The sequence below is a fragment of the Aptenodytes patagonicus genome, chromosome Z (genome assembly GCF_965638725.1).
Source record: "Aptenodytes patagonicus chromosome Z, bAptPat1.pri.cur, whole genome shotgun sequence".
Lineage (NCBI taxonomy): Eukaryota > Metazoa > Chordata > Aves > Sphenisciformes > Spheniscidae > Aptenodytes > Aptenodytes patagonicus.
Window position 1 is genome coordinate 12,245,466 of NC_134982.1, and position 107,805 is coordinate 12,353,270.

A 107,805-nucleotide genomic window follows, 5' to 3' on the forward strand; every position below is an offset into this window, starting at 1 on the left:
GTGTAACAGTTTGATTTCTGTTGGTGCAAGGCTGATTTCTCATGGGAGTAACTGCCTTAATTTCCTACCACTTGACAGCAAGCACAGCTGCACTTTGTACTTGTAGACTTTGTTCTCGCAATCGCAGCCCGTGGGAGATCCTTACCCTGCTCGCTGGCCACGACGCACCAAGGCTGCTCCTTCAGCAGCATCCCTCTGTGTTGATATATGGGCCCTGGATGTCTGCTCCAGGGCTAGAAACACTTGACTTTCTTGTCCTAACACAAAAGGCAAAGGCTTGCAGGACACACAGGTCCTACCCCCAGATTCATCTGAAGGAGGTAGGTCCAGGTCGCAGCACTCTGGTGCACCCCTGGACACCCTCAAAGTCTCATTGCTACAGCAATGCCTCAAAGTTGGCATTGCAAAATTATTTGCAATTTTACGCTGTTGCCAAGATCTTCCTCTAAGCCTTTTTGGGGGTTGTTTTGCTCTGGTTTTCCATGTAACTTCACCCCCTTTCCCATGCTCTTCATTTTGGCACAGCTCCCCTCCTTGAGGAATGACCTTTCCCACCCGTTTGCCTGCTCCGCTCTGCTCCTCAGCCACGCTGGCCCTGCAAATCTTGTTAAAGGATGTATTCATTTACTGGAAGTCTCCAGCATGCTGCTCTGAGCAATTCTCATGCTGTCTGCAGGTGCTTTGCCCTCCTGGCTGCTCTGTTAATTTCTTTTAGCAAGCTCCCTGATTTCAATGCAGTTCCCTTGATGAAGTTAAGCACAACTCAAGTGGCTTTTCTGCTCGGCAGAGCAGCTCTTCAACAGCCCTCTTCCAAATTGCCAGGGATAAAGTCCTGAGTCCGGCCCCCCGCAGGGTCCCCCAGCAGCCTCTCCAAGAAAGTCAATTACCAGTGGCTAAAAATTGCGGTGCTTTGCATCACCACCACATTTGCCTGGTCTCCCATGTCACAGTGTCCCCCTTCCCTGTCCGCTGCTCCCCTCCAGCCACGCGACCGTGGCAGCTGCTGTTTGCCCCTTGACACAGTCTCCCTACGATGCTCCAGTCCCTGTGGGTACAGCTAAGCCATTTGTCCCTCACCTCCATGGCCCCTGCACCCATAACCTCATGCAAAACCAGGCATGCCCTGCCATCCTGCTGCTTTCTCACACCTTCAGGTGTTGTGGCACAGGGTGCTGCTGGGGCAATGCTGGTTCCTGACGCCCTGGGTCCATCTCCAAGCCCTTTGTCCCTGCTCTGGGCTGGCTTTGTCGTGCTCAGCTCTGTCCCTGTTGCATGGGACAGGTACCCACGGCATGGTGCTGCCCTGGAGCAGGGACCTGGAGAGTTGCCCTGTGGCAGGAGCAATGTAGGAGCATGCACTGGGGCTGGGCTTGCTCCGTCTGTAGCTCTACCTCCCGCTTGCGGGTGCCTGACTCCCACCTGACCCTCGCCCAGCACCCTGCAGACCGGGGCTGAAGCTTTGAGGGGTCCCTGACATGGGACGAGGGCTGGGGATGGTGGCAGGAGTATAAGACACAGGGCTAGGGGATGGGGGAGAAGGAGGGATGAGCAAGCAGGCACTGCATGGGATGCTCCAGGGGAAACGGGGTCCCTTTGCATGCTCAGAGCTGCTCCCCCCAGGCTGGCCGTGGCAGAGCCATTGTCTGTGGGGCTGAGGGACGTCCAGGGAGAGAGCAGGGCAGGCGGCTCCAGTGCCTGTGATCTGTGTGGCAGTGCCAGCTGTGGGTGATGGATGGGTCTGCGCAGGGAGGGCCGTCAGGGCTTGCTACTCTGATGAGAAAATCATCGAGTGGCTGCAGGGTGCGCTGGGCAAATTGCGAAAGAAGAGAGCAGCCGGGTCATTCTCCCAGCCTTTCATCATCCCCAGAGCGGCACGGTGACAGCCGTGGCCAGCCAGGGAGCAAGCTCTGGCTGCACCCACGGCAGGATTTACGTCGACTGTGGTGAAAAGGCTTCATTTCGCTGGGGCCTGGCGGCAGAGCCAGCAGGAGGGGGCCGAGGACCTGCCAGGGCAGCAGTGGGGGATCTGCTGCCTCTGGCCATGGGGTTTCATGAGTATGCAGGGAGAAAATGCCAAGGTGGGGACAGAGCAGGGTTGCACATCCCTCCCTACACACCTGTCCCTGCACCCTGCAGAGATAATGCCATGCTTGGGGACCACCAACCCCCAGGCGACCAAGCTGGTGCCACCAACAGCCACCCTGCCACCTGCACCTCGCAGCCCCTGGGGCCAGCAAGGGACAAGGCACTCTCCTGCACCCAGAGAGACCCCAAAGGCTGGGACCTCTCACCAGCCCCTATTCGCTGCTTCCCGCTTGGGCATGCGTGGGCAGGGAGAGGAAGAGAGATGATGGGTCCTGCCTGCGCGCACGCAGCCCGCTGCAGGGCTCAATAATTCAGGCCTGACACATTAAAGTTGCATGGCGTGCAATTGCCGTCTGCAACGACAGACTGCGTCAGGGCTGCTGTCTGGTGAGTCTGGCCCAGCAGACAGGGGCAGGCAGTGGCGGGAGGGCCCAGCAGCCCCTCAGGGAGGGCAGGCTGCCGGCAATGGGCAGAGCATCCCTGCAGTTGGAGTTAGGGGTGGGAGGATGTTGTGGGAGGAAGCATGGTCTCGGCCTTTGGGACACGCATTTCCAGGGAGCATGTGTCGGAGCAGGGAATGCCGGCCCAATGGCACTGATAGCCGAGCAGGCAGGATGGGGCTGGGACGCAGGAGGCTGAGCTGGGGCGAAGCTGTTCCCCAGGGCCACCCCCTTCTCCTGCACCACTTGTGTCCCCTGCAGCCTCCCTGGCAGGACAGAGGCCATGAAGGCTTGTGCTGCCCCAGGCACCCAGCCAAAGCCCTCCCCAGCTGTGTCTGTCCCCATGTCCCTACAGCCACCTGCCCTGGTGGGGCTTGAACCCCCCCATCCCTCCCCAACCGAGGAAGCAAAACTCTTCATCGGCTGTTCGGGGAGTCGGTTGCCATGGGGATGTCAGATGTACCTGGTTGTTATAGGGACACTGTTGCCATGGTTATGCGGTTGCTGTGCCTGGCAGAGGCAGGAACGGAGCATCAGGAAGGCTGTTTACACTGGGGGCGGTGGGAGTCGCAGAGACCCCAACTTTCTGAGTGGGGAGGAAAGCAGAGTCCAGCCTTTCCCCCAGGCACATCCCCACAGAGCCAAGGCTGGAGACCATGGGGAGTGCACTGGCAAAGCTCACCCAGCCCCACAGGGATGGACAGGCCGGTGCTCTTGACCCCGCAGTGGAGGTGGCTGAGGAGATACGGAGTCTCCCATGGGGTGTCCCAGCATGCTCCCAGTCAGGCTTGGTGGGAGAGACGGTGCCGCACACCCTGTGCTGGGTGTCCCACAGGAGAGAGTGGCTTCTCCATGCTTGGTGCCAGGAGCACTGAGCAAAAACCTTTCAGTCCTGCAAGACTGCATGTCCTGTACCTGCACCGCACCACAATGCCCCCCGAGCTGTGCCAGCCTCCTGGGCAGAGGGACGGGTTTCTGTCCCGCTGGGGCTGGGGGGTGAAGTAAGGAGGGGGATTCCCAGCTCTCAGCAGGCAGCCTACAGGCCCCAGGGGACGAGCTGGACTGGCAAGAGAGTGCCTGGATCCCCTCCAGCGCTGCTTGGCCGAGCTCCCTCCCCGGCAGCACGGTCAACTGCTTGGCCTGTCCTTGAGATGAAAAATGCAGTCGCAATTTTAATTAAAACGAGAGGGAGCGCTGAGCCACCCTGGCAGCCCAGAGAAGTGGAGTCCAGCAGAGCCGGTGCATGGCTCCTTTTGGGTTCCCTGGGCAGCTCTGCCGGCTAAAACCCCTGCCTGCCTCTGCCAGGACCCCGTGGGGGTCCAGACTTGCATGTGCCACCCATGGTGTCTGCCGTAGCGCAGGCCAGGGGCTGCGCAGCTGCTTGCAAGGGGAATGCACATCCCGCCACATGCTTGCTAGGCTCTGTTATTGTAGGGTCTACACAAACTTGGCAAGCAGCAGGTTTGCACTTCAGCCCTACAGCAGTGAGCCGGGGGATGAGGGAGGGGTAAAGATGCTGCATGGAGCACTGATATCTCCATGAAATCAGGGTGCATTTGTGCAGGACTACTCGCCGGGCTGGTGCACACACCGGGGCAGCACGAGCTCGGTGCTCGGTGTGCACCACACTCCAGCGTGTTGCTGATGCGAAAGCTAAAGCTGAGCTCCTCGTTCTCTGGGAGCTGCTACTGCCGGGGGGATGTGATTGGACTTGGTGAAGTGAGTAACATTTTTAATTTAAAAATTAATCCTTAATCAGCTGCCTGGCTGGACCAGACAGGGCATTTTGTGTGGCAGAGAAAGGGCTGGGGGGTGAGCTCTCGGGGGAAGGAGGGCGGCAGGTGCAGGTCCTCCATCCCCCTTGCACAGCGCCAGGGGCTCCTGCCCAGCCACCCCGGGCTGCCCGGCACACCTCCACACCAGGCTGGCTCCCCACGGCCATCACCCCCTGCAAGGCCCAGAGATGCGGGCAGCAAAGCCCTGAACCCACCACCACTGTCCTGGCCCTTGCCAGCTTGCCTCTCCTTCTGATCTGCCTACCCCATTGCCGCTGTCCCCTCCAGCCACCCCCGCAGCCCCCCTGAGCCCACCCCACTCTGGCCAGCTGGGGCCCAGCTCCCGGGCAGCAGGTTTAATTAGATTGCAATCTTATTACATAGCTGCCTGCCCGCCCGCAGTTGCTAATCCTGTTAGGCATCCAGTAAATCTCCCTGTGCTGAGCTCTGTCCCCAGGATACGGGGAGCCGGGGGGGCTGCTGGCAGGCGGGCTCTGCTGAGCCAGGATGTGACCACCAGGGTGCAGAGCTTTGCCTGGGGACTCACCCCTGAAGACCTCTGCGGGGCTGGGAAGAGCCCAGGGGGTTGGAGCAGTCCCCAGAGGGGTGAGAAGGGGCAGTGGGGTTTCCCCTCTCCTCACTGGTCCATCTCGCTCCCTCTGAGCTGCAGGAGCAGGGTGGAAATGCCTTGTCCTTGAGCCACACACGCAGCCCCGGTGTTTGCCACCACAACCACGGCCATCACTGGCTCCAGTGGGTGCTGAGCCCATGGGTCTCCCATGGGGCGGGACGAGGAACGGGGGCTGAGACAGGGTTGTCCCAACCAGATGGGGGGGTACAGTCCATGCAATGCCCCCTCCCAGTGATGCTCAGTGCCCTGCAGAGACAAGGCAGCTGCTTACGGCTGATGGCAACAACAGGGACACAGGGTCACTGCTCCACTGCCCCTGGGTAGGTGCACCCATGTGTGGGGCACCGAGGGGGGCTGCTCTGGGCAGCGGGGTGACACCAAGGGGCTGTGGGTTCCTGGGGATGTGGCCCTTGCAGGCAGTGCACTCTCAGACCCATGCATCGCCACGGCAGGCAGCACCGGCACCACTCCCCAGTGGCAGTTTCCCCCAGGGCTATGGGCTCCCTGCGGTCCTGCCAGCTCCCCGGCTGCCCTGGCACAGCACAGCTGCCTGTGGGTCAGACAATACAGCCGTCCTGTGAGAACACAGTGCCACAGCAAATTCATCCCAGCTCTGCAGCCTGCCCTGCAGTGAGCCAAAAGAATGCAGCCCCTGGCCCCCCACCTCTTGCTGGCCACCTTGCTCCATGCCAGAGCTGCGTCAGCCACAGAGCAGCCCACCACAGAGTAGCAGCTCTTGCTACAGACCCCTGAGCGAGAGCCAGAGACCATTGCCATTCGCCCCTCTGCACCCAGCCACATCCCCTGAGCACCTCCATGGCCCGGCAAAGAGAGGAGCGTGGCCCCAGCTCAGCCTCGAGCCCCCCCAGCTCTGCACCAGACTGAGCCGCAGCAACTCCCGGAGACAAGTTCAGCCAGGCTGTAATTGCAAGAACAGGGTGGCACGGGCGGCTGTGCGCCCACCCAGAGGAGTCCTGGCGCTCCAGGGACGGGCAAATGGCAAAGAGAGGGGGTGCCGGGCCCCACAGGGCTGCTGTCCGTGCCAGAGGAGTCCGGGCTGCCGTCGGCATCAGCTGGTACAAATGCTGTTGATGGAGGCCACGGCCGGGTCGACGAGCCCCAGCTCCTCCTGTTCGTTGACGCAGAGCTGGTACCCGCAGCCCTTGCGCCGGGGCAGTGGCCCCAGGCGCCCGCTGGGCTTGGCGCGGGGCGGCAGCAAGAAGCCGACGCTGCCGGCGATGAGCAGGTGCCAGATGCTGTGGATGTAGAAGTAGTTCTCCTCCGTCTCCACGAAGGCGTAGAGCAGCACGGCGGCCGCCGCGATCAGCGCTCCCGGGCACAGGTAAAAAGCCCAGCGTTTCCAGGTCGGTGGGTAGCAGTGGCGGCGCCGGATGGTGCGAGCCGTCTGCGGTGGGGAAAGGGGGGGTTGGAAGAAGCAGCCCCGGCAGGGACGGGCAGGGTCCCTGTGCCCCGGTGCTGCATCCCCCAGGAGTCAGGGCAGGTGGTTCATGGGGAAAGGTGAAGGCAGCAGAGGGGAGATGCTGGCAGGGGAGTGGGGCTGGACGGCTGGGGAGGATGCTGAGCGCAGCCAGGATGGGGACATAAGAGGACAGGGACAGCATCTCCTTACCCAGGCGACGGCCATGATCCCTAAGGCGAAGAGGCTGGGCCCCAGCAGGTTCCAGAGCCCGTGGCGGTCCATCTGCAGAGCCATGGAGAGCAGCATGGCCCCCAGCAGGTACAGCACCTGTGGGGCAGCGGGGCACACGTCAGGATGGGTCCCCTCCATGCCTGCCCCGTGTGGCCCATCCCCGCACTTGCCTGCTTGACCACAGGCTGGAGCCGGGCCATGGCAATGACGGTGACCCAGACAGACATGAGGGAGCCCAGGAAGTCGCAGAACTGCAGCACGTCGTACTCCATGATGCAGAACACCACGATGCCCGGCTGGTCGCAGGCGTGGTAAAACTGGGGTGGGGGGAAAGGGTGTGAGAGCCGCCCCACAAAGCCCCGGCCCCTCGCCTGCGCCCCCAGCCACCCCCACCCCACACTCACAGTGGAGAAGAACATGGTGAAGATGTAGACGGCAGCTTCCAGGAGGTAGTGGCTGCGGACGGCGATGGCCACGGGAGGCACAAACATGACATTGCTGAGGCACAGCAGCAGCGTGGAGAGGAGCTGGAAGCCATAGGAGAAAGCCTCGGCATTGTCTGTGCAGCCCCAGCCGTTCCAGCCTGTGGCCGGGGAGAGCTGCCGTCACCCCTGCAGCACTCACAGGGGCTGGGGAGGGAGCGGGGAAGCCCCTTTCCAGCGCCCTGCGGAGAGCTGGCACAGGGGAACTAATGGGGTGCACAACCCCCGGGGAGGAGGGGAGGATGCCGGGGGGTGTCCCTGGGTGCAGCAGGCGCCATGGGTGCCTGGGGCAGCTCTCACCAGCTTTGCATTCGCAGGCGGCATACAGGTAGTTGTTGGTGCGCAGCAGCTTGCACTGGCCATAGATGCCGCAGTCGTTGATGCAGGGCGAGAGGTAGGCGCGCAGGTACACCTCAGCCGTCACGTTAGTGCAAGGCTCAAACCTGCGGCGCAGGAGAAGGGGGTCAGCCCTCGCCCTGCGCCCCTCGGGCAGCTCCCGCCTCCACCAGAGGCACTCGTCACACCCAGACTTGGCAGGTGATGGGAGACCCAGGGACTGGGTGAGGGCAGAAATGGGCTGCTTTGGTGCTACGTATGGCAGCTGAGAGCTGGTGCCCAAGGATCTTGTGTGCTGGAATTGTCTGTGCCAGGCTGGGTGAGCAGGAGGAATGTGGCCCCACTTAGACCAACTTTGCCTTTAGCAATGCACTCAGCTGGCTCCTATTTCATTTGGATTTTGCTATGCCTGCTATTGCCGTGCCCTGCAATGCCTGCGTGTGACCGTGTCGGGGAAGGACCAACTGCAACTGGCAACTCAGCATGAACTAGAAATGCAGCAGAGGAGTCAAAGCAGACACAGCACTCTCACTGCCCCACATCGCCCACGCACAGGGCTCTGGGCATACCCAGCACCTCGGCAGCTCCAGCACGCAGGAGCACAGACAGGCCCACGTCCCAACAGCACGCACCAACTGCTGCCTGTGCACACGCAGGCACCCCAGCGTGCACAAACGTGCACACAGCGCTGTCTGCACACATGCACAGGGGGTGTCTGCACATGTGTCTGCTGTCCCTGTGTGTGATCACACAGTCAAATCTGCACACACATGCACGCAGAACACACAGCCCTGTCTGCACAAACCTGAACACACACACACACAGAGCTGTCTGCATGTGTGCACTCAAACATGCATGCAGTGCTGCCTACATGCATGCAGTGCTGCCTACATGCATGCAGTGCTGCCTACATGCATGCACCAAATGTGCATGCAGCACCATCTACATGCATGCACCGAACACCCAGTGCTGTCTGCATGCATGCACTGAACATGCACACAGCACCATCTGCACAGCACAGAGCCCCACATGGACTCTCACATGTACAGACACACACACACACAACAGCCCCTCTCCTCCGCAGGGCTCTCAGACAGACATATGAGCCAGGAGCAGAGCCGCAGACACAGGACCAGTCCCTGGAGATGCTGAGCAGAGCAGGGGCCCAGCAGCCTGACCAGAGCTGCCCCCTCATATGTGCAGCCAAGCCCTGTCCTCGCAGTGACAGCCCAGTCCCCTCCTGGGCACAGCCACAGTTGGGCACTGCCGCGGAGATGGGCAGGCACCAACAGATGCACGGCATTCACAAGCTGACAGGCGCTTCCTCACCAAGAGACAGAGGGAAGAGCCGCAGGGACCCACAGATGGTCAGGCAGGCACAAGATAGAGCCATCCGTGCCCACGCAGGCACTCACACGGTGACACACAGCCCACGAAGCCACGTGCACACACGTCAGCGGTGACACGCAGCGCAGGGGCCAGGCACACCCACAGACCCACAGCGCACACGGATGCAGGCCATCCCCTCTGGGCGCGCAGGGAGGGGACGTGCCGGGGGCTCTTACCCGTGCTCCGTGGCACAGAGCGAGCGCAGGCTCAGGTACCAGCTGCCCGTCTGGGGGTAGGGGATCCGCAGGCGGCTGAGGCTGGCTGTGGCGTTGACGGAGAGCAGGAAGCCTGCCAGGGACTCTGCGGGCAGGGAGAGCTCTGGGTGAGCAGGGCAGGGGGCAGCCCCTTCCCCTGAGCAGAGCTGTGACAGGGACAGAGCACCCTGTGCCAGGCTCCGAGGCCAGATGCCCCCACGGTCTCTGCCGTCTCCCACCCAGCTTCTTGCCAGACACATGGGGTGTGTGACCCCCACGGCCATGGCAGGATACACACACACAGCCCAGCCTACCCGTCTCGCAGGTGACTGACGCGTTGTCACCGGACGTCAGCGGGACTTCGTGGTTCAGACACCCGAACACTGTCACATTCTCGCCACACAGGGAGCTCTGACGGCAGAGGAGGAGATGGCCCTAAACCAGTGCTGGGGATGTCCCCTGCTCTGACAGCACCCGGATCACCGCACACCGCCCAGCAGTGCCCTAACCCACTGCCCATCAACCAAGAACACCCCAAATCCAGGCCATCAGCCTGCCCTTAGAGCACCCTAATCTGCGTTCCATCACCCAAGAGCTCCCAAACCATGACCCATGACCCAAGAGCACCCCAAATCCTGTCCCTCGCCCTGCTGCAGCCCCGACATCATCCGTCTCCCAGCCCGTCCACCCCCAGGCTGCCCTGCCCCACCCGGGGCACAGCGTGGCCACCTCACCACGTTGAGCCGCAGCTCCAGGTTGAGCACCCCACCACTGTCCAGCACCGGTAGGAGGTTGATGACGAAGACAGCGGGGCGGTCGGGCGGCACTGATACGTTGGGCCCAAAGAAGATGTAGAAGTGGACGGAAAAGGTGTCCAGCTCATTGCGCAGCGTGGGGCGGACCGGCCAGCACCGCTCGCCAGCAGGCGAGGCGGTGGGGATGGGGACCGGGTGCTTCGTGCCGTTGGGGCTGGCGAGCGGAGGGCTGTCCCCCATCGCCAGCCCACCCACGGAGCCAAAGGAGTGGGGCATGTTCATGGAGGCGCTGGAGGGCAGGAAGGGTGGCCGGGCCAGGCTGGGTCGGGAGCAGTCTGGGGGGCAGAGCCATCAGCCTGGGCACCGCACAGCTCCTCCAGCCCCCTCTCGGTTCCCACCTCCCCTTCTTGCCCACTGCTCACCTCCATCTGCAATGCAGCCCCAACACCTCCCGGTGTCCCCATCCCAGCAGAGCTGGGTATAATAACCCTGCGCCCAGCTGGGGCCAGATCCTGCGGGCATCCTTTACCCCCCCACCAGTCACCCAAGCAGAGTCAAGACCATGACCCCCACCCGGACCTCCCCATGCACTCTCACCTGTGAGCTGCACAGTGACCTGGAAGGAAACAGTGCCCGGCACCCCGGGGTGTTTCTCCACCAGCACGTAGTACCAGTGCTGCCAGAAGGGCAGGTCCAGCGCCAGCTGGCAGGGAGCGTGCTCCCGGCAGTCCAGCGCCGTGGAGTTGTGCAAGGGGGGAGCCTTGGCCCGCATGCGCAGCCAGAGCGGGCAGCCCTCGGTCCCGCGGCACCGCAGCACCTCCACCAGCACTCGCGACGTGTAGCTGGGCACAAACACCCTGCGGGACAGCAGTGTCAGGTCCTGTCCCTCACCGTGGACCAACAGGACTGGGGAGGCAAGCCAGAGGGATGGGGCACCCTAAGCTCCCCACCCTGGGGATGTCCTCTTCTTAGGAGACCCTCTCGCACTCACTTGTAGAGGCAGGAGCGGTTGTGGGGGGCCATGCTCTGCTCGGTGACATAACCGGGGTACAGCACAGCGATGTTCACCAGGCGCTGCACGATGAGCTGCGGCTGGAAGAGATACTGGCACTCCTCGTAGAGCCCCTGCACCAGCACGACAGTCAGCATGGGGCAGGGGGCACAGGGCACTGTCCCCACTTGGGACATCTGCCCCGGGCGCTGCCAGCCCCGGACAGTCAGGCCCAAGCAGAGCCCTGCAGTGAGCCCTGCTGCCCCACGGTCCCCCTGAGCCCTTCACCTTGACGGAGATCTTGCCCTCATCTTTGGGCAGGTGGGCAGCGAGGAACCAGTCCCCAGGCAACGGGCTAGTGACATTGAACACCCCCGTGGTGCGGTTTGGCAGGGTCCAGGTGAGGGTCAATGCGAAGGAGCCAGGGACAGCTGTGTCCCTGGGGAAGTGCGTGTGCAGCGGGTTAATGACGGAGGGAGCCCCTGAGCGGAAATACCTGCAGGAGAGACAGCGGTTAGCAGGGTGCAGGCTGGGCATCGTGGCAGGGCCGGCCAGCCTGCCCTACACGTGGGGGTCTGTCCTCCAAGCTATTAGGAAGCTCCAAGACATGATGGGGAAGCCGTCTGTAAGCTGGGACCTTGCTGGAGACTGTGAGCTTCCCTGGGTGGGTGTTCAAGCAAAAGTGTTCATGTATGAGATGCGCGAAAGAGTGGAGCCTGCAACAGTCCTGGGAAGACGAATCATGGGGAGTAAGCGTGCATGTGTATGTGTGTGCATGTATGTGCATATATGCATGTGTGCATGTGTCTGTGCACACGTGTGCGCCTGCACATGCACGTGCGTGCATGACTGCTCCTCTGTGTGCATGCATGCGCGTGCATGTATGCACACGTGCACGTGCAAGCAAGCAGCAGACAAGAGCAGGCAGGCTCCAGGGCAAGTCCAAGCAGGGGGCAGCAGGGGCAGGCAGAGGCAGGCAGGAAGGGAACAGGCAAGGCAGGCTGCTTACTCACACAGTGATGCTACGGTCTGGGCACTGGTCCCCGAAGGTGCCACCCTGCTCCTTGAAGGTGATGAGGTTCCAGACGGCGATGACTGTGTCCTCAGGGATGTGGAAGTGGAAGAGCTCGATGCTGGCAAAGGAGCGGAAGGGGCTCAGCTTGCGTGGTGTGCGGGTGAAGTAGTCGGTCACAAAGAGCCCACCTGCAGAGGAGACCCAAGGGAGTCTCAGTGGGGTGAGGGACTGGGGGGGTGCAGCACCCCTCCCAGACCAGGCCCACCCACCCAGGCTCTGAGCACATCCCAAAACCAGCAGCCTGGAGGCAGGAGGGCTGGGACTCTGCCATTCCAGTGAGTCTCCAGGGCTGATGTCAACTGCGCCCGGCTGTGCCTCCCAGCCCTGGCACAGTCTGCATCATGCCTGGTTCAGCATTGCCTCGCGCCCAGTTCCCTGAGCTGTGGGCACTCATCCTCTGGAGCCCTCGGAGCCCTCGGCCCTGGCTGCTCGGGCTCTGCCCAGGTGCAGCCCACCTCTTTCAACTCGTCGTCCTCTTCAGTGAGGACCTGCTCCCTGCATTTTACCTGTAATAAAGGGCCACTCCTCATGGCTCCAGCCCTGCCCCAACAGGTCAGCTCCCACAGGGACACAGATTCCCCCCTTCTCTGCCTGCCGAGGAGACTCAGCACAGAGCCCATCATAAACCACAGAGTCCCACCCTAGAACCACGAGAAGGAGTGAGCAGTGCACTTTCTGCACAGCCTCCCAGCTCTCCCATGGTTTGCGGAGGAGGAGGAACGGTGCACATATGTGTGCACATATGCACACGTGGGTGCTGTCTGCGTGCACGGCAAAGTGGAGGCGTGCACACCCACATGCATGGGCACGCGTGGCTGTGAACAGCCCCGTGTCTGCAAGACACTTCCTGCAAGCCCACGGCATGCACTGGGGCCACCTCCCCCTGCCCAACTGTCTGACAGTTTGATTTCCAGGGATTTCAAGGAGCCCTGGCAGCAGAGGGGCAGCCACTTCCTTGGCGCAGTAGAAACAACGGAAACCTGGTCTGCAGACAGCAGCCGTAACTTCACCCTACCATTGCCACACTTCCCCAGTGCCAGCCTGGGAGACTCGTCCATTATTCCCCAGAGATGCACCAAGGAAGAGATGCACCTCCGCGCAAGCTGCCGGGGGTTGCCAGCAGAGGATGGGCTGGGAGCAGGGCTGTGCCCCGGAGGACTCGTCCAGTGGGGAGTGGGATAGCTGAGAAGAAGGGCTGCTTTGCACAGCGTGCACCCGGCTGGGAGTGCGCGCGTGTGCTCGTGTGCACATGTGTTTTTGCCGCGTGTGTGCAGCCCCAGCTGGCTGTACGCTGACATGCATCTGCTCCCTCGCCTGGAACAAAGGCAGCTCCCCCTCCCCTTCGCTGACAGCCGACACAAGCCAGACATGAAATACCTGTCTCAACGCAAGAGCACCCGATCCCAATTTCCCCATCATGAACCACCAAGCCACTCCACAGCTCCCCTCCCGACGTGGGGACAGTGACCTGGCAGGGGACCCCAGGGAGGAGGGGGATGTTGAACGCAATTCTAGGAGGTGGCATGGGGGGAAGCACTCGGAGCTTCCCGGTCCCGGCGCGGTTCCCCCCGCCATGCCCGCTCGCCCGGGGCAAGGAGGGGGGAGCCAGCTGCAGGCAGAGGGTCAGGCTGAAGCCCCGAGGAGGTGTGGCCAGAGCACGAGGGGGGTGCTGGAAGACGGAGCGGGATTTCCTATCCACGGGGGGCGGGGAAGGAGGAAAGCAAGTGCCTCTGTGCCCCAGGCCAGCGGCCGGAGCGGCGGGACCCCCCCACCCCGGGACCACAGCCCCAGGTCGCGGCCCGGGGTCAGGCAGGACGGCGGACAGCTCCCGCGGCCGGCGGTCAGCACCGCGGACAGCTCCCGCTGCCGCCCCGCCGCTGCCCCGTGGCGGCCCCCGCCCCGCCGCACCGGCAGCCCCCGGCCAGCTGCCCCCCTCCCCGGGGGATGGCCCCTCCACGCCCCCGGGTGCCCCTCCGCTGCCCCGTCACCAAGCCAGCTCCCGTGCCCCATAACCACGCTCATCGCCTCTCATAGTCCCGCCGGCGTGTGTTCCCCCCCCCCCCGCACATCCCAAGGCCTCGCTGCGCGAACCGCCCCCCCCTCCGCGGGCTGCCCGTCCCTGCTGCCCCACTGCACGCACACAGCCCCCTGCCCTGGGGACCCGCCGCGTCTGCAGACCCCCGGACCCACCGCCCATGCACCTGCCACCCCCCCACCCCCCCCCCGCGTGTTCCACCGCACGTCCTCCCGGCGCACACACCTCCGCGACCCCCTGCACGGGTACCCCGTGCCCCCACGGCATGCTTACCGTCGTGCCCCACCGCACGCACAACCTTGCGCCCCATTGCCCGGGCACCCGGTGCCCCCTGCCCCTGCACCGCCGTGCCCCGCTACGCAAACGCCCCCACCGCACGCGCAGCGCCTCTGTGTCCCGTCGCGCCCACCTCCTGCCCCACCGCACACGCGCCCCCCACCCCACGAGGCACGTCTCTGCGCCCTGTTGCATACGTGCCCCAACCCCCCCTGCACGCGCCCCCCCCAGTCCCCTGTCCCACGGGCTCGGCATGCCCCGCTGCACGTGCATCCTGCACCCCATAGCAGGCAGGTGCTGCGCCCCACCGCACCCCCCACTCCCCCACACCCCCACCCCCGTGCCCCTTTCTCACCCACCCCCCCGCCCCGTTGCGTGCACGCCCCACGTCCCGTTGCTCGCGTACCTCGTACCCACCGCGAGCGCACACCCCCGCCCCACGGCACGAGCACCCCGCGCCCCACCGCGCGCGCCCCCCCACGCCCCGCGGCGTGCAGACCCCCCAGCCGTCGCACACACCCACCCCACGGCACACGCACCCTGCGCCCCGCCGCACGCGCACCTCGTTCCCCTTGCACACGCACCCCTTAACGTGCACCGCTGTGCCCCACGGCACACGCCCCCCTGCGCCCCATCCCGTGCGCTCGCCCCCGCGCCCCGTCCCGCGCGGGCCCCACACCGCGCCCCCGGCCCCGCGGCACTCACCGGCGGGCGGCGGCAGGAGGAGGAGCGGCAGGAGCAGCAGGGGGAGGCGGAGGGGGGGGGCGAGCGGCCGCCGCCGCCCGCCGCCCCCGCCGCCCCGCCGGCCCATGCCGCCGCGCCGGCTGCCGTGGGGCGCGCGCCGCCAGCAGCCCCGCCGCGCACCGGCGCCCATGACGTCACTCGCCCCGCCCCCGGGGCCGCCCCCGCGCCACCATTGGCCCCCGCGCGCGTCACTCGCCGGCGGCAGCGCCCCGCCCCCCTGCGCGAGCCGGTCCGCCCCGCGGTGGCCCCGCCGCTGCTCGGTGCAGCGGGAGGCAGGGACGCGGGTGGGGATGGGGTCACGGGCTGGGGAGAGGGACGATGTCTGGGGAGAGGGACACGGGGACACGGGCTGGGGAGAGGGACACGGGCTGGGGGACGGGGGCATGGGTCTGGGGACAGGGACGATGTCTGGGGACAGGGACACGGGCTGGGGAGAGGGACACGGGCTGGGGAGAGGGACACGGGCTGGGGGACGGGGGCATGGGTCTGGGGACGGGGGCATGGGTCTGGGGACAGGGACGATGTCTGGGGACAGGGACACGGGCTGGGGAGACGGACACGGGCTGGGGAGAGGGACACGGGCTGGGGGACGGGGGCATGGGTCTGGGGACAGGGACGATGTCTGGGGACAGGGACACGGGCTGGGGAGACGGACACGGGCTGGGGAGAGGGACACGGGCTGGGGGACGGGGGCATGGGTCTGGGGACAGGGACGATGTCTGGGGACAGGGATACAGGCTGGGGGACGGGGGCATGGGGCTGGGGAGAGGGACACGGGCTGGGGGACGGGGGCATGGGTCTGGGGACAGGGACGATGTCTGGGGACAGGGACACGGGCTGGGGAGACGGACACGGGCTGGGGGACGGGGGCATGGGTCTGGGGACAGGGACGATGTCTGGGGACAGGGATACAGGCTGGGGGACGGGGGCATGGGGCTGGGGAGAGGGACACAGGCTGGGGGATGGGGGCATGGGTCTGGGGACAGGGACGATGTCTGGGGACAGGGATACAGGCTGGGGGACGGGGGCATGGGGCTGGGGAGAGGGACACGGGCTGGGGGACGGGGGCATGGGTCTGGGGACAGGGACGATGTCTGGGGACAGGGACACGGGCTGGGGAGACGGACACGGGCTGGGGAGAGGGACACGGGCTGGGGGACGGGGGCATGGGTCTGGGGACAGGGACGATGTCTGGGGACAGGGACACGGGCTGGGGAGACGGACACGGGCTGGGGAGAGGGACACGGGCTGGGGGACGGGGGCATGGGTCTGGGGACAGGGACGATGTCTGGGGACAGGGATACAGGCTGGGGGACGGGGGCATGGGGCTGGGGAGAGGGACACGGGCTGGGGGACGGGGGCATGGGTCTGGGGACAGGGACGATGTCTGGGGACAGGGACACGGGCTGGGGAGACGGACACGGGCTGGGGGACGGGGGCATGGGTCTGGGGACAGGGACGATGTCTGGGGACAGGGATACAGGCTGGGGGACGGGGGCATGGGGCTGGGGAGAGGGACACAGGCTGGGGGATGGGGGCATGGGTCTGGGGACAGGGACGATGTCTGGGGACAGGGATACAGGCTGGGGGACGGGGGCATGGGGCTGGGGAGAGGGACACGGGCTGGGGGACGGGGGCATGGGTCTGGGGACAGGGACGATGTCTGGGGACAGGGACACGGGCTGGGGAGACGGACACGGGCTGGGGAGAGGGACACGGGCTGGGGGACGGGGGCATGGGTCTGGGGACAGGGACGATGTCTGGGGACAGGGACACGGGCTGGGGAGACGGACACGGGCTGGGGAGAGGGACACGGGCTGGGGGACGGGGGCATGGGTCTGGGGACAGGGACGATGTCTGGGGACAGGGACACGGGCTGGGGAGACGGACACGGGCTGGGGGACGGGAGCATGGGTCTGGGGACAGGGACGATGTCTGGGGACAGGGATACAGGCTGGGGGACGGGGGCATGGGGCTGGGGAGAGGGACACAGGCTGGGGGATGGGGGCATGGGTCTGGGGACAGGGACGATGTCTGGGGACAGGGATACAGGCTGGGGGACGGGGGCATGGGGCTGGGGAGAGGGACACGGGCTGGGGGACGGGGGCATGGGTCTGGGGACAGGGACGATGTCTGGGGACAGGGATACAGGCTGGGGGACGGGGGCATGGGGCTGGGGAGAGGGACACAGGCTGGGGGATGGGGGCATGGGTCTGGGGACAGGGACGATGTCTGGGGACAGGGACATGGGCTGGGGGATGGGGGCATGGGGCTGGGGAGAGGGACATGGGCTGTGGATAGGGACTATGGCTGGGGACAGGGATACAGGGCTGGGGGACAGGGCCACGGACTGGGGGACAGGGGCATGGGGCTGGGGAGAGGGACACGGGCTGGGAACAGGGATTCGGGGCTGGGGGACAGGGCCACAGGCTGGGGGCACGCACTGGGGCTGAGGACAGGGGTATGGGTCGGGGACAGGGACCTAGGGCTGAGAACAAGGATAGAGTTTGGGGACAGGGATATGGGCTGGGGGACAGGGGCACAAGCTGGGGTCAGGGACATGGGGCTGGGGGACAGGGGACATGGAGCTGGGACGCAGGTGGCCATGGGGCCAGGCTACAAGGTGGACACAGGTGAAAGGGGCCGTGGGGCTGGGACACAGGGACCGTGAGGCTGGGGTGTAGGGGGACAAGGGGGCTACAATGCCGGGGGCAGATGGGGCGTCTTGTGGAGAGGGGATGGGAGGCAGCGAGGGATATCTGTGGGGGCTGGGGGAGGGCGACCTATGGGGGCTGTTTAATGGGGGCCGTTTAATGGGGGCCAGGTGGTTTTCCAACGGTGGCTACCATCTTATTATAATAAATTGTATTTATCTTATAGAGGAGGTGTCCGGGAGAGGGTGTCTGGGCACCGCCTGCGGGGATGAGGGCATCCCGACTGGAAATGATCTCATCACACTTCCCCAAACTCCCCCGACATCATCATCCCCAAACTCCCCTGACATCATCATCCCCAAACCCCTGACATCACCATCCTCCTTGGCCACGGCGGAGGCAGGTGGGTGACTCGCGGGCACAGCCCCCCTTCCCGGGGGTGCTCTGCCCTGCGCCAGCCCCCCTCCTGTCCCGTCCCCCTGTCACGGAGCACCCCGGGAGCTGCAGGGGGAGCAGACGCCCAGCGGCCCCTCCCCAGAGCGCAGCCCCCCTCCAGGCTGGGCTGGGGGTCCCCTCCCCAATGCAGACCTCCCGGGGCATGGCTCCGGGGCCGGCGCCCCTGGCATAGGGACCGTACGAGGCCCGTGGTCCCTCCAGGCACAACCCGGTCCTGCTGTCCTTGGGAAGGGGACAGGGGAGCCTGTCCCCCCCAGGATATTCCCCAAAGGCTCCAGGGTCCCGCCAGAGCTCTGTGGGACAAAGATCTGTCCCCTGTGAGCGACACCAGTGGGTGTGGGTACCCACGGGGGTGCTGGGCCAGGCGGGACCCTCAGGGTGAGCCTGCAGCCGCCCCGGGGGGAGGAAGCGGGACCGGAGCCGGGGCAGGAGGGGGGTCCCCGGAGCCAAGCCATCGTGGGGTCACACGGGAAGGGCAGGGGGGGCTGGAACAGTCCTACATCCCCCAACCCTCCACGAGCTGCCCCACGGCCCCACACCCCCCACGTACGTGGGGTGCCCCACGGCCGTGCAGCCCCCAAGCACCCTCCCGCCCTCCGGGGCACAGCAGACCCCTGCGTCGCCCGTCACGGCCACGGCGGTTCCCTGCCAACCCAGAGCGCCCGGACCGGGTGGCTCCGGCCACGCAGCACCGGGGCCAGGCCGGCCACGGAGGAACGAGGTGTGCCCACGGCAGGACCCGCGGGGCGGCTCCCCCTCCGCTGTCCCGGGAGCGAGGAGGGGGGGACAGTGCCCGCGCCCTGCCCGTCCCCCGCTGTGATCCGCTGCCGATGGCTCCCCCGGTGCCGGTCCTCGTCCAGCCCGGTCCCCACCGCTCCCCCCGCCCGGTCCCGTCCCGGTCCCCGCGGCTCCCCCCGGTCCCGGCGGCGGAGGCGCGTTTGCTCCCTCCGGCCGCCAGGGGGAGGTAGTGCTCCGCGTCGCGCTGCCGCCGGCGCCGCTCTGGTCCCGTTCCGTGCTCGGGCGCTGATTGGTGCGCGGCGCCAGCAGCGCGACGCCGTGGTGACGTCACTTCCGGTGGCGGCGCCGTTCCCACGCGGGCACCGATCGGCGGCCGCTCTCGGACCCCCGGGACCCTCCGGGACCCCCTGGCCCCGCCCCGTCCCGCCCCGCCCCCTGAGCCCCCCTCCCGGTACCGGGCCCATGGAGTTCCCGGCCGCTCTCTTCCCCTCCTACTTCGGCGCCGGCCCGCCCCGGGAGGAGGGGGGCCCCGCTCCGGCCGCCGGCTGGGGCGAGCACGGGCAGGTGCTGGAGGCCGGCCCCGGCCGCCGTCAGGTGAGGCCGTGGCGCAGCCCGCCCTGCCCGGGCCCGGGGGGTCGGGCCGGGCCGGGGGAGCCCGGCGGCGGCGGGCGGGGACCGCTCTCACTTCCCGCCTCCTCTCCCTGCAGGCCGGGACGGCGTTCGTGCCCCGCCGCGGCGGGACAGGCGAGAGCTGGGAACCCGCCGACGCTGCCGCCGTGCCCTTCCTGCCTCCCAACGCGGGTGAGGGCTGCGGGGGGCGGGAGGGGGGTGCGCTCTCCCGGGGAGGGGGGAGGGACACGACATCCCGTGCCACCTCCGCACCCGCCCGCTGAGCTGCCCTGCGGCTCGGGATCCCCGATGGCTCTGCCGCGCCGGCACGGGGAGCTTTAGCAGCTTTCCCTGTGGGTGCTCGCACAGGAGGGAGCAGGGACGGGCGAGCCGTTTCCCCGCGGTGCTGCAGTGGTGTCCTGGTACTCGTGCGGTACCGGCCGGCCCCTGCCTTCTCCCCGCAGGCTGCTGGGTCCCCTCACTTGCACCTCAGGACATTCTCTACCGGGGCGTCCTGCGCAGGAAGCTCCGGGCAGGCAAGTCCGGAGCCGCCCTGGACTTCGCCAAGCAGGTAGGGCCTAGGGCGCCATGTCCCGCCGAGGACCTGGGGGGACGGCGCGGGATCCCTGCGTGTCCCGACCCCTCCCTGTCCTTCCCACACAGCTGGGTCACTTCTTTGTGGATCACCCCGAAGATGCGTTTGGCTCCCTGGGGCGGCTGCTGCACAAGAACTTCTACCTGGGCAACTCCAAGCTGAGGGTCAGTGTCCGTCCAGGGGTGACAATACCGTCCCCCACCCCTCCCCTTGCAGCTGCCAGCCCCAACCTCTGCCTCCTCTCCTCCCCGCAGAGGGAGGCCCGGGGCAGCACCATCCGGATGACAGCCCTGATGGAGGAAATCGACCGTCTGGAGGCCAGGCGGTAAGCGTTCCCGTGTCCCCTGCCTTGGAGAGGGCTGTGGGGGCTCCTGCTCTCTCCCCCCACCTGACACCAGCTGTCCCCCCGACAGCGGCTGCCCCCGGCAGCACCTCGCCTCCCGCCTGCGCTGGTTCTCCCACCTCTGCCGCGACTGGCTCTTCGAGGTGCCGCTGGGGCTGCTGGCGGACTGCGTGCACGAGGAGCTGCTGCTGCAATGGGCCGGCCTGCTCTTCGACGACAGCCCCACGGGGGGGGCGCTGGCCTGGCTGCCCCCTGAAGACATGGGGGCACGCACGGGCCGCCTGGTGTACCCCGGAGGGCAGGCCATGAACCACCTCTGTATCCTTCCCCACGGGGTGTTTCCAGGGAGGGAAGGGGGGGTTTGTGTTGCACCACCCTTAGCCAGCACCCCAGATTTCCAGGATGTGGTGCTGGAGGAGCTGCCCCGCGCCCGGGGCTCCCCGGCGCAGTTTGAGCTCAACGGGCGCATCCGGCAAGTGGCTGCCGCCCGGGTGGACGGGGAAGGTGAGCCAGCCCCAGGATCCGTATCCTGGGATCCGTACCCCAGGCAGGGCAGGGCGCGGGCTGGGGGGGTCGACAGGAAGCCCCTGGGACACTGCCATCTCATGCGCCGCCTCCTGTCCCTTGCCAGATTTCGTTGGCGTCCGCTCGGACTATCACTGCGGCGTTTGGAGGGTGCCGGGCAGGACGGGGGCGGCCCCCACTGCGCTGCAGGTCATCCGCACCTGTGTGCCTGCCTCCTGCCTCACCGTCAGGTAGGCGCCAGGGGAAAGGGGCTCTGCAGGGAGGGGGCTCCGCTGCTTCTGCAGCCCTCCCCACTGCGGCGGGTGCTCCCGTCCCCGTGGTGATGCCATGTCCCCCATCCCGCAGCCCTCACCTCCCGGGGGAGCTGGCCGTCTGCACCCAGAGCGGAGCCATCTACCTCTGGAGCGTCGAGACGGGGTGAGATGGGGCACTCGGGGCCGGGAGGGGGCTCACGCAGACCCCCGGGTCTCGGGGGGTGCGGGGGGGGGACCCGAGGGAGAGGGGCAGCTCTGCCCTGTGCCGGCGCTGCCTTCTCCCCGCAGGCTGCAGCGCCTCCGCCACGACCCCCAGACCATGTTTTTTCGGGACCCTTCGTCCTGGCGCTGGAGCGACTTCACCGCCCACCCGCGGGTGCTGAGCTGCGCCGACCGCACCGGCCTGCAGTGCCTGGACGCCCGGGTGAGCCCGGGAGGGTGAGCACGGGGCCGGCGGCAGGCAGGGGAGAGGGTTCCCCAGCCCGGGGTGCTGACAGCACCCTGCTCTGCTGCTGCAGGCCCCTGAGAGATGCCACTTCGACTTGTTCAAGGTGGGCGAGGAAGCTGGCTGCCAGCAGGGCGAGCGCGTGGTGCTGCCCATGTACCTGGGCAGGGCTCACCCCTCCCAGCACCTCGTCACCACCCAGGTGAGTCCCGTCACACCTCGGGGGGTGACAGCCAGGGGCCGGGGGGACACCCCGGCACAGCCCCGGCTCCCAGCACCTGTGGGGCAGGGGGATCACCCAGCTGAGGGGGGCTGCCACGGCCTGTTGGGGTGAGCCCCCCTGAGCCATGCCCCCTGTCCCAGTTCTCCATGTACGTGCTGGACGAGCGGTTGCCGCTGGTGCCCGTGCTGAAGTGGGCGCACATGATGAAGGCCCCCCCTCTCTTTGCCCACCTGACACCGGGGGGCCCTGGAAGGAGCCATAAGGTGCTGCTCGGCGCATCCCCCACCCAGGAGCTGCTGCTGTTGCAATACCGGGGTGAGAAATGGGGCTCTGGGGGTGCTGCGGGGCTGGGTCTCCTCTGTGCCCGTGTCCCAGCCTCCTTGCCCCTGGGACCGGCTGCCACCCCAGCATCGGTGCTCACCGGTCAATTTTTGGCATGTCTTTCCGCAGGGGGCAGCCGGTCGGCCTGCCAGCTGGCGGGGCCTCCGCAGAAGCTGCACAGCGTCGCCGGCTGCCTGCAGCACCTGCCCGCCCAGCTTCCACACCGCCACCGCCTGCTCCAGCAGCGCCTCGGTGCCCCGGCTGCCGGTGGGTGTCCCGCGTCGCCCTGGGGTGCAGGTCCCTGGGGGAAGGACGTGGGCTGGAGGGGGGGAGTACAGCCCTCGCTGTGCCCTGAGGGGGGTGGTGGTCGAAAAAGCAAAAGCAAAGGCCTGAACAACCCCGTGCAAGAGATTAATGATCTAGAAAAGGACGTGGTGGGCAGGAGCCAGCAGTGAGAGCGCCCGTGGCAGGGTGGAGGCAGCCCCCACTGCTGGCCAGGCCCCCGGAGGGGGCCCGGGATCGGGACCCCGGTGGCCATGCCCCCCCCTGTCCCCGCAGGGCTGGCTGCTGCGCTGCAGGAGGACGGGCCGCGGGAGTCCCTGCTGGTTTTCCAGCTCTCCGAGGCCGGGGACGTCTTCTGCCAGAGGCTGACCCACAAAGCAGCGCAGCCCCCTGCGCCCACCTCGGGGGACGAGGGCACGGCAGCCCCCGGCTCTTCCCCTCTCTTCGACGCTCCAGCCAGCAGCCCGCCGGGCTTGGGCAGTGAGGATGAGGAGGAAGAGCAAACCTTCTACTTGTCCAACCTGGAGGTGATTATCAATGAGGAGGAGGAGGAGGAGGAGGAGGCGGGCACGCCGGCGGCTCCGGAGGAAGCCGAACTCCCCCAGGAGCCCTGTGCCAGCCCCCAGCCCTCCCCAGCGGTGCCCAGCCCAGCCGCGGCCCTGCGGTACCGCCGCTGGCTGAAGGCTCTTTCCAAGGGCTGCGGGGAGCCCCCCCGGCACGCCTGGCCCCCCACCCTCAGCCAGAAGCGCCTCTTCACCCGCAAAGAGCTGGAGGCCCCAGCGGGCGCCAGCGCCCTGCACGAGCAGGCGCGCCAGCAGCTGTGCCAGGCCATGCGGGAAGGGGGCCGCATCCAGCGATGGGACCCCCCGGCCCCCCAACCCCCTGCCCTGCCGGAGCCGGCGGAGGGTCCGGACCCCCTGAGCGCCCGTCTGACGGCGGCCTGGTCCGGGGACTGGTGCCAGTGGTGGGAGGAGAGGACGAGCTTCAACATGGCGCAGAGGCAGCGGGCGCTGCGGGAGCGGCGGCGGCGGCAGAAGCGAGCCCGCGGCCGGCGCAGCCTTTCGGCCAGCTTCACCTCCTCCCTCACCTACCAGTCCGAGCTGTCGGAGCTGAGCGATGGGGCCCCCCCACCGCTCTCCCCCGGCTGCCCCGCTGCGCTCCCCCGGGAGGGCTCCCCACCGGGCGGCACCCCCCCGGCATCGCCGGCGCCCCACGAAGAAGCCCTGCTCTCCTCCCAGAGCCTGCGCTGCCGCGGCATCCCCAAGGAGCGGCGGAAGACCCTGCGGGACTACCTGGCGGTGTGGGCCGAGGGCCCCCCCGAGCCCCCGGAGCCCCCCGGCAGCCAGGCCAGCCAGCTCTGCATCCCCTCCTCGCAGAGCCAGCTCTCCTCCGCCTCGCAGCCCCGCCGCAAGCGCCCGCGCATGGGCTTCTGAGCACCCAATAAACCCCGCCTGGCCCAGCCTCCGTCCCGGGGTCCTTGGGGGGGGACAGGGGACACGCACTGCGCGGCCACGCGTGGTCACGGCGCCCACCCGGGGGGGGGGGCGGGGGTGGAACTTAGGCGGGATCCCTGCGCGCTCCTCTCCGGCGGGGGCGTCGCGGGCGGGTGCCTGCAGGGTGCCCCGCGGCCGGGCGGTGTCGCCCGCGTGTCACGCGTGGGCGCAGGCGAGTGCGGGCGCTTTAAGGAGGGGGGGGTGTGGCCAGGGGTGGGAATGACGGGGGCGGGAGCCAATGGGGCGGCGGGGCGGGGCCGGCGCGGCGGCGATGGCGGCGGTGCTGGCGCGGGGGCTGGCGCGCGGCTGGGCGGCGCGGGGCGCGCTGCGCGCGGGACAGGTGGGCGCGAGGGCGGGGAGCACGCGTGGGGGAGGGACGGGGACCCCACGGGAGTGGGGGGGGGCTGGGCCCGGCCGGGCCTTCACCGTACGCCGCGCCCGTCGCTGCTCCCACCCCCACGCCACGGCAGGCGGCCTCGGAGCACCCGTGTGCATCCACCTTCACCCCCGCGTGCACCCCCGTGGGCATCACCCCCGTCACCCCCATGTGCGTCACCCCCCGCGTGCACCTCCCCGTCACCCCAACGTGCGTCCCCCTGTCACGCCCATGGGCATCACCCCCACGTGCACCCCCGGGCACCCCTATATGTATCCCACCACTCCCCGTATGCACCCCCCCCAGTCACCACTGCGTGCACCCCCACGTGCATCCCATCACCCCGCCCTGCATCACCCCAATCACCCCCACGTGCCCCCCCATGCATCCCCCCCTTATCCCAGCATGCGCTCCATGTCACCCCCACATGTCCCCCCGTCACCCCCATGGGCACCCCTGTCGCCCCCAGTTGCATCCCCCACCACCCCCCTGTGCGCTCCCCCGTCACACCCATGTGCACCCCTGTCGCCCCCCAATTGCATCCCCCACCAACCCCATGTGCACCCCTGTCACCCCCAATTGCATCCCCCACCACCCCCCTGTGCGCCCCCCCATCACCCCCATGTGCACCCCTGTCACCCCCAATTGCATCCCCCACCACCCCCCTGTGCGCCCCCCCATCACCCCCATGTGCACCCCTGTCACCCCCAGTTGCATCCCCCACCACCCCCCTGTGTGCCCCCGTCACCCCCATGTGCACCCCTGTCGCCCCCAATTGCATCCCCCACCACCCCCCTGTGCGCCCGTCACCCCCATGTGCACCCCTGTCGCCCCCAATTGCATCCCCCACCACCCCCCCTGTGCGCCCCCCCGTCACCCCAATAAGCGCGCGCGTGCACACACACACCCACACACACACCCATCACCCTTGCATGCGTGTCCTCCCCTCCGCCCTACGTGCCCCAGCCACCCCAGGCCGTGGGGTCCCCGTCCCCGGGTGGCCCAGGCGGTAAGGCCCGGTGTGCCCCTCTGCCCCAGCGGTGCGTGGCGGCGCCCGCCGGGCAGGACGGGGAGGTGGGCAAGGCGCGGCGGGCAGCGGCGGCCGGCGAGGAGGCGGGCGGGCAGCCCACCATCTTCAGCAAGATCATCGCCCGCAGCGTGCCTGCCACCATCCTCTATGAAGACGACAAGGTTAGCGGGGACGGCAGGGTGCGTGGGAGGGGGGGGCGGGCAGCACCCATGGGTGTGGGGCTCACCCTGCTCCCCCCCCGGCAGTGCCTGGTCTTCCGCGATGTGGCCCCCCAAGCTCCCATCCACTTCCTGGTGATCCCCAAGCGCCCCATCCCCCGGATCAGCCGCGTGGGCCCCCAGGACACCGAGGTGAGCCCCGGGGGGGGGGGGGAGGGTGTGGCGGGGTGTCCCTGGGACATTGAGGGGGACACACACACGGTGCTGACCCTCCCGCTCCCCCTCCTCGCCTGCAGCTCCTGGGGCACTTGCTGGTGGTGGCGGCGCGCACGGCGCAGGCGGAGGGGCTGGCCGACGGCTACCGCCTCGGTGAGTTGGTGTCCCCTGCTGTGCCACGGGACAGGACCCTCGCCAGTGGTCCCGGGGGGGTGGCCCGGTGTTGGGGTGGCCCGGTGTGGGGGTGGCCTGACCCCTGTCCCTCTCCTGGCAGTGATCAACGACGGGAAGCACGGCGCCCAGTCCGTCTACCACCTGCACCTCCACGTGCTGGGGGGGCGGCAGCTGGGCTGGCCCCCCGGCTGAGCCTCCCGGCTGAGCCCCCCCCCTACCCACCGCCCCCCAATAAAGCACCTCCTTGGCAGTGGCTTCGGTGGCTCTGTGTCAGGGTGGCCCTCCTGGGGGTTGGGGTGGCCAGCCTGGGCAGGGGTGGCCTCGGGTGTCACAGCAGCGGGGACACGCCAGCAGGACTCGGGGCGGGGATGCGGGTGGGACTTGATGCCTTGCTTCTTGGAGGGGGGGGTCTGGGCTCCCCACATCCCAACCTGCCCGTGCTAGAGATGCTCTGGAGCCCCCCAGTTGGAGCAAGAGGTTTTTGGGGGTGCCCGCATCCCACAGGCAAAAGGCCCATCCTGGTGCCGGGCAGGGGGGGGAGCAGGCTGGGTGCTGCAAGGGTGTCCCCGAGTTGGGGAATGTCCCGGGGGTGCCAGCAGCACCCCATGCCCTGTGCTGCCCACCCAGCCCCACTGCCACGACACAGCCCCAGCACCCCTGCGTGCCCCCCGCCCTGCCCTGGGTGCCCCCCCAAGCACCCCCGTGTTGCTGCCAGAGCCCCACACTGGGCACTGATGCGTCTCTGCCTTGCAAAAGCGAGCTAATTGCACTAAATTGAACTAAAAGCGCTGATTGCACATTTACTCCTCCCCAGCCCGGAGGGCCCTCGCTGGGAGCTACCAGGTGGTTCACAGCCGTGAGCTAAGGGCAGTGCGGGACAGGCTGCGTGGTGGGCATGCTGCCCCCTGCACATACACGTACCACCGCACCACCCGCACACCGCACTCGCCACACCATTTCTTTGTGCACCGCCATGCAAAACTCACTGCGCTGCACACCCCAGAGCCCCCCCCTGCGTGCGCACCACTGTGCAAAACACGTTGGACTGCACGCCCCAGACCCCCTGTGCTTGCACCGCTGTGCAAAAGTTGCATCACGCACAGCAGACCCCCGTGCATGCACTACTATGCGAAACGCATTGAACTGCACATCCCAGACCCCCTGTGCACGCACCACTGTGCAAAACAGCGTTGCGCACCCCAGACCCCTGTGCCTGCATTGTGGTGCACACCACAGACCCCCCTGTGCATGCACCACACTGTGCAAAACAGTGCTGCACACCCCAGACACCTTGTGCATGCACCACGCTGCAAAACATTGTGTTGCACACCGCAGACACACCCCCCCCCATGCATGCAAAACAGCCAGCACTACACACACGCAGCAGCGCCCACACACTCGTGTTTACGCACATTGACCGCAGACGCGTGCCAGCACGTGGCCACGTCCACCCCGTGAGGGGTGCACACGCGTGGGGGCTCACGCGCATGCAGCCGCGCGCTCGCCGCCGGCGCCAGGCCGCAGACGTGCGCAGCAGGCCGCTCGCTTGCCGCCGGCGCACAGCCGCCCGCGCGCTCCCTGCCCCGCGCCTCCCGCTCCCGCCGCGCGCTGGGCCGTGGCCGGGTGCCGTGGCTATATTTAGCGGCGGGGGCCGGTGCTGGCGCGGCGCACGGCCCACCTGGCACCGCCGGCGGGGACGCCTGGGCCCCCGCCAGCCGCACAGGGGACCGCAGCCCGCCGGGGAGAATGGCGTCTCTGTTCAACCCCCGGCTCGGTGGCGCTGGCGGCGGGGCCCCCCGGGAGCAGCGTGGGGCTGTGGCGGAGCCCGGTCGCTCCCCCTTCCCCCCCACCCCCCGCACCCAGTACAGCATGGGGAATGTTTTCGGGGTGCAAATGAACCTTAAAAATGTTGGATGCTGCTGCTTCCCACCTCCGAGACCTGCTTGAGCCTCAGCATGGGCTGGGGCTGCTCTTGGACATGAGACAGCCCTGCCTCGGGGCTGGGGACCCCAAAGAGGGGCTGGGGGTCCCTGGGGAGGTGGGGACTCCAAAGAGGGGCCAGGGATCCCCAGTGCATCATCCCCCAGGGCTCACCCGGAGCAGCCCCCCCCAGAGATGCCGTGCCCGGCGGAGGGCAAGTGCTGGCACGCGAGGTCAGGGGATGGACGTCTGCAATCGCATTTCCTCCTGCGCCAGGTTTATTTTGTCAGTCCCCGAGCAGCCCCGGGGCAGCACAGCGGTCACAGCCCCATGGGGCTGGGCCGGGTGTGGGGGGGGGCGGGGGCCAACGGCTGTTTTCGTTCCTCGGCTGAAGACTATCACAAATGACGCAAGTTCCCAAAAGAGCCGGGCAGGGGGGCAGCGGGGGATGTGTCAGCCGGCGAGAGGCAGCCAGATGTGCTCCAGGAGCTCCAGGGCTGCTGCCCCACGGCGATGCTGCCGGAGTGCAGCCGCACGGCGATGCCCTGTATGCCACCCCAGAGCAGTTTGCCCCACGGTGAGGGCACACCCCCGGGCTGGCATCGCCAGGGTCCCTGTCCCACACTACCGTGGTGCCTTCAGTGTCTCTCCGGTGTCCCCCAGGCACCCATGCTGCCTGGCCAGGCTTTTGGCTGCTGCCCCGGGGAGAAGCCCACGCATGTCTGGTGGGGAATCCGGGGATGCTCCTGGGGAAGAGCACCCTGGGGTGCAAGCTGAGGCAGGGTGCCCAGGCTGCCCCCCCTCCCCAGCATGAGCTGGGGTACCGGTGCACCTCAGGGGCCAGCCCCAAGCCCAGGGCCGAGCGTGGGGGCATGACCAGCAGCATGCACCCCAGCACCCTTGCAGCGAGCACCCAGCCCTCAGAGCACCCAGGCACCCGCCTCCAGTGGCAGCAGGGCTGGCGTGGCCTCAGCACTGGGGGGGGGGGGGGGGCCTTTACTGAGCTCGGGGCATGACTCCCTCCTCCCCACAGCTGTGCAGCAGATGGGCTCGGAGGAGCCCCTGCTTGGCGCGGGGCCGAGCACCCGGAGGGAGAAGCGGTCCCCGCTGGGGGCCCCGGCTGGCCGAGGCCAGAGAGGCCGGGCACGTCCCCAGCCAGGAAAAACACTGAGGCCCCAGCGTCGAGTTCGCGGTGGCCCCGGCGGCGCACGCCGCAGAGCGCTGGAATAACAGCCCTCGCGCCGGAGCCCGCTGTGCGCTATCAAAGGGCCCTTCTTCTGCCCGGCCTCCACGGGAATGGGGGCCGGGGGCCCAGGGAGGGCTGGCGGCGAGGGGAGCCGCTCCACGCCTGCGGGGGGACCGGCTGTGCCCAGCCAGGCGCCGGGCCCGTCCCGCCCCGGCACCCTGGGCCAGCTGTGGGTCCCTGGGGCAGATGGGCGCGCCCGAGGGCCAGGCCCAAATGGCGGCAGGGTGACTTGGGTCAAGTCACGGCGAGCAGCGTGTCCCCAGGCGCCCAGTGCAGGGCACGATCCTCCCGCCGCCCCAGCAGGACGGAGCCGTCCCCGACAGGGTACGGCGCCCACCCGTCCCGCCCCCTGAGAGCCTCCGGGGCCACCCCTGCCCCCAGGCCGGGACCTGCGAGCTCTGGCTGGGCCCAGGGCTCCTCCCCGGCCCCCGCCGGCAGCGGCTCCAAGGCACCAGGGCAGCCCGGGGCAGGGGGACGCCGACCCCCGGGGTGGGGACGATCCCCGGTCCTGGAGCCCAGCCCGGGCCCGGCCCCGCGCCTTCACCCCTTCCTGCCCCGGCCACGCCCACTTACCCTGGCCACGCCCCCCGGCACGGCCATTTGGCCTTGGCCACGCCCTCTTGCCCCTCTCCACGCTAATCCTGCCCCTTGGCCCCTCCCCCCCGGTGGGCCCCGCCCCCTCCCCCTCGGGCTCTCCGCCGATGGGAGGAGCGCACGCACCCGCCGCCACCAATGAGCTTGCGGCCGCGGGCGCGGCGCGGCCGGTGTTTACCGTATCCATGGCGACGGGGCAGTCACACCCCGCGCAGGCGCCATGGAGCCGGGAGTGCGGCGGCGGGGGGCTGAGACCCCCCCGAGAGTGGGCCCGGGCCAGGGGCACGGGGGGCGGGGGGGGGGCATTAAGGGGTGTAAGGACTTAGGGTGACCCCCAAGGGAGGCATTTGGGGGGCAGGGCCTGGGGAGCATTAAGGGGACAGGGGGGCACTCGAAGATGGGGGGGCCGGGGGCACGGCCGGGGGGGGGGAGGAAAGGGGGTCGCACCTGGGGAGGAGGTAGGGGGCAGAGCCCAGGCAGGGGGTGCTGGGGGGTGCAGAGCCCCGGGAGGGGGCACGGGGGGGGGTGGGGGCAGAGCCTGGCCTGAGGACACTGGGGGGGATGTTGCTGCGGGGGGGGAGAGGCAAGGGGGGAGAGGGGAGTTATGGAGGGGGAGACCCCTCCGGAGCGCAGACCCAGCAGCAGGCACTGCTTCCGCCCCCCAAAGGGAGAGGAGTCCCCTGGTCCCCTGCCCCGGTGTGGGGGTGACACTGCGGGGGACCCGGGGTCCCCGGCCTCAGGGCCCTGCCCGCACTGGCGGGCAAGGGGGGGGCTGAAGGATGCACCTCACCGCCTTTCCTCAGGGACTGTCCCCACCTGCAGGGTGGCTCTGGCAGGCCACATGCCTCCCGTGTGCCCTGGGGAGAGGCCACCGTGCGTGGTCGGGGTCCAGAGTGGTGTCCTCCTGCCTGAGGTGCCCATGGAGAAGTCCCCATGCCACAGGGAGACACTGATGGCCATGACCGAGATGCCCCAGGAGACGTCAGCCTCAGCGGAGGTGCCCCAGGAGACGCTGTCGGCCACGGCCGAGCTGCCCGACGAGGCCCTGCCAGCCGCGCCCAGCACGGTGCCACCGGCTGAGGCTGGGAAGGATCCCTGCGGGGTCGAGCTGCCGCCCTGCTCTGGAAAGTGGAGGACTTGCCCCGGCGAGGTGCCCCCCATCGCACTTGCCGGTGCTGCCCGCCTCCCTGCAGACACCAGCAGAGCAGCCCGGCGGGTTGGTGCCTCTGGGGAGTTGCTTGATCCACAACTGGCAGGAGGAGGTAACTCCCAATGCCCCTCAAAATCTGCCCCACCGCATCCCATATGCTGATCCCCTGAAGCCCCCTGCTCCTGGGCAGCCCCCTCTCTTTAAATAGCCACCCTTGGCCGAGCTAGAGCTCCCTGGATGACCTTGAGCCCAGCGGGATGGAAAGGGGATGAAACTGGATAGCACAAAAGGCACGGGCAGGCACGTGGGGAGCGACAGCAAGGCTTTGGGAGCAAAGCTGGGAGCTCGCTGCTGGGGCAGCGGGAGCTGGGTGTTGCAGCCCATTGCAGGGATGTGGGGGTGCCTGCTTGGGCGAGCCAAGCTGGGGGGGACGACATGGGCCAAGCCACGCCACAGCCTGGGGACCCCATGGTTTGTTCAAGTGCCGTAAGAGCGCTTGCCCAGCCGTAGGGGCAGCCTGGGCACCCAGGGGGTCGGGGTGGCCGTACGAGGCCGGCTGACCCCTGGCAGGCAGGAGAGGTCAGCCCTGCCCAAGCTGCAGGTGACCCAGCTCCAGCTTTACCGGGGAGCCAGCTGGAAGGACCGTCCCCCCCTTTTTGCAGCTCGTGCCTCTGGGGCTGCTCCCAGGGCTTGTGTCGGGCACCTGCCTGCGTGGCATGGCCTTAGGTATGGGGCAGTGCCCCCAGATTGCGGACACTCAGTGGGAGGGGGTGACTCATCCCCACCTCCCAACCCTGCCCAGAGCCCCATGGGACTATCAAAAGCCTAAAAGCCAGGAGTGGGCATGGGGCACTGCAAGGGTGGGCTCCTGCCCCCCTCCCGCAGCCCCCACCATCCATCCCCAGAGAGCCACGAACCACCTGGACCCCGTGCCGGGGCGGGAGCCGGGCAGTGAGGGCTTCATCCACTGGCACGGCCACCACAGCCTGCTGGTCCACCAGGTCCTCTCCCGGCCCACCAACAGCACCATCACGAAGGACACCTACCACCCACCGCACAGGGCCCTGCTGCTGGGGCAAGGTGAGGCTGAGACACCCCCCCCCTCCCCCCGGGAGCCATGTGCCCCCCAAAAAGGCAGCGAGGGGATCTTAGCTGTGGGGCTGATGGCACCCTTCGCCCCCACAGGGCAGTGGGAGGCCACGCTGGAGTCCATGCTCTACCAGAAATACAGGCAAGCCTCCCCCCCTGGAGCCATGCCCTGGAGGAGGGGACCCTGCTGCGGGTGCCTGCCCGGGGTGGGGGGGACCCCAGAGCTGAGGGGTGTGGGGTCTGCTCTGCCAGCAGGAAGGAGATACTGGAGAAGATCTGTCCCCTCCCGGATGCCCACGGAGTCGGTCTCCACCACGCACCGAGACTACCATGCTGGGGGCTGCCAGTTCACACCACTGCCCACCACCCAGGTACAGCAGGGGACATCTCCCCCCCCCCCCAGCTTGCGGCAGCCCCCAGGGAGCCCGCAAGGCTCCCGTGTCCCCCCACCCCGGGCATGCTGTCCCCCCTGCCCACTGTCACATTGCTTCCACCTGCAGCCCCACAACTACTGCACAGAGCAGCCCTGCAGCTTCTGGCTGGAGCAAGCCCACAGCCTGCCTGTAAGCCCCCCAGCGCCCTGCCCTGCCGGCACCAGGGGGACTCGGCTGCTGACAGGGACCTCTCCACTTCCCTCCCCTCCAGGGTGTCACCAGCATCCGCAGCGAGGACAGTCCCTTTTGGAGGAACACAGCCTTCTCCACTCCCATCACCAAGAACCTAGAGCAGCCCCTGCCCTGTGCACCCCTAAGCAGCCGGCTCCAGCCCTGCAACCAATAAAGAACAGGGGGGCACAGGTGGTCCCAGCGTCCTTGCCGCCCCAGGGCTGTTCTCAGGCTGGGCATTTGGAGGGGGAGCACCGTGTCCCTGGCATCCCGGTCCCTGTGAGCCCATGCAGCGCAGGCGTGGGGACACCCTCCAGCCCCTCTGGAGTCACTGCTGCCCCAAAACATGCTATGGCCCCAAGCCTACCTCCTTGGGCACGGAGGGAGAGCCCCTGGCACAGCCCCATCCCCTGGGACGTGCCCTCTCCCGGCGCCCGCAGCGGGTGACACGCGGCCCCCATCCCCAGGCACAGGTGGGTTCCAGTAAGAGGCGACAGCGGCGCGGCCAGAGCATGAGCTCAGAGGAACGCACTGCAGCCCTCACGCCAAAGCAAACCCCGCCGCGGCGGCCCTGCCTTCCCAGCACCGCCCCGAGCCCTCGCCAGCCACCGCTGCAGCCACCCTGCACCGGCTCTCCGTGCCCGGACCCCCACCCCATGCTGCAGCCGGACCCCCGGGATACGATGCTCTGGGATGCTCCAGGCAGCCATCCCCAGCCTAGGCTGAGCTCAATGTTGGGGTCCCCCCTGGCCCCCCACCCCGCTTCGCGCTCCGGGGCAGAGCGAAGCAGAGGTCGGGGGACGGAGGGATTTGGGGAAGTTTGTATTTCAACAAAATAGTTTGCAGCGACTCCTATATTTACACCTGGGGGAGGGGGGGTATTTACATGACCCGGTGGGGCTATATACAGGAGAGGGGGAGATTGGAGAGTGGGGGAGCCGCGGCATTGAAGCCTGCCCTGGCTGAGGGGTTAGTCCCGGCAGGAGCCCCCATTTCCCCCCCCCGGGGAGGGGGGTGACATGGGCACAACTTCTGCCAGGGGCCGGGTACTAAAAAGAGATGGCAAAGTGCCCTGCGGGGCAGCCAGGCCCCGGGAGCGGCTCAGAGCCAGCTGAGCTGCGGGGGAGAGGGCAGGGGCAGCAGGACCCTGGAGGGTGGGGGGATACAGGGTCCCCCCCGGGCTGGATCGGGGCCGGTTCCCCCCCTCCAACAGAGGCTGCAGGGGGAGGTGGGCTTTGCTGGTGCCGATGGAGGGGGGCAGGTGGTGCCATGGCCACTGGTCCCCCGTGCCCGAGCCCTGCTGAAGCAGGGGGGCTGTGGTGGTGGTGGTGGGCTGCGGTGACGGGGGGCTGTTGGTGCATCCGGGGGGGCCAGGCGCTGGGAAGCATGGTGGCCCCATCGGGGTTGGGGGCTCTGCCACTGCCGCCGAGCTCAGATGACTTTGGGGTCTTTCCTCTCGCCCAGCAGCCAGTATGTCCGCATCTTCCCCTTGCCCTGGGGGGCGGAGGGGGGTGGTGAGACCCTCCCTGCCCCCGCCACTGCTCCTTGGGTGCCGTCCCCAGCACTGAGGGGGACAAGGGGTCCCAGCCCTGAACCCACCCACCCATTGCATGCCCCTGCAGCAGGAAGGGCTGGCACCCCACCAGGGTCCCCACGCCCTCACCTTCATCTCCACGTCCCCGCGCAGCTCCAGCTCGAAGCAGCCAAACTCATCCAGGACCTCCTTGGTGGTGGATGAGACATGGATCTTCAGGGCTGGGTGGCAGAGAGGGGCAAAAGGGACATGGCTGGGTCCGAGAGCGGGGCATGACCCGTGGCACCAGACCCCAGCTGCCGGCCCCATGGCTCACCCTGGCCGTTGGACTCCATGCGGGATGCAGTGTTCACCGTGTCCCCGAAGAGGCAGTACCGCGGCATCTTCAGACCCACGACTCCGGCACACACGGGACCTGCGGGCACAGAGATGCCCGGGGCTGCTGCAGGGTGGGCGGGCGAGCAGCCCCCAGCCGCGGTGCCGGCCAGCGCCGGGGCTCACCGGTGTGTACGCCGATGCGCAGGCGGAGCTGGTCGTTGGGCCGGTGCCGGATCTTGAAGGTTTTGACAGCCTCGAGCAGGGCCAGGGCCATGCGGACAATCTCGCGGGCGTGCAGCTTCCCGTTGCGCACCGGCAGCCCCGACACCACCATGTAGGCGTCCCCGATGGTCTCCACCTGCGGGGTGAGGGGGAGCCAGTACACCCCGGGCTCCTTGCTGCCCGCCTCACTGCGGGGGCCTGCGCTTGCTCACCCCCCCCCTCACCTTGTAGACGTCGAAGTTGTCGATGATGGCATCGAAGCAAGTGTAGAGATCGTTCAGCAGGGTCACGACCTGGATGGAGCAAGGGTGCGTTTGGGGCTGGGAGCAGGCATGTCCCCCCAGCCCCAGGGATGGCACTGCCAGGGTATGAGTCCCCCCACCAGCCCCGCAGGGGGGTTGCCCCCAAAGCCCTGCTCTCACCTGCATGGGGGTGCTCTCTGCTGAGAGGGCGGTGAAGCCCACAATGTCGCTGAAGTAGATGGTGACGCTGTCGAAAGCCTCGGCCTGCACCGTCTCCCCGCGCTTCAGCTGCTCTGCCACGGAGCTGGCGATCACAGGGGGGATGGTGGTGGGCTCCCACCCCAAACCCCCTGTTCCCCCTGCGTCCCTTGCCCTACGCTGGCATGGAGAGCTGGCAAGGGACCCCATGCTTGCACAGCAGTGGGTGCATGCTGACCCCATGCCAACCCCCAGACCCACACGCTCCCGTCTCTCCCCCTCTCACTGGGGCAGAATCTGGTAGAGGAGGTTCTCCGCCTTGCGTTTCTCCTCCAGGTAGGCCTGTGTCCGCTCCTCCACCAGCTTCTCCAGGTTGTTGGCGTACTGCTCCATGCGCGACAGCAGGTTGTCCAGGATGCTGGTGCTGCCCTCCCTGCCGGGATGCAGGTAGCTGGCACCATGGGAAGAGATGCCCCCCAACCACCGCCCCCATGACTGTCCCCGCTCCCGCCCAGGGCCACCTTCCCCGCTCGCCAGCCACCCACTTGTTGAATCTACGGATGAAGATCTTGATCTGGCTGAAATCGGGGCGCTCGGCCGGCTCCTGCGCCCAGCAGCGCTCCATCAGCACTGCCAGCTCCTCGCTGTGCACCCCAATGTCGATGGAGGGGCGGAAGAAGGGTTTCTGGCTGTTACGCACCTTCTGCACGATCTCTGCCGGGGGGTGGCCGACGGTGAGCACCGGACCTCCCCGGTGGGGATGGGACCGCCCCACACCCACCCTCCACCCTCACCTTTGGGGCTCAGGTCCATGCCCTCGATGTAGAAGGGGCCATTGCGCAGGGCGACCTCCTGCACGATGATGCCGAAGCTGTAGACATCAGCTTTCTGCATGCCTGGGGTGGGCAGGTGCCCCTTCTGCAGCAGCTCTGGGGCTGTCCACAGCTTCTCTGGTGGGACACGGACACGGGGTGGTGAGTCAGGGCCACTCCATCCCCCTGGTCCCCCGGTCCCCGGCGGTGGGCACTCACTGGCATAGAGGGCGTGCGTGTCCTCGCTGTCACAGGGTGAGCGGAAGCTGGCCAGCCCGTAGTCGGTGATCTTCAGCACGAAGCGGCTGTCCACCACGCAGTTGGATGACTTGAGGCTGCCGTGGTGGCCGATGATGCTATTGTGCAGGAAGGCCATTCCCTGGGACAGATGGACATTGTGAAGTTGGCATCCCTCAGGCGCCTCCCACAGCCCCTCATGCCCCTCACTTGGGTACCTTGACGATGTCGTTGATGAGGGAGTAGCGAAACATCCAGTCCAGGTTGATGCTCTCGTTCTCCAGGACGTCCTGGGGCAGCACATTGAGTGGACCCCACCAAGCACCCAGGGGATGGTGGCACCAGCACCAGCCTCACCGAGCACCCAGCTGCGGGAGGCTCCATGGCACCCACCCACTCCCCTCCACTGGCCTCTGATGCCTGCTTGGGCAGCTCTGCTGCAAGTCTTGTGGGGCTGTAGATGGCCACCAGCATCTACAGCCCTGTCCTCAACACCCAACCCAGCCCGGTCACCTGGAGTGCCCAAGTGTCACCCCCGGTGCCCCCAAACCCCCCTACCTGCAGGCTGCCCCGTGGGCAGTACTCGGTGACAATGCAGATGTTGGGGGGGTCGATGCATGCTCCGATGAAGCGGGTCAGGTGGTTGAACTGGATGTCCCGCATCTGGAGGTGGAAGCGGAGCCCAGATGGCACTGAGGTTGGGGGGGGGGGGGGGGGGGGGAATGCGCTGCTGCTCCCACCAGCCCCCTCCACTGCCACAACTGGCCCCTGCACCCCCAGGCAGGGTGCCCAAACCTACGTGTTTCAGCTCAAAGAGCACCTGCCGCGTCAGCTCGATGCGCTTCTTGTTGATATGCTTGATGGCCACCACGTTGCCCTGGGGTGCCAGGAAGGGGGAAGAGGTCAGCGCCCGCTGGGCAGATTTGGGGAGGGGAGGAAGGTGCCAGCATCCCATAGGGCAGGGGTGCAGCCAAGGGGGAGCACCCCAACAGGGTTGGGAGGTTTCGGGGGGAGGGCCCAGCTCCCCACCTGCCACACTGACCTTGAAGTGGCCGGTGTTGGCGAAGATCTGGTACTTGCCGTGGGTGGTCATCAGGGAGCCGTAGCTGGAGCCACGCTGCGGGGAAGGAGGGGGTTAGGGGTGGGGACCCCAAGGCAGGGGGTGACAGGCACCAACGGAGCAGGGCAGGGACACCCAGGGGTGTGCAGGAGATGGTGCAGGACGAGCTCTGAAGGGTCAGGACAAGCTCTGCATGCTCTGTAGGGAGGGTGAAGCCTATAGGGTGAGGTATGGTGCACTGCAGGGGATGTAGGGGGGTGTAGGGGATGGAGGGCGACGTAGGGGCTTAACAAGGTATGGTGCTCTGTAGGGGATCAGGGCTGTGCAGGGGGTGGATCAAGCGTGGCTCTGGAGGGGATGGAGGGTCATGCAGGGGATGGATGAAGTGTGGCTCTATAGGGGTTGGAGAGCTATGTAGGGAGGGAGGGCTGTGTAGGGGATGGATGCAATGGGGCTGTGGCTCTGTAGGGGACGGAGGGCCGTGTAGGGAATCAACAAGGGAGGAGCGTCGTGCAGGGAGGGAGGGAGGCGCAGGGGCAGGGGCAGGAGGAGGGTGGTGCCCTGGGACTGGCAGCTCTCACCAGGGACAGGGTGAGCCGGCTGCCTGCTGCCTTGTGGTACCGGTCGGGGCTCCCGAATTGCAGCTCGTCCCAGCGGATCCTCCAGAGCATGCTGGCAAGCTCCTTCTCCAGCATCAGCTTCCTGGGGGGCACACTGGGGTCAGGCCCCCATATCACCCCACCCTGCCCGCCCCCCCCAACAGGCTGAGGGGTGCCCGGTGCCCAGGCAGAGGCTTTCCCAGCCCCGACTGACCTGAAGATGAGGAAGCTGGAGATACCAAACATGACGAAGGTGAGGCCGGTGCCCAAAGCCACGATGGCCAGCATGGAGAGGGGGGCTGCTGGCATGAGGGGGTATCAGTGTGGCCTGACTGGCCACGGGTACCAGGTTCCCATGCACCCACAGGGAAGGGTGCTGGGGACCGAGGGATGTGGGAACCTGGTGTACCCACTTTTATCGCAGGAGGGGTCATCCACATCGAAGACGCAGGGCGGATTGTCCAAAGGGGGGGCCCCTTTCACCCAGGGGATGGGTCGTCCCAGCCAGTGGATCTGCTTCTCCACACCTGAATAGTGTCCCACCACCTACGGCAGAGAGAGCTGAGACCCCCCCAGCCCCCAGCATCCCATCCCCCAGCCCCGGCTGCCGGCAGCATCCCGGTGCCGGCCCCCACCTCGTACTGCCCGCTCTCGGGGTCACCCATGGCCCATAGGTTGAAGTCGGTGTCCCGGTCATTGTTGCTGTCCATGCTCACCAGCCCCGTCACCCCTGCGGGCAAGAGAGACCCAGGTGGGACAGGGACCGGGTACGCCGCCCCCGTGACAACCCTGTCCCGGCCACCCCCATCCTATCCTTACCCTGGAACTTGCGGTCCCGCATCTTCTCGATGATGTGGGTGGCGTTTTTCTTGGAGCCACCCTCCCGCAGGGTCTCGTTCAGCACCATGGCGTACAGCAGCATCCCATCATAGAAACACCCCGCCACCAGGTTCATCTGCCGGGGGAGACCTCAGCGCACCTGTGGCCACGGGCACAGGGGTACCCCGGCCACAAGACCCCCACACCAGGGCCATGCACCCACCCACGGCTCCACAGTCCCACATGGGGGCCACACTCGCACCCACGGCTCCATAACCCCACACCAGGGTCACGCACCTACCCTGTGGGGATGGCACTGCCTGTGGCTGTTGCCACCAGGGATGGCCCCTCTGGCACTGCCCATGGCCGTGTCCCACCCTCTGCACCCTGGTGAGGTGCCACAGCCCCATGGGGAGGGTCCCCACTGCCCCATCATGCAGGGTGACTCGCTCACCAGGGAGTAGTTGAGCTGCACGCCAAATTTCTGCTTGGCTCGCAGGATGAGCTGGGTTTGGAAGTGCTGGTACTCGGGGTTTTGGGGCTCATGGTAGGTGATCACCAGCACCATCTGTAACCGAGCACAGCACCCCGCTTCATGCACCGGGGCCAGGCTGGTCAGGTCCCCATCCCTGTCCCCAGGCAGGCAGGTGCAGCTCACCTGGAAAGCCTCGCGCAGCCCTGAGTCCTGGCCTGGGCTCTGCTGCCAGGGCTTGAAGGGGTCACGGGCAGAGTCGCCCCGCAGGCTCTCCCCGAAGACGTCCAGGTAGAAGAAGACGTAGTCGCCATTGGTGAGATTCTCCCGCTGCGCCAGCTGCATGATCTGCCGCAGCATCTCCGGCGGCCCACAGAGATACACCACTGCTGGCAAGACGCAGGGCGTCAGGGGGACGATGCCACCCCACCGAGGGCACCCCGCTCAGGCATGGGGTGGGATGCTTTCCCTTGGGGCGACGGGGCAGAGCAACCCCGGGGGCACACTCAGCGGCTGCAAGGAGGATGGAGCAGGCAGATGGGGCAGTGCTCGGCTCACTGCCTTCTCATGCCACATGCCCCATGGCCACAGAGCCCACTCAGCCCCACCGCCCTCGCTGGCCCTGACCCACTCTTGCCCCATCAGCCACCTTGGGCTGAAGGGGGAAAGAAGAACAGGGGAACCCTTGCTCCAAAATATCAGGCAGACACCCCATGCACAGACCGCACACACCCTGCTCCAGCACCCATGCACACTCTGCTCCAGCAAAAGCCACCCAGGGGATGTCGCGCCTGGCATCAGCTCCCCCGCTGCTCCCCGCCAGCCCCAGCCAGGGGACCGGGGGGGACGGGAGAGGCATCGGGGCTGTACGCCGGAGGCCCCTGGGGAACAGACAAACCCATGTTTGGGTTCGTGGCCGGCCGGCCGTGCGGCAGGAATGCGCAGGTTCCCGGATTCCAGCACCTTCGGCGGCCGCCGGCGCTAATTGGAAACAGAGCATCTCGCTGGTGCGACCCACGCGGCAAGGGGGTGCCCGGGCCCCGGCCCTGGCCGGCCGCCCCGCGTGCCCCCACCCGCTGCTGGGGGCTCGGCCAGCCCCGATGGGATGCCCAGCCAGGTGCTGCGTGGGGACAGCGTGGGGCTGGCATAGGGCACCACGGGCCGTGGGGACGGGCACCCGAGAGTGTCCGAAACCCCCCCGAGCAGGGGCCCTCTTTGCCCTTGCTGAGGATCCTGCCACTGCCTCCTCCCTCCCCCCGGAAAACCAGGGCCCCCGCTCCAGCCAGCCTGGCTGGGAACCCGGGATTGAGCAACAGAGGAGGCGGCGGCGGCGGGTGCTGGAGGAATGTCACGCTTGGGCGCTGGCCCCGGCGCGCAGCCCTTCTGCATGGGGCCCAGCGCCCCAGCCAGATCCAGAGCGCAGGGAGGGCTGGGGACAGCAAGGAAGCCCCACGCCCTGGGATGGGGTCCCTGCTGCTGGAGGGCATCCGGCCATGCAGGCAGCAGGGCTGACAGGGTCACCCACGGGGGCAGCGAGGCAGCCCATGGGTGGGAGAAGAAACCCAGCACAGCCACCCTGGGCACGGGAAACTCACAGCGATGTGGGGAGCTGCTCCTGGGCACGGGGGAGAGGGAAATCGCAGCAGCTTGGACTGTGCATGGGCAAAAGCCCGTTTCAGGGTCTGAAATGGTTTCCCTCTGAGTGCCGCAATACCTCAAATAAACACTCTTGGCTTCCCCACTTCACTAGTCCCGCACCCAGAAACGTACCGTCCCCAAATTTCTCGGCCAGGATGGGCGGCTCAGCATCTCCCCGGCACGCAGAGGCTGAGGGTCCCCCCATGGGGGGACCCAGCATGGGACCCTCCCCATCCCATTGCACGCACCAGGAAAAGGCAGCCCGCAGCACTGCACGGGCTGGGGAGCCACAACAGCTGGTGGCAGATGGTGGGACACCCCAGGCAGCCAGCCCCCACGGCAGCAGCGGCAAAAGCCTGCCTGGTCAAAGGCCACCGAGCGAGGGGATCGATGGCGCCTGGACGGCTCCCCGGGGACAGGTTGCAGGAGCCGCGCAGAAGGGAAGGGTCAATGCTCGGGGCTATCCGTGACGCTGGCAGCTGCCTCCAGCTGGCAGCCTCCTGCCTGGCCAGCAGCACCCCTGCCTACTCACGCACCCCCCTGGGGGTCGGTGAATGGCCAAAGGCAGCCTCAGCATCATTGAGGACAAGGGGAACGGGGTCCTGCAAGGCTGGAGAGCATACAGCCCCCAGACATTTATGTAAGGGCGTACCCGTGATGCAGGAGGCAGAGTGCACAGTCCTGGGGGACAGGCAGGACCCCGAGCGTGCAGACAGGGTGGCAGGATGCTGCCTGACTCCTGCATGATGGAAGATAACGCCTAAAGTGAGGGCGAATCCCGGTTTCGGGCAGCAAATCCCTGCAAATCCCAGTTTCGAGCAGTCCCACCAGCGCAGGGCACTTGCAGCACAGAGACCCTCGCCCCAGCCAAGCGGCCGTCCCAGGCCCAGGGGGATTGCAGGGGTCAGGACCAAATGCGCTCCCCTCCCAGCAGCAGCACCTGGCCATCTCCCCAGGCATGGGACCTGGGCTTTGCAGGCAGATGCTCCGGTAATTCCCTCAACCACAGCCCTAATTATATCAGCGCTTTTTCAAGTGGCAGGAGAGACGTGGGCCTTTGCACGTCGCCCAGGCACCGGTGAGAGAGGCAATGGGGAAGTGCAAGGCAGCCATACACGGGACAGGACAATGCACCCACATCCCTCCGTGCCCACTCTTTAGAGCCGTGAATGTTGGGCATCAGCAGCTTCGGGGGCACGTGGCGGGGCAGGCAAGCGGCTTTCGGTTTAGCAAACTCCTGCCCCACCACCTGGGAGAAGGAAGGTGACGCCAAGAGGGATGACATGTGGTGCCATTGCAGGGCATGGACATGGATGTGGCTGTGGCAGAAGTTCCTGCTTCCCTCTCCATGCCATGCCACGCAGGGGTGGGCACTCCTTGCAGGCTCCCCACTGCCTGCCCCACACCCCTGGGTTAGGAAAGCATCTAACATCAGTATCACAGCCCTGAGCACCCATCCTCTTGGGGCATCCATCCCCTTGGGGCCAAGCACTCAGCCCCATACCCTGCCCCCATCTCTGGGCTCTGGCCAGAGGGGCCCAGACCCCCCTGCATCCTGGTTCAGAGGGCCCTCAGGTCTCTGCCCACGCCTGGCCTCCTCCCCTGGCCCCCGGCAGCCACAACCCCCTGCCTGCACCAGGAGGGATCGATTCCCATCAGGGTGATTTACAGCACCAAGCCGGAAACATTGATGGGAATTGCTGATTTTAGCCTTTTTCCCTGCATGGCCCCCATCCCACATGAGGATCCACACCCCACGGCTGGTCGCGGCACACCAGGGACTCTCCATCCCAGCCCCTTGGCCAAGCAAATGAGAGGGGCAGCCACAAACTGCTCAGCTCCTGCAGCCCACCGTGGGATGCCTAGCCCCCTGGACCCAGCCCCACCAGCCTTAGTCTCAGGGGAATCTGGTCCAGCACCCCAAAGCACCCCGGTCACGTGCCCCAGCCTCGTCCCACACAGCCTCAGCCATGTCTCCTGCTGGCCCATCTGTCTCCACTCATCCCGGCTCAATGTCCTTCTTAATGACACAGCATCTCAGGATCCATTAAGAAGCATCGCGGAGTGGCTGGCTCCGGGATCAATATACCCCGCTCATCAATAATGAAAGAGCATCAGGCTGCCCTTGCTCTCCAGCTGCCTCTGTAAGCCCCTCCATTTCCTCCCGCTCCCGATATAGCCGCTCTCCTGGGGCGCTCACAAGGCACCAAATTGATTTATCCCTCCATCAGCAGGGTGGGGCCATCCCCAGCCCGGTCCCTGGGGCACAGGGGGGACGAGCGCAGCCCGGGGCACCCAGGTGCCAGGCTGGGGGGGCTCTGCCCGAGCATGGCACGGCTGCCTCAGCGTGTCAGCACCAGGCTGCTCTGGGCATGTAACCACAGCTGGCACTGCCCTTCAGACGGCCACGTCCACACCATCACCTTCAGCCTCCAAGGAGGCAGCTGGGTCCTGTCTGTCCCTGGGGTCGCCCTGATCCTGCTAACGCAGAGGGTAGGGTGGCCCCAGCGCCCCTCATACCACGCGTCTCACGAAGGTGAGGGTCCGGCCCAGCTCTCCCCTGGCACAGGGTGACTGGGCTGGGGGGCAGGGAGGGCAACCCCATGGCCCCCCCACCCTCCCCTGGACCCCCCCCACTGGCAACAGGGTGGCCCGGGGGTCTTGGGTCCTGCCTTATCCCCTGTGCACCCACCTCCCTGTGCAGGTCCCACTGCTCCCCTAGCCCCACCATGACAAAATGTGCCCACCCCTTGCTGCACCCTACATACAGCCTGCTTTGCCCACCCCTCCCCGTGCCCCACATGGGACCCACTGTGCCCTCAGCCCATCCTCATGCCCCACATGTGTCCCACTGCGCTCCTAGCCCCTCCCTGTGCCCCACACGGGTCCCACTGTGTCCTTGGCCCCTCGCTGTGCCCCACATGGGTCCCATTGTGTCCGTGGCCCCTCACTGCACCCCACACAGGTCCCGCTGTGTCCTCAGACTCTCACGGTGCCCCACAAAGGTGCCACTGTTTCCTTGGCCTGTTGCTGTGCCCCACATGGATCGCACTGTCTCCCAGTCCCCTTGCTGTGCCCCACACGGATCTCACTGCCCTTAGCCCCTTGCTGTGCACTACATGGATCTCAGTGGCCCCCTGACCGCTTGCTGTGCCCTAGACGGGTCCCTCTGCTCCCCTGGCCCCTTGCTGTGCCCCACATGGGTCCCACTGTGCTCCCGGTCCCTCGCTGTATCCTGCACGGGTCCCATTGCGTCCCCTTTCCGTTGCTGCACCCCAGACAGGTCCGACCGCACCCCCAAACCCTTGCTGTACCCTATGTGTGCCACACAGCACCCCCGCCCCCCCCACTGTGCTCCAGACAGGTCCCACCGCACCCCTGTCCCCTCACTGTGCCCCACACAGACCCCACCGCATCCTCAGCCCCTCGCCGCGCCCCACGGAGGATTTTGCCTTCTCCCCTCCCCGAGCCCTGCGCAGTTCCCCCGCGGGGAGCCCCCGCCGCGGCCCCCCCCCCCCCCCGGGCGCTCAGCCATGTCCCGCGCGGGGTCTCCCCACGCCCTCCCCCCCTCCCCCCCCCACGCCGCGCCGCCCCACGCACCGCGCCCGTTGGCCTTGATGAAGTGCACGGCGGTGTCGGGGCCGCCCTCGTCGGGGGAGTAGATGTGGTGGCGCACGGTGAGGTTGCTGCCGTCCTGCAGCTCCTGGTAGACACCCTCGACGGTGAAGTAGTAGGGTCGGTCGTCGGTCTTGCGGTCCACGTAGAGGAGGACGGCGCGGGCGCTCCAGTTGAAGTGGGCGTGGAGGTGGGAGACGAAGGCACCCAATTTGGGGGCCGAGGGCCCGGTACGCACCGTCGTGCTGTAATGCTCCCGTTTGCGGCTGAAGCCGGCCGCCACCGCCCCGCCGGTGATGAGCGGCAGCCGCCAGTGCGAGGCGAAGCGCCCCACGGAAGCGGCCGGGTAGACGCAGCCCGGCCCGAAAAGGACGTCGGGGTCGTGGTAGAGCTTCAGGTCCACGGCGTTGAGCGGTGCCACGTACTCGGAGCAAGCGCCCTCCAGCTCCGAGCTCATGAACTCGACGCGCACCGAGAAGGGCCGCGGCAACAGCGGCGGCTCGCCCCGCTCCAGCGCTTCCAGCGCCAGGCTCAGCGCCGGCCCCACGCGCGGCCAAGCCCACGCGTAGCTCACGTTGCGCTCCGGCAGCACCACCGCCACCGTCAAGTTGGCGACCGCCCCGTCGGGGGTCGCCGCCCGCCGCCCTCCTCCTCCTCCTCCTCCTCCTCCTCCCGCCGCCGCCGCCGCCGCCGGCACCAGCAGCGCCGCCGGCAGCAGCAGCAGCAGCGGCAGCCGCGGAGCCATGGGCCGCGCTGGCTCCTCCGCCCCGGCCGCCGCCCGCGGCTCCTGCGCCCCCGCCGCGCCCCCGCCCCGCCGCCTGCGCCCTCCCCCGGGCGGCACCGCCCCGGGCCGGCCAGCGCCCTCTGCCGCCGCTCCCCGCCCGGCCGGACGGCACGGGGATGGGCGGCACCCCGGGGGAGGCGGCGGGGTGTGTGTGGGGGTGTGTGTGTGTGTCCAGAGAGGGGGGCTGGGGAGGGGGCTGGTGGGATGGGGACGCTCCGGCTCTGGAGGGGTGCTCGCCTTCTGGGTGTCCCCGGTGGAGGGGTCGGGGAGGGGCTCTGGGGTCCTCAGCGGGGGGGGGGTGGGGAGGGGGCTCTCCAGGCCTGGCAGCCCCTGGTGGGCAGGGATCGAGGAAGGGAGCCTGGGTTCTGGGGGGGTCCCAGTGGGAGAGGGCGTCCGGGTTCAGGGTGTCCCCAGTGGGGGGGGACTGAGGAAGGGGTACCTCGGTTCTGGGGAGGTCCAGTGAGGAGGGGTTGGGAAGGGGCATCTGGGTTCTGGGGTGCCCCACTGGCTGGGGATTGAGCAGGGGGCACCCCGTCCTGAGGGTCTCCACCAGGGGTTGGGGAAGGCCCTGGGCAATGGGGTGCAAGGGGGGGTGTGTGATGGGGCCTTGGCAAAGGGGTGCCCTGGGGAGGGGTGTCCCCCCTGGGGGGGCGTGAGGAGGTACACGGCTGTGGGGTGCAGCCAGCTGATAGGGGAGGAGACATCCAGTGCCCTGGGTGTGGGTATCCCCACTGGGGGCAGGGGGTAAGGTTGTGGAGGTCCCTGGGGATTTGGGGTGCAGGGGGGCAATTGAGGAGTCGGGCCCTGAGAAGCGGGATGTCCTGGGGATCCAGGTGTCCCTGCTGCCCGTCCCTGCTGCCCGTCCCTGCTCAACACATGGCCTGGCTGGGGGAGGGGGCAAGTGGGGGGAGCTGAGGGCAAGGGATGCTGGGGGGGGGGGGCTGGAGGCAGTGGGCATGTCACCAGTGCAGGTTTTAAGGCTCCAACCCCTGTGCTGTGGGGCGCAGGCCTGTGAGGTGGTGGGGTAGGGAGGTGGGGGGATGTGAGGGGAGCAGAGGGGCCGGAACCCAGCCGATGGAGCACAGGGTAGCACACTGGGGGCAAGGGCTGGCTATGGGGCAGGGAGCCCCACACAACCCCCCGGGACGCCGTGGGTCTGCCGGGACGCCGTGGGTCTGGGATAACCCGCGCAGAGCGGGGCTGCTAGTCCTCCCCCAGGATTTGGGGAAGGACCCGAGGGGATGCCAGCCCCGGCTGCCATGGGGGGCTGCCCCAGCTCGGGGGGACACAGAAGTGCCCTGTGTTTGCAGGGGGGGCCTCGGTGGGGCAGGGGGTGCTCAGTGGGGGCAGCATGCCTGCGGTGCATTCCTTGCATTCCCAGCCTGCTGCTTGTTCCCATCGAGCAGGGGGGGTGTGTGTGTGGGGGTGTGTGGGGGTGTTGCCAGCCCCAGCCCCAGGGCTCAAAGCTATGGGGGGCAGCATGCGTGTGTGGGGCACAGGGGGCAGCGCAGGGGGAGCCCAGTGGCTGCACGGGGACCCCGCGGGTCTTGCTGGTACTGCCGACCCTGCAAGGTCCTGCAGGGATCGGATGTGTGAGGGATACTGCACTGAGCGGCGGGCAGGGGGTCCCTCTCCCCTCCTGGGATTTGGGGAAGGCCACCAGAGCTGCCTGTGCAGAGCTGCAGGCATGGCACCCCCGGGTCCCCTGGCACAGGTCCCTTCGCAGCTGGGGCTGCCAGGAATCACAGCCCCTCTCGCTGTCCCTGCCGGTGCCACTGCAGGTGTCCCCATCGTGAGTGACATGTTCTTCCCATCGTTGCGGGGTTGCGGAGCTCGGCTCACCCAGCCCGGTATAACCTGAGCTGGGGGGATTGGGTTGCTGGCTATAAATACGCTGGTCCGGTCACGGCACAGAGCTGACAGTGGTGCCTGAGCCGAAGGACAGCGCTGCCACAGGATGGTGAAATCCAACCGGCAGCGAATACAGGCGAGAAGGGAGAAGCTGGGAAGGTCTGGAAGAGCTTCCCCATGGGGCATGAGGCTGGGCAAGGTGATGGTCCCACCAGGGACCACAGCCTCTGCAAAATCACCCCTGCTGCTGGGGCTTCACGGCGCACCGATGGTGCCTGGCTCTGTGCCCCCCGTGTGCCCCCACGCCGGGCAGTCTAGCTCAGGGGCTTGTGTCCCGAGCCACGTTGGCATCTCCGAGCCTTGGGCTGGGCTCACTCGGTGGCACGGGCCAGGGTGCACTGTGGGGCAAAGGGGCTGGCAGCACCCTGGGTGGGAAAAGCCTTCTCTGACCTGTGTCCCCTCCCTGCCTGCAGCGCGGGCAGGGAGCGGGCAGCGAGTCACTTTTGTCTGGGAGGTGGTGATGCTCTCGCAGGACCTGCCGTGGGCAGGATGCAGCCAGCGGAGGCAACAACCCTGGCAAATTCAAAAAAAAAAAAAGAGATGTGAGGGGAAAAAGCAGAGGGGGGCGGAGGGAGCGTGCAGGAGCCTGGGGGGACTTGCCGCAGGTGGGATGGGGTGCATGGGGTGCCCTGTGGTGGGGGGCACTGGGTGCCGGGGCACCCCGTGTTTGCGTGTGCATGCCAGCAGAGGGGGCCCGGTCACCACCGCCTGTACACTGTACACCATACACTGCGCACCGTACACCCCTACAACCAGGGACACTGGCTACAACCTACCGGCTGCGCCCGCTGCCACTCGGACATCCAGGCAGTCGGAGGGCACGTGGGGCAGCTGCCCTGGCTCTGCGTCCCTTGTGTGACCAGGGCATCCCCCCACAAACGCACACTGGGGAGAGGAGCCGAGGTGGGGATGGGGTCTTGTGGGGCTCGGTACGCTTGCTCCTCTCCAGCCTGCTCCCCGGGGCGCGTGGGGCTGGGGCTCACCGTGCTTTAGGGTTTCTGTAACTCTGTCTCGCTTTCCCTGTCCCATGGTCTCACACCGAGTTTTAGTCTTTCTGCACTCGGCATTCCAGGTCTCGGAGATGACAAGTTTTCTTTCCATGGGGCTGTGCCCAGCACCCTGGTCCTGGTGGTCCACGGCAGTCTGTGGCAGTCTGTGGTGGTTCATGGAAGTCCATGGTGGTCTGTGGTGGTCCATGGTAGTCTGTGGTCATCCACGGCAGTCCACGAAGGTCCATGACGGTCTATGGTGAACTGTGGTGGCCCATGGTGGAGTGTGGCCATCCATGACAGTCCACGGTGGCCCATGGTAGTCCCTGGCAGTCCTCACACTGCACCAGAGCATGGTGGGTACCAAGGGCACAGTTGTGCCTGCCTACCCAGGGGTGCTCATGCCCATGAGATTCCCATCTTGTTTTCCAGGTTCCCATCAGGTGAAACCAAGCCCCAGGTCCCCATAGCTGATGATTGTTTAATTGCTAAAAAATGTTTTTCCACCTCCTGGAGCACAGCAATGCTAGCTAGTGGGCTGCAGGGCCCTGCCAAGCGCCTTCACCTCCACCGAGAGTGGGGCCAGAAACCTGTCAACCTCAGGAGGTGGCTGTAAAGAGCATGGCAGGCACCACAAGTGGGTGCCGCGGCATGGTCGGCTCCGTCGGGGCCGGCTGGAGGAGCCATGCGGGGCACGGCTGTGCTGGGGCGCGTACGTCACTGGAGCACCCCTGGTGCTGCAGGAGCCCAGCACCTCCAAAGGCCACCCCACCCCAAATGGGAGAGGAACATCTCCAGGTTGGGGAGGCTTTGGCCAGGTGGGGACGTGACACATGGGGACGGGTGCAGGCACGCAGGGCGACCTTTGCACGTATGGGCTTCCTGTGCTCCTGCTGTCCAGGAAACCTGAAGGGCTCCTTGTCTGGGTTGGGAGTTTGTGTGCCAACACCAGAAAAAATGGAGCAGAGGCAAATGTTTTAAAGGGAAAAATGTGGCTAATGCAGCAGCTATGTTGTCCCCCCCCGGTTCAGGGTAGGGGCTATCCCAGCGTGTCCATGGGTTCAGTCCTCAGCACCTGCGCCCCTCTGTGCCCCAGACCCATGGCAGGGCCCTGTGAGTGTCCTTGTAGGGCACCAGGACAGGACGTGTCACCCACCACCCCCCCCACCACCACCCCCCCCGCCAGGTGGACGCTGCCCATGCTGAGCTGGGGGCACCAACTGCGTTTCTTTCCCCTCCATCTGCTCCAGGACCCTCAGGCTGGGTACGAGGGGTCCTGGCCCCGTGCCCAGGTGGTCTCTTCCACCATGAAGCCACCAGGCATCCGTGGCTTTTCCTGTAGGGTGTCCCTAAAGCAGGGCAGCACCCCAGGGTGCTCCCGTGGGTGCCAGCCAACAGCCCCTGATGCACCAGGGCGATGCAAGGTGCAGGGGGGCTTATGGCTGGAGCAGGGGATCTGTCTTTCTGATCCCAGAGAGAGGCCGGAGAAGATCTGCGGGATCCATCCAGGACCCAGAAAGCCCCAGTGCTTCCTGGGGCTCTCCCTGTCCCTGCATCCCACTGAAGCATAGTGCCCAGGACAGGTCTGGGAGCACCCAGGGGTGCTCCCCAGCACGTCCCAGAGCAGTTACACGCCGGGGTCAGTGATGGCATGCCGCTGCTGTGGCAAACTCCCCTCCACTGGGGAGCTGCCCTGGACGGCTTCTCTGTCACGGGGTGCCCAGACCCCTGACCTCCCCAGCAAGTCCCCGGGCCCGACAGGCATGTGGCACTTTTTTGGCCAGCGTGGCTCCTGCATGGCCCAGGAATGATCTCCCAGGGTTATTTCTGACTCACAGGACAGGAAACGTTTCGGGGTTTAAGCCGAGCTGAATAATGTGCTCATTTCCTTGTGCCGACTACAAAGCACCTGCTCCAGGGGATTTATGGAGTGCCGGCCTCTCGCACTCGCTGCGCGGCTGCCCGCCCGGATGTTTTTATTTTCCTGGGATGGCCAGCAAGTGCCAAGGCCTGTTTTCCTAAACACCCTGCACCACCCTGGCACGTTTCCCTCGAGGGGAGCCCGGACAGAGCCACGGGCAGCAGCACACCTCGGGTGCTGGGGTACCGGGGATGCCGGGGTGCTGGGGTGCCAGGGTGGGTGCCAGCACCCTGCCAGGGCTGAGGGCAGTGGGGATGCGTGGCTAACCCACTGGTGCCAAAACCTGGCCTGGCACAGAGCAGCCGCAACTGGGATAAACGTCCTGGGAGAGTGCCAAAGGATGGTGGAGAGGGATGGAGCGTAGGGACAAGCAAGGGAGAATGAGACCATGTGAGAGCGGGCAAGAGGGCAAGGGAGCCTGAGGGAGCCATGGCGTGGGGCTGCCCAGACTGTGGAGCCCTGCCTGCCACCGGCTGCGGGGAGGAGGCACCCAGCCAGGGATGGGCAGAGCCCATCCCACAGCTGGGGACCCACAGACACCATCCCACAGCAGACCCTGTCCCATGGCTTGGGATCCATGGACACCATCCCATGACAGACCCCATCCCACAGCTGGGGACCCACAGACGCCGTCCCATGGGAGACCCATCCATCCCACGGCTGGGGACCCACAGGCACCATCCGACCTGGGCTTGTAGAGCCCCTGCAAAACACTGCGCCCAACCCATGGGGTGGAAACTGCTCTCCCCTGTGAGGAGGGCTGGGGTGTGAGTGCTGAGGCTGGGGACACCCATGGGACACACAGGGCATGCCAGCACGCCTCCCAGCCCATACTCCTCCAGCAGCACCGAGCTCCATCCAGCAGGCAGCCAGCCTGCAGAGTGAGGTGACATCAAGATTTTCATCATGTCCCCTCTGCTTTGCCCCCTTTCTGGAGCAACAGCGTCATTGCTTTAATCCTGGTGGGGTCAGCTCTGATCCCACCCATAGTTTCAGCCACCGGGAGCTATCCCATGTGGTTTACCATCTGCAGGAGGAAAGATGGAGTGATCTGTCTGTCATTCCCTGCGTAGCCCTTTGTCCTCTCCTGTCCCCCTTCCCGGCTCCTGGTTGCCCAGCTCTCTCTGACCCCCCTACTCACCTTTTCCTGGAGTCCAGCTGCTCCGATAAGCATTGAGTGTTCAGATGAGCAGACATGGCTCAGAGCTGGCATCTGCCTGCATGCTGCCTGCACCCTGCCTGCACCCTGCCCCGGTGCCCTGGGGACTCCGTGGCTTGAAGCATCTCCAAGGCGCTGGGCAAGGAGAGGTGCCCACATCCCGCAGACGCCCCAGCACCCAAGGCAGCACCAGGATCCAGCTGGGGCAGCTCGGCCCAGTGATAAGTTAGGGTTGGGGTTTTTTTTGGTTTGTTTTTTTTTTTTTTGCTGTTTAGAGAGAAAATAAAGCACTTGTGGGGAGCAGGAGCCAAGCTCCCCAGTGCCTAAAACAGCAATCGCAGCACTTCCTCGGATTTATGGTGTTTGCTTTCACAATGCCAGCCGGGATCCTGTTTGCTTCCTGCTCTGCAGCTGCAGTCCCAGCTGAAGGCTCAGGAGATTCAGGTTTTATAACACTGCTGGATCCTGCCGATGGCAACTTGTCCAGCATCGTTTACTACCCCCGTGCCTCCTGCGGGGCTGGGGTGGGCAGCACCCACCAGCTTGGATGCTCGCTATTGCCCATCCACAGAGTTCCATCCCCCGGCACCGAAGGCTTGAACAGCAGCTCTGCAGAGGGAGCACCCAACCTCTGCTGGGAGAGGAGGCCAGCAATGCTGTGCCCTCGATGGGATGCAGCACCCAGCTCTTCTCGGGCACAGCTACAATCCGAGACCCCGGCCAGGCAGGAGCAGCTGGGTCCTGCCGGGGGGATGCTGAGGCACGGATGTGACCTCCCGCGGGGTCCTGGGATGCTCAAGGGTGGTGACTGCTCCTCACCGGCATGCCTGGACATGCAGTCAGTCCCTGCTGTTGGCCTCTGCCTGATAAACCAAAGTGACTGAATGTACAGCGAGGCACTTCTTCCAGCCCCTACGTCCCTTCTGTGGCTCTTCCCCGGGTCTCAGTTGTCCCCCTGAGATGTGAGCACCAAAACCAGCTGCTCCCTTTCACTCTCTGGGGCAAAACTTCCTCTGGGATGCACCAGCTAGCGTAGCTGAAGAGGCTGTCAGCTCCTCCAGCCACAGCTTCCCTTGGGTACCCAAGCCGAAACTCTCCAGCATCGAGTCCAGCTCCAGCTGCTGCTTTCCAAGCTACAAGCCCCCTCCTGAATGAGCCGGACCAAAATGCTCTGGACCCCCCATGGGGGTGTGTGCTGGGGCCAGGCAGGTGCCCAGGGATGCAAAAGTGGGGGAAGGACAGCAGCCAGGAGGGGGAAGAGGAGGATGGACAGGCTGTGGGGGACCACCAGCCCCGTCCCCCAATGCACAGCCACAGCGTGGAGGGTGCTTCACTGCCCAGGTCCCTCTACAACGTGCCGAGGGGTGTCCTGACCCCCCTTCCTCTTCCTCTGCATTTACCCAGTGAACCGCTTTGATGAAATACCCAAAGGCCACCAGTGGGCTGGTAGCCTTAACCTTCTCTTTGGGAAACCAGAATGGCTATAGAAATCCCGGGAATGCCTCCCTGTGTCCCCAGTAGAGCAGGGGCAGTGCCCCTCCACACGGCCGAGAGACGCTCTTGCCCCAGATTTTCAGCGCCCCTCTGGAAGCCTGGCCAAACCATGCGGGCCTCCAAATGAAACCCACCGCTTTTGTTTAACATTTGCTGTACTCAGTGATGAAACGATGATGGATTACTTCATCGTGGTTACTAGCGTGCCAGACTTCTTTTTTCAAACACACAATAGGAATATTCATTTACTGCTCCGACGACGAACGCTTTTATCCTCCTTATATAGTAACAACGCTGCACCAAAGAGCGAGTTTCATTTGTCACTGATACACTTCACCATCCCAGCTCACGGCCCCACGGTTGGCAGGTTATTCACAGGCGTCCCGAGCTTCTCTGATTTATTATCAGCCTTTTCCAACTGATCCCACACTCGCTGCCATCTGGCCACCCCGCCTGGGGGGGCACAGCATCATTCAGGGCACTACGAGAGGGCTGGGGTAACTCTCCAAGGGGGAGAGGGGATGCAAAGCTGGGGCTGCTCCCTCAGAGGCAAGAGAACGAGATGCAGGATGGGGATGTAACGGGATGGTGAGGGGGCCCGGAGCAGCAGCACGAAGGGACTATGCCTTCAAATCCGAAGGTGGCGAATCCAAAGCGGATAAAAGGAAGCATTTTTTTTTTCACTCCATGCTTAATTAGGCTGCCACAGGAAAATGCTCAGGCCAAAATTTAGCAGGATTCAAGAAGGCATTGGGCATTTATGGGGATAACAAAAATATCCAGCTATAATAGCGGATGCCAACACAAATTCTGGAAGGGATATTAAGCCTCACGCGTCAGGGTGTAAACCTATCCCAAACTCTCAGAAAGTAGGGAGCTTAACACAGGGGCAGATGACCCACATATGCTACCGCTACCACTGCCGCCTCGCTGCCGGCACGGCCCCGCGCTGGCCGAGCCACTGGCTGGACTGTCCCCGGAGCCTCGTTTCCTGCTGCCGGCAGCGCCTCTGAAGAGGGCTGAGAATTTCTCTTGGCAATTCAGCCCTTTGCTTGTAGCTCCCTGGGGCCGCGTGTCTCCCAGGGCTCTGACCTCCTCCACCTCGCCTGTCCCCTTGCTTTGCCGGCTCATAACAGCCTTATCACTTTAACCCAGAGGCAGCCCCTCTGGGTAAGGGTCTGTGCGGACCGCAGGCACATCCCCGGCTGGTGTGGCGTCTTCCCACAGCTTCTTGCTTCCAGCCAAGCCCCTCGTTTCCCTCTCAGGTCACTTGTTGCCCAAATGCACCTTTGACTCCTGATTTCACCCCTCCTGTTCCCCATTTCTGCTGGGGCCGGTCTCCAGCCTCTGAAAAGGGCTGCTCAGCTCCGGCATCTCATGGGTGCTGCACGTACGCAGGCACGGCCCTGCTTTCATGGGCATTGCTCAGGTGAGTGCTGGGTCATGCCTCACGCAGAGCCATCCTCACCCGCTCCCCATCAGCGGCAATTGCTGTACTGCCTGCTCTTGGCCAGAAGAACCTGCTGTCACCCCCAGCCCATCAGTGGCCACAAGCCTGGCACGGCTGCAGCCCAGGCTGGGGTGAAACTGCTGTGCTGTGGTACCCGGGAGCTGGGTGCGAGCACCTCCATCCCCGCCGAGGATGGTGCCATTGCATCCCACGTGGGTTGTTAACAGGACGCCTGTGCCTCTCCAGTCCCTGCGAGATGGGATGCTCCTGAAACCTTGGCCACTGTGAAGGATCAGAGATGGCTCAGCGTGACCAGAGGGGAGCCTGGAGCTCCCCTGGTCGGGGGCCAGGGTCTCCCGTGCTCGCTGCTTGCGTGCTCACCACCCTGCCGAGGGCAACCCCGCTGGGGTCCTTTGGATCTCCCCTCACTGCGGAGCCTTGCACCCACAGGGGCTTCCAACTGGAGACATTTCTGGAGGGCATGAATCAGCTTTTCACAGCTTGTTAAAAATCTTGATCCTACCTCTTGTTTTCATGCCTTTCAAATCAGGAAATGAGTTTTACAACTTTTCCAGTGGGGCACAGCTGGTGGCCAGGGTCGTAAAGCTGAACTTTATAAATATCTCTTGTTGGGATCAGGGGAAGAGCATTAAAAAGGCAGAGAGAGAGAGAGAGAGAAGGGAAAGGAGCAAAGGCAATAGAGAAGCAAGGAAACCTCAGTGAAGAAGCCCAGCTCAACGCCGGCCATGGCCATGCGGGCGCAGAAGATGGGGTGTGCTTGGGGCAGGCTTTGCCTCCTGCTCTCCCTCCTCCTACAGCTGCCAGGCTCCCAGGCCAAATGCTACTTCCAGGCTAAAGGTAAGTGGGGAGGTGAGCCGGGAAGATGCCGATGGGAAGAGGAGGCCTCAGCTTTCCCCGGGGCGGCAGGGCTCTGCCCTGTGTGCCTGCGAAGCAAGGAAGGGACTGCGCTGAGCTCAGGAGCACGATCGTGGGCCAGTGATGAGTGGAAGGAGCAGTCTATAAACCACCGAACAGCTCCCCAGGGCTCTGGCTGAGAAACAGCTTGCTGGGCCATGAAGAGCTCCTGGCAGGAGCCCGGCTGGGGCCGAGCATGCATGTCTAGTAGCAAAGGGAGGAAGGCTGCCCATCTTTTCTCTGCTGCCTCCTTCCAGGGCTGCAGAGATGCTCAGACCTCAAGAGGCACTGGATATGCCCTCTCCAGGGAAGCAAGAGCCACTTTGCCACTGCCCCTGGGGCAGTGGGGAGAGCAGCAGGGTATTGCTAGGAGAGGATGGATGGGAGCATCACCCTTGGCAGATGCCTGGGCATCCCATACCTGCAGGGTGGCGGAGAGGCCAGCAAGTATCTTCTATACCATGGGGCGGGTGGGAGGTCATATTGTCCCCCCTGTCCCCTCTTTGAGGGCAGAGGGGTGCCAAGGAGGCTCCCACACGCCCCGGCGCAGGCCCATGCGTGCTCATCGCCACCGTTTCCTTTGCAGCTCCCTGTGAGTACGAGGGGAAGCAGTTCTCCCTCGGGGAGTCATGGCTGAGCACCAACTGCCTGCTCTGCACCTGTCTGCACCCCATCGGCGTGGGCTGCTGTGAGACGTGAGTGAGGGGCTGAGGGGCGCTGGGGGTGGGCTACTGCTGGTGATGCTGCCCTTCCACGGCACCTCTGTGCCCGCAGCGGGGAGGAGGTCGTGTGGGTCTGGTGGCTGCAAACGCAGCGGAGCAAATGTCAGAGCCCCAGGCGGCTGCGGGATGCCAGGCGCTGGGGGACAAGGGGCAGAGGTGGGCAGGAGCCCACTGAGGTGCTGAGGGTGGCGGGGTGAGTTGGGGAGACAAACGTAGGGGCCGGGGATGTCTCAGCACAGCGAGATGCCAGGAGCTGTGGCCCAGCCTGCCTGAGCTGGCCTGGGAGACACCCCGGCCGGGGGGGCTGGCAGTGGAGGAAGCCACCCAGCCCTGCCAGCAGCCCCCTGGCATGGACCAGGGGGAGTTGATGGTGCCGTGCCCTCTCCTGCAGCACCCAGCACCCCATCGACTTCCCCGACTGGTGCGAGGCCCACTACGACTCTCAGACCTGCCAGATCTCGGTGGTGCAGAAGGCCAACCCCAGCCTGCCCTGCGTGAAGAGCATGGAGCACGAGTGGGACTCGGCCGGCACCCCTGAGCCGCTGAGCAACAAGGTGCTGGGTGCGGGGCTGAGCAGATAGAGGCTCAGCAGCACCCCGCGCCCCCCCGGCATCATCCTCCTTCCTCCAGAGCACACCTCCCGCATGCTCCAGACCTGCCCCATCCCGTAGAGATGTCACTGCCGCCACCTTCGAGGGAAACCACTATCCACACACTACGGTTCCGAGTTAACATTTACACCCCAGCGCTGCAACGGGTGTAAGCTTCCACCTTCAGCTTCCTGAACCGAACCAGGGCCCCCTCCCCATGAGACGCCCTGCGCACCGTGGGAAGGCAGATCCTCCGGGATCTCTTCCCAGGTGGGCAGGAAACCTCCAGCTACTAAAGAAAGGGGTACGGGACCAAATTAGTCCGCATCACAGCAGTCTCATACTCCCGCATCCAGCCTCAAGCTAAGCAGCTCCCTCCTCCCCACCCCGAGACCCCCGTCCCCCTGCACAGCAGCCGCTGGGAGCTCGCTGGGGAGCACCACTGCCCTTCGCACAGGACCCACACACCCCGGCCAGCCCCTTCTCTGCGCCGGAGCGCGAGGGGCGCAACCCACCTCTGGAACCACTAATGCCCCTGCTCCCACAGCTCCCGGGGTCGGAGGGGATCCCCGGCACTGCAGGCCAGCCCTGGGCAACACTGCAACGGAGCCAGCCCGGGGTGGGTGGCACAGTCCCCAGGAGAGGCCCCCATCCCAGCTGCAGGGGAGCGGGGCGGGGAGCCGGGTGCTCTGCTAGGGTTCAGGGAGCTGAAGCAATCCGCATGTGCCAGGGTGGAGCCGGCCGCCCTGGCAGCCTGCCCCAGCTGGTGCCATGCCCGTGTTGTGCAGAGCCTTGTGTAGATGTTTCTGTTCTTGCAATAAAGATATAAACAAAGAGGAGGTCTCCAGCCTGTGACTGTTGTGCAAGGTGGGCCATGTCCACCACCGGGAACAGTGCAGGAATAAGGCTCCTGGGAAGGCCAAGTTTTGCACATTCAAATGTTTATTAGATTGCCATGCAAAGAGGAAAACTCTTCGCAAGGTTTGGTAGAAATGGGGAGCTGGCTGTTGAGCAGGGAGATCTCCATCCCAGCTCCTGAACACACGGCACGCATTCACTCCAGCTCCCCGAGGATCCCGAGACCAGCAGGATGCCTTTGCGCCCAGGAGCGCAGGCAGAGAACAGCCCAGGCGCTCAGTGCTTCTCGGTTTTGGACCACCACTACTGCGCTTCCACAGCACGTGGCCGCATCCAGGACACCAGCACGTGCCGGCAGCGCAGGGCTGGCCTGCCAGGACCTGCCTCCTCCGGGTGAAGGTAACGGGGGCACCGGGCTGTGTGCATGAGACACCCCTCACAAGAGGCAGGACACGTGCCAGGGCAGGAGAGCAGGCTCCCACCCAGCCCAGGTGGCCAGTGTGCCTCACCTGGACACCAGACCTCTGCTTGTGGGGGTCTCTCTGTAGGGGGGAGGGCCTTCACCCAAGGCTGGTACGGGGCTTCATTGGAAGAGCTCCCCTCTCCTTTCCCTGGGCTGGGCCTTTCCCTCGTGGAAGCCCCTCGTTGGGTAAAGGCACATCGGGCCGTTGCCTGGGAGGCAGATTTCTTTTTGGCGAGTGCTGGGACTCGCACCTTCACCCAGGCAGGAAGGGTCCAGCTCCCAGCTGAGGGCTGCAGCACAAGACACCGCAGCAAGCACAGCGCTCCTCCACCCGCAGGTGGGACGGACTTGCCCAGTGTCCACCTGGGCGTTGCAGATGAACCCATGGGGACACTGGGATGCGCGCGCTGCAGCATGCCGGTGACAGTCCTGCCTGCCATTCCCACCGGCGGCACGCGCTTGCAGCACCGCAGGCCCCTACCAGCTCTCCGCGCTTCAGATGGTGATGGAGTTAGTGCTGGAGAACTGAGATACGTAGGAAGCCAGGATGGGGTTGGTGGGAAGGACTTTGATGGGCAAATCCCAGCTGAAAGTGTCCACTTCGATCTGCTCCACCCCAGTCCAGGTGATGGCCTCCGACTGGCTCCCACGAACCAGGCAAGTCCCCGCCGACTCCCCAGAGGTCACAAACTCAAAGTGCAGCCTCCACTTCAGGGACACTGTGGGCAAGAGGGGGGTCAGCAGCCAACACCACAAGGGACAGGGACAGCAGCTGTCTCAGCGCTGGCTGTCCTGGCAAGGGGACACGCAAATAAGCCCACTCACGCAGACCAGCTCCCTCCCACAGGACACAGCCCTGCTGAGCAAGAGCAGGGCTGGGGACATCACAGTCCTCCTGCAGAGATGAGCAGGGGTGGGTCCCTTCCCTGGTGGCCACTAACCGATGTTGGTGGTGAATCCCGGGGTAGAGCTGAGCGGGATGGGCAGGCTGAAGCTGCTCTGGGCCGTGTGCAGGCAGGCCTCCTGATGGCGGGCGTGCGTGCTGAAGGAGACGGGCTGCCCCCGCCGGCGCTGGAACTCCTCCTGGATGCTCTCCTCCGTCTGCAGGCTCACCGAAAACTGCAGGGCAATCAGCAGGGTGCTCGCTCTCACAATCTCATGCAGCCCTGGCACAAAGCCCCGGGGCCTCCCTTTCCCAAATGTGCTCAGAACTGGAGCCCTTCCCCACCTCACACCCTTAGGGGACCTTAGCTGGGTCCCACAAGAAACCCTCAGTAGACACCCCACAGCAGCCCAGTGTCACCCCAATCCCTTCTTCCTCTCCCCCACCCGAACACCCTGCCTCTCACCACGCTGACCCCGAAGCCAGCACTGACCTGCAGACATGGGATGTCTCCTTCCGAGAAGTTAAAGGTCCCAATGACATCCTCTCCGATCTTATACACGGTCTTAAAGATGCAGAACGTCCCCACCTTCCCACGAGTGTTGCTGATGTTATACAGGTCTGTGGGGCAAGAAGACGGGGGGAAAGGGCTGCAGCAGGATGAGGCTGTGCTCCAATACAGCGCTCTGGGTTAATCACAGAGCCCAGCAGACATGACCCCACGCCTGCTGCTTGGGTGTGAAGGACAGGCCCTGGAGACGGCATTCCCTTTGGGAGATGCCTGCAGTGAGCAAGAGCAAACCACACACTGGCTGTGATATGCTGGGGAGAGGGTCTCTCTGGCTGAACGAGGAAGAGCCTGAGACTGGCAGGGAGGAGCCCATGGGAAACTCTGACCCAAGGAGGCCCTGATGGAGCTGCTCCACAGCCCCAGTCAGAACGTTGCTTTGCCAGCGAGAGATTTTTGCAGCGAGCCCTGAGCCCTTCATGCCCAGGTTAGGACAGCAGTTTCAAGCAGGGGATGAGACCTACGCAGGCTGCGTCGGGAGGTGGCCACCATGAGCAGTTCTGTTGCCAGGTCTGCCAGGCGAGAGTCTTTCTTCAAGCCCTCTTCCTCCTCCAGGAAGGGGTTTGAGGGCGCAACCGCCTCATCCTGTGGGAACTGGTAATCCTTGAGCCCTGGGGAGAAGGCGAGAGTGTCAGCGGGGCAGGGTGCAGCCAGGCCTGTGTCTGCAGGGAGGGCAGTGTGTGGCCTTACCGTGCAGCACGAGGACACGGAAGGGAACGCGCAGGAGCTTGATGGGGGAGTTGACACGCTGGCAGCCGATGGTCAGCTTGTACACGTACTTCACCGACTGTCCCCGGAAAGAGGGAGGGCCGTCTATGGGCAGCGTCTCACAGTACGAATCTGCAAGGAGTGCAGAAGATTGCTTTCCAAGGCCAAAAGGAAGATCCTGGAGCTGTCGCTCGCAGGCTCCCTGCACCGAGGGTTAGGAACAGCAGCGGGGCTGAACTAGGGACAGTGCCTGGTGCTTTCTGCTGTCTCCTCTTTCCCACAGCAGGCCAAGCACATCCCCGGCTTCCCTGCACCAGCGCACTGCTCCTCACATCACATGCGCCGTCATCCAGACATTGCTTCCAGCACATACAACCACACACACAAACTCTGTCTCAAAAGAATGTGAAAGATGTAAAATCCAGGAACACAAACACATGAGAGCTAAACTTACTCATCACGAGTTCAACCTGAATTTGCCTCTGTGCACACCGCTTTCACGATGCAGTCACACACTGCGGTTTCCTCAGGGCCCTGCCCCATGTGGCAGAGAGGTGCCAATCAATACCTCATGCCTCTTTTGATACTTGCTTTACACAAACCCCAAACTCAGCAACAAAAGTAAGTTTCTTCCTGTGTTTTTCTCTGAACCACCGGGTCTCAATGGCCAAGAAACAATTAAGAGACCTTCACAACAACCTGTGGCGTATCCCCTTTGACAGACTGATGACTTAGACTACAAAGCCTCTGACTCCAAGACCTCCGAGATGCCAGGGCCTGGCTTTACACCACATTCAGCCCTCTCAAAGCCCCTTGGCCACCACACAAACCCCAACACTTCTCAACGCGGCGTGAACACTTCTGCAGCTTTCCCAAACCGCACACTGTATAATAAGAAAGGCGCAAACAGTGAACTGTGGAAAGTCTCCACCTCTCTGGCTTGCCCACCGTGACGCAGATACACCCTGCCAGAGGAAGGGCAGCATCCTGCTGTGAAACCACAGATCCTTCCCCAAGTCTGGCACATCTGAAACATTGAGGCTTAGATTAAAAGCTAGGGTTACATTTTAAAAGTAACTTCTATATTTAAAATAACACAACTGGAAGGAAGAAAAAAGCCCGTGCTAGTGTGTAGCACCCACAGGCCGTCACACCTTAAAACACAAGGCTGTCCCATTGGATCAGGGTGCAGATAAAGCTGAGAACTGTCCTGACAGGGAGGAAAATCAGGTATTTCCAAGGAAGGAAGCAGACTGCTGTAACCACCTGCACCAGGCTTAACAAGAGTGCTCACAAAGACCTTCATGCCCAGTGAGGATAATCTGAGCAGGGACCACTGCCATCTGAGGAGGATGGGCGGTTTGCTACCTGGCACAGGAATGCTGACACTCGGGAAGTCCCAGCTTCCGTGCATATCCCAGAAGGAAGCACATTCCTGGTGCTACAGATGCCTTCCTTACCCACCCGCTGTACCCTCTGGCTGGGCTCCCGGCCTGTGTCCAAGCTGCTTCCATTTCCTCCCCTCTCGGTGATCTACCAAATATTTAAAGGTATTACAAAACTGGAGAGGAGGCAAAAACAGCCACAAAAATGACTTGAGGGCTTGAGAAAATGTTTTATGGTGACAAATTTGAAGAGGTCAGTCTGGGCAGTGTGTCAAAGGGATGGGAGGTGGGTCAACTTCAACATATAGGCACCATTACAAGGGGAAGATATTGGGGAATAAGCTGGTCAGCAACTGAAAACAAGGCCTTTTATCAAGAGACAGCCTGACACAACCTCAGCTGTATGTGCCAGCTCTGGCTACAGTTTAATAACATACTACTTTGCTGAAGCAGAATTAAGATTTCTTGGGGTTTTTTTTGCCTTTCCAAACTGTGCAGCAAAACTCCAAACTTCTGAAAAACAGGAAATGAAGAATTAAGATACACACCCACACAGCCTTAACTCTGCCTCCACGGAGCTGGCAGGAGCCCCCAGGAATGATCTGCAAGTGTGCCAGCTGCAGTCTCGCGTGAGAGGAGCAGCACCGCAGGCCGACGGGATCGGTGTGAGCAGCCTGGCAGAGCCGGGGCTGTGATACGGGGGTTTCAGTGCTAAAAAGCCCAGTGCCATACACAGCGGCATCGCACGTGACACATGCAATGGACCTGTGCGTCACACAACCAAGGGGAAAGGCTGTAACATACAGCCAGGGAACCTCAAAGTGTAGAAGAGTTTGTATCCTTCCTATGGAGCTGCATCCAAGCACAAGGCAGATGCAGGCTGCTTGTGCCTGTGTCACCCAGTGGCAGAGCGGACACACACAATACAGTATCACTGGGAAGGACAGACTATCGCTAGCTTAGCTGGGAGCTGAACAGCTTCTGCCTGCAAAGCCAGCGCACAAGGAAATCCTCTCAATCCATCCCAGCCACCTGGAGGTTGGACTGTAGTTACTGATCTGCTCTCCCAGACACTGCTGAGCCTGCTTGAGATGCTCTAGAAAAAGGGGCTTCCCCCGACTCTGGGGGAATGGATGCTCCAGCTCCACACCTGCCAGCAGCGAGGACCACAGGAGAATCCAGGCGAGCCTCAGGCCAGCTGAGATTTCTGCCGCCGCCTCCTCCTCCCTGGCATGGCCGCTTTCAGAAAGCACAGGGGACCTTGGCTCCGATGCGGCAGGGCCAGTTCCCTTCCCGCACATGCTGCTGTAGAATAATAAGTAAATAACTAAATGTGCTCAGATGATAGGCTTTGCAGTTTAGGAGGCACAGCTCCAGACAGCACTGCCCCACCCCGCTAACCACCTAGCCAAGCCAGCTTGGTTTCACCCTGTCTGCCCTTCCCTCCAGTCAGGCCCCTCCAAGCCTAGAAAGGCAGGAGACCCCAGCTTCAAAACCAGCATGTCACAGCCTGTGGCTCCTTGGTCTCACTTGCAGCTCTGCCCTCACCTCCCCAGAGCTCAATGCTCCAGCGGAGCCCCCTCCACCACAGGCACTGCCTCTCCGCCCCCTTTGCTCTGTGACTTGAGAGGTCTCCGTCAACCGTTCCCAGCAGATCCCTAGGACAACCCGAAGAAGCTGTCCACGCGCAGCCTGCGATGCCTGTGCTGGTTATGCCCTGGTTGTGCTGCCACTGGACCACGGGCCGCTGGAACGTAAAGGAGATCCAACACAAACTGACAGGCTGGGTCATGCAGCCACCAACCAGGAGACAACAGCACGTACTGTATTTTCACAGCTGTCTACTCAGGTAGAAGAAGCTGCCTGGAACAACAAAAATGAGTTGCTGCAAATTCCTTGTGAAAAGGATGAAAATTTCTCTAAACAGCAAAAGGGAAAGTAGTAATGAAGGAGAGCTTAAAGGGGACCCACTGGAAGGACACCGTCCGAGGGCTTTAGAGACATGGAGAGCTTTGAGCAGAGGAGATGAGAAGTGCTCTTTTACAGCAGGAAAGCTAGAACAGGCAGAAGACTCTCTGATCTCCAGGACAGCCACAACCTGAAGAGGAAGCATGGACCTTCGGAGGATGCCAACCTAAATCCCAAGAATACTCCAGTGTGGCTGAAGAAATAAAGGTAGGGAAATGCAGGTGTGTGTAACCGTTCCTTCAGCTGCAGCCACGTATTTCAAAACGTTCTATGCCTCGCAGTTACACAACAGACCTGTGGCAAAGAACACGGGCCAGGGGCAGGACTGAGGGACACGCTGCGGTATACAGCTCTCATACGGTGGAGAACAGACTCTGGACGATGCGGCAGTTCCTTAGCACTCACAGTCCCACCAAAGCACCTTGCCTTCCGCGGGCACCAGGGTCTCCCACTTGCAGCACTCAGGTCTGCAAAGCCAGCTTGGAGCGCGGGGCTCCCCAGAGGCAAGCTCTCTGAGCTGAGGAAGAAAAGACAGGACTCACAGGACTTTGACTCCCCGGGATCCAGTCGCAAGTCACAGAAGAGAATCTTTGGTGGCGTGGACAGGATACACTGACCCCGCTCTCCTGGAAGAGAAGAAGAACCACGTGAATGCTGCCCAGCCTCGGGGCCCAGGCCAAGGGGGGCACTCACCGTGCCCAGGCCAGCCGGGCCTTACCCTCATGGGGAGGAATGGGGAGAAGGGGTCGAGGGGGAAATATCTCATGCCCAGTCAGATCACGAGACATTCCCAGAACAGCTGGGCAGACAACCCTCATGTTTTGCTCTAAGCTAGCGCCACTTTGGTCTCACTATTAACAAGGCCCTGCAGCAGCCATCACCAGGGAATCACACAACGAAAGTCACATGGGCTTCCCGCTCGCTTCTACACGTGCTGGCCTCAAGAGACACGTTATAGTCTGCTTGACTCCTGCTCGCTGTGCTCTCACCGTCCCTACCCGGGGTTACAGGAGTAGCACTCACCTCTGTTGGGGACAAAGACTGTCTCGTTCTCCGCCTGCACGTCGTGCTTGCTGCCATCAGAGGGAGGGAGCGCTACCCGGTTCTCGCTGGCGTGAAACTGGCAGTGGATCTGGGCGCTGGCCCACGCCAGCATCTCACTGAGAGCAAAGAAGAACGACACTCGTGTCTATGCTTTAAACCTGGATTACAGCAGGCATGAAGTGACATGCAGAGCAGCACTCAGGTGATAACGCAACCATCAGGGAAGTGGGCAGACTCAAAAGCAAAAAATACCTGCAGCCTGGGTTCAGCTGCCCCTGCCCACGGCACCTGGCTGCCCCAAGCTCAACACTTCTCAGGGCAGGCAGGGCACAGCCGTGCTCCCTCCCCACAGCACTGTCCCCCTCAAGAACAGCAACTTCTGGTTGCGTCAGACCAGAGAAGGACGCTTCTGCATCCTTCATAAGGACCTGTTTTCTCCTCATGATGCAAGGGATTCGCTGATGGCTGTAGGGGAGGCGAAGGTGTCATTTTGCCCTCTCTCTGTACAGCCACAAGGACTGGTTGCATCCAGCGTGTAAAACAGTCTCATGGTTTGGACTCTGCTACAACCTCAGCCATTCCACAGGGCATTTCCCATGGCATTACCGACACCTTTCCGTCTCCAAAACACTCACCTATTTTTATTTCAATAGCAGTCTCGTTAATTTAGCCAGTGTATGGTTCCTCTGGTGTTTTCTAACATCATGATCCGATTAGTAAGCACTGACACCAGAGTTTTAGGTGGCACAGGGATTTTTTGTGACACACGGGTATCTCTTGATGTGACACATCAGAGCAGTTAAACGTCTAGATGAACCAGAGAAAAAGGCGTGCTGCATTCGTTTCAGCTGACTAACAATGAGCTATTTGATCTTTTGTATGTGCTGGCTGCTTTTACCCAATGGCTGCTTTTACCCAAACACGCACTGCTTACTCTACCCAGTTACTTCTAACCCCGCAATTGTAATTCTCGTATCTTCAAAAGTACCAGCATGGCTTTTCCATAAGGGCTGCCATAAGGTTTTCTGTCGTAAGGTATTTGCTATATGGAAAGAGAGAAATGCTCCTGCTTAAGAGACAATGTTTACTAATTTTATATAAGCTTAGCATGACTACAATACCTTCAAACACCGTATTTTGAATCTTCTTTTTTTTCCCATTTATTTTCAGTATTGCCCAACAATATGCCACTGGATTGTTTTCTTTTTTTTAACGAGACACCCCAACAAAATTAGCACGTGCCTTCCTACCAGCAGACCTGGCTTGTCCAGCTGGCAGAGCGCGGAATGATCCTGCACTGGTGCTGAGGTTGCTTCCCTCCTCTCTCACCTCCCCCTACAACTCCTGTAGCCCACAGGAGCCACGCTCCACGCAGCCTTTGGGCAGAAGAGCTTTGTTTCTTGTACGCCTCGTACACCACAATCAAACTTGCTTGCTGCCATTTACTTACTGTCCTTCGGTTCTGTCCCTATGCTTGAAATGCGTGCCTCTCAGTTCCTCCACCTGTGCCGCAGCTTTTGCTAGCCCTGAAAGCTTCTTGTCCCCGACAGGTCTATCTGCCTGTTGCAGTGACTGTGCTTTGATCTGGCTCTTGCCTTTACGCAACCCACAGCTTCAACTTCCAAACCACCAACCTATTTGGTGTTGCCACTCGTATGACTTAGCCAGGTCCCGTCAAGTTTGGTCACCTGCTTTTTTATTTTAAAAACTCTCCTTTTTCCAAGAGGGGGTTTTCTACAGACCACGACACACCTGAATTTTCCAAATGACTGTGCTGCGAACCTCCAAAACCGCTCCACCTGGTACCTTTGCAGTCCCACATGTTTTGGAACCGGGAAAAACAGCACTGTCACTGCACAAGACAAAACTCTGGAAAGCCAGATGCTTATGCCACAGCTGAATTTGAAAGCTGAATTCAGCAGGCAAGAGGAACCAGGAAGAAAAGATGGAAAGCTAAGGAAGGCAATAAACGAAGAAGCCCTACAGCAGTAATACAAGAGACTGCTTTGCTGCTGCTGAGACTGCAAGCACTGGACGTGGGTCCAGCAAAACAATCATGTGTGCAATGTGTACTGGTGATAACAAGATGCTGAACCTGACAGGGCTGGAAACGGACACTTCCCAGGAAGGGCTCAAGATGAGAAAGCACTCTCCACCCCCTGGAGAATCAGACAAGGCCACACACTCAGCGGACGTGGAGGCTTTGGGTGACTACTTATGATGTGGAGTCACCCCTGTGAGCCAATATAGGAAGCTCCCATCTTCTCACATTTCCTCAACACCTATTTCGGGCACAGTAATGATAAGGGGAGATGCAGCGCTCAAAGGCTGGGCCGCAGAAAATGCTGCCACAGAAGGCTGCCTCTTTCTGAGTCTAGGCAGCGCTCGCCCCTTTGCCTGCCAGTTCTGGAGGCAGGGATCACACTATGTCAGCACACTGCTGGACAGAGAGAGCTCCTTCCATAAACGTAGGAAATAATGACGCTGTCTGGATGTTGCCCTGTGAGACCTCACCCTGGTGTAACTAGATATCCCGCTTTGACAGCCAGTTTGGCTTCATTTTCTGCCAGTAACCCTGTCGCTGAGGGCACACCTGAGGGGCAGTTAAGAGTATCTCTAACTACATAATTTTTTTCTCGTCTCTTTCTTGGGGGCAGAAAACCAGAATAATTACCTCAGTTTCAGCCCTGAAATAGCAATGGCGCAAAGCACCCTTAAGGGAGTACCTCAGGCAGGGAAGTCACCAGTGGCTGAGCTGGCACCATTGCCCCACAACCCACCCATGACTACATCTGGCTGCTCAGGAGGGAGGGAGGGCCATTCCCTCTGGAGGGACCCTGACAGCTCTGCCACTTTGAGGCTTCATGCACAGAAGGGCCCATCGGCACAGGCCGCCCTACCTGCTGGCGGAGGTAGACGAGGCCGATAATGGGTTGGTGAAAGTGATCACGCACTCCAGAACCTCCCCTGCCAGGAAGACGGGCCCACGGCCCAGCTTGGCCAACACCTCGATCATGGCTTGGACAGCCCTGCTGCACACCTGCCAAAAAAACTCCAACAGTGGGCATGGAGAGAGGGCTGGGCGCTGTAACAGAGGGGGAATGGCAACAGCCAGGCCGGGCACATGCACACGGGGTGGTCAGGGGGAGCCCCAGCTCTAGACACAGCACACGGACATGTGCAAGGTCAGGGACAGCCCTGGCCTTGCACGCACGCACACACGGGGGCAGAGACAGCCCCAGCCATACACACAGACACACACACACGCAGGGGAAACACGCACAGCCGTGGCCATACGCATACATACATCCCCCCTCCTCCCTCAGCTCCACACAGCCGTAGGGGGGGGGTCAGGACATCCTGCGGGGGCTGAGGGACAGCCCTGCCACCCACAACCCGGCGGGCTCAGGGGCGGCCCCGACCGCAAACACACAAACGTAAACGCCCACCAGAGGGGCCAGGGACACAGAACCGCACGCCCCCCGCAGCCCCCGCCCCAGGCCGGCCTGGCCCCACTCACCGCCCCGCACAGGCCCCGCTCGCCGCCCCGCGCCACTCCGGGCCCGGCTTCCCCTCAGCCGCTCAGCGGCTCTCCCGACCTGCTCGGCGGGGCTCGGGGCCCGCTCGGCAACGATCGGGCGCCGCTCGGCAGAGCTCGGGGCTCGCTCGGCAACTCTCGGGCGCCGCTCGGCAGCGCTCGGGACCCACTCGGCAACTCTCGGGCAGTGCTCGGCAGCGTTCGGGGTTCGCTCGGCAACTCTCGGGCAGCGCTCGGGACGCACTCGGCAACGCTCGAGAACTCTCGGGATCTGCTCGGCAACGCTCGGGCGCCCCTCGGGAACTGTCGGGCGCCGCTCGGCAGCGCTCGGTAGGCGCCCTCGGGATCGCAGGTCGCGCCGGCGGCGGGGCGGGTCCCTGTTTCCGGATGCGCTCGGCGGCGCGCGGGGCGCCGTGCCCCGGGGGCGCGGGCGCGGGCGGGGCGGGGCGGGGCGGGGCGGGGCGGCGCGCGCGGTGAAGAGGGCGCGCGCGGGGCGGGGGGCGGCGATGGCGGCGGCGGGGCCGGGGCCGCTGGTGCGGCGGTACGAGGGGGCGGCGCGGGGCCGCGGCGTGGCGGCGGCCGGCTGGCGCGTCTGCCTGGCGCACCGCTTCGAGGAGCCGCGGCAGCCCTACGGCGCCGCCGACGTGCCGCTCCGCGACGTCCTGCGGCACATCGGCCTCGCCTTGCGGTACGGGGGGAAACGGGGACAGGGAACGCCGCGGGGCGGGGGGTGTCCGCGGGGGTAGGACGTGGGAGCACCGCGCCGCGTTCGAGCCGCTCGGTGCTGTGGGCGGCTCGCCCCGGGGAGGCACCGGCGGTGCTCCGGGAGGGCAGAGTACGGCGGATCACGGAAAGCCCCGGGCTGGAGGGAGCCGCTCTCCTCCCGCCCCGAGCTGCCGGCACCCGCCCGCCTGGCGCCAGCACTGGGAGCACCGGTGTAGATTGGCCGAGGCTGGCTTAGGGGCAGCACCCAGCGCTCGGGCTCCCCAAGACCGAGCAGGAGCTGGGAGGGCTTGGGGCATCGCTTCTGGGGGGTGGGTGGGGGGGAGACCACCGTCTCCCACCCCCGGGGCTTGCTGCTGGTGCCCGTCGCTGCTGTGTCTTCCCCGGCCAGCGTCAGGTGCTCGGCCCCTTGCATAAGGCAGCTCTCGGCAGATGGAGATTAAACTCGAGGTTAATTGGGAGGATTTTTGAAATGCCGTGCGCTGTAGCAGGTTTGGGAATGCGGACTTCTCACGGCTTTGCATTAGGGTGAGCTGGAAGTAACCGGGAGAAACGCATGTGGGAAACAACAGTGTTATTTTAACCTTTACAACTGCTGCCCGTGTGCTGGCCGTGTTTGTGTACCCATCAGGCTGAACGTTGAAACCCATGACAGTGTCATTTATTTCCTTATGCTTGCTTTATATCTCCTGCCTCCATTTTCTGAGCCTTTTCCTGCTCGATGTCCTTGGAGGCTGCTGCTTGCAAAGCTGGTTCTTGCAAAGCCTGATGAAGGGGCAGATAGTGGACCGCTTTAGGGTGCTTGGCATGCCGGTCTGACCTGAGACATCCCTGGCATGAGCCTGGGCATCAGGGAAGGGAGAGCCTGGGTCGTGTGCGGGAGATAAAGGCTGCTGGAAAAGCCAGGTTGGGGATGAGCTGAGCTGTGGGAAGGCATGAAGTTCTGGTGGGGTGAGCAGGGAGGAGAGGTGATCGCCTCTGTGCCAGCTTGGGGAGGCCACTCCTGGCCTGTTCTCATTGGGGTCTCAGGATGGAAGTGGCTTGCATGGGTCCTAGAAAAAGGTTTTAAGGTTCAAAAGCAAGAAGCTAAAAGTCAAACTACTGCCTCTTCCCCTGTACAAATTTAGGAGGTAATTTGGTTGTGATCTCAAAATACTTGTGCAGGGCAAAGCTTCCTTGCAAGGAGACTCCAGCCTAGAGAACAGGGGAGAGGAAGAGCCAGGGCGGTGAGAAATACTTGTGTGGGTTTGAATTAAAACCCAAGGGCAGCGGTGTTGGCTGGTGAAGGGCAGCTAATGCAGGGATGCAAGGATGTGTGGGAGGCTGCGTGCTCCTGGCGTTGGGGGGCACCTGCATGTCTGCCCAGCGGAGGCAGCCAGCTGATGGAAACCTGGGTGCTGGTGCTGCAAGAAGAGCCTGGAGCTCGGTCCCAAGGCACAGCACGTGGATCTGAACCTCTGGAGCCCAGCGGGTTGGCGTGCCCCCTCCCAGATGACCCCTGATGAGCAGCAGCCCCTCTCTTAGGGACACCCGTGCCAGGGGTGCTCAAAATCTGGCATGGCTTGGTGCATCAAGTGCAAAGTCACCTGGTGCAGGTGCTCATACCTCCCGAGATGGCTGGGAGCGCCTTGGGGTTGCTGCACCTCTTCGGCTGAGGAAGTCTAGGACCTGCAGAGGAGCCACCGCATCCTGGGTTGACGTGATGTCATGTTGAGCTAAACTTCTGGAGGATAGGTGTCCTTTCCTGCAGCCCTAGCCCCTGCTGCAGGTGACATGGCTGGGAGTGTTGACAGCCCTGGGGTGGGATTTTTGTTAATCGGGACTCATCAGGATAACATCTTTGTGGGGACACGCACAGCCACAAATATGGCTACAGCAGGTGGTGGGGCTGGCAGGGCAGGAGAAGAGGTGCAGGCAGATTTCCACAGAGGTGGCTGGTGTGCCCTGGGAGGGGGTCCCGGCACAGATCCGGAATGGCTGGGTGATGTCCAGACAGGTTTTAATTGTGCTGCCAACTCTAAGGAAAAGAAATGCCCTCCGGCCCTGGCAGGGCTTTTGGCGCTGCAGAACGCGAAGAGTTTCTCCTGGTTATTCTGCAGCTCTGGGAGAGCTGTTAATAGCCAGCAATTGGGCATCGACCACCACCTCCTCTTGGCCTGCACCATGTGGGGAGAAGCTGGCAGGGGAAGAGTTTGCTATTGAGATGGCAAAATGGCTTGGGCAGTGGCTGGCTGTAGATCCCAAACCTCCTGCTGCGTGCTCCTGGAAAAACTGCTTTTTGAAATCCCTCCATCACCTCCTTCTGAAGGAGCCAGGATGCACTGCTGGGCCATGCTGCAGCCTGGGCACCTTATTTCCCATTGCCAGAAACCTGCTGGGGAAGCAGCTGGGTTGGTTCCCTGACGCTGGGTTAAAAAAAAATTAAAATCATTTCCTTGAGAGAGAGAGCACACTGCCAAAACCTCGCCTCGGCAGCGTAAAGCCGGCGCTGTCTCAGCTGGGAGAAGAGCAGTTGCAGCAGATGTAGCTCGAAGATAGCAGCAGGCCCTGATTCAGGGCGGTCATGCAGGACAGGCTGGTTCTCATGGTGCCCTGGACCTCTGCAGGCAAAATGTCCTTAAACAGTCAAACATGAAGGTGAGTACATAGGAATGGAGAGCAGGCTGTGATCAGGTCCTGTAAGACTGCAACCTGGAAAACCTCGCCCTGAGAGGGATTTGGGGACCTTAGATGTTGGTGAATAAAAGTGAACGTCCAGTGGCCATGCATCTGAAAAGGCAAGCGTGAGGGTTTTTTTCTGGGGAGGAATGTGTAGGAGCAGGGGGTGTCGTGGAAGAGCCTCTCTCCCTTGCTGCCCCTGTCCTTGTGAAGCTGGAGGTACATGTCCCAGGGGATTAGTGCTCACCCATTGCCCATCGCCTGGGCTCTGCATCCCGCGAGCCATCGGAGCGATGCAGGCTGTGTGCTCCCAGCTGGGGGTGGCTTTCTCCTCTCGGCAGTACGGCATCGGTGCCTGCAGGTAGTTCAGAGACATGGCCCACCTGGCACCCAGGGCCGTGGAGCTGCTGGTTGGGTCTTGCCTGTCTGTTCGCTGGGGGAAGGAAGTTCAGCAGCTTCTTCTGGTCTGGTAGCTGGTTTCCGTATGCTAATTGTCTCCATATGGAAGATTTAACTTGGGGCGGTTCATTAGCAAAAGCCAGTCCTTTATGAGCGCCAACTCGGAACCCAGCCCTGCTCCTCTTGCCTGGAGTGGTGCCGGCACACCCAGGTGCAGGTGTGCCCCTGTTTGGGTGTCTCTTGATTCCCAGGCCTTTGGGTGAGAAATTACTTGATGGGCAGTGCCTGGCTGCGCAGCTGGCGTGCGAGCGGAGGTGAGTCCCTGGGATCCTGCCAGCTGCAAACAGCAAGCATTGTCTCTTCCAGGGCAAGGCTGCCCTGTGCCATCTGCCCCCAGGGATGTGGCACTGGGATATGGCAGGGCTGTGTGTGACAATGGGGACGTGGAGGTGGAAGAGCAAGGTTCACGTCCCCGGAGCAGCTTATGGCTTCCCTGGGCTCGTGCCTCCACTCTCAGACCTTCCTTAGCAGGGTGTGCTCTACCAGCCATGGAGGTGGTGGTCCTTGTGGGTATTGCCACTTCTCCATGGGCATCTGGGAAAGCCTCCTGCCCCTGCACGAGCTGGGAGCCCTGCTCTTGGGTGTTGGAGCGCTCTGTTTTTGTGCTGTGCCCTTGCAGGCAGCCCCGAGCTGCCTGCACTCTGCCCGCTGGCTGATATGCACTGCAGATGGATGGCAGGGGCTGCCACCCCACGTGCCCTGGGACACAGGTTCCCGTTGTACATATCTACAAGAGGGGCAGCTGCAACGTGTGCTGGTCACGTCCTGCCCAGTGACACTGAAGGGACAGTGACACCTGCTCCCGTCTTCTTTCATACCTCTCTTTCCTTTGCAGATACTTCAGGTGGTGGTACAAGAAGACACGCATAGAGAAGAAATCTGCCTTCATTGACCTCTTGTATGCCGTTCCTCTGCAGCAGATCTACGGTCAGCCTCCAGTTTGGGCACTGGGGTGGTGCAATGCCCTAGAAGGGGGGAGTGCGTCAAGGAGCTCTGGGGTGCGGGCAGTGCCAAGGGGACCCCGGAGCTGCATGGAAGGGGTCCTTGGGCCAGACCCTGCGACAGGGAGGAACGGGGGTGCTAATTTCAGGTGTCTTTGCCAGGGTGCCCGCTGGGCGGGATCGGGGGAGGCACCATCACCCGTGGCTGGCGGGGTGAGTTCTGCCGCTGGCAGCTGAACCCTGGCATTTATCACTACGAAACGGTCATCGCCGACCAGGTAGGTGCGGCAGGGTCTGCGAGGGGTGCGAGCAGCACTGCAGCAGCCTGGGCGGTTGGGGCCTCTGCTCTTGGGCTCATCCAATCCCATCTATGTGCTCATCTTCTCCCCAGTTCACGGTATGCCTGCGTTGCAAGGGGCAGACGGTTTACCAGCAGGTCCTGTCCGTGGAGAGACCTAGCACTCTGCAGGGCTGGAACTGGGGCTACTGTGGCCATTATGCCTTCTACCATGCCCTGTACCCCCGTGCCTGGATGGTCTACGAGCTCCCGGGGCAAAACGTGGTGCTCACTTGCCGCCAGGTCTCTCCCGTCATCCCCCATGACTATAAGGTAAGGAGGCGATGGCCCCACACTGGTTGCAGCCTGTCCCATGGGAGCGCCGGGCCACACGGTGCTGCAGCAGCACGGCTGGTATGGAGCAGGTTGGCAGGGATTTGGCGGAGCTGCCAGCATGGCGGCGAGGAAAGGATTGGCACACCAGAGACGGGGCTGTCCTGTGAGGTGCTCCTAGGACAGGCCCTTGACTGGCTGAGCTCAGTTGCATCCCATTTGGGTAGCAGAGGCTTGGAGCTGGTGAGTTTTTGACCCCTGAGCATTGCCCGTGGGTCCAGGGATGCTGCAGTAGAGGAGTTCCTTGTCCCTCCTGCCCAGCTCAGCATTGCCTTAAGACAACCAGGATTGCCACCTTGTTAATGTTCTTTCCCAGCCTGGTCTGTTCTGTCCTAAGACCCTGTCCCTAGTGCCAGCTGCCAGGTGTGTAGCAGCGGGGCCCTGGAAGGCTTTGCCCCTCCTGGGGCAGTTGGTGCTGGAAAGGTTGTCCCTTTTTCTTTGTGCTTAGCTCTGGCAGCTGCTCCTTTCCCCTCTGACCCGTGCTTTGTGACTCTTTGTACTGCTTGTTCCCTGTCTTTGGTTTTGTCCTGTGACCATCCTGGCTCCCGTCCACTTGGAATAGCAGGTCCAGAGCTGCGGCCTTACAGCCCGGAGCATCTGGTGGCAGCATTTTGGGAAACCCTCAGCTTGTACTTGTGGGTTGGTTTGTTGGCTGGGTGTTCCTGAGAGTGTTCTAGCTGGCTTTTGCCTGCCATCCCCAAGGGAAGAGCTGCTTATTAGCTGGGCTTTCCCAACATTTCCCCATGTCTCCACTCAGCAATGCTTCCAGGCAGGAGGAACCCCCGCAGCAATGCGGAAGCTCGGGATGGCAGCAAGGGATGCCCTGTTGCTCCTGCACGCTGCTCCTGCTCGCTCCCAGCCCCGGGCGAGGGTGGCAGGCTGCACTGCCAACACGCCTGACCTTCCTCTTACCCCAGCGAAGCACGTGAGCCTGTATCAACCTGTTGAGCAGATGGGTGGTGAGACACCCGTCTGAGCCTTAAACGCTACTTTCCGTCTATGTATTGCCCAGTATGGGATTTGCTAGCCCAGGGCTTGTGATCTGAATTTTATATTGCCTGCCCCGCAAATTCCTCTGCTCCCGCTGCTGCTCCCCAGCTTGGCAACGGACTCTGAGACCGAGTTGTTCCTGGTGCTCTTGCTCCCACTGCATCCTGCGTGGTCTCCCCAGCAGTGGGGAAAAGTGATGCTCCGACAGCTAACCATGGAGCAGCAGCCCTATAAACAGTGTTGTCTGTCTCTGCCAGGACTCCAGCCTGCCGGTGGGAGTGTTCATCTGGGAGGTGGAGAATGGGAGGGATGAGGACGTGGACGTCTCCATCATGTTCAGCCTGCAGAACGGCACGGGAACGAAGGAGGACAGAAGTGGAGGGCACTGGAACGAGCCCTTCGCCTTCGAGAAGGAGGGCGAGCGCGTTGCCGGAGTCCTGCTGCACCACTGCACACGTGTGAACCCCTTCACCCTCGCCATCTCTGCCCGGGAGAAGGTAAAGGGCTGGCACCAGTGGTGCCCTCCCTGCTGGAGGGGGTTGTACAGCCCTGCTGAATGGGGGGAGGGCTGCTTCCAGGTGGCTGGTAAATGATGGGTGTGCGATGGGTTGGGGTCGGCACCGGTCCTGGTCCTCAGCGCTTGCCTGACCGCTGGAGCAGAAGTGGGGACATGACTTCCCCGAGGGCACCCTCTTTGGGGGTGGGTGCCAGGAGAGAAGCCATGGGTGAAGCTTTCAGGACAGCAGGTGAGTGGGTTTGGAGTTAGCATTGCTGGGCAGCATGCGAGGAATGAGTGTGGGGTCCCAAAGTTGTTGGGGGTGGGGTGGGGGCCTGCATTTGCCCCTCAAAAGTACCAGCCCCTGATGATGCTCTTCCTTTCCCCAGGCTGGCATGGGAGTCACCCACCTCACAGCATTCAATCCCGCGGGATCGGGTAGAGAGGTGTGGCAGGACCTCCTGCAGGACGGCAGGCTGGATTCCCCCGCCGGTGAGTCCCTCCGTCCTCCATGGGATGGGTGGAGGGGGGAGCAGGGTGGCCACGCTGGTCACAGGGCACCCAAGCCAAGGGCAGGTTTCCCTTCCTCTGGCCACCTCGGTGCCATCGCAAAAAGGTCTTGGTGATGCTGTGGCTCATTCCCAGCGTTAGGCTGTATCCGAATTTCCCATTGCTTGTCACACTGTCCTCGTGGTTCTCCAAAAGCTGTTAGCACCACTTTGGGGCTGTTCTCGGCTATGTTAATTGCACATGCCAGTATCTTGTTAGTCTGTGTAGGGTTGTGCACTGAGTTGAGATTTCTGCTGAGTGGCCAGGGTGATGCCCAGCCACCTTCCCTGAGTTCCCATTGCCAGATCTGCGAGCTGGGCCCGGTCAGATTTGTTCTAGCAGGCATTCAGCAGTCCTTGGTGTTTGGTGCTGCCATCACTTGCTGTCCTCTTGTTACTACATCGGTTCCCTGAAGGTCTCTGGTATTCCCGTGGTACTTCTGCATCATCCTCAGCTGTCTGCTTGCTCCCTTGGCAGAAACCGTGAAGCAGGGTGGTCTCTCCCAGCCCTTGCTGCTAACCTCTTATTGCGATAAAAGGTGACCATTTGCCTAATGGCTCTGTCAGCTTTTGAACAAGGATGATGCTGACAGACTAGTGATGCTGGCACTGGGCCTTTGCAAGATTTCTTGAAGCTTAAATTACGTAAATATTCCGGAAATATTTATTTCTGGAAAACTAAGTTTCCTGCCTAGATGCACTCAGAGCTCTCCAGGCTATTGAGATGTGATTTTCCTTCGTGCATGCAGGCATTATCATAGCCAGGATCTGTGCTTCTGTTAAAATTGTTGCTTTAATGAGTTTACCTGGTACACGTGTCAGAACCAGCATATAATTATCCAGCCACCTCAGGGCTCTTTTTAAATAGGGGTACAGTTCAAGCACCCTGCAAAAAGCTGGAAACAATGACTGTCACTAGAAAGTCACAGTGTCACTGAGTGCGGCGCAGTTACAAAGTCATGTGGTGCTCTGTCCCTTCCGTTCATGCCTGGTGGCTTTTCCTGCCTGATTTGTTCCTCTGCTTTGATGACTTATTTTTTTAACCCCTCCGCCCATGGCAGGTATTTTTTTCCTGCTTGCAAAAAGCAGTTACTCACGTGAGGTAATGTCATCCCTTAAAACCCCAGGGATGTACCCTCCAGGTTGCAAGGGGGCTGGGGCATGCCCAAATAGTCTTGTCCCCCTCGGGGTGCGTGGGAGCATCAGTCACCCCTCCATAGGGCTTCCTTGGCCACTTGTGAATAATTTTTTTTCCCCCCCCTGACAGGTAAAAGCAGGCCGACGGAGAAGGGGGAGGTGACGGCAGCAGCGGTGTGTGCCAGCTGCAGGGTGCCTGCCCTGGGTCACAGGACGCTGGAGCTGGCCCTGGCTTGGGACATGCCCTGTGTTCACTTTGGCTCTAAGGAGAAGCTGCACTTCAGGTGGGTGGGTTGTCTCCAGTGGGGCTTGGCTCATGTCCCCGAAGCCCCCTTCTCCCTGCCTCCGGGCTTGAGTGCTGCCTGGGGAGCCTTGTGCCACATACTGCAGCCGTGTCCCTGCCAGCTCACGGAGGGGACCCTCTCCCCAGCCCCTGCTCCTCAATACCTCTGCACTACCAGTAGCGTTGTTCTGGTGTTCATTATAGTCCAGCCCCTCTCCTGTGGCCAGGTGGGCTTCTCAGCCTGAGCCCGCAGCATACTCACCAAACCCCTGCTCGGCAGGCGGTACACCCGTTTTTTTGGCAGCGGAGGCGATGCCGCTCCTGCCCTGTCACATCATGCCCTGACGCACTACGAGGAGTGGGAGAGGAAGATCGAAGCGTGGCAGAAGCCCATCCTGGAGAACAGGTAGGGTAGGTGGGAGCACCTTCCCCGTGGCCTTCTGGGGCTGGTCAGAGCAGGAGCGTCACCAGCTCGGCCGCTGTGGTTGACTTCCCCTCTTGCCCGCAGCCAGCTGCCTTCCTGGTACAAGTCGGCCCTCTTCAATGAGCTGTACTTCGTGACGGATGGGGGGACCATCTGGGTGGAGCTGCCCCCGGACTGCTGTGCTGAGGACCTGCGGGGGCCGGCAGGGGCTGGCCTCTCCCACCTCCTCCCTGTCCTGCGGGAGTACGGAAGGTTTGCTTATTTGGAAGGTAACTTGGAGGGACATGATGTATGGTCCCAACTCAACCCCTTCCCGTTGCTGTCACCAGGTGTTTTTAACCTGCTGTGGGGCTGCTTTTCACACCCTGATGGGCAGGAGCAGCACTGTTCCTAGCAAAACCCCTCGCAGGACCAAGCCCTGTAGGATATGGCATGAGGTCTTCTCCAGACCTCTGGGTGCTCTATGTAGAGAATAAAAACCACTTCTAATGGGATCCCCTGCCTGTGCCATGGAAGAGCCCAACCTCCTGGGCCATGTGGGAAGGAGGACGTGCCCCTCCTTTCCCCTCCCTGCGGCAGGTCTCCCACCCCTCACCATCTCCCCGCTCCTTCCAGGCCAGGAGTACCGGATGTACAACACCTATGATGTCCACTTCTATGCCTCCTTTGCTCTCGTCATGCTGTGGCCCAAGCTGCAGATCAGCCTGCAGTATGACATTGGTGAGTGACCCAGGAGACCCTGGCTTGATGCCTGCTGATGTCTTCACCTAGGGAAGAGATGGGGGGTTTGGGACAGCATCTGCCTCTGCCGTAGAAATCTGTGCTGTGGAGCCAGCATCCTCCTCCAGCTCCTCTGCTGGACCCAGGACTTGCAAATCCCCAACGTTGCTGCCTCTCAGCATCTCTCTGCCCAGCACTGGGATGCCTTCTTGCCACACTGGGGATGCACAGTTGGCTCTGCCTGCCCTGGGGGAGTCCCTGATCTTGCCAGCTCTCTCCGTTCCCCTTGCAGAGGAGAAGCATGAAGCTGTTTGCAGACCCTGATGCTTTGGGTGGGCTTGGAGGCTGCTCGGTGGTGGCCCGACCAGTGGTGGAGCACGACCCTTTGCTGGGCTGCAGGAGGGCTGAGCCCTCTGGGGTTCCCTCCCAGCCCTGTGTGCTGCCACCACCTTGCTTAAGGAGGTGGTGACAGTTGCATGTCCCCTGCTGAGGGGAGACTGGGAGCAGCCTGGTGTCCCCTCAGCCCTTTGCAGAGGGCTGTGGTCTTGCAGCCAGAGCCCCAAAGGGCAGCCTGGCGTGCTGGTGCCGGTGGCCCTGCCTGTGCCTGTGCTTGGAGCTTGCTGCTGCAGTGCCTGCTGCCTTTCTAATGTCTCTTGCTCTGTGTCCTCTCCAGCTGTCACAGTGGTGAACGAGGACGTCCAGCCCCGGCAGTACTTGATGTGTGGTCAGACAGCCCAGGTGAAGCTGAAGAACGTGGTGCCACATGACATTGGGGACCCAGGTGAGGGGTCTGGCTGGGCCTGCTGGGGGGCAAAGGGGGTGCAGGGCTGCTCACACAACTTTCTCAGGGTAGTTAACTCCCAAGCTGTGGGAAGGAGGTATGGTGCATGGAATACACTGTTTGTTTTCTGGGAATGAAAAGCTTGGATGGTTTGGGATGGTGATGGAGACCACGCTGCATGGAGCTTGTACGAGGGAGATGGAGAGAAGCCGAGCAGTAGCAGGAAGGCTGCTCTCACTAGAGTCGGCACAGGGTGCAACATGTTATTTTAGCACTGTTTGGTCACAGCACCCTTGGGACCTTGCTCCTGGGTAGGAGAGGGGACATCTGTTGCTTGCTGCCCTGCTGCATCCGCTCTGTCCTTGCTTAGGTGACGAGCCGTGGCAGCGTGTCAATGCCTACCTGATGCATGACACGGCCGACTGGAAGGACCTCAACCTGAAGTTTGTGCTGCAGGTGTACCGTGACTACTGCCTGACACGTGACTCCGTGTACTTGCGGGACATGTGGCCAGTCTGCCAGGTACTGGGAGGGCATCAGAACGTGGGGCATCTCCCCCTTCTCACTTCCCTTGGGAGCCGTGCAACATCCCAAGAGGATGGATGCTCTTGAGCAGAGCGTGAGGGGCAGCCAGGATGTAGGGGCTGTGTGGCCATCTCCTGCCTCTCCCACAGGCTGTGATGGAGTCGGAGCTGAAGTTTGATACAGATAACGATGGGCTCATCGAAAATGGTGGCTTTGCTGACCAGACATATGATGCGTGGGTGGTAAATGGAGCCAGGTGAGCAAGAGAGGCAGGTGGGGGTTGGAGATGGGGAGCGCGGGGTGGGGAGGCAGCTCAGAGCTGGGACCGTGGTACCCATCTCTTGTGGCAGCTCTGTGCAACCCGTGGGGTGTCCCACGTTGCCGACACTGCTCTCCTTTTGCTCTGGCAGCGCGTACTGCGGCGGGCTGTGGCTGGCAGCCGTCTGCATGATGTGCAAGATGGCGGAGGTGCTCGGGGATGCTGAGATCCAGCAGAAATACACGGACATACTGAGCAAGGGCAAGGAGGCATTTGAGAGGATGCTCTGGAATGGTGGGTGCTTGCCGGTGGGGAACCATGCTTGGCTGGCCGTGTGTCCCTTGGGAGAGGGACAGCTCCTCCTTGGGTCACGGAGCTTTGCAGGGGATGGGAGAAGGAGGGGAGATGCCATCCCTCCAAGCCGAGGGGAAGGAGCAGGTACCAGGGAGGGAACAGAAAATGTATGGTGGTTTGGGAAAGGAAAGAGGGGAGAGCCTTCTGGAAAAAGGTGCCACGCTCCTGCCTCATGGGGTGGAGTGTAGGGACAGCACACATGAGCCACGGTCCTAAACTATGGATTTAAAACTGTTTCCTGCCTTTTTTCCAGGAAAATACTACAACTATGATAGCAGTGGGAGCGACACCTCCAGCAGCATCATGTCAGACCAGTGTGCTGGGCAGTGGTTTCTCGGGGCTTGTGGTCTGGACCAAGGGGAGTTTGAGGTAAGAGAAGGGGCAGCCTGGTGCAGGGTGGGGTGAGACGGGACCTGCGCCTGGAGGAGAGCAGCAGGGCTGGCACATGGCATGGGTTAAGTGTTGGGGGCTGGTTTGGGAGCTCCAGCCCGCTCCCCTGCAGCAGTGCATGCTTAGGTGGAGGCTGTTGGATGCACATCAGTGCAACCTGCCTTAAACCAAAATCTGCTCATGGAGAGGCCATGCAGCAGGGATGTGTAACTGTGGTCAGCTCTTGCACACTTGGAGGAAGGTCCCACTGGGGTTTGCTCTCGGCAAGGTGCTATTTGTTTAAAAACAGGAGAAAAAAGTGTATGAAACTTTCCACGTGTTATTTGCTACCTAGTTTAAATTCCTAAATGATTATCCAAGGGAACTAAGGCTTATTTGGGGCCTTAAAGTCTGTTGCTCTTCCGTTGCAAGAGAAGAATTTGCCGAAGACTCCTCTTGTCTGGTGGGATGGTAAGAGTAGCTGCTGGTGGTGCAATACCTGGAACAGAGCTGGGAAGTGGAGAGCCATCGTATGGATTATTTATGACCCATAGACAGTTGTCAGACCAAAGCTCTCTGTGGTGGTGATGGACAGGCAAACGCTTTGGCTGACTGAAGGAAGGAATGACTCTTGGCTGTGTGAGGGTGATGGACCATTTCACTGTCTGTTGGTACCAGAGGGGAGCTTCAAGTGACCTTTCCTGGGAGCAGCTTGTGCTGAACGCTGTGGGATTTAACGAGAAATAGGCGCTTGGTTGTGCCCTCCTGCATTTACCCCAGTGTGGGTCCCTAGAGTGTGGGGACTGGGGCTGTGCCTGGGGCTCCAGACGGGATCTGGCCCAGACCTCATGCAGAAATACCCAAACATCCCTTTTGGGGGGGAAACAGGAAACCTGGTGCAGTTCAAAAAATCTCGCTTGCCTTTCCATAGCCTCAGACTTTTGTTGCTGAAGGTGGCACTCTTCTCTGCTGGCTGGTGAGCTTTGAGCTCACTGGAGATGGGACTGGTGAACTTCTCTCTTCTGTTACTATGACCATTGAGGTTTTCTTGCATGCATTTTGATCCCTTGCCTGGCTGGCAGCACTCCTGTTTGTAACCTTATAAACACACTCCTGCTGCCTGCACAGGTCAGTAATGAAATACAAAGTAGGAAAAGCCTGTGACCCCAGTCCTGAAGAAACTGTGCCCCAAAACCTTCTGCCAGAGATGGCCGCTGTGCGCCACCCCTCTGCTGACTCCTGCTCCCTAACAGCACTTGGGCTTATCTCCAGAGCCACACCGGGAAAAATGACTGTGTTGGATGCTTGGCTTTAGTGTAGATAAAAAGGATCTGCTGCCTTTCCTTTGAGTCTGCCAAAGCTGTCCGGTTGGGCTGCCCAGTCTGCCTTGGCAAGCTTCCATCTGGTGTCATCACACCTCCGGCTTCCCCTGGCTCTGGTGGCACCAGACTGGCAAGAAAGTTCTGGCACGTCCCTGGGCTGTGCTTGATGAGCTGGGAGCCGCCAGGGTCTTCCCTTTCTTGCAAGTAGATGTCATGGTTGCTCCGTGACATCGCTTCTGATCTTGGTCACCCTGCAAAGTTCTTGTTATGGCTTTCTCACCGTTAGGTGGATGCGGGATGGAGACGAGCCAGCCCTCCCCTTGCAATGTCACTGAGTCTGGAGCTTTGCTTTTCTCAAGAAGGTGGTGACTTCTGTTGCACTGACACTTCCTAGTTTTATTGTCAATAATGAAAGCAGTGCAAAAGCTTTATTTACTTTCAGCTGCGCACAGAGGTTTTTCATCTCAATGCAGTCCTTGCTGTGTTGCTGCTCCACTGCTTTTTGTTTGGCTGGCAGGTGTTTTCATGCTCAGGTGGGGTTTGTTGTGTTTTTGCTTTGTTTTTTTTGGAGGAGTTTGTGGTGTTTCTTTTTTTTTTTTTTCTTTTTTGGCAAGAGCGTACTCAGCATAATACTTCAGTCTGTTCTCATAACTGTTTTGAGCTCTTGGCCTTAGTTTTTGAACAGCTTTTTTTTCCCCCCTTATTGGAGAGGGAAGGTTTTTACTTCCTCCTGATAATGTTGTGAAACGTCTGTTTATCCAGTGAGCACTATTGACCTTCTGCAAGTCTTTAACTTTCACTTGCAATAAAAGTTTCAAATCTCTCCTACCAGACACAGAAAACCATCAGAAATCTTGTGCATCTCAGTCTGACCTCTTCATCCCCAGGCTGCCCGTTCTCTCACTTCAAACTTGCCTTGGTCCAGGCCATGAACCCTTGCATCACCGCCCAATTACAAAATTGGAAGGATTAAAGTCCTTTTGAAATCACTCAAAACTAAGCTCTGTTTTTGCTTCTCTGAAGTTGAATTTTCTGTTTTTTTTCCCCTCAAGATTCCCAGCATTTACCCAAACAAACTTACTGGTATCCACATTTCAGCTGCAAGATGCATTCTGATGTCATCAGACTGGCTTTGCAATAATCTTTCCCTTTGGCAGGAAGATACCTCCAGCCTCACTGATCCCAGACTGTCCTTTGGCCACCTCTGGTCAGTGTCCCATCTCTTGTAGTCATTGCAGTACCTCTTTTAGCTGGTGCAGATGGACTGAGAGAACAGCACAGTGGTTTTTACCAGGTGAAAGTCTGGGCCTCAAACAGTTGTAACCCTGAGAAATGAGCAGTGGTGAACATAAACCAAGATGAGGACGGTGTGGTTGGCCAGGTCTCCAAAGCAAACTCCCAAGAGACGTGGCGGGGTTTGGCCAGTGACTGAAGGTGAGAGGCTGTTTATGGATACATACTAGTTGGATGAGCTATCAGCCTCCCTAGGAGGAAGGTAGAATGAAGTTCATCTCTTCTGTTGAGCAACTGCTTTTTTACTTCCTCCTGTTATTTTCCTGTAGGTGGCTATTTACCCAGCGAGCAGCACTGACCTCTCTGTAATGGAAAACTTAACCCTGCTCCCTAGAGACCCAGCCTGAGGCGTCTGCCTGAGCCTGAAGCCCTCTCTCTCTCTACACAGGTCTTCCCCAAGAGTCATGTTGTCAGTGCACTCAAGACCATCTTTGAGAAGAACGTCATGAGCTTTGCTGGTGGCACCATGGGAGCGGTGAATGGCATGAGGCCCAACGGGGTGCCCGACACCTCCAGTGTGCAGTCTGATGAAGTGTGGATCGGCGTGGTCTACGCCTTGGCTGCCACCATGATCCAGGAGGTGAGTGATGATGCTGTACCCCTCGGCATGTGCCTTCTCCTTGCACTCCGTGGATGGGCTGATGGTTGTCTTCCTTCTGCTGCAGGGGCTGGTGGAAGAAGGCTTTCATACGGCAGAGGGCTGCTACCGGACGGTTTGGGAACGGCTGGGCATGGCTTTCCAGACACCGGAGGCCTATCGGGAGAAGAAAGTCTACCGCTCGTTGGCTTACATGCGGCCCCTTAGCATCTGGAGCATGCAGCTGGCCCTGGAGCGCAGAGCTAGCCAGGCACCAGCACCCACGCAGTCCCCCCAGGTCCCCATCCACCCTTGAGCCTGGTGGCACTGAGCAGGGCAGCGGGTGCACTGGGGCACTGGGGGGGCCTCAGCTGGTGGGCAGGGACCCTTCCCTCCTGATATCCCTTTGATAATACTCACATTGCTGTTTTCCTTCCCTACCTCCACTACATGCCCTTCACCTCAGGGGGTTTCCAGCCACCGATGCTGAGCACGAGGGGGGACCAGAGGTGCAGGTGATCTCTCCTCGGAGAGGAGAGGGGTGGGATAAGGAGGCGCTGCTGGAGTCTGTGCCTTCCCTTCCCCATCGCTCAGGGCTCTGACAGCCTGCAGGACCCTCAACCATCCTCCACCAGAGCTGGTACCTTGCCCAGGAGCACAGCACAGGACCTTCCTGCGGTCAGGGGGCTGGGTAAGGTGGGAGCTGGCCTGCGGGGCAAAAAAAATGTGTGTGTATGTGTGTGAGGACATTGGACTGGTGCACCCAGGCAGGTGGATGCTGTAGCTGTCTCTCTGTTGTGTGACGCTGCAAACACAGACTGGTTCTGCCCTAAGGCACCAGCCCTAGGAGAGCCTGTGGCAGATACAATCCCCAGGGGAGCCCCGGCTCCCCGGCCAGTGACAATCGGAGCCCAAGGGGCAGGTCCTGGTCTGGTACCGTGGCACCCCTCCCTGCTGGTGCCGGGGGCAGGCAGCAGAGCACGTTTTAGAAGATGAATCATTTTAAGTTCTTAATAAATTTGTCTGGCTGTCTGTCCTTCTTGCGTGTCTTCTCTGCCATGGGGGCAAGCTGGAGCAGGGGGCCCCTGTTGCTGCCCCTTTTCTTCCTAGGCTGGGATGGAGGCCTGGGGATGTAGGGGGGCAAGCCCTAATTGCACGCTGGCTCTTGTCAGGTTTTGCTAATGGGAGCGAGAGGTGCCTCCCCCTCAGGTGTGATGGCACCTTGCCTGCAAGGTGGGGGAAGGCAAGGAGCCTAGCATTCCTCCTGAAATGCCTCTGGGGAGCAGTGGTGTCCCAGGGCTGGCCCTTGACTGAGCCGTGTCCCCTTCCCGCCCAGGGCTGGGCACCTTGCTTCTTTCAAATGCTGCTCCTTTTGCTGCCAGCGCAGCATTTGAAGGCTGCACCTGCCTGGTTTTGAGGGGGTGGGAGGGGAACCTGCCCCCAGGTTTGGTTACATGGTCTTTCTACCCACTTCAGAGCTTTTTGCTCTAAAGCCCTCCCTTAATCCTTAAGTGCTGTCAGGGCTGGGGTGGGAAGCGGCCTGTCCTCCCCATGCCCCCCCCCCCCCATCTCCCCCAGCCTTTGCCTGCCCTGGGAGCTGTTGCAGGCAGGGCATTGCCGCAGTGGCCCAGTGCTGCCAGCGGGTGATGAATGGCCTTTTCTTTGCTCACGGGGGGGGGGGGAGCGTTCCTGCATCCACCTGGGCAGAAGAATAATGTTATCCGGGAAGGGCAGGTTGTCCCGGATGCGGCCTCCTTGGACCAGCCGGTGTCGTGTCGTCCTCCCATGGCAGAGCCCACAGCCGGTGGAGACGGACCGAGATGCTCTCCCTTAGGGTCACCGTGGCGAGGCTGGAGGGGGATGGGGGTGCCAGGGCACTGGTGCGGCTCACCTGGGTTGCCCACCTCCATTTGTCTTGTGTTGGCAGCCACTGGGGACAGTCACGTCCCGATTCAGCTGGCAAGGGATAAAAGCAGGTACCAAAGCCAGCACAGCTTCTGACCGGGCTGGGTTTTATTGCTGCTATCAGTCAGCATTGCTCTTAACCCAGGCAATAGGCTGCCCGCAGACTTTCTTTCAAAGGTTGGGGCGTTCGGTCTGTATCAAGGGATATTTCTGCTCTTTCCTCTTCTTTTGACTGTATCACCGCAATAAAACTTGTATCTGATAGGCTCAGCTTTCAGCAACTTCTGCATGGGCACAGCTGTGGGCTAGGAGGACAATTCTTGGTTGCAGATACGATTTTCTCTAACATTTGCCTGTACTAATATTTTTCAAGGCTGACTCAATCCCAGCTTGAGCAGCAAGTTTAATTATTCATTAACCCTTTCTTCTTATTATTCATTAACCCTTTCTTGACCCCTAACATACACAGGTTTAAGCCACAGCCCTGCTGACTTTCAGCTTCTTCAGCACTTTCTGCTTTGGACTTCTTCCCTGCCTGCCCATTCCCCCTTGCCCATACCCTGCTGCGCCAGGGCTCAGGCATGGCATTGCAGGATTTAGCTGTGGTAATGATTGCCAGCCCCGAGCCGCTTCGCTGGCTGCCCTTTGGAGGGTGCAAACCCCACAGAGATACCCCAGCTCTTGGCTTGTTTTATTTTTGACTTGGCTGAGACTGGTCAAGAAATCTGCCTCTTAGAGCACTGAGCTGATCCCTGCACTTGCAAGATACGCCGCTGGGTTAGGGATCATTAAATACAGGAAAAATAAAAGTTGTGGGCAGGTAGCACCAATATTGTTTGTGTGATGCTAAAATAAACCTACGGCTGTAAATGAGCTGTGGGTTGCCACCAGCAGCGGTGCCAGCATGGAGACGTTGTGTTGCCCATCCCCATGCCCACCGGTGGCCACGGGGTCCCTGCAGGAGCTCCCTGAACCAAGGTGGTGGCAAGGAGATGATGGCAAGGCGGTGATGGTGAGGGGCTGATGGCTGCCCCTCCTGCCCCTCCTGCCCCTTGCAACCTTCCCAGACCAACCATGCTCATGATCACAAACGTCGGCCACACTCCAGGTAGTGCCTGCCTGCCGAAAAAACAGCCAAAGCAAACAGCAGCTGCGTGGGAAAACACACCTTGTTCTGCAGTTAATTTCTAAGACAGAGGGAAACAAAGACTGGGGCAGGAATTTCCCGTGGGCAGCCAGCTCTCTGGCCAGGGAGCTCTCGCAGGCAGGGGTGCAAGAGGGCTGTGGGGCTCCTGCAGGGAGGAGAGGGGGGCATTCAGATGCCGGCGGCAGAAGTGCGGTGCTCCCCAGCCTGGGTAGCAATGAATTTTACTATCAGAGAGAAATTGGGGCTCAAAGGTGAGATTAAAGGGAAAGCAAAATTTGGGAAGTATTTCTGAGATGTTGCAAAGAGTTGCCTTGTCTCCATTTTAAGAAAAGGAACATTTTCTGGTGAATAGGGCTCCATCAGCTCTTGCTGTGCTGACTGGGGGAATTAAAACACACGTATTTTAGGAGGCTGCCTTGAAAATAACTGAGGAATGGGTGAGAAAATCTGGTGTGAATCAAGCCACTTCAGCCTCCCCAGCCAGAAACAACTATAACTTAAGGGGAATTATAGAAATACGTGCTTAAAGTTATTTAAGAATCACTGTGTAAATACAATTTTTGTCAGCATTAAAATGTGACGTCCAAGATATTCAGGGAATGTTTGTTTTTCATAAACAAAATAATTTCCTTCCAACAAAAGCCAGTTTGTAAAAAAAGCAACAAACGTTCATGCCAGCCCCGGGTGAGAGGAGATGGGGTGCTTTGTAGCCTGATTCAGAACCGTAGGAGGATAAAGCAAAGCCCTGAAAGGAGCCCAGTGCTGGGTGGGTTTGCACAAGGACACCTGGTGAGGAGGAGCAGAGTGAGGCTGTGTGCTGCAGCTGATCCTGGGGTGCATTTGGGTTAAGGCTGCTTGGCACCCCTGTGCACCCTGGGCATAGCAGTGGGGTGGCAAATGGGTGGTAGAAGGGACAACAGCCTCTGAGAGGGGTTTTCCCTGGCTAAGCATCCATCCTGGTAGTCACTGACCTGCAGGAGCCAGGGCCTCCCCTTGAGGTGTCAGGGAAGCATGAGCAAGGACAGTTTTAGCAGTCACTTCAGGGAATATCTGCCTACAACCACCCTCTTGTATGACTGGAAACTGCAAATTTGGAAACACCCAGATTGCACAACGCCCTGGCCGGAGCTGCTACCCACAGCCCTGGCAGCAATAAAAAGGCAAGAGAGCAGGCACATCGGTAGAGCCCTGCGAGGAGCACATCCCCAGGTACACCAGCTGTCTGCCCGCTGCAGAGATGGTGCAAGTGACTTCCTTCCTCCTGGTGCTCAGCCTGGCCCTTGTGGTTCCCAGCCTCTCTGCAAGAAAGGTAACGGCAGGGCTGGGATGCATGGGACAGGGTGGGCAGGGGGGCTGCAGCTCCTGGGGGTGCCCATTCCTGCCACCCTGCCTGCGCCCGGGCTGTGCTGCAGCACCAACGCTGAGTCCCCTCCGCTCCAGTGCATGCTGACCGGGCGCTGGATGAATGACCTGGGCTCCAACATGACCATCGGGGCCATGAACGAAAAAGGCGACTTCGCTGGCTCCTACCACACGGCCGTGACTGCCACCACAAATAAGATCCAGGTGTCACCGCTGCAGGGATCCCAGCACCACACGAACCAGAAGAGCCAGCCCACCTTTGGCTTCACCGTCAACTGGAGCTTTTCAGGTGCTTCTCCTTTCCCAGCCTCCCAGCAGTGTCCCCAGACCTCCCCTGCCCTCCCTGTGATGTCCTTGATGCTCTTCTGCCCTCCCCTGCAGTGTCCTTGATGATCCCCTGCCTTCCCCTGTGGTGTCCCCAGTGCTCTCCCATCCCCTGTGGTGTCCCTGATGCTCCCCCATCCTTGGCTCCAGAGCTGCATGGCTGGTGTCACCTCCTGGTCCCAGGCTGCAGAGGGTGTGCTGGGGGCTGAAGCCTGCTGCTGTCTGCCCATCTCTGTGTGAGACCCCCAGCCCTCTGACCCCTCCTGCCCACTTTCCCCATCACCGCTGTCCCCAGAGAGCAGGGACAGCCCAGGTCTACTGTCCCCTGCACCGGGGCAGGCTGCAGGGCCACGGCTCGGCACAGACCTGCCGCCCTGGCCACGTTCATCTCCACCTCCTGCCCCATCCCCGCAGACTCCGTCACCGTCTTTACGGGCCAGTGCTTCCTGAATGAGGAGGGAAAGGAGGTTTTGAAGACCATGTGGCTCCTGCGGTCACACGTGGACAACATTAAGAATGACTGGAAAGCCACCAGGTGAGTCCCCTGCCCCTGCCCCACACGGGTCCCCTGTGCATCCCCAGGGGGTCGGGGCTCTCCCACCCCGCGGTGCTCAGCACCTGGCAGAGCTGCTGCCGGTGTGGGGGTGACCGAGGATGGGGTACTTGTGCACAGCCTCCCGGAGGTCCTGCCAAGGCACAAATGCTGCTGGGGGGTGGGATGGGGCTGGGTGGGCGTTCAGCACTGGGAGGGTGCATTTGCCTTTTGTGCATGGTTGCATTTCCCACCTTTACGTCTCCTCCCGCTGTGTCCCCACAGGGTCGGCATCAACATCTTCACCCGCCTGCCCTCACAGAAGGAGTGAGGGTGGCAGCATGGGGGTTCCTGGGCCGGCGGCAGTGCTGGGGGTGTGGACCCCCCCTCCTGCCCCACCACCTGCTTTTCCCAATAAAGCTTTGCTGCAAACACCCACCTGGCTCCTGTCGTGTCGTGGCTCAGTGCCCACATTCCTCCATCCCCCCAGCAACATCCCATGGCCTCTCCTGACACCATTCCCAAGGTCCAGTGTGTGTCCCCTGCTGTGACCCCCCCACGGCCCAGGCTCCTCCATCGCAGCCCCCACCACACCGCCGTGCTCCCTTGGGACCCCCGCCTTGCCTGGAGGAGCAGGACCCCGCTCAGTCCAGCGTGGTGGCTGGTGGCCCATCTCCCACCAGGGTGGCCCTTGGCAGGAGGCCTGGCATGGGCGGCCGCTGCCCGGTCGCACCCCCCTCCGCTATAAAAGGGACCGAGCGGGCACGGGGCGGCAGCGCAGGCAAAGTCCGGGCACTGCGCACGGCCGCCACCGCCGCCACTGCCGCCATGGGGAGCATCAGCTGCTGCCTCCTGCTCTCCCTGGCCCTGCTCAGCCTCCGTGCCGCTGCTGCCAGGAAGGTAGGGGAAGCCTGGGGGCAGCACCCGTCCGGGGGGCTGCCCGCTCCTGCTGTGCCATGCCGTGCCATGTCATGCTGTCCCCAGGGTGCAGGGTGACTGGATGAGGGGCTGCACATCCCGGCTGTGCTGTGCTGTGCCATCCCTGGGGTACAGTGTGAACGGCCAAGGGGCTGCCTGCTCTTGCTGTGCTGTGCTGTACTCTCTGGTGCCATGCTGTCCCATGCTGTGCCATGCTGTGCCATGCCATGCCGTGCTGTGCCGTGCTGTGCTTTGCCACAGTGTGTTGTGCCATACTGTGCTGTGCCATGCCGTGCTGTGCTGTGCCACGCCGTGCAGTGCCGTGCTGTGCCACGCCTGGGGCACAGCGTGCATGGCTGAGGGGGTTGCATGCTTTCCCTGTGCCATGCCACGCTGTGCTGTGCCATACCAGCACACAGCGTTTGTGTCCGAGGGGCTGCCTGCTCTTGCTGTGCCCTGCTGTGCCCTGTCGTGCCCTGCTGTCCTATGCCATGCCGTGCCATCCCAGGGTGCAGCATGAGTGACTGAGGGGGCTGCCAGCTCTGGCTGTGCTGTCCCTGGGATTAGTGTTGGTCACCTACCCCTGGTATAGGGGGGTACCCAGCACCCCCAGCTCTGCACTGCCCTGGCCTGCCCTGCCATGGGAGCGAGAGGTGCTGGCCCAGCCGGTGCCGCCGGTCCCAGCTGCGCTGCGGAGGGGCCATGCCAGCCCCAGATACACGGGGCACACATCCCACTGCCCAGGCAAGCTGGAGGGGGGCTGTGGCTTGTCACTGCCCAAGGTGCCGGCACAACCCCCGGTCCCCAGTGTGACCTGCAGGGACTGTGGAGGAACGAGCTGGGCTCCAACATGACCCTCTCAGCCCTGGACGCGGCCGGGACCTTCTCGGGCTCCTACCACACCGCCGTGGCGGCCACCAACAAGCAGATCCTGGTGTCACCCCTGCAAGGGGCCCAGCAGCACGCCAGTGCCAAGGGGCAGCCCACCTTCGGCTTCACCGTGCAGTGGCAGTTCGCAGGTACAGCGGTACCCAGCAGGGCATCCCAGGGCAGCCAGTGATCCCCTGCCCATGCTGGGAGCGGGGTGCTCCCCAGCTGGTCCCACATACCCCCGTGGCACCCAAAGAAACACTGGCTGTGGCCACAGACCGGCTACATGCGCTCGCTCCTGCCATGGGATGTGGCGGGGGGAGGGCTGCCTGTCTGGGGCAGGTGGCAGGGGTGTCTGTCTGTCTGTCTGGGAGGGGTGATGAGAGTCTCCATCTGTCTGTCCAAGGGACACAGCAGGTGTGGTGCCCATCTGTCTGTCCGGGCAATGTGGAAGCCACCCATCCGGGCAATGTGGCAGGGAGGTCCATCTGGCTGTCCCAGGGCATGTGGCGGGGGGTGTCTGTCTGTCTGTCTGCCTGCCACAATCAGGTGGCCGAGGTTCCCATGTCTGGAAGTGCAGGCTCTGAGCCCCCTCTGTCCCACTTGGACCCCACCAGACTCCACCACCGCCTTTGTGGGCCAGTGCTTCATGGACCACCGCGGGAAGGAGACACTGGAGACCATGTGGCTCCTGCGAGAAGAGGTCCCATCCCGCAGGGATGCCTGGAAAGCCACGAGGTGAGCCCTGACCCTGCCCTCCCACCCCGCAGCCCTGCCTCCCCTCCTGCTGACATGGCTTCCTCGCAGGGTCGGCACCTCCATCTTCACGCGCATCAAGTGATGGGGATGGGGACCGAAGCTGCCTGCACCCTGCTGTCCCACCTGCATCCTCGAGGCTCTCTGCTGTCCCGGTCCCGGGCTGGGCTCCCGCCTGCTCCCAGCATCCTGGCCAGGAAACACACCCTCGCTCTGCCCTGCTTCCTCCCAGTGCCTCCCAGTGCCTCCCAGCAGCCTGCTGGCAGGGCCCCCCCTTCCCAAAGCTTGCTGCCACCGCACATGGAGCCGAATAAACCTCTCTCCGCCTGGCAAAGAGCCGTGCCCCATGTGTCCCTGGGGTGCAAGAAGCCACTCTGTGGCCATGGGCAGAGCGAGGTGGGGGGCAGGGGGTGGCTCAGGGAGGGCAGGGTGGTGTTTCGGGGGGCTGGGAGGAACGGGGCTGGGGGGACAAGGGGAGGACCCAGCCAGCTGGGTAATCCCGCTTCCTGGCCATGGCTTTGGGCCTCGGCAGGTGCCTTCTTGCCTGTGCCCCTGTTTGGGGCACCCACAGGGGCCCTGCGGTGGGTGGCCCCGGGCAGCATCCCTGGTGCAGAGCAGCGTGATGCCCCATGGCCCGGGGTCGGGGTGAAGTCTGCGTGCAGGCAAGCCAGCACACTCACCTCACCTCATCCTGCATCTCTGCACCTCAGTTTGCCCTGTCTTCCCATTAAATTCCATTGCCAGCTACTGCTCTGGGTGGGGGGGTTGGTCCTGAGTGCACATATGGGGAAGGGCTGGGTGCCAGCCCCCGTAGAGGGGACCATGGTCATAAGCTGGGAGCCTGTGGTGTTGGGGTGGTCCAAAGTCCAGGCTGGATACTGGAGGGACCTGGGGCTCCCGGGACAGCTACTAAGCAGACTGGGTGGCTAAGGCCAGATACTGGAGGGATCCCTGCTGTAAATATGTACATATGCATGTATTTCTCACTAACTGGCCGTCACCCCATTAGCCCGAGGGTGGAAGAGGATAAGCCTCCTTTCGGGCGCTCAAATTCACAGGACAACGCCTGTACGTTAAACTTTATTTTACCAGCTTGTTAGGAAAGAAAACAAAGAAACACGTCAAACAAGGGCGCAATGCCCTTTGTACAGATCCATCTAACACATGAACTCACTAATTCATCACTTCAGCAACTCATGAAGTGTCTGACTCACAAGTTGCCTAATCTGTAGCTCCTAACTCAGGTGCCCCTGAGCACCCTGGGGAGAAGCTGTGCGGGCAGGGAGAGACATGAAGGGCTCAAAGGAAGAAGGTGCTGCCTCGGGGCTGCAGGGCTGCTGAGGGAAGAGACTGTTGGATGGGGCAGGGACTTTGGGGTAGAGAGCACACAGCGCCCCAGGAAACTGTCAGGGCCTGTCCACCATCCTCTTCCTCTCACGGTGTGCCCGCCCTTCCCCAGCCTTCCTCAGCCTCTGCTCCATTCCCTCCTTCCCTGCTGGGCTCTGGGGCTGCTCTCAGTCCCCACGGCTCCTGGAGACTGCACGGACCAGAGCCTATCCAGGGTATGCCTGTACCAGCCAAGCCCAACTGGCTGACATGCCTGGTGTTTCAGCTTTCTATCAAAAGCCACAGCTGCATCCTTATCCTCACCCCTGCACCCTCATCCTCACCCCTGCCTTCCACATGCAGCCCCTCAGTTCAGCCCCGTTGCACACTGGCATCCTTGGCACTTCCCTGACTGCCCTGCGCTCATTCTCACGCTCGCCCCCCCCACAAACGTCCGCTGTGGCTGTCACCAGCAGCATGAGTGGGTCCCCAAACACTTCTCCAAACGGTCTGTGAGGTTAAAGCCTCCAGACCCCAGTGGGAGTGGGAGGATGGGGCTGGGAGCCCTGGTGGGGGGACCCCACCAGGGGACATGGGGCCACCAAGAACCATGCGGGACCCCCAGGGAGTAAGACTTCATTTCTGTCCTTTCGTCACCCCCACAGCTGCAAATTCCCTGTCTCTTGGGGGTCTCCTAAGAAGGCAGCCCATGGGATGGGAGATGATGTAAGCAGCTTCCTTGCTAAACAGGGGAACAGAAACAGAAAGCAAAACCATAGCGTTCACAGGAAGCCAGCACTAACAGTGTCACTGCCACCGGTCCCCAAGCCACGTTTGTCAGCTGCCCCAAACATCCCCCATCCTGGCCCCGCTTCCCATACGGCCCCATCCTTGATCCTTCAGCAGCTGTCCTGCTCCCCCACAGCAACAGCCCACCCTGGCCTGATCCTGCCCCGACCTTCACTGGCCTTTTGCTCTCGCCTGATATGTGCAACCAGGGCTGCCCACCTGCAGCCAGCAATGCCCTGGGGTTTTCCTATCACTGTTGGGACAGGTTCGCTTCCTTCATCTGCCAAATCCCTGGAGCCACTGCAGATCACCAGCCGTCCCCACACACATACCCTCACCTTGTCCTCGCAACTCCCCATCCTTCTGTCCCCCCCCGACCAAGGGGCAGTTTGGGTTGCAGGGGCTCATGCAGGGCAGGGGTGAATCCCAGGCACAGCCCTCAGCCAGGAGACACTGGGACCCGGGCCAGGGACCCCCAGGCTGGGCCACGTCAGCAGGCAGCTCCAGTCAGTCCTGTCTACATCCCCAGCCCTGTCCCGGTGCCCATCCCCATCCCTGTCCCTGTCTCCAGGGAGGACACTGACAGGACCTCCTGCCGAGGCGGGTGCTCCAAGGTGGGGGGGATGCTCCGGGGTTGTCCCTGTCCCCAGGAGGGATGTGCATGGGGATCCCTTCCCTGGTGCAGGGGCCATGCATGTTGGGGACCCCCACCGCAGGGACATGCAGGGGAATTGGGACAGGGGTAACCTGAGGACCCTGCCCCAGGGTGTGGCTTGCCCTTGACCGGGGAGGTGTGGTGTGGGAGATGACAGGCAGTGCTTGGAGCAGGAGCTGGAGCCTTGCAGGTGGGATGCTGCAGGGCACTGGCTGTGCCGCCTCCTTGGCCATGCAGGAGCCCAGCGTGAACCCGAGGGCTCTACCCATCCCAGTGGGCTCTCCACTCGTGCCAAGCCACTCTCCACACATCGGTGCCAAGCATGGCACACATCCCCAACACGCACAAGCAGACATGTTGTGGGGTCACACAGCTCACCCGGCAGGGCTGGAGCGGGGGTCCTGCCTGTATTCCTACCTGTCTGGGGTTCCTGCCTTTAGCTTTTCCTTTTCACTTCTCCCCTTCTGCTTGGCTTACCCCGGCTTTTGGCCCTCCTGACATGGCTGAGATGGCATCGACTTTATAAATCATGTCTCTTCAAAACGAGTGCCTGAGCACTCACGGGGCTCCAGAGGCACCCCGCTATGCCACTGCCCACAGCTTGCCCCTGAGTTCTCTTTCTTTTCCAAGCTCCTCTGCCAGGCAGATGAGATTCCCAGGGGGGAAAAGGCCGGCACAAAGGAGGCAGAGGCGACCAACACGAAGTGGTGGCTGAGCCAGGAGCAGAAACACTCCACAAGGTACGGCAAGGTGAGGCCGGCACCCCATGGGCATTGGGGGGGTGCAGGCAGGGGGCTCAGCCTGCGGGGCAGGGGTAGGGGCTGTGTGCAGGCAGCCCCTGAGGACACGTCTGCTCGTCTCCCAGCACTGCATCCTGACCGGCTGGTGGGAGAGAAAGCTGAGCTCCAGGATGCACGTGTCCACAGTCGACAGCCAGGGCGACTTCTCCAGGAGCGGGTACCACACTGCTGTGTCGGGCGCCCAGAAACCCATTGAGCTGTCCCCCCTTGTCGGCTCCCAGCACTTGGATGAGGACGGGCAGTGCACCTTTGGCTTCGCTGTCGGCTGAAAGAAGTTTTCCTGGCCAGCAACTGGAAAGCCACCAGGTGAGCCAAAGGACACCCGGCCGGGACTCCTGCCTCTCCGCCGGCCAGGAACCGATGGGCTTCTGCTTCCCCACAGGACCGGCTGCAACGTCTTCACTCGGATGGGCTGAAAGGAGGAGGCAGAACCCTCTCGCTTCAGCCGAACTTGGGAGACCAGGAGACCCTCAGCAGCATCAGTGTGTACCAGCGTCAGGATTGTTATCAGCTCTGGGGGAAGATGCCCCCAAAACCCAAATAAAATTAATTATTTTTCCTTTAAACCCAACCTTGTGCAGTCTGTGGATATGCCCTGGGGAAGGTGGGCTAAAGCACTGCAGTGGGTGCAGGGTGAAGCTCTCACTCTCTTATTCCGGGAAGAGACCGGCTGGAAGAAAGCCCTTTTTCCAGCCCAAATGGGATGGTGCATCCCCAAAGTGACCCTCTGCCACCAAGCGCAGGCCAGCACTGGCTCTTCCCTGCTCGATGCCAGGTGAGCGTGATGGGAGTGTAAGCTGGGGGGGCCTTCTGTACCCCAAAAAGCTGGCTGGGAGCCCCCCCCCCGGCTCCGAGGCAGCACTCAAGCAGGCAGGTGCAGGGTCTCAGCTGTGTCCATAACCCTGGTGAGTGGCGAGGGCTGATCTGTACCGGCAGCACAGCTCCAGCACATCCAGCCCCAAAACTCTTCCTAGGGACATGCGTGTGATTTGCTGGAAAGCAGACGTCCAGCAAATCCAGCCCCAAATCCCTTCCTGCCAGACTTTGCAGCTTACTGTAATGGGCAGTACTGGTGCTGCCTGAGTCACCCCTCCCAGCCAAAACAAATGATTTTCGGGTAACTCAGCTCCAGCTCTGAATCTGAAACTTGGTCCTCGAGCTGTCCAGTCCCAAAATAACCCCAGACAGTGCTGCGTGCCCCGCGCTGGCACCCTGCCTGGGATTTGAGCTACCTAAAGGCGGGAGTGGGCTGGCAGGGCTGCCACCTCCCGCTGCTCCCCTGGGTTTTCCTGCCACAAATGTCATGGGAGAGCTTTACTAACAGCATCCGTGGCTTTCGCAAGTTTTCCACCTGCTCTGTGTTTTATCCCACCTCGTTGCAGACTTGCATGTGGTTTGCTTTTCACATTTTTCCCCCTTGGGTCCATCTTCCACTTCTGGAGCGACGTTGCTCTTTCCTTCTCAGTGCCTCCCTGGAATTTTTCCAGCTTTTTCAGTTCCCTTACACCCTTTCTGAGCAGAATGCCTTTATGCCAGCCCTCTGCTATGGTGTCCTTTGGTCTGTGCAGCCTTTTACCTGCTTTAGAGGAACCTGAAAATTAGGAAAGAGGGTGGCAGAGGGACCACAGGACTCTGCCCTCACCCCAAAGCGTGGCCAGCTCAGCAGTGGGGCGTCTCACTAAGCCTGCAGCCTTACTGCATGCATCCTCCTGACTTTATTATTGCCTTCATGTCAACATTTCCCTGGGGCAGAGCTGCCTGGAGGCTATGCAGCAGTCCTGGGATGCTCCAGCAAGGCGGCAGTGCTGACCACAGTTTGAGCAGTCTGCAAAACCTTGAAGGGGTACCCTTCAGCCCCGCTGCAGACCTCCCTCTGGGAGGAAAACCAGCCATTGCTGCTGCATAGCAAGCCTTGGTCATGGTCGTTCATGCACCATGAATGCCTTCAGGGGCACGGGGAGCAGGAGGAGGCAAGAGGCACCTTGCAATCATGCACAGTGTATCACTGCTGCCGTGTCTGTGTTGCACAGGTGTTCACACGTAGTGTATTGGTTAAAAAAAGGAAAACTAAATTATTGGGATCTTGGCATGCTCACATAGAAGATCAAATCCCTCAAACAGTCGGTCACTGTCTGGATGGAGGAAGAGTCTCTGTTGCAGGGGTCCTCCAGCACTTACGTGTCTTAACCGCATGCAGAAGACTGTCTTATGCAACCATTTCTGCAGGGACTGTTCCTAACGACTGTTTACAAATGTCTCAACACTGAACATCTCAGTGCCCCACATCTCAGTGCCCAACAACTGTTTCAGTCCAGCTGTTGTCCCACCTAAGCGGATGGAGCCAGGGAGTTCCCAGGTCACTCAGGGACTCCATGGCTGGTTGGTCCGGGTGTGCGCACAGGCACAGTGATGACAAAAGAACAAATCTGATTTTCAAGCCTATAACTGCACTTGTAAATGAAGTCCCATAGCTCCTGCCCCCTCTGCCATGTCCATGTGGTTGTCACTCCTGCCAGCCCCCAGGTCGGGACCGCACACCCTGCTCTGCTCCTCCACCTCTCTCCTTGCCCAGCTCTGGCTGCAGCCTTGCCGCGTGCGGACCATCATCCTGGGAGGATGGAGGAGCTCCTTGGCCAGGTCCCCAGACCTCTCTGGGGCTTCCCGGGAGCCAGGACACCCTCCCAGATGCGACCTGCCTCCCCAGCCCACGGCTGAGCTCATCACACTTGGCAGTACAGACTCTTGGGTGGACGGGGGACCTGCGGCTTGTCCAGCTTCCCTTCTGCGGCTCCTGGGGGTGCCCGTTCCTGCCACCCTGCCTGCACCTGGGCTGTGCTGCAGCACCAACGCTGAGTCCCCTCCGCTCCAGTGCATGCTGACCGGGCGCTGGATGAATGACCTGGGCTCCAACATGACCATCGGGGCCATGAACGAAAAAGGCGACTTCGCTGGCTCCTACCACATGGCCGTGACTGCCACCACAAATGAGATCCAGGTGTCACCGCTGCAGGGATCCCAGCACCACACGAACCAGAAGAGCCAGCCCACCTTTGGCTTCACCGTCAACTGGAGCTTTTCAGGTGCTTCTCCTTTCCCAGCCTCCCAGCAGTGTCCCCAGACCTCCCCTGCCCTCCCTGCGGTGTCCCCAGACCTCCCCTGCCCCCCCTGTGATGTCCTTGATGCTCTTCTGCCCTCCTCTGCAGTGTCCTTGATGGTCCTCTGCCCTCCTGTGATGTCCCTGATGCTCCCCCATCCTTGGCTCCAGAGCTGCATGGCTGGTGGCATCTCCTGGTCCCCACCTCTGGTTCTTCTCCAGGCAGGTCCTGCCCAGGACGAAGTGAGGCAGGGCTGGATGTAGGCTCAGCTGGGTTCATCCCCCCACATCCTGCATATCCCACGCCTGTCCAGTGCCATGTCCCTGGTCCCAGCAGGACAGGAGGCTGGGGAGGGAAACATCACCCACCCACAGGCAGCCTTTTCTGCTCCCAAACTGGCAAGCTGGCTGCCTAACAGAGGGAAAACCCCATCCCAGCGCTCTCTCCCACCTCCCACCCCTTCCCTGCAGTCTCCACCACCGCCTCCATGGGCCAGTGCTTCGTGGAAAGGACGGGAAGGAAATACTGAGGACTGCGTGGATTGTGCAAGACGAGGCTGACAGCCTTGAGGATGACTGGAAAGCCACTGGGTGTGCCCCGGGCAGAGCAGGGCTGCTGGGCACTTCTCCATCCCTGCTCCGTGCTGGGGCTGCACTCATGGGTGCAGCATGGAGACCCCCAGGGGGAGCGCTGAGACCTGGGGGGTGGGTGCCAGTGCTGGAAGCCAGCTGGGCAGCAAGCAAGGGAGATTGGTGCCGGGACCCCAAGGGCTTTTGGAGCAAGTCCCTGGGATGGGAGCTGAAGGCAGCTACTATAATTTTATAATTAAAAACAACGTGCAATTTGCACATGGGCATCACCACATCCTGCTCCCTGGGAAGAGGAGAGTGGCCCTCCTGGTGTCTTCAAGCCTGGGGCAGATGTGTCTCTGGAGGATGCTCAAAGCAGATGCTCATCTCCTGTGCAGGGCAGGGGCCAGAGAGATCCCTCCTGAACTGGACACAGCCAGGTGCCAGCTCTGTCTTCCCCTGCAGCATCAGCAGTGACATGTTCACCTGGTTAGAGAGATATCTTGGGGGAGGTGGCTGTGCCATGTCACTGTGTAAAAACCAGGTGGTCCAAGAACCCCTGCCCACCTGCCCATCCTTGTTACAGTCTTGGGCCATTAGGGACTCCTTGGGAGGGCTCAGACAGGGCTCTGCCGTGTAGCTGTACCCTGCCCAGACTCAAAGCACCATGCACGCAGCATCGCCTCCCATGGGGTCTGTGCATGGGAGCACCATGCACAGGGCATCCCCTCCATGGGGACAAGCAAATTCTATATCTACATGTCTTCCAGAAAAGCCCTTCTGCACTGACAAGAGGGATTAATTCCGGGGCGCCCAAGAGCTCCTGCTGCAGTGACAGTCACAGCTCCCAGACCCAGGGAAAGCCCAGCACAGCCAGGAGAAAAAACAGCTTAGAAACAACAGCAGAAACTTGTAATGCAGGAGGGGACTGCCACGAGGACAAACTCCCATGGGCAGACACACCACCCTTCAGTGCAGCAGAGAAGAGCTGGTCAGGCTGTGCTTGCTGCAGTGCTGTTTGGGTGACAGCACTGGGACGGGGCAGTGGGGCGGTGCCAGGCTGTGCCCACCCCAAGGATTCCATCGCGGAGCAAGGAATGGGCTGGCAGAGCCTCTTGGATCATTGATGTGCAAACCATCCCTGCACCCCCACCTCTCTCCACAGCCGTGCTCACCCTCGCGTTCCTCCAGCACTGCCCAGGTCACACAGACCTCCTCACCTCGCCTGTCCCGGGCGCCCTGCCACCCGGCCACCCACCCCACGGCTGCTAGCCCGGTGCCTGCAGGGCTCCAATTACAGCCCTATAAAGGGGACCAGGGCACAGGGCTGGGAGGGAGCCGTGCTGGGCACTTCGCAGCCCTGCAGCCATGGGGAGCAGCGCTTTCACCCTGGTCCTTGCCCTGGCCCTGGTGGCATGGGTCACCCCTGCGGAGAAGAAGGTACGGGGACAGGTGATGATGGGGATGTGGCAGACATGGCACTGGGATGCAGCGTGGGCAGCCAGGAGTTTTCTCTTAAATGCCATTTTAGGCTGGGACAAGCACCTAGTCCAGGCAATGGGCAGGGTATCTCTGGGTCATGCCCAGCCACCTGGTACCACCTCCACAAAGCTTCGCTCCCACAGAGGCACCATGCACAGGGCATTCCCTCCCACGGGGTCTGTGCTCAGGGGCACCATGCACAGGGCATCCCCTCCCATGGGGGTCTGTCTCTGGGCGTACCATGCATGCTGACGGGCCGGGACACGCTGGCCTTGCTGTACCATCTGCTCAGCAGCCAGCAGCACCTGGGGGAGCATTTCCCCAAACTGGGAACAGGGAGAGTCGTGCCCCACAGTCGCACTCACAGCGGGGCTTGTGGCTCCGGCTGTGGGGCGGTGGGAGGGATGGGGTCCCCCTCTGCACCATGCGCAGGGGCAGAGGGCCCGTGGCCGTGTCCCTTCAGTGCCAGCTCAGCGGGCTGTGGAGGAATGAGCAGGACTCTCTGATGGAGATTTCAGCGGTGAGGGACGACGGGGACTTCCAGGGGAAATACCTCACGCGGGTCACCCTTGCTGGTGGCTGCGCCCGCACCTCCCCCCTGAAGGGAGCCCAGCAGCAGCCCAGTGAGGGGGGCTGGCCCACCTTTGCCTTCACCGTGCGCTGGGACAAATTCTCCAGTAAGTGCTGGGGGACACCTGGGGATGGCACCGCGGGGGCACGGGGAGCCACGCAGGCAGCCAGCAGGATTTTTCCTCTGCCGGGAAGTCTGCTGCATGATGCTTTGGTACAGCTAAGCAGAGGGAGGCAGTGGCGCCTGCCCAGCATGGGGCTAATGGGCAACGCTGGACTCGCACAGGACAGCCCCTCCTTGCCCAGCCCCCTTGCACCCATCCCTGCCGGGCAGCCTGATGTGACCGTGGTGGGTCTGGACCCTGTTAGGGCAGGGGGGATGCGGTGCCGCAGAGCCTGCCTTGCCCAAGGGAGCCACTGGGGAAGGGCAGGTCCCCCCGGCGTGGGTTGGGTGGGCATGTGGCCGTCGGAGTGGGAACACAGCTGCGGCCGGGAGGACCACGGGGAGGGGGAAGCAGCCAGCGAGTGTGGGTACAGTCCCCACCAACCCCCCACCAAGCGCTTCCCCCAGATGCTACCACTGCCTTTGCGGGGCAATGTTTCGTGGATGCGGCCGGGAAGGAGACACTGACCACCATGTGGCTGCTGCGTGAAGCTGTTGGGTCCCTCGAGGAGGACTGGAAAGCCACGAGGTAGTGGGGGGATGTGGGGGACAGCAGCCCCACAGAGGGGCTCTACCTAGGACTCCCGAGGATGAGCATCCCCCTGGATGAGGGGACCACCCCTGGGAACGCCCCAGCGTGGGTTTGCAGTGGGGATGCCAATGCCTCCTGGCAAGGGGCTTGCCCTGGCCAGGGGCATCCGGCAGCTGCTCAAGGCAAGTTGGGGGGCATTTAGGGACACCCCTGTCACCTGCTGGCACTGGCAGCCCTGAGTGGGCGGTGTCTGTGGGTTGTCCCACAGGAACTCTCTGCTTCCCACAGGGTGGGCAGAAATGTCTTCACACGCAAACGCGCCCCAAAAGGAAAGATTCTGTTGAGCTTGTCCCCGTCCTGTGAGGATGCATCTTCGCCTGCCCCATGATGGCATGCTCCGGCTGCAGGCCGGCCCCCCCAAGGCAAGCAAAACCAGCCTCTCACATAAAAATAAAATTTAAAAATCATGTCAGCTGTAGTCATCTTTTTTAAAAAACTGCCCTTGCTCCCCCTCTGAGGCAGCTTCTGTCCCCACAGGTACACCTGCAGAGGTGAGGGCTCACCACTGCCCTTCCCCAGGGACATCTGGATCCCTCCCTGATTCCCGCCATCCAGCTCCCTGGCTCATTTCCCACCTCATCCTAACCCGAACTTCCACCCTGCACTGCCACTCCCCACCTGCCTGCCGGTGGCAGAGGTGGCATCAGCATCCCAAATCCAGCTGCCTTCCTTGCAGTGCCTTCATACCCATCCCCACCAGACGCCTTTCCAGTCCCAGGACTCAGTGCTCCGTAGGGCTGGGTGATGGAGGTAACGGTATCGGTAGATGTGAGATATTGGTAAAGCGCTTCCTTCACGCTGCACAGCACCTGAAGTAAAATGTGCACAGTTAAAGCCCCAATCCCATCATATCCCATCACATCCCATCGCATCCCATCGCATCCCATTGCATCCCATTGCATCCCATTGTATTCCGTCATATCCCATCCCATCCCATCCCATCCCATCCCATCCCATCCCCCTGAGTTACAACCAGGGATTTTACCACTCTCTGCCACTGCATTTCGGCAGTACCACTCTATCTGCCTCTGTGGACAACTGCCAAGCTTAGTCAGCCCTTTCGATGCAAAGTTTTTGGCAGGTCCATGGGTGAAGACGAAGCCTCTTGCAGAAGCGTTACAAATATAACCCAGCCCCAAGGATGCCAGCACACTAGCCGTACAGTCCGTTGAGCCTGGCCCAGCCCCAGCGAGGCCGGTGCATGCTGCCGTGACGTGGAGTGGTGGCTGCCACCTCCCTGGCACCTCAAACAGGGCGGCTTGTCCCTGCCAAACAGCGCAGAAAGGCAGCGGCTGGTGTCAGGCCAAAAAGATGGAGCGTGGCATCCAGGGCAAGAGTGAGAGATCTCCCGGGGGGGATTTTTTAGGTCCCTATGATAAGCCCGTCAGTTTGCGACTGTTGAAGGCAACAAGGAGCAGTGATGTGTTAGGAGAGGGGTGGTTTCAACTCACCCCAGCCTTTGGGGCCACCCGGACCAGAGGGAGAGGCGCTGAGCAGCAGCAGCAGCAGCAGCGGGGTCCCAGGGTGTGCTGGGGCTCGTGGCAGGCACTGAGCGGTGCCACCCCAGGGTGGGACTCCCCTACCCCCAGTGCGTGCACTGCAGCCCTGTTGCCGTCCAGTGCCCCAGACACTGCTGACCTGGAAACAGCATGTGTTTATGCAGCTGAATGTCACCTTAATTTTCAGTTGCCTGCAGCCCCATGCCTGCTCCAGGCACTGCAGCAAGCAAAGAAACAGCTGAGGAACGCAGGCACAGTGCATGCTGTGTTATGTACATCCAAAGCCCCTAAGAGCAGCAAATATAAGGAAGAGGTGCAAATACAAGGCTGGTTAGCATGCTGGATGTGTTCAGCAAACACACTCGCTTGGACCCCAGTGCCCCTCTGTGGTTACTTCTTCCTCTAAGTCTTGTAAAAGCAACAGCAGCAAAATTAGCAGCTGATATCCAGAAGATGCTGGGGAAATGTTAAATGCTAAAGCAGAAGGCAGGGCGAGCCTTCCTTCGGTGCTGCAGCCGCTGCAGCCGCTGCAGCTTGGCTTCTGCCAGGGATGCCCTGGCACCACGTGGGTGACACCCTGGTCAGGCAGCGGCACCAGCAAAGCAGGGAGCAGTTAAATGTTTAAACAGGTAATAATTTCCAGCCTGCATGCACAAGAGGCAGATTCCCAAGGAAGGTAGATGATGCTTTCCAGGCTGCTATAAGGGCATTAAAAAAAGCCCGCGCCCCCGCCTCTCTCCACAGCCGTGCTCATCCCCACGTTCCTCCGGCACTGCCCAGGTCACGCAGACCTCCTCGCCTGTCACGCAGACCTCCTCGCCTTGCCTGTCCTGTCCCGGGCGCCCTGCCACCCGGCCACCCACCCCGCGGCTGCCAGCCCGGTGCCTGCAGGGCTCCAGTTACAGCCCTATAAAGGGGGCCGGGGTGCGGGGCCCGGAGGGAGCTGTGCTGGGTGTTTCGCAGCTCTGCGGCCATGGGGAGCGGTGCCTTTGCCCTGGTCCTCACCCTGGCCCTGGCGGTGGGCGTCACCCCTGCGGAGAGGAAGGTACGGTGACGGGTGGCGATGGGGATGTGGCGCTGGCACCCTGCTAGACCCCAAAGGCTGCTGCTGGGGCTGCGGTGCTCAGCAGGGAGCCAGGGCCAGGCTGCCAGAGCTGGTGGGACCAGCACTATGCAGTGCTGAGGGAAGCTGCGGAGAGGCAGGGAGGGAGGGACTGTTCCTGCAAGGATGCTCCTCACTGTGGGAATCCATCCAGAGACAGACAAATGGAGCCATGCTCCAGAGAAACCCCGGTTTCCCACCAAGCGTGCAAGAAAAGCAGCACACCCTCTGCTTTAGCATGAGGAGGACCTGCTCTCCCTGGGTGGCAGCAGCAAACAGCCCAGAGCAGCAGCTGGGCTGAAGGCAATCAGTGTAATGCTTGCGCTGAGGTGGCTGTGCCGGTGGCACCAGCTTCACAAAGGGTCTGTGGCGCTTCCCCCAGTGCTGCAGGCATCCCCAGGCACAGCCAGAGTGGTGGGGTGGGAGCAGGATGCCCTCCCTGCCTGGCTGGGCACCCGAAGCCACATCCCTGGCCTTGCAGTGCCTCCTCTCTGGGTCGTGGCGGAGCGACACCGGCTGCCGGATGGTCATCTCCGTCCTCAGCAAGGACGGCAGCTTCTCCGGTTCCTACCTGCCGGGGCCTGCAGCCAGCAACTCCGAAATCCTCACCTCGCCACTGGAGGGGTCCCAGCAGGATGCGGGGCTGGTCCCGCAGCCCACCTTCTCCTTCACCGTGCGCTGGCGGCTCCGAGGTAGGCAGGAGGGGGCCATCACTCTGCAGTGGGGATGCCAGCGGGACGCAGGGGGGGTGGCTTCGTGCCTCACCACCCCGACTCATGCCACCTCGGACCCTTCTAGGCACGGAGACAGCCCAGATGACTGCCTTCCTGGGCCAGTGCTACGTGGGCACCAACGGGGAGGAGACCCTGCATGCCCTGTGGCTCCTGAGAGAGGCGGCTGACAGCCCCGCCGAGGACTGGAAAGCCACCCGGTGAGCACTGGGTCCCAGCCACCACTGTGCCAAGTTTTCCTGCACCCTGGGCTGGAGAAGGGAGAAATCCCAGGGGATGAAGCATGGCAGGACCAGGAGGGTGAAATGGGTTTGTCACCGGTGATGAGCAGGGGCTAAGGAGCACCCCTGTGACCCGGCCAGCCCCTGCATCCCGGGTGTGCCGCAGGGTGGGTGACCCCAGGACAGGGTCTGTCCCAAGCCAGATCCCCCTGGGACTCTCCTTGCACTCTCCCCAGCAGGGAGAGAGCAGGACACGATGCCAGCACCTGATGCAGCCTCTGCTACAGGGTGTTGGAGCCTGTGGCATTCCACTCAGCACCCAGCGAGGCAGCGGGGAACGCAGTGCCCCCCCTCAGGTTTCCCCTCTGCACCCTCCACCACAGCATAGGTGACCCCAGCTGGGTGAACCACAGTGATTTGGGGTTTCCTGCAGGATTGGCACCACCGTTTTCACCCGGATAAAATAACAGCAAGCAGGGAAATCCAGGAGGCCCAGGGGCGCAAGGAGACAGCGCTTCCCCCGGCCAAGCTCTGCCCGCGCTGACGTGCTGCATTTCAGCAGCTCTCAGCCCACAGGTTCATGCTTTCCCAGGCAAGTTCAGCCCAGTGTGAAGGCTGGGCACCAGGTGCAAAATAAAGGGTTTTTGTGGGAATGTAGGGCTTGACTCTGGTTTCTGCCCTGCCTCAAACCCATGGGGTTTGTCTTGCCCTGCAGCCAGCCTCCCATGGGGAGGCTTCATGCGGCATTGCCGAGGGCAGCAGGGTCCCTGGGGATGGGGGCTGTCCCATGTCCCCTCCCTGGCAGTGTGCAGCAGCGCTGCACTGGCAAACCTGCTGCTGTGCTGTGGGTAACTTGTCCCCTCGGGGTCCCTCCCAAATGTCCCCAGGGGTGCGGGGCAAACCAGGCAGTGACCAGGCAGCGGGATGAGGCACAGCCTTGGTGGGATGCCATGGGCAGCATATCCCAGGGCTGCAGGGCAGGCTCCAGGCAGAGCCTGCCCTGTGCAGAGCAGAGCAGAGGAAGTTTCTCGGGCGCCCGAATACACAGGGCAGCTGCAAATGGCTTTTGCAGAGCCGGCAGCCTCCTGTTCCCAGCCCCGGCGGATGTGCTGCGGTGGCCGGCTGCCAACCGCCCCAGGGGTGGGGAAAGCTCCTGAACAGCCCATTCCAAGAGAGACCCCTTGGTGTGGCCGTGTCCCCTGAGCAATGCACACGTGGAGGTCTCCAGCCAAGCCCTTGCTGCACTGTGTGTGGCCAGGGAAAGGGAAGAGGGGAAGGACACATCTGGCACTGGCTGGTTGTTTTTCGGGCATCCCAGCCCGACCTCTCTGCTTTCTGCCTCAGACATCTTGCCAAAGTGGTCCCAACATGACCAGCTCCCTCGGGGGTTCAACAGTCCCAGGGCTGAGGTGCCCAGTTTCGGGAGCTGGGGGAAGGCGGTGGCTCCATCGCTGTATTTCCAGCTGCTTTTTTAACCAGGCGCTCAGATTTCTGCAATTTTTTCTGTTTCCACCAATATCCAGCAGCTGGTGCTAGTAGATAAAAATAGGATGGGTGCTGACACGGGGTTTAGGTTTCCCTTGAAAAGGAGGGTATGTCTTACTTCGGCTACTGACTGAAATTCCCACCTCTCCAAGAAACCCTGATTCCTTTAAAAAAAAAGGAAGACCTGATTCCTTTAAAGCCGTGAGCAGGAGGTGTTTTGTTCCGGCCACACAGCCCAGGCCTTCCTCGGCAATAGGAGGCAAATTTCATTTCATGCTTTCACAACTTCCAATATGTTGCCACCATGGAAAGGAGACGGCACTACCAACACTCGGGGAGTCACCAAGCAAAAAAGACAGGGTTTCAATTCGGCAACACCCATGTGGGACTTGCCAAGGGCTGAGCAGAATATTTTGCCCTGAAGGGCTCATGTTTGTGGTCTGTCGGCGTGCTCCCACGATGCTGATGCAGGCACTTGCCGGGACATGCGTGGGATACGGGTTGACCTTGGGAATAACAGAGGGAACACGGTGGGGAGGGCAAGCAGGGACTGTAACACCAACCTAAGCCAGAGTGCGGGGCCATGTGTGCGTGCAAGCAGCGCCGATGCACACACAGCCTGCACTCTGATCCCTGCAGCGTGCAAGGGAGATAGATGTCATGGAGGGTCTGCAGCAAGGAGGAGGAGGAAGGTAGCAGAAATACCAGGCTCCTCCTGTTCCTCTGCCTGATGGAAACAAGGTGCGAGCCTCCTCGGCCAAAGGACTCATTCCGGGCATTTTTATCATCGCTGCCCTTTAACCCAAGGCGTGAGGCCCAGGCTGGGCTTCCTTCCTCTTGCCGGCTCAGAGCTGACCACTGTGGGACCAGCATGAGATCACAGAAAGCAATGAAAAATAGCAGCCCTGGGGCAGCAGGGGCTGAGACTGTGGAGCAACTGTCCCCAAAACTCCCAGTGCAGACACAACCCCAGTGCAGCAGGGGGACCAGCCCTGGGCTCTGCGATATCCCAGCCTCTGCCACAAGCTTTCTGCATGGAAGGGCTGCACTGGCTGGTGCAGGCAGAGCCTGGCAGCAGGAGCGTGTGTTCGACTGCATTTGATGAGGAGTCCACTGCGCTCATCTGGCTCCCCGCCCGCTCTCCCAGAGCTATCTCCCCTCCTGACATTTGGCCAAGCAAGCCAGACCACTGCAGAGCGCGGTGCTGGCCCCATTGCCCTTGGCCAAACACCAGCTCCGGCGGCCGTTCCCTGCTTTGCTGGCAACACCACCGTGTTTTATTTTGGATTGCTCTTACAATATTGGTTAGTGCTGGGCCAGGGACTCCAGGTGACATCAGTGGCATTACGCACCCTGGCCTTGAACCGCAAAAAACAAAATGAAAAAGTGAGGGCGGGGTCCTAGACCTTCCTGTCACTGTGCATGACTCCTGGGGAAAAGGTCCACCGGTTCCCTGGGGATGCTCGCGGGCTGCCTGCCCCGGCCAGGGCAGAGCTGGCACCTGATCCTGTTAGGAGCATGCTGCTGCCTGTCCCGAGACAGGGCCCGTGCGTGAGCCACCCCTCGGCTGTCTTCCCTCCCTGGGCAGAGACACAGCGTTCACTTTTATATCTCATTCGCCTGCATGAGCACCCTTTGCTTCCCGGGTGGGTTGCAAGCGTGGTGCTGCCTGCACCCGTGGCCTCGCTGGGCTCCCGCACCCCCAAACTTCACGCTGGGTTCCACAGCCTGAGCTCAGGGTCTGCTAGTGCCTCCCCTGGACCCAGTGATCCCAACCAAACCCAGGGCCCAGCCCTGATTTAGCAACCACCCAGCAGGCAGGGCCCTCCCTGCGGCCCCCAGCCGAGGGGATGAGGCTGTTGCACCATCCTGGCTCTGCTCCGCTTCCTGCGATTGTGCAGCTCCCCGTTAC

At 62.5% G+C, this 107,805-nt stretch overlaps 11 protein-coding genes across 11 annotated transcripts; 8 read left to right on the forward strand and 3 right to left on the reverse strand.

The window, feature by feature from the left end:
• Positions 1-5,728: 5,728 nt before the first annotated feature.
• Positions 5,729-14,989, reverse strand: LOC143172986 (post-GPI attachment to proteins factor 6-like). The gene is given in 14 exon segments (XM_076362918.1): positions 5,729-5,917; positions 5,920-6,336; positions 6,562-6,700; positions 6,702-6,899; positions 6,987-7,165; positions 7,365-7,507; positions 8,966-9,089; positions 9,298-9,394; positions 9,718-10,073; positions 10,336-10,595; positions 10,730-10,863; positions 11,018-11,225; positions 11,743-11,932; positions 14,821-14,989. Coding segments are annotated over 14 exon segments (2,751 nt in total). The 3' UTR covers positions 5,729-5,780.
• Positions 14,990-19,169: 4,180 nt separating this feature from the next.
• On the forward strand, positions 19,170-23,765 carry TAF1C (TATA-box binding protein associated factor, RNA polymerase I subunit C). The gene is made up of 14 exons (XM_076362186.1): positions 19,170-19,301; positions 19,415-19,508; positions 19,781-19,887; positions 19,980-20,075; positions 20,166-20,236; positions 20,325-20,572; positions 20,648-20,758; positions 20,886-21,009; positions 21,125-21,196; positions 21,322-21,457; positions 21,552-21,680; positions 21,842-22,016; positions 22,152-22,289; positions 22,581-23,765. Exons 1-14 carry the CDS (start codon positions 19,170-19,172, stop codon positions 23,735-23,737), a joined length of 2,790 nt encoding a protein of 929 aa, XP_076218301.1. The 3' UTR covers positions 23,738-23,765.
• Positions 23,766-24,068: 303 nt separating this feature from the next.
• HINT2 (histidine triad nucleotide binding protein 2) lies at positions 24,069-26,000 on the forward strand. Its single transcript, XM_076362270.1, has 5 exons — positions 24,069-24,137; positions 25,212-25,364; positions 25,449-25,553; positions 25,658-25,730; positions 25,852-26,000. The coding sequence occupies exons 1-5, from the start codon at positions 24,069-24,071 to the stop codon at positions 25,941-25,943; spliced, it is 492 nt and encodes a 163-aa protein (XP_076218385.1). The 3' UTR covers positions 25,944-26,000.
• A 7,356-nt stretch (positions 26,001-33,356) lies between these two features.
• Positions 33,357-44,866, reverse strand: LOC143172947 (atrial natriuretic peptide receptor 2-like). Its single transcript, XM_076362858.1, has 22 exons — positions 44,107-44,866; positions 39,055-39,254; positions 38,851-38,964; positions 38,397-38,532; positions 38,213-38,307; positions 37,991-38,123; positions 37,792-37,876; positions 37,560-37,680; positions 36,961-37,035; positions 36,718-36,795; positions 36,477-36,581; positions 36,137-36,208; positions 35,901-36,060; positions 35,664-35,819; positions 35,415-35,583; positions 35,156-35,302; positions 34,852-34,975; positions 34,654-34,722; positions 34,391-34,565; positions 34,206-34,304; positions 34,019-34,110; positions 33,357-33,849 (listed from the first exon to the last, which is right to left on the reverse strand). The coding sequence occupies exons 1-22, from the start codon at positions 44,864-44,866 to the stop codon at positions 33,787-33,789; spliced, it is 3,228 nt and encodes a 1,075-aa protein (XP_076218973.1). The 3' UTR covers positions 33,357-33,786.
• Positions 44,867-54,575: 9,709 nt separating this feature from the next.
• Positions 54,576-56,047, forward strand: LOC143173063 (prostate-associated microseminoprotein-like). The gene is made up of 3 exons (XM_076363046.1): positions 54,576-54,687; positions 55,331-55,439; positions 55,858-56,047. Exons 1-3 carry the CDS (start codon positions 54,576-54,578, stop codon positions 56,045-56,047), a joined length of 411 nt encoding a protein of 136 aa, XP_076219161.1.
• A 933-nt stretch (positions 56,048-56,980) lies between these two features.
• On the reverse strand, positions 56,981-67,524 carry RGP1 (RGP1 partner of RAB6A GEF complex). Its single transcript, XM_076362319.1, has 9 exons — positions 67,454-67,524; positions 66,834-66,973; positions 63,913-64,049; positions 63,432-63,515; positions 59,519-59,668; positions 59,293-59,439; positions 58,754-58,881; positions 58,319-58,496; positions 56,981-58,096 (listed from the first exon to the last, which is right to left on the reverse strand). The coding sequence occupies exons 2-9, from the start codon at positions 66,947-66,949 to the stop codon at positions 57,873-57,875; spliced, it is 1,164 nt and encodes a 387-aa protein (XP_076218434.1). The 5' UTR covers positions 66,950-66,973; positions 67,454-67,524; the 3' UTR covers positions 56,981-57,872.
• Positions 67,525-67,977: 453 nt separating this feature from the next.
• On the forward strand, positions 67,978-84,030 carry GBA2 (glucosylceramidase beta 2). Its single transcript, XM_076362824.1, has 17 exons — positions 67,978-68,159; positions 72,147-72,238; positions 72,415-72,530; positions 72,644-72,862; positions 74,170-74,409; positions 74,798-74,900; positions 76,224-76,377; positions 76,657-76,782; positions 76,885-77,069; positions 77,416-77,520; positions 78,194-78,301; positions 78,672-78,823; positions 78,976-79,082; positions 79,237-79,379; positions 79,693-79,808; positions 82,812-83,003; positions 83,089-84,030. Exons 1-17 carry the CDS (start codon positions 67,978-67,980, stop codon positions 83,314-83,316), a joined length of 2,568 nt encoding a protein of 855 aa, XP_076218939.1. The 3' UTR covers positions 83,317-84,030.
• Positions 84,031-87,231: 3,201 nt separating this feature from the next.
• LOC143172431 (avidin-like) lies at positions 87,232-88,706 on the forward strand. Its single transcript, XM_076361885.1, has 4 exons — positions 87,232-87,361; positions 87,493-87,703; positions 88,153-88,273; positions 88,556-88,706. Exons 1-4 carry the CDS (start codon positions 87,290-87,292, stop codon positions 88,599-88,601), a joined length of 450 nt encoding a protein of 149 aa, XP_076218000.1. The 5' UTR covers positions 87,232-87,289; the 3' UTR covers positions 88,602-88,706.
• Positions 88,707-89,070: 364 nt separating this feature from the next.
• On the forward strand, positions 89,071-91,148 carry LOC143172532 (avidin-like). Its single transcript, XM_076362095.1, has 4 exons — positions 89,071-89,170; positions 89,997-90,207; positions 90,676-90,796; positions 90,866-91,148. Exons 1-4 carry the CDS (start codon positions 89,099-89,101, stop codon positions 90,897-90,899), a joined length of 438 nt encoding a protein of 145 aa, XP_076218210.1. The 5' UTR covers positions 89,071-89,098; the 3' UTR covers positions 90,900-91,148.
• An 8,268-nt stretch (positions 91,149-99,416) lies between these two features.
• LOC143172693 (avidin-like) lies at positions 99,417-101,183 on the forward strand. Its single transcript, XM_076362371.1, has 4 exons — positions 99,417-99,488; positions 99,994-100,207; positions 100,672-100,792; positions 101,084-101,183. Exons 1-4 carry the CDS (start codon positions 99,417-99,419, stop codon positions 101,181-101,183), a joined length of 507 nt encoding a protein of 168 aa, XP_076218486.1.
• Positions 101,184-103,327: 2,144 nt separating this feature from the next.
• LOC143173116 (avidin-like) lies at positions 103,328-105,051 on the forward strand. Its single transcript, XM_076363176.1, has 4 exons — positions 103,328-103,399; positions 103,938-104,148; positions 104,255-104,387; positions 104,842-105,051. The coding sequence occupies exons 1-4, from the start codon at positions 103,328-103,330 to the stop codon at positions 104,873-104,875; spliced, it is 450 nt and encodes a 149-aa protein (XP_076219291.1). The 3' UTR covers positions 104,876-105,051.
• The last annotated feature ends 2,754 nt before the right edge of the window (positions 105,052-107,805 follow it).

Bases quoted from the DNA above. Each gene is read 5' to 3' on its own strand.
- LOC143172431 (XM_076361885.1), top strand. From the start codon at position 87,290: ATGGTGCAAGTGACTTCCTTCCTCCTGGTGCTCAGCCTGGCCCTTGTG. The intron at 87,704-88,152 runs GTGCTTCTCCTT...CCATCCCCGCAG, and splicing joins CGTCAACTGGAGCTTTTCAG to ACTCCGTCACCGTCTTTACG. The intron at 88,274-88,555 runs GTGAGTCCCCTG...GTGTCCCCACAG, and splicing joins AATGACTGGAAAGCCACCAG to GGTCGGCATCAACATCTTCA.
- LOC143172532 (XM_076362095.1), top strand. From the start codon at position 89,099: ATGGGGAGCATCAGCTGCTGCCTCCTGCTCTCCCTGGCCCTGCTCAGC. The intron at 89,171-89,996 runs GTAGGGGAAGCC...CCCGGTCCCCAG, and splicing joins GTGCCGCTGCTGCCAGGAAG to TGTGACCTGCAGGGACTGTG. The intron at 90,208-90,675 runs GTACAGCGGTAC...GGACCCCACCAG, and splicing joins CGTGCAGTGGCAGTTCGCAG to ACTCCACCACCGCCTTTGTG.
- GBA2 (XM_076362824.1), top strand. From the start codon at position 67,978: ATGGCGGCGGCGGGGCCGGGGCCGCTGGTGCGGCGGTACGAGGGGGCG. The intron at 79,083-79,236 runs GTGAGCAAGAGA...TTGCTCTGGCAG, and splicing joins TGGGTGGTAAATGGAGCCAG to CGCGTACTGCGGCGGGCTGT. The intron at 79,380-79,692 runs GTGGGTGCTTGC...CCTTTTTTCCAG, and splicing joins TGAGAGGATGCTCTGGAATG to GAAAATACTACAACTATGAT.
- TAF1C (XM_076362186.1), top strand. From the start codon at position 19,170: ATGGAGTTCCCGGCCGCTCTCTTCCCCTCCTACTTCGGCGCCGGCCCG. The intron at 19,888-19,979 runs GTAGGGCCTAGG...CTTCCCACACAG, and splicing joins CCCTGGACTTCGCCAAGCAG to CTGGGTCACTTCTTTGTGGA. The intron at 22,017-22,151 runs GTGAGAAATGGG...GTCTTTCCGCAG, and splicing joins GCTGCTGTTGCAATACCGGG to GGGGCAGCCGGTCGGCCTGC.
- LOC143172693 (XM_076362371.1), top strand. From the start codon at position 99,417: ATGGGGAGCAGCGCTTTCACCCTGGTCCTTGCCCTGGCCCTGGTGGCA. The intron at 100,208-100,671 runs GTAAGTGCTGGG...CGCTTCCCCCAG, and splicing joins GCGCTGGGACAAATTCTCCA to ATGCTACCACTGCCTTTGCG. The intron at 100,793-101,083 runs GTAGTGGGGGGA...TGCTTCCCACAG, and splicing joins GAGGACTGGAAAGCCACGAG to GGTGGGCAGAAATGTCTTCA.
- LOC143173063 (XM_076363046.1), top strand. From the start codon at position 54,576: ATGGCCATGCGGGCGCAGAAGATGGGGTGTGCTTGGGGCAGGCTTTGC. The intron at 54,688-55,330 runs GTAAGTGGGGAG...TTTCCTTTGCAG, and splicing joins ATGCTACTTCCAGGCTAAAG to CTCCCTGTGAGTACGAGGGG. The intron at 55,440-55,857 runs GTGAGTGAGGGG...CCTCTCCTGCAG, and splicing joins GGCGTGGGCTGCTGTGAGAC to CACCCAGCACCCCATCGACT.
- LOC143172947 (XM_076362858.1), bottom strand. From the start codon at position 44,866: ATGGCTCCGCGGCTGCCGCTGCTGCTGCTGCTGCCGGCGGCGCTGCTG. The intron at 37,036-37,559 runs GTGAGAGCTGCC...CCTTCCCCGCAG, and splicing joins GCCGGCTCACCCTGTCCCTG to CGTGGCTCCAGCTACGGCTC. The intron at 34,976-35,155 runs GTGAGAGGGGGA...TGTGATCGCCAG, and splicing joins CTCTACCAGATTCTGCCCCA to CTCCGTGGCAGAGCAGCTGA.
- LOC143173116 (XM_076363176.1), top strand. From the start codon at position 103,328: ATGGGGAGCGGTGCCTTTGCCCTGGTCCTCACCCTGGCCCTGGCGGTG. The intron at 103,400-103,937 runs GTACGGTGACGG...CTGGCCTTGCAG, and splicing joins TCACCCCTGCGGAGAGGAAG to TGCCTCCTCTCTGGGTCGTG. The intron at 104,149-104,254 runs GTAGGCAGGAGG...GGACCCTTCTAG, and splicing joins CGTGCGCTGGCGGCTCCGAG to GCACGGAGACAGCCCAGATG.
- HINT2 (XM_076362270.1), top strand. From the start codon at position 24,069: ATGGCGGCGGTGCTGGCGCGGGGGCTGGCGCGCGGCTGGGCGGCGCGG. The intron at 24,138-25,211 runs GTGGGCGCGAGG...CCTCTGCCCCAG, and splicing joins GCGCGCTGCGCGCGGGACAG to CGGTGCGTGGCGGCGCCCGC. The intron at 25,731-25,851 runs GTGAGTTGGTGT...CTCTCCTGGCAG, and splicing joins GGCCGACGGCTACCGCCTCG to TGATCAACGACGGGAAGCAC.
- RGP1 (XM_076362319.1), bottom strand. From the start codon at position 66,949: ATGATCGAGGTGTTGGCCAAGCTGGGCCGTGGGCCCGTCTTCCTGGCA. The intron at 64,050-66,833 runs GTAGGGCGGCCT...CTTTGCTCTCAG, and splicing joins TCGTCTACCTCCGCCAGCAG to TGAGATGCTGGCGTGGGCCA. The intron at 58,497-58,753 runs GTCAGTGCTGGC...ATTGCCCTGCAG, and splicing joins GAGACATCCCATGTCTGCAG to TTTTCGGTGAGCCTGCAGAC.